The sequence below is a fragment of the Natrix helvetica genome, assembly GCF_964273705.1.
Source record: "Natrix helvetica genome assembly, chromosome: 7".
In the NCBI taxonomy this organism is placed as follows: domain Eukaryota; kingdom Metazoa; phylum Chordata; class Lepidosauria; order Squamata; family Natricidae; genus Natrix; species Natrix helvetica.
Window position 1 is genome coordinate 37780845 of NC_138558.1, and position 144179 is coordinate 37925023.

A 144179-nucleotide genomic window follows, 5' to 3' on the forward strand; every position below is an offset into this window, starting at 1 on the left:
AAATATAATTAAAGCCAGAACATTTAATTATGTTTTTGAAGTCTTCATACGGTACAAGAACCTAATACAAAAATTGAACATGGATAAACATCAAAAGGCATAAAATAAGGATACATGTTGTTTCCACACCTAATTAATTTATCCAACAAACATATTAAAAGACAGCAGAATTCTATTCAGAACTGAAAGTCTACATGTTAACAAAACAATCCATGGAGATGACATCATTACTTGAAAGTTATAAAAGATAATTATTAAAACAAAAATAAAAATGGGTTAAATGTTAAAAAACAAAGATATGCCAATAAAACTTAAGAAGAATTAAGAATGGTTTCTTTTGTCTCCAGAATACATAAATATAGACCCAATGATAGAAAAGTAAATTGAATATTAATGAATTAATATTAATTGAAAATGTATCCAGGATTATAGAAAATAGAAGTATTTTTTATCACAGCAGAGAATAATTAGAGAAATAACCATAATTCATATTGTGAGAGTAGACTCTTAGAAGGCGGGGGAAGAAACATACTTTTGAATCATGGATATGGAGGCAAACGATACCATGGATTATAAGAAAAAAACAATCAACTAAGCAATCAATCATAGATCAAGTAAAGACTGACTACTCTATTGAGATTATGATTAGCAAGCAGAAAAATACAACCTTTGGACAAAGAATATGAGCAGACAAGTTTGATAAACTTGAGGGAAGTAGGAGAGTTGTATTGCTTTCAGAATGGTAGACATAACTGAATAATTGATCCATCACTCCTGTCAATGTGCAGACAATTATTGCTGAAATTAGGGAGCTTTCCCTAATTACACTCATATCTCTTTGGAAGTGAGAGACTACTGCTGCAAATGTCCCTGGGAAATTGAAAATGCGAAATAATAGGTAAAGCATAAGAATGGGGTCAAAGTATTTATTGGGCGGCCCCTGGAAGAGCTACAATTTTTTTAACCAAAGGCAAGTTGAGAAAGTTGTTAGGCCTGCAGCCACATTCCTTTTGAATCTTTGGCCTGCCACACTTTCTGTTATTCTACTATGCCTTTTCTATTGTAGGAAAATGGAGGGGGGGTTGTACGGAATTAAATGCTATGTAGCCAAAATAAAATTCCTTTCTAGAAAGCCAAGTTCATCCTTTGTCTCTGCACTTCTGCACCTGACCGGAACTGGATGGGTGAAACTGCCAGAATGACAGTGGAAGATTGAACCATGTGATGGACTTGTGGGTATGGGGGCAAGATCGTGAACTTTCAACTGAGTGGAGAAAACTGGGAAGTTTTCAGATTCGGGTTTTCCCAGATGTGCCAACATGGCTCTCTTAATAAATTGGAACTTTGAGCAATACTTTGCCTTGGACACTGATTTAATTTTGGATGCTATTTGGAACCCTAACAAAAGTATTTGTCCATGCAGTTATCAGAGATTAGGTATACTTTGATGGCACTAATTATATCTGATGTATATTTATCTTTCAGAAAATTGTTGTTCTGAAACCATTTGAAACTGTTACTTAAATTTGTGAAATATCCGAAAAGATAAATGTTTAATGAATTCACAAAATGTCCTTCCCTTCCTTCTCTCCTACTGCTGTTATGAAGGCAGAAAAACCAATGAGCATTACTACAGTGGTTTTGCCTTTAATTTCTGGATCAGTTGCATGATTTTTTACTTGAACCAGTGATTGCATAATATCAATCGCAGGGTATCAAATATCTTCTGTGAATAAAATTTATTGTTTAATTTAAAAAAAGATCATATTAAACTGCTTTAGCTAATGATAACTTCTGACCATTGGAATTGGAGGCCGAGAGTAACATAGAATACATTGCATTATATCACTTAGATAACTGCAGATTCAATTATGTTATGATTGGAATGAAAAGGATCTTGTTTTCTGATGCATTCACTGTCCTTTGTTGCTGACTTCTTTTTAGTATTAAATGTCATTTGAAACACAACAAATTGCTTAGTATGTATCCAATTACAGCTATCACGGGAAATCATAAAGTCAAAACAGAAGCAGCTAAAATCATGAGGCAAAGGAAACTTCAGTTGCACTGAAAAAACAAAAACTCTTGTCAGACTCAATTATTTAGGGCCTTGGAAACTTGTGCTCCACTAGATTTTTTTTTTATTGCACAGGAGAAAATAAGGAAGAAAAGTGAGGCTATTTTTTTCAAAACGGCACTATAAAACCATATTCAAAAGCTTTTACTACACAAAGAATACAGTTATACATGCATGCACATACACATACATCCTTTGTAATCCTTGTATTTTAAAAAAGTATATATCTAAAGGGTAGAAGATAACACAAAGTATAAAATATTTTGGAGTAGTAACAAGGAAGATGTAGTGTTATGATTAAAACATTCTTCCCTGCTGTTGTTACCCTTGGGGTTACAGGAATATTTCCCAGTCCTGCCAAGTTTGTATTTAGAAGAGTGAATATTAAATACCAAGCTGCGTATAATAGTAAGAGAAAAAAGTATATTTGAGGCTTACTATTGCTGGATGTACAAAAAATGGATAAAAGAAACAAAAGAACCACAGTATAATAGCATTGTGCTAATCTTCAAAGCGGTGTTTGATTTTGGAAAAAGTGATCAGAGGAGACTTTAACAAATGTCTTTTCCAATTCTAGTCAGCTTCCAGCCAGAAAGCAATGAATGGCACATATGAATCATTTTGCCTTGTTCACATGGGAAAATGGGAATGTATCTCTTTGGTGATAAAATGCCTCTTCATGGCTAAGCTCATTCACTTTGTATGGGATACTTAATTAAATAAACTGCCTTCTAGCTATTTGGCATTTATTTATTTATTTATTTATTTATTTATTTATTTATTTATTTATTTATTTATTATTAGCGTTTATATACCGCCCCCTCTCCCGAAAGGGACTCGGGGCGGTGTACAGTCCGTATTAAAATACAACAGATTAAAACGTAGAAATAACTATATAAATACATGTATAAGAGGAGGGTAAAATATGCCAAACTGTACAGCTAATAAATAAATCAATACAAAAGTTTAAAATATCAAGTTAAATTTAAAACAATATCCCTCTAAAAACCAGTAAGAATGTGTATGCCAGGAGGTAGACGTTAAAATTATGCCAAACCAGCCAGTCGGAACAGGTGTGTCTTCAGTTTCTGTCGGAAGGAGCAGAGGTCAGTAGTGGTTCTAATATCGGGGGGGAGGTCATTCCAGAGGGTTGGGCCCATCACAGAGAAGGCCCTACTCCTTGGTGTCGCCCGTTGGCATTGCCTCGTGGACGGCACCAGGAGAAGTATGCATTGTATGGCATGGTTCTGGTTTTCTCTTAGAAATCTTGATGTCCAGCAGAAGAAGGCATAAAAAACAAAGCATGGACGGGAGGTGACCACTATCACTATCTGAACATATTAAAAAAACAAAAACAAAACTAACTTATCTGTTGAAACCCATGTTTTCCCTGATTTTCTTAACTGACTTTCTTATGGTTTTTCATAGGACTATGTACCAGGGAGACAACTTGAAAAAGACATACTAGAAATCATAAAGTTATTTTCCTTACATTAAAACTCAACTATTCTGATTTAATGAACTCGTACTGTAGTTTTCCAGGCAATAATATGGAAGTTCTTTGCCACTTTCTATGATGTGGTCCTAGGTGTGTTCAGGTTTTTTTTTTTCTTCACACTCTAGTTTACAGCCTAATATTTTCAATTTGCCTCCCATCCAACTACTAACCTGCTCCACCCAGCTTAGCTTTCAAGCTCAAACAATGCTAGCCAAATGCTGCCATCTGCTGCCTGTGTAAAGCAATATTGAGAAAAATGTCAATATTTTTTTTTTTAAGGGGCCATTAATACATATTCCCATATATATTTTGGAATCTATTCTGGTACTTGGGAGCTTATGTTGGAGTTATGTTAATGACCATTGTATAATTTGGATGTAAAACAGATTTGTCAAGGCCATTCAATGTAATGGTGGATTTTTCTCATTAAAAAAAAGAGCTATGATGAAACCAAAATATAGGTTACAAATCAGAAATGAGTTTCTCACATTATCCTCATATTTTAATTTTTTTTAATTTAAGTGAATTCTTACTTAAGAATTGGCTGTCTTCTAATGTTTGTTCTGTAGAGTCATGTTTAGTTGTAACCTTGTTGGCACAAATTGTAAAATACCATTAATGCACATGGTGTATTATGAACCTACTGTCATGATATTTAATATATGCTATAATTAACTATATAATATATGATTCTTTAGGAAGCTGTACTTCCTAAATACATTTTTAGAGTGATCTTGATCATTTTGTATTTTCAGTCATCTTCGTAGCATGAAAAAACAAAATTATGAACATAAGCAAAGGTTATGCAAGAAGAGGGAATTGTAGACTCCTTCACATTGAACATATGTAGTATTGGAACTGAACCTATGAAACTCTACCGGTTTGAGTTAGGAAGACTAAATAACATGTGTATCTAGGGTAAAATGTCCCTCGTTGAAAAGCACATCTGAGACTAGAGAGCACTGAATGTAACAGATAAAAACTTTCACAACAGATGGAATTAGCAGTCACATATATGTCTACTCTTCATCGTTGAACTAGTGCTATTATATACAGATCTAGACATTCTTCTAAAAAAAATTCCGAGTCTGGCTCTCTTTAAAAATACATTCTTCAAGTACTATTAGAATTTCCACTTGCATCTTCATTGGGCAAAAATATGTTTGTCTCACATATAAAGTCAAGATAAAAAGACATAGATGTATCGTGAATGCAAAAACAGAAACACATTTCATATGGTCAATACCAACATGAATATTTTTCCTGTAACAAAGTAAATTGATATAGACATTTTCTCCAGAACACGGTAAGTCTTATGATTCCTGGGGTTAATTTCAAAAGCATTTGTTCAATGCACAATCAGTATTATGATGACAATACTTGATTCAAACAGCATCTTTTTAAAACAGATATTTAATACCTCAAGGCAGGGGACCTTATTCCATCCTTGACAAATAGCTGTTTAGTCTTTTCTTGAAAACCTCCAGTGACAAGTCCCGGACAAATAGATCAGTTGATCTATCTTACCATTTCATAGAAACTTAGAAATACAGTATCTGCACATTGTTTTGTCTCACCAGCTTTCAATGACATAGTAAAGCTCAACCACATCCTGATAAGATATTTTTCTTTATAAATGTATACCAGAGTATATAATATCCTGCTCTTTGGTTTATCTATCATTATATACTGTCAGAGATAGGCACTGTTGACAATCGCTAACTGCCTTGAACTTTTCAAAAACCAGGTGCAGATTCATCTCCAGTTAGGACAGATTGGACCATGTGATGGACACATGCGTGCTAGGCAGGGACTTGAACTTTCACTTGGGCAGGGAAAACCTTGAAGCTGTCAGATTCGAGTTTTCCCAGATGTGCCAATATGAATCTTGAATAAAATGGAACTTGGAGGAAGCTCAAGCCTCTTCTTGAGTCTTCTTTTGTTTAGGGTGTTACTTGGAACCCTGACAACCATATAACTAAAAGAGGGTGTACCTTCTTCTTCACATCAGATGACACAGCTAAGAAATACTATAGAAAATTGCTATTGGCTTAACTGATGTATTAAGATTATTGATAGATTATTTCAATTACTGGACAGATGTTCAAATAATTTAAACTGAATCCAAAGAAAGGTGCTTCTCTACTTTTTACTGGAAATGCTCACTTAAAAGATATTGTCCTGCCCATCTCAAAGTTTATATATTTCTTGTACTTTCAGATGACTCATTACTGTTCTTGATATTGGTCCAGAATGTGGTATATATAAACTTGCTTTCTATTTAACCAATATTCTTTGCATGTGGATGTTATACTAATGAGTGGATAACTGCCTTCTGTCTGCAATTCTGCTGTAGGCTTTTTTTGGGTGGGGGGAATGCCTTTGCACCCTGGTGACTACCTGGACTATCTCCTTCCAGTTGGCATGATCTTGGCATGATTTCCCAAAGATTCACCATTGTCTTCTTTGTAGGACTGAGAGTGATTGGCCAAAGCTCATGGTATTAGAAATAGAAGTCTCTGGCTCTCTAGCCAAAATGACAACTTAGCGCTCTTTAAATATGCTAGAGGTGTCATATTTGCATTGTAAAACTGCATTAGCACATTTCCATTACTGCACACAATATATTTTAAATAAATATTTTAATTCTATTATTGGCATTGTACACTTAGAAAGCATATGGTCTGTTACAATTTTATCAAAATGTGAAAAAATGAACGTTACAGAAGTAACAAATGTAAAAAAGAGTATTTTTCTTACTTTTCCTGAAAGTAAGAAAACTATTCTGTATAGGAAAACATTGATACCAAAATCAGATTTTTGATTAAGAAACAGGCAGAAAGAAAGGAAGAGAAAATATGAACAAGCCACAACCCCTCCCAACCCCCAACCCCCATTTTTAACACAGTATAATAGAAGCTTTATGGAAACGTAAGGGCATTGTATAAATCCTCCAAATTTAAAACAGAGATGTTTAAAAATATTACCTTTTATAAGTGACTTTTAGGATTCCCATTATTGAAGGATCAATTCTTAGGATAAACTTTATACTCAGTTATGAACACCTGAATAAAATACATATATGTATCATACACATAAAGAATGTTGCATGCAAATACTCATAACTTTCTGCTTTTGTCTTTAAAATACATAAAAGTAGCATCAGATAGAGACTGTGCTCCCATATTTTCACAATGCAGTTTAAAGATAAAAGTTATTTCTGCTGGCCATAGCTGATTCCATATGTATGTCTTTCATACTAGAGTATCTGTATTGCATTACTAATAGAGCAATCATACACAGCTACTCAAAAGCAATTCTCATTAAGTTTAGATAATTTTACCCCCTGGGAAAGGAAGTGAAATTACAACCCAGGCTTCAACTTTGTACATGCTGAATTTAATGGAACTTGATCTTGAGTAGACTCTTCTATGACTGCACTATGAGTACATTTTTAAAACTGGTCTCCTGTTCCAAGAGTGCAACAACTTATGTTTTTAATAAATATGTTTATTTCAAATTCTTCTATCACAGAATATTCTGCAGTGTAACAAAAAGATCACTCAAAGATCCGGCAGGAAGGCAGTGCTTAGAATAATAACCATAATAATACTTAATATAGTGCTATATGCCTTTTTAATACTTAGGCAAACAATCCCCACTATGCCCCCTGTGAGCTAGAGTCATCGTTTTTATTACCTATAGCATCTTCTCATTTCTCCAGATGATAGAACTGAAATATCAATGGGGTGGTTTGTCATTCCAAAGTTATTATTCAAGTTGGTATTAATTTGGAACCAAAAGAGTTCAGTTTTCTATTCTCACTTGCATTCAACCACATTATCTGTTCTATAAACTCTGTTGTTTGTTCAATTTTATAATGTATATCAGTTTCCATACAAGCTAAAAATACTGCAATTTGGGGAAACAAGGAAAAAGAAGTCATTCAGAAGTTCTCACACATCCTTGTCAAAAATAATGCAATCCTAAAGTGCTCATGAGCTTGAACAGGTTAACAGGACCCCTTGAACATAAACAATAATATCATCAAAGAATGATAAGCTTAAGCTTATCATTATTTGAAATATTCATATTTGAGCAACTGAGGGATAAGAAATATAGTTTCAGGAAGAATACAATTAATTTCATTCCTTCATTCAGCATCTGTAAAATTGTTTCTCTCAACAAATCAACATAGTTGATATTTTTACATTTCAAAACAACAAATTTCAACTTGTGTACAAACACGCCCTTCACAACAAAACATTTTGCAGCCATTTTTAGAGCTAATCATTCTTAATTTAAAAATCACAAACCAAACAAGAAATAAAGGATAAAGATCCAGATGCCACATATAAGATATTTTGCTTGAAAATATAATGCATGCAGTAGAAACAAATTTAACCAATTGTAATTAAATAAAGCAAAAAAAAAAAGTATTTGTCCTTCTCAGCAGCATAGTTGTGATTATTTTAAATGTCTAACCACTGGCCCTGGCTAAAACAAAGTGTGTCCTTTTTTAACTACACTGAAAAAATGGCTTGAGCGTTTTATGTATTTGTATTTTGATAATGTCAATGCGAAGTTCTATACATACTGTTCCGCTTCTCCATCTTTTGGTTGCGTTGTACCATTTCTGCACTCTTCACTTACGTTTGCTGCTGTCTTTTCTGGAAGAGATGCCAAATCTTTAAAAACATCCACATAATGCCCAAATCCAGGGCCCCAGTTCAAAAGGTTGTCCCAGTTGAAGTTCCCTCCTTGTGGTCCAAGTTTCAAAGGGGAAGTATCATTAATGCTGGATGCAGGTGCAGGTGCTTGTGCACCTACAGGACCGCCACCCTCTCCTCTGCGGCCTGGATATCTTCTAGGCTTAAGTCTAGCGCCATAATTGTCTTCATCATCAGCATCTGATTCATTAACTTGAGATAGTTTGGGCATTCGTGAAGTATACACCATGGGTTTTTCGCGATCATACTCCATCTCAGAACATGTAAAAGAGTCATGGGAATCACTGTCAGATGATGATTCTGGAGCTGGAATACCATCAGCTGGATTTCTTGTTCTTGACAGAGGCCTTCTACAGTCTTCCTCAGAAGAAGATCTTCCATGATCAGCACTGCAGATGCTTGGATTTCTAGGGCGTGGAGTGTTAAGTCTTTCCACCTCTTCAATTGAAAGCCCTACAGGAGGACCACTTTCGAGAGAAATTTGTCCTATTGGTTGCTTTAAGCGACTTCCAGGCCTGGAACTATGACCTGTCATCATTTGAGGACTCTTGCTTCTTCTCCCTAATCTACTGGGATAATTAAAGATAGCAGTTTGGCAGACTTCATTGTGCATTTCTAAAGGGCTCCCTTCTCTCATAGAAAGATGCATTTCCCTTGCTGGACTATTTCTGTAGAAAGTGGATGCTTTGGAGAATGGAGCAGGACTATGACGAGAAAGATGGGTTGGTGTAGGGCAAGCAGAATGATTTAGTGTAGTTGTCCTTAGACCTTGACTATATGAAGGCTGGTAAGTTAAGCTACTTGCTCCCAAGGGCATAGGCGACTGTCTTGCAAACCCTAATGGACTGTGCCTTTGAATGGAAAATTTAGGAGTATGACTTCGGAACTGCTTATAATGCTGAATGATGTCTGCATCTGAAGGAGCTATACTGCTTGCATTATCAATGTCATAGTGTTCTATCTCTGCTTCTGGGGAAGCTAGAGGAGCACTGGGTATAGTCTCTGTGTTGTGTGATATATCTGTTTCATCAAATATGAGATAAGGATTTTCTCTTTCGATTATGTCAGGTTTTGGGTTTCCTTCAGGTTGCTTCCGGATGGTCATATCATCACCATAAGGCGGTATATTATCAGGATCATCAAATGCATCGTTCTCACTGCCCTTCTTTTTCTTTTCCTTTGTTTTCTTTTCTTCTTTTGGAACTTTTGCCTTCTTTCCTTTGCACTGATTGCAGAGGATCAAGCTAAGCACAATCAATGCCAACAAAGTAGCACAGCTGCACACAATGGCTGGAACAGCCCACAGTGGTAAAGAAAGTTCAGCTGGATAGAGCTGAGGGATACATACATAGGCACCATTTATTCCTGCCTTGCATACATGTCCCTGGGCGCATATGACACCAAGGCACACAACTAGGATTTCACATGTTGTTCCAGTGTGTGATTCTGGACAATTGCAAATAAATCCAGCTCTTTCATCAGGTTCACAAGTGCCTCCATTTTGACAGGGGTTGGATGCACAGGCGCCGGGATGAACACATTCATATGTATACCACTGGTTAATGCACATTAGTTCTCCTCTACAAGGATTGCTGGCACAGATGTTGGGACCACGACAGCCAATCTTCACAGAGGAATCTGATTTAGATATGGTAGCAAGGCTATGTTGTCCGGTGAAGGGAAGGTTTTCTTCACCATATTTCAGATAGGCAATGCAACCATCAAAATCTAAGAAAATAGAAAAAAATAGATTTGAAAGTTGCAGTTTAACTAATTTAACAATTTTAATTGACAATCTAATGGATAAAAATCATCTTATAAAGCAATAATCATCAAATGGGATTTATATGTAAATAAACCTAATACATATAAACTTCCTACCTTTTAATTTTTTTACATAACTCAAGGTGGCAAATATCCATGACACCTTAGTTCTCCTGTTTTCCCCACAACAAAAACCCTGTGAGGTGAATTGGACTGACAGAGAAATTGGGCCAAAGATACCTTGCTGGCTTTCATGGGGATGTTTGCCTGATGCTTTAACCACTAAAGCAGGGGTGGGTTCTGGCAACTGCTAGTGCCAGTTCGCTTGGGGTGCACACGTGCATTCTTTATGTGCACTTTGCACACAGACATGCTTAATGTGCATTGCATGTGCATGCGCAGTACCACTAAAATTGCTCTGTGCATGCACAGAAGCAAAAAACAAGATAGTGGTGCCTATGGCACCACCGGGAGAACCTGTTCAGGGGCGTGGCTGCCAGCGACCCAGGCCACCAAGTAACTACCGATTCAGCCGAACTGGTCCAAACTGGTAGGAACCCATCTCTGCACTAAACCAAACTGGCTCTATATCCCTAGAAATAGAAAGCACAACAACTTTGTAAAGGCGAGTTGGATCAAGAAAGAGAGACAGGCCCAAAATCACCCAGATGATTTCCTGCCTGGGATTGAATTTTTTTATTTTACATTTAAGGATTAGAATGCATTTGGATGATTATTATTGTATCTCCATCCTGTTTGTGTCACAGGCACCTTTTAAGGCATTTCCTGATTGAAAGGATTACTCCATGATATCACCATTGCCCCGGGGAAGCACATGCCCCTATTAAGAAGCTTGAGTGGATTATGGGAACTCATCCCACCATGCAGAAACACTTGTATCTCAAACATAGGCTTGCTAACCTCCAAACCAGTGTCCCAACCACATGAGCCACCATGCTTCATCATTGTATCAAAGCAACTCCATCAGGTTTTGAAATTAAAAAGAAAACACCTTCACTTGATTCCTGTTTCTTTCATTCATATGCATTATTTTTCTTAGGATGTTGGTTTTAACTTAGCTGCAGTTAAAATGAAAAAAAGTAATCCAATCACATCCTTCCTATTTATTAATTCTCTGGTTTGTAGCTTGAAATGAGACAATAAATTTTGTTCACAAGCTCATTTTTTGGAACAATTATTTTGTAATGTTTAATGGACAAAAACCAATTTGAGGCAAACAATAATGTAATTCTTATTATTTATTAAGTACCAGTCATATTGATCCTTAGTTTTTCATAATGTTTTTGAACCATTTGTCTTAAATGAACACTGAATAGCCTAGGTATTCAATTGTATACAGGAGCAGCAAAAGAATGCTAATTCATTTAAAGCTCTTGCAATGTAGTAAGTCACATTGATGTTCTGTAATGATTAAGGACAATGGGGAACTTGGGCACAGAAGATGGTGGCATGACTTTGCATCAGGCATTTTCATCAGCCAATATTAAGAAAATGGTCATAGCAAACCATTTGCAGAAGTGTTGCCAGGAAAACTGCAGGAACTTGTCCAGGCATTCACCAGGAGTCAAGACTGACTTGAAGGAACAACAGTAACAACTTACATACATTGTATGCGAATACAATGTCACTGAATAATTAACCTCTTTTTAGGACTGAAAAGTAAACATTATTTTGTAGGTGTCCTTTCTGATGGATGGACACTTTGTGAAAAAGTGGAATCTGAGGAAAACTGTTTCTGAGAACAGAAAAGAAAAGCTCTTTTCTTCCAAAAAGACAGTACATTTGTAATAAAGTCCATATTTGGAATTTGAAAAATACTGGTCAGAATCCTGCTAAGCAGTATAAAACAAGGGCGGGACGGACCCCTTAATTTATTATTCTTCAGTTCAGCTATTGATCTCCCTTCAATCAGCTGTTTTTTTCCCATTTAAATGGACCAGGAGCCATGATGGTGCAGTGGTTAGAATGCAGTATTGCAGGCTAATTCTGCTGACTGCCAGGGGTTCAATCCTCACCAGCTCAGGGTTGACTTTCTGAGGTTGGTAAAATGAGGATCCAGATTGTTGGGGGCAATATGCTGACTCTATAAACTGCTTAGGGGCGGACTGTAAATCACTGTGAAGCGGTACAAAAGTCTAAGTGCTATTGCTATTGCTAAATCCTCTAGCATATTACTTATATCAGCTTTCATTTCTGTGCAAGCAGTGAATGAATAACCTTACAGTTTTGCTTATTTTAATCAATTCTGACTAGAATATAGTAAGAAATTTTAAATAAAATTTAAATGTGGGCATATTAAACCAAGAAAAGTAATATGAGTAATTGTGTCTTCCTGGTGTGGTTGTTGAATGTCTGTGTGGGTGAGAACTTAAGTATCTAGAATCATAATCCTACAGGATTCCCGCATCACCTAAACATAATTAGCTGTGTTGTGTAGACAGAGATATATTTCATGCCTCGGGATCTGTTGTAGTTCATCTAAGATAGTGGTAGTCCATTCACCATGGCTCTACTATATAATGACACAGGAATGGTTTTTTGCCCATTCCACAAGTAGTAAATTATGTGACCAAGGACCATGGGAAAATAAACACTATTTAGAGTGAAAGTGTGAACTGATGAAGATAGTAAAATTGCACAATTTTTTTAGATTTGTTATTCTAAATTGACTTTCTGTGCTTACCCTTTCCTGTAATGATAATTATGGGCCTTCAAGTCATTTTTGTGGTCATCATTTGTGACCACAAAATTAGATTTTCTCAGGATGATGTGTTCCAAGCCTGGGCCTTTGTGTCTTGCAGCAATGCACCCACCATTGCTGTACTGAATTCACCCATCTTACTTCTAACTGTTCTTTTCTTCTTTTCTTTTCTTTCCCCTTTCCTAGTATTATAGCCATTTCTACAAAGCTAAGTTTGTCCAAAGCATGATCGTGTGAGCCTAGTCTTTATTCTTGCAGTGAAAACTCTAGATTCACTTTCATATACAGTCGTGTCTCAGGGAAACCCAAGCCTGCATAAAATGATCTTTGCAATTATAATCATGGCACCTGAATTTCTTTTCCAAGCTCTTTTTTGCTTCTCTGCCCATCGCTAGTCTGTGGCATATTTCGTGACACTTGGTTTTTTTTATTGATAGAAGATAATATTTTTAGCTCAGGGTTGAACTAAGGGGTCCTTGGAGTTCTCTGAGCTTGGCTGTTTTCTTGCAGTAATTTCACACCAAACTAAGTAACATCATCTGTGCTAGGGGAGAATGAGGTTTGGGAATGGGGCAAACTACTGGTTTGCCTGTCAGTATTGGTAGGAATGACAGCACAGAAGTTTCCTAGAACACATTCCTAGTGGCTTCAGTCAAGACAGATAGTTCCATAGATCATGGTTGGAACATCTTGAAATGCTGAGGCTAACACCTTACAAACAAACACCTTTGGCTTTGGTTTATTCAACAGCTGAATAGTGGGCTGATATCTGTCTTAGCAGAGGCCAACACTCACATGGTTGATGTCCAACTCTGCCAGACAATGCATATCGTACCTGGCACATTGCATCTCACTCCTGTGCACTGGTTACCAGTACTTAGCAATCTCATGTTTCCCCACATTAAAAAGACAACAAGCTCTCATCAAGCTATGACAAAGGATGCTGAATAATAAGGCCCTCCCTATTTACCAGGATACTGTACAGTCCAGCACAAGATTGAACTCCCATAGGCCATCATGGAAAACAGCTACACATTTAACATCTATCCAATATAATTCTGACAATGTCTGGCAAAAAGGAATGGTTAAAATTACTTTATTGTGGCTTGCCATTAGTGATTCTTTTACCAAATCACCTGGTTTTGACCTGCCTCATTCTGATCAGTCATGAATATCTTTAATGGTTTGTACTGGAATTGTATTAAAGGAGTACATATTTTTCGGCTTTGCAGATTGGCAGGTGGTGGTGGTTCCATGCGTGTTTTTGACAAGAGTATGAGTACACAGCTCCATCTGCATAAGCAGCTCATGCAAATGGCACATGTGCACACATGGTCCATCACTATTTGCGCAAGTGGGGATGCGTGTGCACACACACTTACCTACAATGTCCACAGCCCTGTTTTAAATGGTTCAAGGCTGGAAATAGGCCATGACCTGGGGCTTGTGGACAAGGGACACATATTATATTAAATAATAAAACTATGTCTTTGCTGTTGCCTTTGGTGGTTGGCATGTCTACAGGGCTAAATATGATTAATTATCTCACAACTAGCCAGCCCAAATAGAGCAGTCTTTATCTCAAACACGAATGCAGGTTAAGAAAAGGAAGCTGAGCTGAGCTGAACTGGGAACATACTTTGGCAGAATGGTGTTATACTCTGGTCCCAGCTAGAAATGTCCACAATGATAGCTACAAACAAATGAGCATTCAATATGCCCACAAATTATATAAAGTTTGAGCTGATATCTGCATATATGTGCATACATAGCATGTAGATTAAACAATATTGTATTGTATGCTCTTTAAATATTTCTGAAGATAGATGAACTATACATGTCATGGACTGAATCAACTCATCCGTGTATCATTAAGTCTGCATAACACTAACAAGAAATATTATTGATTTTACTGAAGGCATTCAAATGAAAATTTTCAATTCAAATGAAAAAAAGAAGGCAATGATTCCTCTTGAATTGTGACTGAAATGAGGATTAATATGTCTAGGTTTCAGAAGTACTTCAAAGAGCTTTAGGGATTTGCAATGTGATCTACTAAAGAGATGGATACTAAGTAATTTTTACCGTGCAATGGGAAAATTGCCCAGAACATTTTTCTTCAGATGTGTTTTTCTATATTACTTTTGTATATATCTTGAATTGTTATATACTAATTTTTGCTTAATTTGTTCTGTAGATATTTATGAATGTACAAGTTCATGCAGCTATCTACTTTCTATAAATTTTTGGAATGGCATATGAAGTTCAATTCAATATTAAGACAACATGGTACAATATATATATATTTCTACAATGCAGATTCTTGTAGCTTTTTAACATGGAACATCCATTACACTGGAAAAATATATATCCCACAGGCTTATTGCACTATAAAGTAGGAGTATAATTTGACTAATCAATATATGTTAATAGAATAATAGAGTTGGAAGGGACCTTGGAGGATTTCTAGACAAACCCTCTACTCAAGCAGGAATCTCTATACCACGGGTGTCAAATTTGCTGCATCATGTTGCTGTCACCCAATGTTTCATGACATTTTTCCCACTCGTGGATCTGGGGTGGGCGTGGTCTGCATGCGATGCATCCGGCCCACGGGCCACCAGTTTGCCACCCCTGTTCTACACCATTTCAGACAAATGGTTGTCCAATCTGTTATCTTAAAAATCTTCAGTGTTGGAAGGAAAGTTAGTTTTATTCACATCCTACTTTATATCGTACCCAGTGAAAAAGAAGAATAAAATAACAAAAAATTCCTTATGTAGCTAAAATAGACATTTTTAATATAAATAAATTTAAAACATCATCTATACTGCTTCGTTAGTCCTTAGTATCTGAATATAAATTAATTCAATATATTTAAAAATAAACCAGGAAAAAACATAATTAACAAATAAGCTATTTTAACACAGTATAGAAGATTAAACAACGATACTAATATCGTAAGCATTATTATTGAATATTCTAAAACATCATACAATTAAAAAACTAGTGAATAAAGTCTGTTCCTTTTTTGGATACAGACTAATTTAAAAAAATATTTTTGTTATACTATTACAAAATAATAGTGCGATTCAGGACTTATATAATCTTATATAATGCATAAATGGAATCTTATATAATGCATAAATGAACTCTGGAACATTTGATGTTTATCCAGTCCCTCTGCTATTTTAAATAGTCTTGTATTAACTGCTTCTTCATTTGTATTATTACTATATAACCCTTCTCTATGATTGACTATTCATGTTATTGTTTTTCTTCTTACCTGGTTGACTGCTTCTAGAAAGCTGGTTAACTGGGATCCCACCAAGAGAAATTGTTAAGACATTTAGTCCTCCAAAATCTTGTGTGACGTGTAGAATGTCTCGGCTATGCATCTTGTCAACAGTGATCAGTGTGGAAGTCCCATTCTTTTTAATTAACAGAAGATGCCAGTGGCCATCGGAAACATAAGCTTCAGGAATACTTCTTTCCACCTTTCCACCTACTCCAGCATCAGAAACATACTGCACTTTGCCATTTTTTATCTGCAGTTTAAAAAAATGCAGAAATGTCTAAGAAGTAGAAGTTTGTGATGTAGACTTTAATGCCTATAGATTGTGTGTACAGCAATAAGTGTGCAGCAATTTTTAGTGTGATCACATAAGCCACTGCAGGACAAAACTACTCCAATTTTTCCACAAACATTATGCAATTCAAATATTTATGCATTCTACAAATATTTACAGTAATAGCCACAGTCAAAATTGTGTTGATTTCAGATTTATGAAGAAATATTATTTCCACCGAAATGTGAATTCATATGTAGAATATTATACAAGCTTTTAAAACTGTCGTTAGCACTCATCATCATGAACATCAAGATCCCTAAAAACATTGGCTTGTGCTCCACAAGGCCTTTGTGCATTCTTGTTATCAAATGTCTAGTTGTCTACATTACTGACATATCTACTGCTGACTCGCTGTGCTTTTCTATTCTTAACAATAAATTAAGTGTAACAATATTTCATCATTTTTAAGACACTTGAGGTGAAACTTTTCTTAGTTGAGTGTTTAGAAAATTAAACAAAACAATGAAATGGTGCACTGAAAATAGGCAGAGTGAGGGGGAGAGACAGACAGACACCGAGAGACACAGACATGGATAAGGAAAAATATGTACGTCAGCCAAATCAAATAATTTTTTTAAATCTGCTGTTTTTTAAACCAGTAACCTTCTGTTTACAAGGGAAGTGTTATTTCCATTGTTCTATCCTATCGTTTATTATAAAAGTGGACAAAAAAGCATTTTTAAAACTGCATATAAAGTAACTTTGTATTCCAGAGATATCTAACATATCAATAACTCAGAATGGACAACTTATTTCAGTTTTATGTAGAAATTAGATTTCCACAGGAAGACATGCTAAGACTGAATCCATTGCTTTTTCTTGTTAATCAATCATCAATCCATTTTACTGTGTATTGATATAGAATAGCTAACTAGAACTCAATATAAATGCTTCTACCGAAGACAAAGTTTGACATGAAAATTGACTTAGGTGTTGGTATGCTTAAAAGATTCTAAATTGGAACATGATGTTTTTATAGGAATCTGAATAAGGAAGAAAACATAATAAAAGAAAATGTTAAAAAAAACCTGTAGCGTGCAATGTTTCATTAAGAATATATGTGGTTAACATTGTTCCAACTGCCATTCAAATACCGAGCACATGGCGTCAAGACAAAACTGATTAGAAGCCAAATCATTCAGCTGTTTTAGTAGCTGGAGCTTTGCCTAGCACTAGTCAACATTCTGGTATTTCTAAACTAAAATAAGTAGAATGAATTCAGAATACACAAAGAACATTACATAGCTAGCTGCCTAATCAAATTCATTTACCTTCACAGTAGTATAGTTGCTGCTTTCCTGAATATGGATTAATACTCCACTTTTGCTCCTTGTCCTAAATTTTACTTCCAGACTATCCATACTTCGAGGCTCCATAATGGCATTTCCAGTATAATATCTCATCATATACTCCCATTTTCTATTTTGCCTCATATGATAGTCAAGACGTCCTTTGCCCTCCAAGGACAAGGCAGTGTCAGCTGTAAGATCTAAAATAAATAATGATATTTCATTAATAAATTCTTGTCATCTACCCTTTATACCCTTTTCCTGATGAAAAATTATAGATATTATTTTAAAGACAATTCAACCATGCAGAAAATAATAATGCTGTGCAGTTACAAAAAAAGAAAAATCTGGTTTTTACTTTTTAATAACATTTCATCTTATTTTTTTGTAGTATAATCAGGTTAAGTACTTTGATTAAAAAAAAGCTAGATAAAAATGGTAAAATATCTGCAACTATACATTAAGTCTTTTTTTCATGGTTGATTTCTTGTAGAATTACTTCTATAATATTTAACCTTCTATATGTTGATAGAATGAGTCCAATAATTATGTACTCATTCCACACATAACATAGAAATGCTAATTATCAGAAAAAATACAGAAATATTATATTTACATTTTTCACAGTGTTTTCCTGTTAGTCCTTCTTTACAAGTACACTGTTGCCATGACCAATGATCCAGACATGTGCCACCATGTTGACAAGGGTTAATTGCACAAGTTCCTTCCAGTCTAGGACACCTAAATAAACAAAGTAATTTAATTGCAATTGAGCCACATATATGTACATTCACCTAGCCCATATTTTTATGCAGATCAGAATACCACATATGGTCTCTTCTCTGTTTTCTAACAAAAGTGTGTGATATTTGTAAGTTCTACAGAAATTTGAAGATTTCCCCAGATGCATTACTTATATTCTTTCCTTATTTATTCATCCTGTATCTTGAATGTATATTGAGGGAGGTTGGGTAGAAAGAAAATGGGTGCGGTTTAAAAATTGGAGGAAAAAACATTAATAAGCTATGCTACTCAAACAGCTGAGACGTAAATGTTCTTGAAGCTCTTGTAAGGAAAATCAAGGAACATGTGAAAAAAATGAGTCTAAAATTAAATAGAAACAAAAATAATGAACAGTAGATCCAGTCTGATATCTGACAGTGAAGTTAGAGAAATAAATGCAAAAAAGGAGGGAAACTACATGCAGTATGAAATCCCATTCACCTCTGATTTATAGCACAATAAAAATTCAACAACTTATAAAAAGCATAACTAAAAATCCGAGTTTTTAATACTTATCAAAGAATAACATACTGATCTAAGATGCGTTCAGCTGACAATGCTTGGCTTGGTTCCAAGGGACGTCCATTGACTGCAAATTCCATTATGCAACCCACAAAATCATGGCTTTCTACCTGCCCTTTTCTTTGAAGGATTTGGTCTAGTGATTTGATACCTCCAATGGTCACTCTGTTTGGCTGCACATCTAAAGTCCTATGAGAGGAGGAAATTAATGAAAACAGAGTAACCAACCATTAACATAAGCAAATTTGTAATTTTTGTGACAAAAATATCATTTATAAAAAAACTATTTAAATCAAACACAAAATTTTCTCTGTATATGTACATAGAGATAAAGCTGTACTGGACTGTTTTTTTCAGTCAACATAAACATCACATTATATATATGTATATTTCATTTTTAATTCTGATTGAATTTGAACACCGAATAGTAATTACAACAAATCTTTTATTGAGAATACCGCTATCCTTTCCAAATCTTGATTCTTGGTGAGTCAACTATGCTACAAGTCAACTATAAAATTAGTTTTGAAAGAGGAATGCGAATAAATTATATTTTAACAGGTTTAATTTTAATTGGTTTATCTATATTAAATTTAATTCAAGCCATGACAATGACTTCAAGCTATTTTTGTGTACATTGTCAAAATATCTTTTTTCTGCATTTAATCCATATATACTGCTTTTAAAATCAAATACCAGTATGTTGCCTAGGAGAAAAACATTGAACTCAAAAGATTCACACAATTACGTTGTTGCAATGCAAGATGGGACATCAAACAAAGCAAAACTCCACTTCTTTTTAGACATACAGTAAATAAGAGTGGAGATTTGTTCACATTTCTATAACCTTGTCATTTTTGATGCCTTAGGACACTTTAAAAGTGTAGCCTCTCTTCCTTTATTCACACTAATATGAACTCTAAATGGCTTTTGATCTATTCATGTTTCATCTTTAAACAGAGTTTTTAAAAAATTCTTTTCTGTTGCTTTACAAATTCACTTTTCTTATGAGTAAAATTATCGATATCTGTTCATTGTTTTTAATTATGTTTGATTAACATATTATTAACTACCTGGTGATGATTTGTAGCAACATTTAATGAAAAGTCTATCATTGAGTACTCCTGACATAGATTATGCATAACAGTAATGTTGCAAGTTCAAACTAGCAATGCAGATTTTGGCTAATTATACATACATTTAATAAAAAACAATTTTGTACTCATCATAGAGCTTGACAGTATGTAAAGTCCTCAAATTATTATCACAAATTATGAACTTTTGTTGTCAAGTAATGCAGTCATTGAGCCCTCATGTGACTGCACCTGGTTTTACAAACTTTTTTCCTGCAATTATTAAGTATATCACTTAGTCATTAAGTAAATCCAGTTTCCTGCATTGACTTTGTCAGAAGCCAGCTGGGACGATCACAAATGGGATCAAATGACCCTCGGACATCACAACATGCCATTGCGAAGTGCCTAAATTGCAGTCATGGTCATAATTTTAGAGACTATGCTAAACAAATGGCCATACACTGAGGACTACCTGTACTTCTGACATTTTATGACAGATATTAACTCTAGTCATTTCTAAAAGAAAGGAATGGAAAAAAGATGGCAGTTGGCTTTCTCAAATAATTGAATTAAAAATGCATATGAGTTCAGATTTGTATTTTCTCCGTATTCAAAAGAGTCTTTAATCTCTTGTGGATCAGCGTATATAAGATCAATGTTCCTAATAGTGAAAATGAAAGGAAATTATCTTTACCAATCACTAGACACAGCCACATTGCTAACAGTGCAATAGCCTGGTTCCTGTTCATCAGAGCAAGAGTCCACAGTCAAGGATGCTGCCTACAAAATTGAAATCAAGAATAGCATTTTGCTTCATACGTAACAATCAATCAAGTTTAAATTATTTTAATAATAAATATTCCACTATTTAAGGAATACAATTGGATTTTGGATAGTCCGTTTCCAAAATGCCCTTCTCTATACATTATAAAAAGAAATATTATATATTAATGTATATATATAATCAGCTGTCAACAATAAATGTAATGTTCACCTGACAAAATTTATGTATTCCTTTATTCCTAGAAAATGTACTCTTTAATTCTATGTGTTAATGCTGGATAACAACTGTTCCACAATTGTATGATGTTCTCAAGCTAAAAGTTCTCTCTGAATTTTAGAAAGAAACAAATTCAAAAACTGTAATAGAAATTGTACAATATGCTAAACATATTTAAAAACCAAGGCATTGTCTCAAAAGAAGAAGAAAAATAACTTCACACATGTTAAATTATTGTTTTGTTATCTAAGGCTTTCAGCCTTTCAGAGAATATTATATGACCTCTGGCCACTCCTATGCATCTCCATTCAAAGTAAATCTCATTAAGTTCTGTTGCTATTATTAATATTAGGTAAATGTGTATTTTGAAGTTGTAGGCAGAAATGGCAAGAGAAAGATACAATGGCATAATTCATCATACTTAGTGCATATATACTTATTAATCTTAATGATTCGATAGGCAGAAGACTGTGTCCCTGTTTCAGGAAACAAAATCATAATGTTTTTTTTCCTCTGTGAAGAGAACTACAGAGCACTGGAAGTATATAGTTTGAATCAAGGTCTTCTTACATTACACATGATGATTTAAACACAAACTGAACTGATCAGGCATGCCAAGGATTTTGCATCAATGCAAGGATAAAAATATAAAATGAAGCAAACTTTCTGTTTTTTTTCCTAGAAACAAACAACATCCACATATTGGAGCAGTCTGTAACACTTACATGACAAAGAAAAAAAACCTGATATTAAATAAATGTTCCATGGCTATTTAATTTTCATATCAGGCTATATGAAACTGTTTAGATAAAGTGAAGCTTCCCTCTAAGCTACAAATAAAAAACATGCAATTTTTGTTATTCAAAGATGGTGCAGTTATTTTATCATAGACCCAATTAAGATTAAGAGGCTGATTAGGATCCTGATTATCTTTTTGGTATAGTGGTTTGCCACAGTTTCATTTCAAGAAAAGGTGCAAACAAGCCAAGAATCCTAATCTAGAACAGTGGGCACATAATCAAGCTGTAAATGTAAATATCTAGGCTGAGTTTTTAAAAAAGTTGCAGTAAAATATGACCATATATCTTCCACTTACAAAAAAGTTTTATGTCATTCAGTCTAAATCGCACAGGAAACTATTTCAGATGGCAAGCTATCACTTAAATGTTTCGTTCCACATTGAAACAGGATTGCCAAAGCTGACTCAAATGGACCAACATCTTTAATTATATTAAAGCTGTTTTTTACCAGTCCTTTTGGATGAAAAGAATAAGAGGAAATTGCTACAGTATGGATGCTGCTGGCCTTGGGCTACAAACATGCTGTATCAGAGCTCATGAAAAAGATTCAGATTCTATACAGTACAATACATTACTGAAGTTGAATTAAGAATTATGATGAATAGCCTTAAATCTGTTCACACCTTGATCTAATGGAACACTGCAGTCCCTTATTCCTCCTGCATTTTAGTCGGTCACCTTCATAGTCTTAGAAGGCAAATACAAGATGATTCTTTGGTATATATTTATAATATAAAATAAAATAGTTTATTTTACAATTTATTCCAATTTATTATTGATTTCTTTTTTTTTTAAAGTAGATAAATGCTAATTATATAGTCCTCAGATATGTCTTTATGTCCTTGCGTTATCCAAAGAATTAAAATTATCTCTTAATTAGACTTCAGTAATTATTCCACCCAAGTGTACCAATTAATTAGAGTAGGATAGCCATTAATCCCCTTCATTAATTATTCTCATTTTAGATTTTTTTTTCTTTTGAAGCAGCCATTTATATGCTTAAGAACATTCTTTTAAAACAAAGAAGCTTGTCCCGTTTCAGCTATAATTCTGCTTAAAAAAAAGCAACAACCTCTATTTGAACTTAATACCCTGAAATAAATTGGAGCTTAAATTCCCATGAAAACAATGCTTACCATTCCTGCCCTCCGAGCAATAACAGTGTGAAATTGTCCATCAGACACTTTCTTTGCTGTGGTCAGTTTATATGTCCCACTGCCAAGATTATACGAAAATCTCAACCTTTCTTCTGTTATCTCAAGGGCCAAGAATTCTGCCCGATCACCAGTCTGGTTGTCATAATTATATAACATAAGAGCATTACTTTTGATAGTTGAAAACTTTATGTAAATATAATTGTTGTTTGGATCCATACTGGGGAATTCCATATACGATAATTCTTCAAATCCATAGCTATTTACTTCACAATGTTTTCCAAAAACACCTGTAAAAATAACACAATTAGCATCAGTATCGTTGTACAACATTCCAAAAGTAATTAAATGCTGTGGGCTGGTGTTCCTCTCAAAAACTAAAATATTTGAAATGTTCCAGTCATATTTATTCCTTATTAATATTAAATAATGTTAATAAAATAAAAAATAAGTAATATTTCTTTAATATACAAAAAATGATCTATCTATTGTGATTTTAATAAGCTTGTTTTTTTGTTAATTATATGTGAAACATATCCTGTTAACAACTTGGTATACTTTAAAATATACATCCAGAGCAATACTTCAAATTTTATTTATTTATTTTGTTAGGCATATTCCAACATTATCAAAAAAGGAAAAAAAAAAGACCTGAAGTTCAAGTAAGATTTTTGTTGATTGAACTAAATATAACCATATATTTAATTTATGTGGTTTCTTTTTTGGGATGTTAGTATTGTTTTATCATATCAAAAATTGTATAACTTTATTTAGTCATTATTAGAATAGAGGTACTACTTAAACAAAAATAGAACTCTGAAAGAGAGGTACAAAGCTAATTATAAAATTAATAGTTTCAAATAAATATAAATTACTTTTGTGACTACTTTGGTCTTTTTATTTGAGTGCAGTAAACTTTTTTTAAAAAAAAATGAGTAAATTTTGAGTTACTTTTTAGTTATTCTATTTATATATTTTAGTTATTTAGGGGTTATTTTAGTTACTTTTTATTTGTGTGCAGTAAATATTTTCCGATTTGGATAGACAAGAAAATTTATGTTAGCTGTGATTACAGCCCTGGGAGAATGATTTTATGGGAATGATGTCTGTGGAAGCCTAAATTGTTGGAAATACATCTCCAAACAAAGTAAAATTGCTATACTTATCCATCCTTTGATAACATTCCAATATAGCCTATTGTAATGGATTCTACATAGGTATGCATGTAAACAAGCTTTAAAAGCTTAAATTGGTATTAAATGAAGTGGCTTGCTTACTACTGGACCCCCGGAGGAATGATATAGCATTCTTTAGATAGCAACTTATAGGATAAGAAAAGAGTAAAAGTAATATTGGACAAGAGACAATTGGTATTATAGTAAAATGAAGGGGATTGAGGAATACTGAATTTGATGGATTTGAAAAAACAGAAAGGATAGCAATAGCATTTAGAATTACATACTGCTTTACCGTGTTTACAGCCTTCTCTAAGCAGTTTACAGAGTCAGCATATTGCCCCCAACAATTTGGGTCCACATTTTACCCATCTCGGAACGATTGAAGTCTGAGACAACCTTGAGCCTGCTGAGATTTGAACTGCCAAATTGCAGATACTGGCAATCAGCAGAAGTAACCTGCAGTACTGCACTCTAACCACTGAGCCAACAAGGCTCAAGGATAAGATTTGAAAATAAAAAGTCAGATAAGGTTAGAGGACTAGCAAGAAGAAAATTAAGCCCCTTCATTATTTCTGCTCTGATTAGCAAAGGCAGAGCATTTTATAAAGGATTGTTTCTCAAATATCATTTGAGACAATAGGAATGATCCAACTCTTCCCTCATTCTGTAGCAATAATTTTGGAATGAAGGGAAACTGAGCCAGCTGAAACCTAGGAATATATCTAAATCCACCAATTCTATTTTGTATGAACAGTGGTAATTTAACATGGATTTTAAGTTCATGCAAGACTTGCATATGATTATAGCCAGATGCTGTGTCTTCTTTTACATTTTCTATACATAGTAGCCTCACTGTATAAGCTAGTAATTTCTGACTTCTTCTATAATTACTACCATGTTCAGCATTTGTCCTACAAAATGTCTTTCTGGCTTTATGTGTACATTTTTAAAGAGTATCGTCTGGCAATACTTATAAATGGATACAACTCTTGTAGTGATTATATAGTTTGATGATGTTATATCTTAAACCTGTTAGGAGAAATTTGTATAACTATGAAATTGTAAATATTACTTTTTAAACATAAATCTTGTAGCAGGAATTACAAGATTTACATTCTTTTAAAGCCCAAAGAACGATGAAAAATCAGACCTGTGATACATTTGAATTATTTAAAGGTCAAGATTGCACACAGCAAAAAGAAGTCACATAAAGTGGAACTATTGGACCAGAGATAAACTATTTGTTATGTTAATTTGTTTATGCTAGTCTGTGCTGTGAGAATGCTGAAAAATGCCAAGGTTGCAGGTGGAAATATCAACCATAGCAACAAACTGTATAAGGATTTCACTGATGTAAAACAAATTCAATTACATTTCCTTTTATTCTCTTATATTATGCCTTTCATTTACTTACTTGCTTGGTTTACCATTTCTTAGTCCTACTTCTCTTTAAGTAGTATTCCTTATCTTGAAAGGACAAAATCTTTTTTATTTTTCTATAAGGTTTGCTAGTTTGTGAAATTCCTTCCTAAAATAAATGCTTTCCTCTCACTATACTGCTTTAGCAGTTTACTGATTGCTGACTACCATTAGACTGAAACATTCCACAAAATTTGAAAACGTCATCTTATTAAACAGGATAAACATAATGTATAAAATTTAGTTTAGTTTAATACAGGGAAGAAAGTTTCCTTTTAATGTTGGACGCTGAGAGTAATTTAACACAGGATGATTTAATTCAATATCAGGAATTATCTTAAAGAAGGAGCTAGAGAAATTTATGAGGATGACTCTATTTACAGATTTAGAATATGCAGGATGAATCTGAATATTGTTTAGTTATTGGAGTAGAACAGAGGAACATGCTGTTATGTATTTCCTATTAGCACCTGGCCTTGCATTTAGAATTTAAAAAATGCTTGGGCATGCTGTGTTAAGGACTAGAATACAAATGGTAGAATTCTCTGAGTGAATCTGAATGAAGCAGAAACAGAAACATTCTTCCTCACCAAATGGACAATGGCAATAGTACCCTTCCACTCCATTTTGACAGGATCCTCTATTGAAACAGGGATTGCATTCACAATAGTTGATGCTGGATTCACACGTTTTTCCTGAAATATTCAAGAGATCTACTATTATAAACTCATTCTATGTATAATTACATTTGCATTCAAAATTCTCTCTCTCTCTCTCTCTCTTTATATATCCGAGTTTAACGAACACCAACTGAAAGATTCAATGAACTTATGAATGGTTCATATTGCTTGTTTAACATCAGTTAAAATGGGAGGAACTAATCAACAGTTATTTCATAGTCACATGTCTATTGAAATTGTTTTTGGACAACTCTCGCTTGGTCAAGAAACAGAGACCAGCACTATGACATAAAGTCAGACATTACTGATATTGAAACTTTTACAATTTTATTAAATATGGTAGAATGGGAGGAAACAGTCATAATTTTAAAGAAATCAGAAATCAGATTGGTATCACATATAAAGACTCAAACAGAAGTTGCCCTGTGTTCGTGTTTATGTGGTGTGTATATTTATCTACAATTTTTTTGATGTAGAAAAAAAAACCTGCTGGGTTGGGGCAAGAACCTTTCTAGAATTAAACTAGCACATTAAGAAAGAATTATAAACCCTTGCTGCCCTTCAGTAATGGTCTTTTCAAATTTCTATTTTTTAACCCTACCTTTAAAATATAAATTAAAAGCACAAGTTCTGCTCTTAAGATTTAAGCTTCCCGTTCTTTTATTTTTTTCATGCACAATTATTTAAAAATGGGAAATTTGAAAAGAGAAAATAGTATGCTTAGAATATTTGTATGTGCATATATGATGCAGATCCATATACTTCAAAAATGTCTGATATATGTTACGCACATATAGATACAAATTTCCAATAACTATGTTTTTACTGATGAAGAAAATTCAGACCTATAATGTAGAAAGATAGTTGTGCCAAGAAATAAGTATGATAGTCAGGTATGGGAATCGGTACCTTCATTAACCACTATGCATGAACATTGTTTTTTAACCTCTGGAGCTAATGCCACATAGTTGTGCTGTGCAACTGCTATATACTGCTGGCCAAATAATCTGATTTGCTCAGTCAATGTGTAACACAATCTCATAAAATGAGATTAATTAAATCAGTTGATCAGTTATGGATAATTACATACGGCTTGAGGCACAGCCGGCAATGCTGCTGGAATTTACATAGAAAAATGCAACAGGTGCTTCTTATGCCAATAATGATTTAGGCAGCATATGCCAATTGCGGCATGCTTTTTAAACAGATGCAGCTGACAGCTCTTGCTGTTTCACTTTTGAGATGTTACATGAAATTCTGTCTATGAATTAATAGATTTCACACAGTGGCTCAGTATCCTGATTATTCAACAAAGCTATCAGATAGACAGAGTGGAACTTTGCCAGGGCTGAAGCTGTTTTCTGGCACATCTCAGAACTCCAATCTCTAAGGGAAGTCTCCAAGGCCTACAGTTTATTTTTCAAATATGCATAACAATATGATGTTATAAAACTGCATCCAAATTTCATGTGAGGGACACATTTGATGGGATTGTTCTTAGTATAGTATATATATATATATAAGATGCCAGGCCTATGGAAAGCTAAATATAAGAGAAAGGGTTAGACAACGCTATCGTTCTCCATGACCTATGTCATTTCCTTTAAATTATATATTTAAGAAGAAAGATTTGTTTGCTTATTATGAAACACTCAAGAAACAGATTTGTTTCTTTTCATTTGCATACTTTCTATCTATGCAAATGAGAGACTAGTCAGGAAAGAATAAAATTCATATTATTAATGTTGACAGCATTTAATTCTGATTTCTTAAGTGATAACAACATTAGATGTATAGCCCAACTATCTTCAACAGAATCAGAATGAAAAGTTACAGCCAACAAATTATAGATGCCATATTTCTATTTTCAGTTAATAGAAACTGCACATGCAGGAACAATATCTTACCTGTATAACCAGGTTTGCAAATACAGTTGAAATTTCCTGGGAAGTTCTGGCAGAGGGCACCATTTTTACAAGGGTTGGACAGGCATTCATTTACATCTCTCTCACAGGCTATTCCAGTAAAACCATTGGGACAACTGCAAGAGAATCCTCCTACCAGATTATGGCACGTTCCACCATTATGGCAAGGAGATGGGACACATTCATCGACATCAGTTTGGCATAGTGCTCCATCATATCCTGGCATGCATCTGCAAGTAAAAGGCTGAAGAGGTTCATTTGCCATGATAATGACTGGCACACTGTCATAGCTTCTTAATTTAGGATTTACAGCCAGTTTCCTCAAGCAGCTGCCTCCATTTTGACAAGGGTTTTGTAAGCAAGAATCATGATCCACAGATTGTATTTGCACACCACTTTGTCGAAAGATAATTTCCTTAATACTTTCAAAGAAAGTAGACACACTACCAGGATTCACATACTGGTAGTTGTTCCGCTTGACTGCTGCCATCAAAAAAGTTTGATTGTTGTCCTCAAATATCCCATAGAGTTGTACTGTAGTTCCTAGTCCAGTTAGCTGGGAGTTAGCAATCCGTAGAAAATGAAGATAATGATTAGTCAAAAATTCTTTCAAGGATGGCACACTAAGATGAAGAAGAATGCTGTTGTCAAGTGTGGCATTATTGAATCCTGTAAAGAAAACTCTAATGACATTGGTAACTGAGTTGTGCAAGCCATCATTGCTTAAAACTGTCAGGTCAAATGTTCCATCCGTTGATCTTGCAAGCGAATTCAAGTCACAGGTACTTGGTGGAATATTGAAGAGGCTTGTAACTCCTGATGTAAGGGAACATTGAAAGGTATCTAAAATATCAGGATCCTGAGGTTTTACACTGCCTAACGTTCCTCCAGGAAATAGATTTCCATAATAGTGAACAAAGATTTCTACTGTTCTAGGATGTGATGGGTTATCATTTTTGTCAATTACCTTTATATGAACTGTTCCTGTGGAAGACATCTGAGGAATGCCTGAGTCTCTTGTAATTACTGACAAATAGAAGTCACTGATTTGTTCCCTATCAATTTCTCTAGTTGTGGTTAAAACTCCAGCAGTACTGAGACTAAAATAATTGGTTGCTGTACCACTGCTAAGCAAATAATAAGAAAAGGGACCTTGATTTGGAGCAAGATCAGGGTCAGAGGACTGGAGTGTCATCACAAATGTCCCTGCCCGATTGTTTTCCATTATTTCTCCTTCAGTGGAAGAGAGAATGGGGCCGTTGTCATTAATATCTTCCAAAGTTACTAATAAAGAAGCACTGCCTGTTGCTGATGGGCTTCCTGAATCAATTGCTAATATAGAAAGATTGTAAATGGGCAAGGCTTCTCGATCAAGCTCTGCAATCACTGTAACTTGTCCTGTCTGTGGGTTAATCGAAAAGGCACCATTGTTGTTTCCATTACCAATAAAATAGGAGAACCTGTTCCAGCTAGGGAGAGAATCAGAGTCAAAGGCACTTACAAATGTGACATGGGTCCCAACAGGAACACCTTCACTGATTCGGACATTGTAGGACTCCAAGTTGAAGATGGGAGGATCATTGGCATCTAATATTGTGATATTTACAACCACTTCATCTATATCTGCACCACGGATGCTCCCAGCATTTTTTGCAAGCACTTTCAGAGAGATCCGTTCTTCCTTTTCTCTATCAAGAGGACCTGTGACATAAATCTGCCCACTACTTTCATTAATTCGAAAACCTTTTTTTCTACTACTACCAAATATTAAGTAGTGGACATCTCCATCAATCCCTGAATCACGATCACTTGCAAAAATTTCTCCTACAACAGTTCCTTTAGAAGCAGCTTCAGAAATCTCAAAATAATAAAGCTTAGATACAAATCGTGGCACATATTCATTTGTTCCTCTTAAATATATGTTGACATTAGCAAAGCTACATTTGTCCTCATCAGGAACATTAAAGGCTTTTATAGTTAAATGATAGTTCTGCTTGGTTTCGTAATCTAGGAAGCCTTGAGTGGTTAGAATTCCAGTGTTAGGATCGATAACAAACAAGTCACTGTCTGAAGACTGAACTGCATAGGCAATCACAGCATTATGCCCAGAATCAATATCGGTTGCATTGAGATGAATAACAGTTGTTCCACTAGGAGCATTTTCTAAAACACTGGGAAAATACTCTTCTGGGCTAAAAGTTGGAGTATTATCATTCACATCAATAATATTCACAATGATGCTACAGTATCCAGTTCTGGCAACCCACCCGCCATCTATAGCACTTACAGTAATCTCATGCTTTTGGCATAACTCATAATCAAGGGACTTTGTAAGGTATAATGCACCAGTAGATGAATTAATTGCAAAGCATCCAGCCTCATTTCCAGAAGAAATATTATATTGGATTACTCCATTCATAGCAGCATCTTTGTCCCCAGCTGACATGGTCCTGAGAATCGCTCCAACAGCATGACTTTCAGGAACAGTAATACTTAAATGTCTTTCAGAAAACTCAGGTGTATAGTAATTTTCCTCTGTTACTGCTATTTGTACTGGCACTTCTGATGAGAGAGGAGGATTACCTTTGTCTTTAGCTTTTATTTTTATTAGAAAGTTTTTATTCATCTCATTCATCAGTGAAGATGCTACTGAAATCCATCCAGTCGTACTATCTAAAATAAATTTATCTGTAGGGTTTTTATTTGAAATACTGTATTCAATTTCTGCATTCAGACCAAAGTCTTTAGAATCAACTGCAGTTACTTTAATTAGTTTGGTCCCAATGGCCACATTTTTAGTAACAGGTGTAAAATATTGATTGAAGACAAACTGGGGTGCATTGTCATTGCTATCCACAACATTTATTGTGACCGTAGTCTCACTCATCAATCCGGGGCTGCCTCGATCTGAGGAAATAACTATAAAGCTGTGTCTATTAAGATTGCCTTGGTTAGAAGCACTGGAGTTTTGGAACTTTAAAGGCTGCTTACTGAAAATTTCCCCTGTAGATGCATTAATTCTGAAAAACTCTGACTGCGATTTGATGAAATAGAAGACTTGTCCATTAGCTCCCTCATCTGGATCTGTGGCAGATATTTGGGTCACTCTGGATCCAACTTCATTACTTTCAGGGTAATCCAAGTAGTAAGATGGTTTTGTAAATCGTGGAGAATTGTCATTGATGTCTGTCACAAATATGGTCACATCTGTGCTAACAGTCCATCCGGAGTCATGTGCTGAAACTCGAATCCTGTAGCGATCTGTATCTTCTCTGTTTAGAACCCTGCTAACGGTTATATCTCCTGTGTTAGGATTTATAACAAATGGTATATTTGTACTCCTTATTGAATATCTGCTGATTGCATTTATTCCAGTATCTTCATCTGATGTTGTGACTCGTGTGACAGTGTAACCCAGGGGTGCATTTTCAGGCACAAGAGCACTAAATATCTGAGAAAATTTGGGTGCGTTATCATTTTCATCTAATACATTGATAAGTACTTGGACAACTGCACTTTGTGTTGGAATACCTCTATCTGAAGCTTTTACAGTTAGAGTATATTGGCCTACTCGTTCCCTGTCTAAAGGCCTGACACTTCCAATTTCACCAGTTGTACGATGAATAGTGAAGCTGTTCTCTATATTACCATTAATTATTTCATAACTCAACTGTCCATTTGGCCCATTATCCTTGTCCACTGCAGCTACAGTAATTATTTTGGAGGGTGAAAGGTTTTCCATTACTTCAACAAAGAACGGATCCTGTTCAAATAATGGTGCATTATCATTTATATCTATCACTGTGACTTCCAGTTTCAAATAAGAAGAGAATGGTGGGAAGCCCATATCCCTAGCCTCAATCCAGACAATGTATTTCTGTACAGCTTCATAATCTAAAGGCTGACTGATTGACAATTGCCCCGTTAATTGGTCAATCTGAAAGGTACCTCCGAGGTTACCACTAGCGATATAGTAAGACAAAGAATCGCCTCTCGATGACACTCCAGAAACAGAAGTGATGAAAGTGCCAACTGCTTGGTTTTCGGGGAACATGAATTTGTGCTGTTTAGTATGCACTTGAGGAAAATCAGCTCTGTTTACAAATCTCACAGTCACAGTTGTGGAATCAGTCTTTGGAAGCAAGCCGCCATCATTGACGTTCACAGTAAAGGTAATTTCAGATGTTCCAGAAAGTCTGTCAGCCACCAGAATTGCTCCTCTTGATGGATCAATGTGGAACTTTTCAGAATTCTTTCCCGAAAGGGAATAGTGAAGCTTAGCGTTAGGGCCTGTATCAGCATCTGTTACTGTCACTGCAAATACAAAAGTACCTGCAAAGAACAATTAAAAAGTTTGCATCAGTGCTGTAACAATGAACTTCAGTAATTTATTCAGTCTAGAAATGTTATGCTTTGAATAACATTGAATCATACCTTATTCCCAACAACAAACATGAATGAAAAAAAAAAGTTATAGGCAGGAGTTGGTGAATGCGTTTGTTTAAAAAAAAAAAGCCCCAACATTCATGGCAGCAAACACAATGGCACTGAATTCTGAGTAATCTTTTCTATTCAGCTGCCAGTTATAAGCACATGCAGATATTTTGTGGTATTTCAAAAACTTTTGTACTAGCTTAACTGTCTCTTAAGTTATTTGATTTCAACCACAGATTGCTTTATGAAGAATATAACTTTTTTTTTCCCTAGGAAACAAACGGTTGCAATTTGAAATGCCTTCGACAACATTACTTTTAACCATTTTTGGTCAGGATTTTTCATGAAGATTAAACTTATTCACTAAAATTAAATTTCACTGAAAATTAAACTTATTCACTAAAATGTATTCTGAGAATCAGAACTATGAAACAATTTTAAAGAGGTTTTAATTTAATTTTTCACTGCAAAATTTTGCTCCAATAAATATATATTGTGGCACCTAGTGACGTGTTTATTACAAGTGAATTCTGATCCTTTTCATATGAAATAAAGCATTATAATTACATTGAGTAAGACTTATTTACAATTTGTCTAGTGTACATAAATCAGAAATGCCATCTTAATTAAATGTAAATACAAAGAGTATTAATAAACATTATAACAGAAATTGAAAAAAATATTAAAATAAAAGAATAAAATATTATTCTACTTCTCTAGTTATATTACTGATTTCAAATTAGAGAATCTCTAGATGAAAATTTCATTATTTTTGCCCATGTAAATTACAATATATGATGCATTTTAAAAAGTGTTTTAAGTAATCTAAATTGTTTACAGTCTCTTCTTGAAGTTGGTCGACTACAAAAATTAAGTTTGCAGTGAACTTAAGACATTAGAGGCATTTCTTTATTTGTCCATAGATACCAACATAAGTCTTTTATGCTTACCAATCTTTTAAATGTTAAGATTGTTGTATGTGAAATACTCAGGGACAGGCTTAATCACATTAACTTGTTATTATCTCTTAGGAGTAGATCAGGGGTGGGTTCCTGCTGGTTCTAACCGGTTCTATAGAAGAGGTTCCACAAATCTACTGGGTCATTTAGAACTGTTTCCCCTCACCTATCCACACCACACTTGCCCCGCCCACTGCTCCCTGATTGGCTGGCTCACCAATCGCCCCACTCACCTCTAAGAGCCCTATCTAAACCCACTTATCTTTTTTCCTGCTTGGCTGTCTATTGCTGCCTGCCGAGAAGATAAGTAAGCTACAGCTAAGCGCGGGATGGGGTGGTGGCGGCAGGCCAGCTGGAGCGGCCTGCCGTGGCCCTGCACTATAAGCAAGTCCGGTGACTTTTGTGGCCTTGCAAGGATCCCGGGCTCGCTTATAAGTTAAGGGACCTCGCAATGCCTTTGCAAGGTCCCCGGACTTGCCTAATATACCTGGCAGCCAGCAAGTATGGGCACGGGAGTGGGACGGCGGCAGGAACTTACGTGGCACGGCTGGCATCTTTGGCAAGTTTTGGGACTTTGCAAGGCCTTTGCAAGGTCCCTGGACTTGCCTAAGATGTCTGGCCACCAGCAAGCACGGGCGCGGGGGTGAGGATGGCAGCGGAAGCTTATGCGGCACAGCTGGTCTCCTAGGACTTCCTCGGCGCCAACCACACCATGCAAACTACCGCCCATTGCCCCATGCTCAGCAAAGAGAGAGAAAGAGAGAGAAAGAGAGAGAAAGAGAAAGAAAGGAACAAAGAAAGAAAGAAAGAAAGAAAGAAAGAAAGAAAGAAAGAAAGAAAGAGAAAGAGAGCTTATGACCACAATTGAACCCAAAATTTTGGTTACTAAGCAAGAGCATCGTTAAGTGAGTTTCACCACATTTTCCAAGTTGGCCATGCCCACCTGGTCACATGACTGCCAAGCCACTCCCAACTGGTCACATGACCACCAAGCCACTCCAACCCAGTAACAAGACTTCAAAGCCACTCCCACAAAACAGGCCACAACTACAGAAGAGGTTCTAAAAATTTTTGAAACCCACCACTGAGTAGAAGTTTTAGTATCATGCTTGTATTATTCTCTTACCTGTACTTGTTGGTGAGGGTATATGAGTGACGTAAGGATGATGCTGAAATTTAGGGGGATTGTCATTGGCATCTGCAATTGTGACAAGAACACTTGCTGAACTGGAAAGAGCAGTTGGAATGCCACCATCCTTGGCTACAACGATCAAAGTGTAATTCTCTTTAGCCTCTCTGTCCAACAGAGCACTTGTAATGATCTGTCCAGTGGAAGGGTTGATTGTGAATTGCGAATTTCCACCACTGAGACTATAGCTGCATAAATTCAAAAAGGAAACATTTTCCATATTTATTGGGTTATGAAATGTATGCCTTTATAATTCATATTTGAATAAATTGTATGACCTGCCAATCTTCTCCATTGCCTATATAACAGAGGCATTTGTACAAGCCTTATCTCAACATGACTGCATAAATATCAAGTGAACACAGAAAAATTCTACACTCCTCTGCTGCTTTCACATACCAATTCTGCGACAATATACAGTGTTACCAGATTCTATACAGCAGTGTTTAAAATTTGTTGGATAATGACCTGTGCCATAAACTAGAATTAATGACCATCTAGTTTTTCATACTAGAGTGCTCTATAATTTTACAGGTATAGTCTTCCACATACTAATATTTATGCTCTCCTACACAGTGCATATAATCAAGGCTATGGTTTTCCTAGTTGCAATGTATGGCTGTGAATGTTGGACCATAAGGAAGGCTGAACGCCAAAGAATTGAGACCTTTGAACTATGGTGCTGGAGAAGATTCTTGTTATTCCCTTGAACTGCAAGGTGATCAAACTGGTCAGTCCTAGAGGAGATCAACCCTGTTTGCTCTTTAGAAGGCCAGATTCTGAAGATGAAACTCAAATACTTTGGCCACCTAATGAGAAGGAAGGATTCCCTGGAGAAGAGGTTAATGTTGGGAAAGACTGAGGGCAAAAAAAAGGGGGACGAAAGAGAATGAGGTGGCTGGAAGGAGTCACCGAAACAGTAAGCATGTGCTTAAATGGACTCCAGAGGATGGTAAAGGACAGGAAGGCTCAGAAAAACGTTGTCCATGGGTTTGCGATGGATCGGACACAACTTCGCGGTTAACAACAACACCTATCTAATTGTCCTTTTAGAGTCTTGTTTGTTATATATACTTTCTGTTTTAATTCATATATTTGTTCATATATTCTTTGTTTATATGTTTCCATTGTTTTGATTCTGATGTATCATCTATTATTTTTAATTGATAGTACTCCACCCTTATACTGTTCTATGAGGATAGTAAATATTTAATTCTTTAAATTAATTAATACCTTACAATACTATGCAATCTAGATATTGCCTACATATGTATATGTATATATAGAATTCAGCACAGTTATAAATCAAAGAATCATGGTAGATAAAGAATGATAGGGATGTTTGAAGACTTATAGTCTAAGCACCCTTATTCACTGTATAAATCCATTATAATAGCTTCCTTGGCAGATGACTACCCAGTTAAATATTTCCAGTAAAAGAGTCCACTGAAATAATAATTATTAAATTTACTAATGATTTTAGCTCAAAATGAAAATAGAAAATGACTAAAATAGTGCATGGATGATCTGAATGGTAACAAAGATGCCTTCAAACATGTATCCTTTATTATTCATAGGAATGTATGAGTTTATAATGTAAAGCTATTTACTGAAACACTATTAACCCAAAATTGTGAAGAAAAGCAAAGTCCCTGTATTTTAATGCACAAATCTTTAACAATGAAAGTAACGCCACTAGCTTTCTATAGTATTATCCGCTGAGCCTGCGTCAGCAACCAAAATTGTTAGAACTTTCAGCAGTGGCTATACTGCATATAATCCCTTTTGTTTTCATATGGCCCAGACTGTTAACTCTTGCAAATTTCTTTTCACTTAACAATTTGACATGATGTCATTTTTTAAAAAGTTGGTAGAAAACTACAAAGTGAATTCTTACATAACTCAGAACTTAATTCACTTTAAACATAATCCAACACAACCATTTCCCATAAAATCAACAAGTACTCGTGCATGCCATTTTCTATGCTACCAAGAAGGACTGCCTGGTTGGTAGATTGTAGAGAAGAAATATTTATTAGGTGAATGGTCAGTAGCAATACTTCCTTCCTTAAATATTTCATAATATCATTCCTTCTGTTTATCTTGATCTAATCTCTTTTTCATCCAGAATGGCTAAAAATATCTCAGACTGATAGGTTGGATCCAGCTGCAGAATATATTGTACTGCAAAAGTTATTGTTCAAGACTGTTTTGAATTTTTCTGATGTACAGAAATAGATGAATGCTATCAGATCACACCAAATGTTAACGGAACATGACTTCCTTGAGTATCTCACTACCAAAGTAAGCAAATAAATACTTGTATCTTCTGCAGACTGTCCAGAAACTATGGAAATTGACATCTTATTTTTACATATGTTGCATTCCCCTTGTAATTGTAATGTTGAGAAATGTCTGTCTCAAGAACTAATCCAATAAACCATAAAGCATCTTTTCACAAGCAGATGCCCTCCAGATATATTAAAGTGCAATTCACAATATATTGGAATAACTAGGAATGAATGGAAATACTGGGAATACATTTGAAAGACACAAATTTAGGGAAAGTTGGATCAAACTATGCTAATAAGAATTACTATGTTTATTCTAAAAGAGTAGACCTCAGAGTCAAAATATAATGTCTGATATTAATGTTTGGTATGAATTTTTGAAAGGGGGTCCAATGGCTCAGTAGTTAAAGATGTTGAACTTGTCAACTGGAAATCTGACAGTCTGGATTCAGGACCCAAGCACCATACAATGGGTAAGCTACTATTACTTGCCAAAGTTCCTGACCATCTAGCAATTCAAAATAGGGGTGAAATTCAGCAGGTTCTGACAGGTTCTGGAGAGCCTGTAGTGGAAATTTTGAATAGTTCACAGAACCGGCAAATACCACCTCTGGCTGGCCCCAGAGTGGGATGGGAATGGAGATTTTGAAATATCCTTCCCCCAGGACTAGGGAGGGAATGGAGATTTTGCAGTATCCTTCCTCTGCTACGCCCGCCAAGCCACGGCCACAGAACCGACAGTAAAAAAAATGAATTTCACCATTGGTTCAAAAGCATATAAATGCGAAGTTGATAAATAAGTACAGATCAATGGGAAGGTAACAGTGTTCCATGCACCTTTGGCATGTAGTCATGTTGGCCATACGATCAGGGAAATGTCTTTGGACAATGCTGGCTCTCTCGGTTAAGAAATGGAAATGAATATCACCCCCTAGAGTTGCACATGACTGGCAGGGACTGGAGTTTTACCATTATGAACTTTTGAAGATCACAGCAAAAGTTAATAAAATAGGCTTTTGCAAATATTTCTTACAGGAAATTAAGATAGCAAAACTCTACTTTCTAGTATTATTTCTGCATATGTAAGGTTTTCTACAAATAATTTCCTATACAGTGTAAATGATGTGTAATCCTATAGAATAAAATGATGTGTAATTTTATTACAACACATTTTAGACAAATGATAGCAATGGCAGCAGTACTACAGTTTTAAGCTTGTTGCCAATCATATAAAAATATATGAATATTTTAAGTTAAGCATTCTTTATTCATTTTGTATTTTAAGAATGAACTAGAGTAAGGGTTAAACTGATTACTATATTGAATTTGCTTCTTTGAAAAGACTAACATTTTTTCAAAAAAAATGAGGCAAGTGTCTTAAATTCCATTTCCATGTTTTTTGGAAAACAACAACCTGATGTTCACATTAAGCTGAAATGGAAAAGAGCTTATTCTGGTTTTCTTGAATGACAAAAGTTATTAGAAACAAACATGAAGCTTCTCTGAATTCTATTAAAAACCCATAACCCCAATGAGAAAATGTTAAATATGCTACTGCCACTTAAATTTTATGTAACCCTGCCTCATTTCCTGGTAATAATAAATTATAGGAATTTTCTAATTTCCAAAGGAAAAAAGAATATCATTGTGAAAAAAATTGTAAAAAACATTAGGCCATAATAATATCCCATTAATATTGGCTAGCTTTCTGAATGGCAAGGAAAAAATCTTTCCTAATTTGTTGTAAACAAATCCTTTTTGTACAATCCATCTCTGGAAAGCAATATACTATTTTTTGACCTACAACTGTTGTTTTCAAAAAATCCAAAAACCGTTAATATAAACAGATTATGACCAAAAATAATAAAAATTCTTTTTATAGTTTCTTATCCAGGTGTTGGCAAGTGTTCTCTGGGCATGCATGCATTCATATATACGTTTGTATATATGCATTTCCTCTAACATCATACATTTTAATGATATTACATTGGACATTAACAAAACTGTCGTGAGAATAATCAAATAACTACCAAAAGCACAGGAGATTTCAGTGAGAACATAATTTTTGTGGTTTCATGCAAGACTTTACAATGTTATTTCATTGGTGTTGGGAGATGAGGGGTTAGATGGATCTGAAAGTGGTACTGTATTGGCTACACTCTTCTTATTTATCATTCATTTATAATTTATGTCCCATTGGATAAAACCTTACACGGCCAATTGGCCATAGAAACCTATTTACACTGTTTTAGTCCTATATCATTTTAAAATATACATTAATGATTGTCAACACAATTTTAATGTAGAAGAATGGTATTCATTAATTCATCACTAAATGCAGAATGATACTTGTAAATCAAGAAAAAAATATTTTTGTAAAAAGTATGAACCTAATTTTAGTACACAGTAATTATATTTTTTGCAAGCATTTGGAACTTTGGTTTCTAATTTTTTTTTTCCGAACTACTTCATTCTTATTAAAAGCCAATTTAGTTTTTAAGGCAGAAAAGAGCACTCTTTGCAAAAGCTTTTGTCCACTTCATTCCAAAAATAAAGTTTATGTTCATCTTATAAAGGATGCTATCTTAGCACAGTAATTATACTAGTAAATGATACACCTAAGTACCTCCAAACAGAGTAAATTCCATAACTTTACAGATGACATTAATATGGCATGCTGATATCTCACACCATTTCGTAATGTTGGTATATTGCTGTGAACTATAAAAGTATTAAAATTTAGAAATATGCATTTTGCATATTTTAACAGTCTATTTCAGATTAAAGTAAAGGATAGGAAATTGTTCAGTGAAATATAAATCTTCAGCTCTTATTAAATCAATGAAAGAGAATATTTGTAGCTCAAGATTGAAATGAGGGGTCCTGGTGCTCTATGAGCTTGCTTGTTTTCTTGCAGGTTTCATTACCTATTTAGGTAACATCATCAGGGCTAGCAGTAGCACTGATGATGTTACATAGTTAGGGTAATGAAACATCTGCAAAAAAACAAACAAGCTCAAACAGCACCAAGGACCCCTCTATTAAATCAGTTCCAGTATAAGGACAAACAAACTCTAAAGAAACTCACTGATAACCACCAAAATAAGTATTCATACCTGATGACAGCATTTACAGAGCCATCCAAATCTGAGGCATTTACAAGCAAAACATCTGTCCCAGTAGGTGCATCCTCTGGAATGGTTTTAGAATACATATTAAAGGCAAACTTGGGTACATTGTCATTGACATCATCTACTTTGACAGAAATGGTTCCTGTACCAGTAAGGCTGGGAATTCCTAGAAAAATAAAAATGATGGAATTATGCGGGGGACAATGTTATTGCTGGCTACCCCAATCTTTATTATATCACATTTAGTGCTTCGCAATTTACCATGTTAGAAATCCAAAATAATTAAAAAAATAAGATCCTTTTCTGACAGGGAAACCACACAGGAACATTTTGAAACCCTTACTAGGAAGTGAAATATTTGCCACTGAAATTTAAAATGGTGGGTCAATCTCAATCGATAGATACTGGCTGCCTGAGACTGTTCACACCATAATGCTGCATGCACTGTTCATACAATTTGGCCGGTAAAAACCAAGCTAGAATTTAATGACCCCTGAATGGACAAAGGCAGAGAAAGGAAAGTTATGCTCAGAAATTGCAGAAAATGTGTTAATAAAGTCATTTCTTTATTCTTAGGCAAAAGGGAATGGATTAGAAAGTTCAGTATGTGGCTTGATGGAAGTAAGAATACAGAAAACAACAAAACTTTCTCTTTTTCCTTTCCCAAATCTTTGCTGAATTTGTCCTCTAAGGCAACATGGTTTGTGTGTGTATGTGTATGCACACAGATCTGACAGTGTGCATTTAGCTGTGCTGTAAAACAAATCATAAACAAAACACAATATTCCAAAGGAATGACCTGCTGCCCAAACAATTACTTGAACATTCAAAATCTATTGAACATATTTGGTTTCAAGTTTTGTCCTACACTACATTTTCCATGCCTCTCTTCACTTTTGAACATATATAGTCAATCATGATTTAGTGAACTATTTAAGCATAAGTAAAATAAGCACATATTTCACTCCTGAAGCTGAATAAGTTTTGCAGATGGTTGTTGCAAGTAATATTTGTCAAAACAGTTTTAGAGAGTGGCTAAAATGCAATAAAATTCAAGGAAAGTTCTCAAATCATATATTTTTAACATCCAGGCAGCATTTCATTTGTTTTCATTAAATCATTTAGAATTGTGAATAGTAACAAAAAATACAGAGAAAGTCTAGTTGTATATATAAGGAGGGCCCTGAAAAATTGCCTTATAGCGGAGCCATTCCTTGATATAATTCATCTATTTGGAAGGATTGTTAATAAAATTATCTAGGAGGCATTTCCTTCCTGAAAACTATCTCTCAGATTAATAAAATATGCTGGCAGATATAACTTTCTTTTGTGACATCATGGTAAATGCCCTCAACTGCTTCATAAGTATGTTATGGACTACAACTGGCATCAATTCCAGATAACTTCAATTCTGTTAGTTAGGCAGGACTGTCATTTGGACTTCTAGCAGGTTCTGTCTTCTTAGTTTTAATGTGTTTTGTGTAAGAAACTGTAGTCTGCCAGAGTTCACAGAGAAGGGCTAGTCATCATAATAATAATGATCTTTGGAATTGTGGTTCAGCATTCTTAGAAAGCCACAAGTAGAAACAACCATAGAATTCAACAGTTTCATTATTTTCCTTTGACCCTGGAGATGGCCATAAATGCCACAAAGACAGTCTGCCAAGCCCATGACAGTAGAACATGATCACTGAAGCAAGGTTCACACAGCAATTTCAACATATAATATCAGGAAATAGAGGATTAGGATATACAATCTTACAAAATGAGTATAAGCTCCCTTTCTCATTGATGAGTAAATACATTAAGGCAAGATTCTCTGCTGGCTGCTTGAACTCCTTTTCCTAGAATAGGAAACTGAAGGGCTAGGCCCAAATAAGCCTGGAATTGTAACATTAATCTTCTCTTTAAGAGAAATGTTTTGAAAAACTGCCAACTTTGAAGTGATGATGACATCAAAATATTAATGATATAATCCATAAGCATAGTATCTGACTGGAGTCAGATGGTTTCATTTTAAATATCGTATTCCCTTCAAAATCTCATGTCAAGTCATGTAGGCTTAAGATATATATAACAAACCATATTGGAAAACACAATTTAATGGTCTAATTAATTTCAGCAGTTTTAATATCTTTTTTGATTGATCTAAATTTTGGATAAAGGGACTACTCTAGAGAAAGCTATGAAAAGGATATCATATGTTATTCTATAATATATTTAACAAGAACTCAAATATAAAATGTATAATCTGACATAGTTTAAGTTATAGATACTAAGTCAAATGATGCTATTTGTTGTAAGACTTACTGTTAGATTGGGTAATGGATAGGCACACACAGGCTTAACAGTAACAACAGCTCTTTATTATAACACAACAAGTAAGAACAATGCAGCGAAGGTTGAGACTGACAGTGGCTCTTTTATAGGGAGCTGTCATACCTTTCGACCAATAGGATTAAACCTCTGTTCCCACCGGAACAGAGGACTTTGGTGGAAACCACTGTAGTTGGTATAAATATCTAACACCCCTCTCCTCTTAGATGGAACAATCCTACTTGTTAGTAGTCACACAGGTAGGCGGGCTTTTGGGTAGCTCTGCCTGACCTGCGCAGTTCAGTAGGAGGGGTTTCCTTGGACAGGTCAGAAGGACCTGTTTGCTCCGCAGCTCTGCTTAGTGCAAGCTCCTGGAACCTTTCACAGGCCGCGGCTGGAGCTTCTGGAGCCGGTTCGCTTAGAGCTCGCTGCGTGCTTGCAACAAAACCAGATAAGTGTCCTGGTACCCTCGGGCTTGAGCTGACTGTGGAAGAAGTGAGCATTTGCTCCGTTTGGGTAAGGCTTTGGCTAACTCGTTCAGGAGTTACCTCTGGTTGTCTAAGAGTGGAGTTGGAGAGGGGGCCACGGAGTTGGTCAATATGCCTTCTCCAATTCCTACCGTCCTCGAGCTCTAGGAGGTAAGAGCAAGGGCCGGTGATGCCTATCACTGTGGCAGGAATCCACAGAGTTCCCCCGGTGTAGTTGTGGGTGTATACCGAATCCCCTACGCTAAAAATCCGAATCTTGCTTGTGGGGGCGATGATGCAGAATAATTGGGGTGTTGCCGGTCTAAGTGAGACCTTAGGCAATCCATGAGAAGCTCGGAGGGGCTTTTCCCAGTAATGGCACTGGGTGTGATGTGCTGAATAAGTAAGTAATGGTCAACCCGTGTTTGCCAATCTCCTGGGCCCATCCTAGAGAGGGCCTCTTTTGCAGATCTCACCATTCTCTCTGCCTGACCATTGGAGGCCGGATGGAACAGTGCGACCAGGGCATGCCTGATTCCCTAAGCTGCTAGGAAGATCTCAAATTGCATGGCCATTATCAGAGACCAAGACGTTGGGCAGGCCGTGCATGGAGAAAAGTCTCCATAGCACCTTGATGACTGCTTCTGCTGTTGTGGAGGTCATTTTCGTATGTATGTGTGTCCTATGTGTATTTTATCCTTTTGATTGTACGCCGCCCCGAGTCCTTCGGGAGAGGGTTGCGGCTAATCAAATAAAATTTATTATTATTATTATTATTATTATTATTATTATTATTATTATTATTATTATTATTATTATTATTATTATTATTATTATTATTATTATTATTATCAGGACTACCTCTAACCACTTCAAGTAAGCATCCAGAACTACTAAGAATGTCTGGCTGTGAACTGGGCCAGCAAAGTCAATGTGCACCCTAGACCATGGTGCTTGAGGTCGCTCCCACTCCTTAGCGGGCACCTCTGGGGGAGCTGGTCTGGACTCCTGGCACGGTGTGCAGGTAACCACCCATTCTTCGATTTCTCTGTCCATGTTAAGCCACCACACATAACTCCTAGCCAAAGACTTCATCCTGACAAGTCCAGGATGCCTTACATGTAAAGCTTCTAACACTGCAATACACAGTTTGGGTGGAACAACAACCCAGTTCCCCCCACAGTAGACAGCCATTTACCACCGATAATTCATTGCATTTAGCAAAGTACATTTTAAAATCAGCCCCAACAGGCCCCTTGGGTCACCCCCTACACACCCAGTTCAAAACTTGTTTGATGGTGGAATCCTCCGCAGAGTGATGGGCAACGTCAGTGGATGAGACAGGCCCAGTCTCCAAGCAGTCAATGAGGAGGACTGGCATCTTGGGGAGTAGGGTCAACAAGAAGTTCAGGCAGTGGGCAGCGTCTGAGAGTGTCAGCATGCCTCAAAGTGGAGCCAGGTCGGTGGATAAGGTGGTAGGAATAAGCAGCCAGAAAAATAGTCCATTTGGTCATGCGGGGTGATAACGACACTGGGGCTAGGATGGTCCCCAGCCAGTAGACCCAACAACGGCTTGTGGTCCATAATCAGTTCGAAGTCCCGTCCGTAAAGGTACTTGTGGAACCTTTTTACTCCCGCCACAGCAGCCAACTGGCTGTAGCTCTGTTCTGCGGTGGATAGGGTCCTGGAGTAAAAAGCAATAGGGGCTTTGGTTCTGTTGGGCATACAGTGGCTGAGGACCGTGCCGACGCCAAACGGGGAAGCGTCACAGGTCAACACTAACTGCAGGGTCTGGCTGTACTGGACGAGGAACGAATCCGCCAACAGGAGTTGTTTTACTGCGGCAAACGCGGCAGCCTCGGCTTTTCCCCAGGACCATTTAGCATTTTTGGCCAGTAGATGATGTAGGGGCTCAGCAATGGCGGCTTTCTGTTTAAGAAAGACACTGTAGAAATTAAGGAGCCCGAGGAATACCTGCAGCTTGGTTTGATTGCGAAGTGTGGGGGCATCCTGAATTGCTTTGATTTTTTGTGTGGTCAGGTAAATCCCATAGCCATCGATCAGGTACCCTAGGAATTCAACCCTTGGCATGTTAATTTGGTATTTCTCCTTTTTGAGATGGAGGCCCTTGTGTCTAATTCTAGCCAAAACTGCTAGTACTCGTTTTAAAAGTTGTGCCTCATTTGCAGCCGATACCAAGATATCGTCGAAATAGAGGACGACTCCGGGAATCCCCTGCAAAAGCCATTCCATGATGCTTTGGAACAGTCCAAGGGGCGATACTAACGCCGAATTGCAGGCGGTGACATTTGAATGCACCCCTGTGCATCACAATGGTTTGGGCCTCTGCTGTAGCACCATCTACAAGCAATTGTTGGTATGCCTGTGCCATGTCCAATTTATCGAACATTTTTCTGGGGCCTAACGAATGGAGGAGGTGCTGTACAATGGGTACAGGGTAGGCGCTTTGTTGTAGCGCTTTATTAATTGTGCATTTGTAGTCTGCACAGATGTGGACTGACCCATCAGATTTGACAGGTGTCACTATAGGGGTCTCCCAGTGTGCATGATCGACCGGCTCTAGGATTCCTTGGCCTACAAGCTTGTCAATTTCCCTGTCAATTTTTGGGCAGAGAGCAAAAGGCGCTCTCCTAGGTTTAAGCCTTATTGGAGCTATGTTGGGGTCCAAATTAAATGAAATTGGGATCCCCACATACTTACCCAGACTGGTGCCAAAGACGTCCTCAAACTCCTTAAAGATGGCTTCAGCGTCTTTCAAGACGTTGATACCGGTCACCTCTAGGCCCAGGGCTTGGAACCAATCGAGGGTCTGCAGGTTGCCGCTGACCACTGTCACTGGGAGTTTCCCGCTGAACTGGTTTGAAGTTCAACTGGAAGGTGCCTTGGCCCACGATGGGGACCCGGTTTCCCTGGTAATCGCATAGGCGGATGTCAGGGGTGCGAAGTTGCTGCTTCTTGAGGCTAGGGATAGCCTGTTTCAAGGTAGACCATGGTATGATGGTCAGTGATGACCCGGTGACGATCTCCATCTCACATGGAGAGTCCTCGATGAGGACTGTGACCTTCAGCTTTTTTGGACGCCTGGTGCGGACTTGTCCGATCGATGTGTGGTGGGTGTCTCTGTTGTCGCCGTCTAAGCGCTATGGTGGCTTCTTCCAGGCCCATTGGCTGGGCCTCGGTTGGCGGCTCGGTGAGGCTCTAGGCTGCCAGGCAGTGGCAGGGAATTCGCTCCGGCACACCTTTGCGATGTGCCCCTTTTGCTCACAGCGCTGGCAGGTTGCGTCGCGGAAACGGCAAGCCAATCTGACATGGTCTCCTCCACAGCTCGCGCAAGGCGGGAGACACTGTTTGAAAGTGTGCACCGGCTTGGCACGGCTACTGAGCATGCGGCAGCTGTCATCTTCTTCTCCTTCAGAACTCTCGGGCTCTGCGGCCTCGCGATGAAAGCATGAGCTTTTCCGCGCTTCTTGGGGCGTGCTTTGGCGCTGCAGGGTTTCAGTTGATTTGCAGAGTGAGGTTTGATTTTGCGAACAACTTTCTCTGCAAATTAATGTCCCGAACGCCGCATATTATGCGGTCCATAATCCCAAGCAACATGTTCTTCTTGTGGCCTTCAGAAAGGCCCATGAGGTTGTTTGCCTCGAGGAAGCAGTCAAATTATAGCATGTACGAGTCCCAGTGCTTGGTGACTGGGTTATATGGAGTCGGTGGGCCGTGAATGGCCATTTTGTGTACAGAGGGTGTTTCAAGTTTGCTGCTCAAAAATGGTTGCTCGAAGCCGTGCTGAGCTCCAGGCTGGATGTACTTGCTGGACTCTTCGCTCTTTTTGGTTTGCCTAGTTGCCTTCCAATCTCATCCTCGTCACCAGTGTTAGACTGGGTAATGGATAGGCACACACAGGCTTAACAGTAACAACAGCTCTTTATTATAACACAACAAGTAAGAACAATCCAGCGAACGTTGAGTCTGACAGCGGCCCTTTTATAGGGAGCTGTCAGACCCTTCGACCAATAAGATTAAACCTCTGTTCCCGCCGGCACAGAGGACCTTGGTGGAAACCACTGTAGTTGGTATAAGTATCTAACACTTACAAAATAGAAAGCCCTGTATTATGCAAGGGAAAGCACATAGAAGAAATATGCAAACATTTTAATTTTAACAGAATTCCTTTAAAAGGAATAGTTATTTGAAGACCACAGCATGGAATGCACAAAGGGGGAAATTAGAACACGTTTTTTTGGAAATGTGTAATTTGCCAAACCACTTAATGGAACCAAGTAAGCTGTAACAAATCAAGATCGTGAAGCTTTATGGTTTGGGTTTATTTTAAGCCTACAAAAGTATACCAGGAAAGCATGCTGACTATAAATGTAACCCACCCTTATACATAGAAGGACAAAAGAAGCACAATATGGTTTTGGGTGAAAGGCATTGCAAACAGAAAGACCAAACAATAAGTGTAAAAAGTTACTGAGGTCACCCTAGAAACCATATGATCTAGTTAGCAACATAGTTTTAAAAAATAACAGACAAAAATTAAGAAGCAGTTCATTAAATGTGTTTCAGGTAAAATTCACAGTCATAAATGGAAATAGAAAAAGAAAAAAAACCTATATTTTATTTCTGACCCTAGGTGGGGCGGCACTTTTTCATTCAAGGGTGGTATAGAACTTGGGGAGGAAGGATTTTCCTAGATCTGTTTAATGAGCAGGTGCCCAGGAAAGCCTTTGCAGTTTTATCTGATGTACCACTTCTCCCCTTTCCTAGCTCAGGGATTCCTTCTGATAGTCATTCATTTCTTTGTTATCTCACACTTGGCTCTCTGCTCTTGAAGACCATACAGATGTCTTCATTGGTTCAGAATGCAGTGGAACAGGTAGGGATAGGCCTACCTTGGTATATCCATGTAATACCCGTGCATTCTAATATGCACCAGTTGCCACTTTGCTTTCAGGCATGATTCAAGGTGTTGGCCATTACCTATAAAGTCCTACATGGCATAGAGCCTGGTTACCTGAAGGAGCACCTAATTCACACAGCATCTTCCTGATTTATTTGACCTGGCAGATGGAGTGCACTCTAGATTCTTCAATTAAACAAAATTAAATTATGGAACACCGTAAGTGCACTTCCTGTATATCAAAACCTGTACTCTGGAATGAAGTCCCACCCCCACCCCCGGTAAGATCTGAAGGCCCCTAACCTGCTGCTGTTTCAAAGCTCCTTGAAGATTTGACTATTCACCTAGTCCTTTGAAGCCTCATTTTTGAATAATTCATTTTCAGTTGTTCCCATCTAGTTTTGTTGTTCTACCCTTCTAATTTGTTGTTGTTTTAAACAAATTATAAACTCTTCAAAATCATTGGGAGTTGGGCAGCAACAGGTTATAAATAAACTAAAATAAAATGCCAATATTTTAAGTCAAGATAAAAGTTGATCCTTTCTTAGTGGAGACTCTAGAAAGAGTGCAGAGAAGAGCAACAAAGATGATTAGGGGACTGGAGACTAAAACATATGAAGAATGGTTGCAGGAACTGGATATGTCTAGTTTAATAGAAAGAAGGACTAGGGGAGAGATGATAGTAGTGTTCCAATATCTTAGGGGTTGCCACAAAGAAGAGGGAGTCAAACTATTTTCCAAGGCACCTGAGGGTAAAACAAGAAGCAATGGGTGGAAACTAATCAAGGAGAGAAGCAACTTAGAACTGAGGAGAAACTTCCTGACAGAACAATTAATCAGTGGAACAGCTTGCCTCCAGAAGTTGTGAATGCCCCAACACTGGAAGTCTTTAAGAAGATGTTGGATAGCCATTTGTCTGAAACGGTATAGGGTTTCCTGCCTAGGCAGGGGGTGGACTAGAAGACCTCCAAGGTCCCTTCCAACTCTGCTATTGTATTGTATTGTAACCACCTTTATGTATTTTCTCATATTTTAAGTTTCAAATTCAATGTATAGATTGTGATAATCTTCATTTTCTTATTGTCTCCCAACCCCCAACAGAAGAACATTATACTCTAAACAGTGTCGTGTGTTTAGAGAGTAATCAGAACTCATTAATTTTTTCAATGCAACGGGGAATTGCATTCTAATTGCTGTAACAGTACTTCAAAAAACTTGTGCCTGATGCTTTTTTATAAATCACATTTCTCCTTTGTGGCTTACATGAACTAAATGAAAGAGTACGGGTGGTATTTTAATTATGAACAAAATGGACATACACCAAGCTTTTGGCCTTGCTAATTCTATGACTTGATTTCAATTTCTAGTCTTCATATTAACGGCTTATGTCAATGATGAGCAATTTGTGATCATCCAAATTAACAACAATGCCCAATATCCCTGCCTCATCTGTAATTCAGTAACATTTGGAAACCTGCCCATTTCCCATTCCTGGCTTATATGAATCATAGCCACTAACAGCCATGGGGAAAAGTCATCTCATGCTGATTTCAGCCACATAAATTTTAGAGGCAGACTTAAGAAACCACGCACATCTGAGATTCAGCTTGTTATGACATTAATGTTTAGTGAAAACTAACTGCAGATTAAGCTCTCCATTCTCAGGAGCAATTCATGTTAACTTTTTCAAACTTGAAATGAGTTGAAATCACAAAGGAAATGTACAGATATATGTACACACTGTAAAGGCATGTGCACACGGCCATGCATTTATATATACAAAGCAAAAATATAATTTAGAGCAGTATAAGGACGAGAACTCTGCAGTTTTTTTTAAAAAGAAATGCCAATTCTCTTTATTGAGAAAACAGATTATTTCACATTTTCAATCACTTATAAATTCCTGCATGTTTGGTTTCTAAGTTTTCCACAGCAGTCTCTGAGTGCAAGGAAATCAGCAATAATTCTCTGAAGACAGTTTTGCAAAACAATCTTGGACTATTTAAGACAGATCTGCATCTAAGTCGCACCTTGCTTATAGATTCATGAAGCAAGATGATGGCAATTATTGGCAAAAGTTGAAAATGCTTACTTAATTGTTAGGTCAAAATCAATTTGCTAATTACCTGACAGAATTGGCTTTATAATCCTCCTATGTAGGGCGCCATATGCAAGAGCAACAGATTGAAAACTTTACCAAATTCTCTTTGCATTAATGCAAATTGTGGATTTACAGATTTGCAGAATTGTGCAATACAGAGTTTGTGTAATTGCCCCTACACACAAAAAAAAACTGAATTCATATTAATTGAAGATAGTTTTATCTGTGATCCACTGAGAGTTTTTTTAACCAAAAAGCAGGAGAAAAGCCCTGAAATGAAATAAAATTAACATGCCTTAACATGCCTTTTCATTTTTATTTCCCACTTATCTCCTCTATCTGCTTTATTTGATTTCATGTTTGTCATCACAGAAAACAGAAAATAATACACATTAAGAATTAGTTATCAAATGACGTGTTGATGTGAATGTTTATATTCACATATGTCAACTTTACTATATCAGTCACAGATGTTCTTAGAAAAAGAAAATAAGCCGACAACAAAATACTGTATGAAGCAGGCTCTATATAAGGAAATCTAACTGCTGTATTGAAAATAACCAAATGACATTTTTTACAGGTAATAAAACTCTTTAAGGTAATATTCAAGGCTTGATTTATGTTCAGTGATTGTTTAAATGAGTATAATTTTGACAAAGCTTTCAAAGGAAAACACTACATTTTTCTTCTTATCCTTCAGAGAACTATTAAAAAATTAGTTAGCTTTATCTCTGGCTCTGAAGTAAATTCGAAAATATGGCTACTGATAGATTTTGACAACATTGGAATGGCCTTAGAAATAGGTAGCGAGAAGATTATATATCGTAAAATTCAAAGGAGAACATTTTCATTAATCATATGATTATTCCAAAAAATAAAAGCCAGTGTACTGTCTACTTTGCGGGCTTTGCTATTAACTAATGAACTTTCTGGAATACAAGGAAATTGCAATATTTCCCTAATTTCTCTTCTCCAAAACAAAGTTTTAAAGTTTAAAAGAGTTCTGAAGTTCAACTCATATGGCTGAAAACTGCATGAGATAAAAGGATAAAAAAGAAAAATGAATCAATGTATCATTGTAAATATAAAATTGGTCTCAATCAACTTTTTTTTTAAAAAAAGTAAGACTTGATCCATAACACTCTTTTTGTGTGGCTTCCATTAGTTCCTGCTTAATCCAGCCAAATTTCAGATTCTTCCCATCTTAAAATTCTTATCCTTTCTCTCCCTTCTTAGCATTTTAGCTAAAATCAAGTTTGGTGTAAATTGACTGTTTAGCTTCCAATAATCTTCACAAAAATAGAAATAAATACTATAGCTTATTTCATAAACAATGGAGAAGAGCTCTCCTTACTTTAGTTTAAAACTTATTAGTAGAAGTTTAGATAGACAGACAGATAGATAGATAGATAGATAGATAGATAGATAGAGATATATATTCAGTTCATTTTTTATGAAAACAAGGATTACCAGTCAATACTTTATGAATAGCTTCCATACCACATGAATGGAGCTCTGTAAAACAACCAATTTGTGAGAAGACTTTTCTGCAGTTTATACCAGTAAAATTTCCTGTGAATCTTATCAACATAACAAATAGCTACCAAATGTACATGCTTAGACAAAGTTTTACATATGTCATTGTTGCATATATTATGCAGATCATCATCTGTACCGGAAACTTGGAAGTATGGAACAATATTTACAGTGTTAATATGACTATAACAGTATACATTTAATTATCTTTGACAGAGCTAGGCCCACATTGCATTTATGCTTGAGTAAAGAAATTGAACTTTGAAAATAAAACAAAATAAATTATGCATCCAGTCTTGTATATACTACAATGTAGCAGATTTAAAAAAACCAAGCGAATAATCCTTTGCTCACTGAACTTTTCATGCCATTAAAATGTTAAAAGCTTACAAGTTGCTTACCTGAATCAACAGCTGTGACCAACATGATATATTCCTTCTTTTTTTCCCTGTCTAAGCTCTGTACAAGGTGGAGCTCTCCATTTGCTGAGAGAGTAAAGGCACCATTTTCATTTCCATAAATAAGAAAATAGGTTAGTTTGCTATTTGGTCCTTGATCATCATCCCTTGCCACAACCTATAGGAGCAATGAAGCATGTTACTTTGAATATAATGGCTTTGTTTATGTTCTCTTCATTCAAACATTTTTCATGTTTATGGTTTTTTGTTTGACAAAAATCTATCCATTAAATACGTATTTACATTGATTTAAAACAAAATGTATTATATGTGCAATTAATTACACATATTTAAATATTATTTTTATCTACTTAAAATTTTTCTGAACTTGCTGCTGAATCCTAACAAGAATAGCAATACAGATATATGAAGATGCTACAAAGCAGCTGGTTAAATGGATGCACAATTCAGCAAACTCGGTCAAATCTTGGTTGACTTTTTCAAGTTAACTCAAAGTCAGTTAGACACTGCTATATGCAGTTTTGTGTGTGTGTGTGTGTGCACATGGGTGTGTATACAATAACATACACATTCGGATCTTAGTAAATCTTATTATTATTCCTTGCTAAAATATACTAACCTGAAGAATGATCTTTGGTAATGTTTCCAGATTTTCTGGGACATTTACAGTATAAGGAGACAGCTCAAAGGTAGGAATGTAATCATTAATATCCAACAAAAAAATGCTGACGATAGTGGTATCCATCCGGGGACTACTTCCACGATCAGTTGATTGGATTGTTAATGAATAGGATGCTATTTTTTCTCGGTCCAAAGGCTTTGCTATTGTTATTACTCCTGTGACAGAGTCGATCCGAAAATCGCTATTTGTATTTCCACTGATTATAGCATAACGAACTTGCCCATTGGAACCTTCATCATTATCTGTAGCAAATACTTGGACTACATCTGTCCCCGTCAGAGTATTCTCTGCAATCTCAACTTTGTATAGTTTTTGAGCAAAAAGAGGGTTATTATCATTGATGTCAAGGATTATTGCAACTATATCTGTAGATGAAGAGAGAAATGGTTGTCCTTTGTCTGTGGCAATTATAGTCAATGTGTAATTAGAAACTGATTCTCTGTCAAGTTCTCCAATCAGCCTTACTTCTCCATCTATAGTTCCAATACTGAATTTGTTTCCTGAAGGATTTAATAAATTATATTCAATATAGCTGTTTGGACCACTATCTGGATCAGTTGCTTGGGCTTTGAATATAATGGTGTCAATGGGCGTATTCTCTGGAATGTATGTCAGTCTTGGAGAGATAAAACTGGGAGGATTGTCATTGACATCCAGAAGAATAATAGATACTTGTGTTGTGCTTGTAAATCTGAAGGCTGGAGGAGAAGCCATATCATTAACTTGAATAATCAGGCTATAGAAAGATTGGCTTTCACGATCTAATGTTTGCTTGATGCTTAGAACACCATTTTTGTCAATACTAAATTGTCCTAGGCTATCTCCAGAAGTAATACTATAGGACAACTGTGAGTTGGAACCTAAAAAACAGGTTAAAAAGAAAGATTTCATTATTCCAATCATTATGAACATAAAACAATACAAACTTATATATGACTGAATTTATATAATTTACACATAGCTATATTTGGTGGATCCTAGATACCGGGCCTTTTCTGCTGTGGCATTATAAAATATCAACCCCCACCCTCCATCCCTGAAGGGAGACTAGTTTTATCACAGGTTCCTCAAAATTGGATTGAACAGTCAGGCCTGGGGAACAGTGAAAAATCAGGCCTGGAGAAACCTGGGTGAACAATCAGTCGGAACTCAAGTGAAAGTGGATGTAGTCAGTTGGAACCCAGGTGAACAGTCAATTGGCATCTGGGTGAACAGTCATGCCTGGAGAACCCAGGGACCGGTGAATTAGGGAGATGTTTTTAATTCTAATAATTAGCTTGTTATTTATTGTTTTACTTTAGTTTTACCTCGAGCCATGATGGCAAACCTATGGGTCATATTTGCCAGCACAGCAGCCCTTGGCAGCCCTCAGCTGCGGCACGCATGTGCACACCAGCCAGCTGATTTTTGGCCTTCTGGAGGGCCGGGGTAGGCCATTTTCGCCTTCTCCAGGCTTCAGGAATGCCTCCAGAGCCTAGAGAGGTTCGTTCTCAAACTTTTGGTTGGGCTGTATGGCTGTTTTTCGCGCTCCCCAGGCTTCAGGAAAGCCTCTGGAGCCTAGAAATGGTGAAAAACAGGCCCAATGGGTCAACTGAAAGTTTGTTTCCGAACATCTGGTTGGCCCATTGGGCCTGTTTTGCATTCTCCTCAAGCTCTGAAGGCTTTCCTGAAGCCTAGGGAGCATGAAAAACAGCTCAAAGGCCTAAGGGAAGGTGAAAACGGGCTCCAGAAGGTTGGGGAAGGCCATTTTCCCCTCCCCAGGCTTCAGGAAAGCCTCTGGAGCATGGGGAGAGCGGAAACTCCACCCACTCAGGGGTCACTCACACATGCATGGTGGTGGGGATGTTGCTCGCGCATGTTCAGGTGGGTGGACACACAATAACGCGCGCAAACACACAGATGGTTTTGGCACACTTTAGAAAAAGGTTAGTCATCACTGACCTAGAGTGACTTTTTTGCAAGAAGGTTGGCTATATAAATTAGACAAATAAATAAAAATGAAAGAATAACCTGTCTATCATTGGATTTATTTTTTTAAATTCAGGATCCTGTTGAAGATATTTTGGTACTGATTAAGCAAATGATCTGAATTAGTGTAGTGTAGTTTTAGCCAATATCTATTTTACAGTAAGAGTTGGAAGTTGTAACAAATTTATCAAACGAAATAGCTAATATTGTATTGATTCAATTGTTTCTTTATCTGTCTACAACTGAAAATATTTTAATGGAACAGGTTAGCAAATATTTAATATTTACTTAAAGTTAAGAAGAGTTGTCTAGATTAACAATAAAAAATATAATGACACTGATTTTGTATAGCTACAATTGATCATCAGGGAAGTCTTTTAGTTAGCTCTCCAGTACAAATCTACTTCAAAAATATATCCAAGTCATTAATCAATACAGTTGGCTATGTTTATGCTGTGTGTAGCAAAGTTACATCATCTGAATTTTACAATCATTGCCTGAATCGAAGTGAAATTCAAACCATATGAAAATTAGCATTTTAGAACTCCTGCCAGATTCAGATCAGCCTAATTTTGTGCTGACAGAAATCATACTGATATGACTAGAATTTGGGCATGGTAATTCAGTTTCTTCCTTGTCCCACATATTTTCCAATCTATTGGTTCACTTCATTGACAAAATATCCTCTGCTCTAATAGTTGATCTTTCCACTGGCAAAAGGGAATGTTATGTAGTGGAAGTAAATTGGCACATGACCTTAGCTGGTTCAGGTCCAAGGCAATCATTCATGGGTAAACTACTGCATCCTGAATAATTATATTTTGGATTATTGTTTGAAGTAAACAGCCAAAGTTAGGTTTACATGATTACTTTAAAAAAATGTCTAATTTTAACAAATTTATTAGGTTGGCAGTTCGATTACTAGCAATTAAATGTGGAAAATATGTATTTGATTACATGAGTGTGCCATAGTCAAAAGTTACTACTGGTGGTGACTGGGGTTGACAGTTAATCCTTGGACACACAGAGGTGAGGGGGGATACATTGGAGTTGATGCATTTCATATCTTATAAACTACACAGAGTTATTTCTGTAGGCAGCTATATAAATTATTTAAGTGAATAATTCTAAACTGTTATTTATAAATAAAGGAAAGAAAAATTAATTTCAGTAAGATTATAATGTCCTCTACACAACACTGCAATAAAAGCTGGTGAATGTATTGCACATTGTAAAGCATAGGAGATGATATTTGAACTCATAATGAATAATACAGACAGCAATAACTCTTGAGTTCAAATGTCATATTATATTTTTACAATGTGTAGTATATTGAACTGAAACCAATATCCATTACCTATTATATCCTTATGCTAACAGCAAAGCATTCGTAGCATTAAATAAATAATGTGGAAATATTATCTACCTAATTTAATATAAAAAAGCTCAAATTTATTTTTAATGGATTTTTATTTTCTAGCTTGTCTTTTTTAATATTTTAGTTTTTCACATTGTAATAAATATAAGATATTAAAAGAATCAATGATTTCTCAGAAGAAGGAATATAAAATATGAATTCAGACTCTAATATTCAATTATTAACCATTGCTATTTATTATTTTAAACTTTACAGATGCTTTATTATTTTAATATATATAAATGTATAAAAATGTTTCAAATACATTTATATGTGTATGTGTGTGTGCGTGCCTGCGCGCGTGCTGGTCTTGTTGTAGTTGGGTCTTTTCCCCATGTAAGATTGGGATTGTCTTGGCAACGTTTCGGCAATGTCTCACTCAACCTCCTCAGGCTAGTCCTTGCCGAAACGTTGCCAAGACAATCTCAATCTTACACAGGAAAAGACCCGAATACAAGACCAGCACACCTACACCCATGAAAATCTACAAAAACAAACAAACAAACATACATACATACATACATACATATATATGTTTGTTTCTGTATATATATATATATATATATATATATGTTGCATTTGTACTGAAAAACAAATGAAGGGAGACTAGTATTTATCAGCACAAATGCAACACATTTGTGTTTTTCTGCCTGGAAGGTTCCTACAGTGGAGCTGAAAGGCAAAAAGGAAGCAGTATGCTCCCTCCCATATTTGGGCATACCCGGTGGTTTGACATCTCACACACACACACACACACACACACACACACACAGTTCCCTTCGCACATGCCAGTCGTTCCTGACCATAGGGGGCGGTTACTTTATCCTATCCAGGTTATAAATATTACAAAATAAATACAGATAGTTCTGATTAACATCCACTTATTTAGAGACTGATGTTATGAAGTGCTAAATGAGGACAATTTATAATGGGTCTTTGTAGTTGTAACCATCACGGGATCAACTACATGATGTCACTTGATTGCCATTTATATCATATATCTATAAATATATAAATATATGGAAATAAGACATTCACTCAAACTGGATTTATACTTTTTGGCAATGACATTAAGGGAACTAGCATGGCAACTTTATAGTTTCATACAGAGAATGTATATCTAGACCAGCTACCAAGATTTTTTTTTAGAAAAGGTCACAACCTGGAATGGAGACTTCTTTCTGTGATCCTGCAAAGCTATTGTCATAAAGAGTAAACAGTATTAAACTAGCAATGACCTTATATACTATGGGCACAGAACAGTTAGAATAACTACAGGAGACATTATTATTATATTTGGAATGCCATGGCATCTGAATACTATATTTGTGCTATAACATACATGTGCAAATATACTCCACATTTCAGACTGTTAAAATATGGAAGAATACATACCATCATCTGCATCTGTAACATTGAAAATAAGGATAGTAGAGCCTGGTGGTAAATTCTCCATCAAAGAAGTGCTATAAGATGCCATGCTGAATATTGGTGAATTATCATTTACATCTAGTATATTAAAATAAACTCTGTTAATGGTGGATTGCCCACCTCCATCTTGAGCACAAACTGTAAGGACATAAAACTGCTGTAGTTCATAATCCAATGTGCAGGTTAAGTTAAAAACACCAGTAATTGGATTCAAAAAAAATGTTCCATCTCCATCATCTTCACTCACAATATATGTGATTTCTCCATTTAAGCCTGAATCTTCATCAGTAGCTAATATAGCTGCTACTAAAGAACCTAAATAGGGAAAGAGGGGGAAAGAAAACAATAGAAAAACAAATGGGATCAGAGCTTCTACCATATTAAATCAATAACACTTCACGTGAATGGGAATGACAAAAAGTTGCTATTCTCCTACAGTTTCATTTCCTGTGCTACGTATATCCCATGTTTGAAGCATTGGCTTAAAATCAGCAGGAAGAAAATCTGGTGGCAAGGGAACTGATTGGCATGGAAAGGAATCGGCAAAATGCTTTGGTTTTATTTTCTCACATATGCCTCTTCCTCAAAAAAGAATGCTTTTTGTAAATGGAAATATTTTGTAAATACAAAGCCAAAAACATATACAGATGTGCAATGATTATGCATATAACACATTGCATCAGATTTATTGGCAGAAACGGCCCAAAGGTTCCAGGGTTTATTTCAAGAGCTTTTGACTGCTAATATGCAACATCTTTGAGGTGCAGAAGAGGACAATTTTAATGTAAAGGAACATTTATTTTTGAGATAACCTAAACTGGGGAAACAATTGCTTTTTTAATATAGGAAAGATACATAGAGATAAATGGAAAGATATAGAAAACAAGATATAGGTGGGGGAATGAGATGAAGGAAAATATGTATTCAATTCATTGACACCTGTATTTCCTTAAGTCGAATAATAGTCTTTTGAAAAATATACCTCAAAATTGGCTATGACCATATTGGCAAAATGCCCTTTTTTTGGAATTTACAGAGTTTCTTTAAAATAGAACATACTGGTTTTTTTTTATTGCAGCCTTCTTATATAATGAGAGGTTATAAAATATCAGTGGCTGTCACTGTGCTTCCTGCCTTTGAATTTCTTTCTTTTCTTGAAGTTAAGGATTAAACTGTACTGCAGACAAAATACAGTGGAATCTCGGGTCACGAACGCTTCTGACCATAACCAAATCAGATGCCGACCAAAAAGTCCGCTAAATGTTTCACTCTGTTGACGAACAGATCCTCGGATGGCGATCAATCACAGCCGCAGCAATTTTCCCTGCTGCAGCAATTTCCCCCTCTGTGCCTTTTTTTGTGTGTGTGTGCACATGCACAGTCAATCTTCCTTCCGGTCACAACCAAATCTGGTGCCAATCAAAGTCCTGTAATGGATTACGATCATGACTGGAGGTTCCACAGTACAAGTCTCTTTAGTATGTTTTTATTGTAGTAAAAAAAATAGGATGAATTTTGTTAAATTTACTTCCTGTGTCCCTCATAAAGCTCCAGTAATAGAGATACATTACTTTAGATATTCAAGAATACAATTAACTATATCTATATCATCTATATTTATAACATCCATCCATCCATCTATCTATCCACATTTTAACATTCAAAAAATGATTCCTCTACTTCAACTAATCAAAATAGTTGCATTAATTTCATATTAAGTGTTCAGTTTACCTGGAGTCGTATCTTCTGCTATATCAAAAGAATACCATAGTTTGGAGAACTTAGGTGTATGATCATTAATATCACTAACAGTAATGTTGATTCTCATATCTGAAGATTGGAGACCATCATCAGCACGAACAAGCAAAGAATATTTGGAACGGCGTTCTCGATCCAACCGCTTGGTAGCTATCAATTCACCTGATTCTGGATCAATATGAAAACTATCTTCTGCACCACTAATGATGGTGTAAGTTACCAAAGCATTTGCACCCTGAAATTTTTTGAAAAAAAAAATTAGATGAGATTATTATTTATTTCATCTAAACCTTCAATAAGGAATGAAGTTACACATTTTGCATTAAAACAGACATATTTAAAAATGCAAAACAAGGTTTTCTAGCCAGTGAATCATTAAAGTGTTTCTTGATCAAGAACCATAACGTGAAATGTCAAGGATACTTTTGAATCATATCAGTAGATATTTCATCCCTGTCCTGGCAACAAAATGCATAGAAGGAACTGTGAAGAGGTGCTGTTTTATAATGAAGCAGATCCTGTGGTAAAATACTATTGTGGATCTAAATTAGGGTAAGAATTTTGTGTAACTCTGCCTAGATCCAGTCCATGGTCTATTTGATTCTTGGATGCCTTGAATTTACTCAGGAAAACTCCTGAATATGTGCAAAGTACTGCACTGTGTGTCAAAAAGTATGTACAATAACTGGAAAACCTCTTGGAACTACATGCAAAATCATTAAGAATTTTAAAATGTAAGATTTGCCACTTGAGATTTGTATGCAACTGAAAATGTGATTTTGTTTCATATGTCTATGAAGAAAAGTTAGGTGCTGCTCTGCTTTACTTTGTATTTATTTATTTCACAATACAAAGGAAAAACTCATATGCTGTGCTTAACCATAGTTTATCATGACATAATCATACATGATTACTGGAATCTTTTCTCTTGATTTTACAAGGCTGTTATCATCTTATACCCAATCCGTGACAGCAACAGATAATGGTAACATCAAGAATACCAGTATAAAAGATAATATTTTCACCTTAAAGGTACCATTGTTTCACCAAAACTTTCAAGTGTGAGGCTGCCCAAAATGACACTAAATACAAGCTTCTGATTTTATATGGCTCTTAGGATTTCATGCTTGGACTTGGCAGGACTTTCAAGACTTAGCTAAATTTAAAACAATGTTTACTGCAAACAAGAACTAAGCCAAAATAAATAGATGATGGCCAACATGAGGATGAAGTTCTTACCTATATCAACTGCAATTTAAACTCATTGCTTCGTCTTCTAAATTAATTATTTTGCACTGAAATGAGCAACTCTAATGCAGGTTCTGAAAACCCACAATTCTTTAGCACTCCTTATCTTGGAGATGAGGCTGGTTCACCTATTGTGACTATGACCTGAGATACAGTTAGAGAATCTTGCCCAGTCCCCTTTGGTCCCTGATTGAATAATCATTGATTGAGTGATTGAATGAGTACCATTAACCAGATGTCAACCCTTAGTGATCTTTTTAATCAGTCTTGCTAATCATATCATACTTCAGAAAGCAGGGTCAGTACCGATATCGAGAAAAAACTTTTTAACCAGAAATTCATAACACTTCCTTGAAATGGCCTTCTCAGGACTGCATAGCTTTTTTGTTAATGGGCAAAGAAGCCTATACAGAAATCATGATCAGGAAGGTTGTCATAAGAAAAGACAAAAAATCTAAGCAAAGAGACAAGTCCTTAAGCTTCCCTGCCTAGCTCAAGTGTTTGGGAGTCTTCAGCTTAACATATTTGGGGTAAATTATATCAAGCTCTATTTTTAATCAGTAAGTAATCACATTTTGTGTCCTACTCCCCTAACAACTCTTAATGTTTCAGTTATATTGTAGAAAATCAATCTGGGTATTCAAATCACTTTAACACCAACACTGTAACACCATTCAGAAAAGTAGCCAACTTCATACCTCATCAGCATCTGTAGCTGTTAGTTGCATTATTTTAGATCCATCCCCTATATTCTCTTCTACAGTCAGATCAAGCATATCTGTAGGAAACACTGGTGGATTGTCATTGACATCCTGCAGAGTTATTTCCACCTATAGTGAAAGTAAGAGAAAAATATAATTAATTGAATGCTCCTGCAAATTATTTATGTTTTTATCAATTCAAATAAGTAGTGCATCATTTAATCCTTTAAGAAGTTTCCCAAACAAAAACAAGAAATAAGACCGTGTCTGTTAAATGTCCACATTGTTATTAAATCTTCCAAGAAAAGCTTCTAGCTTCCCTAAAACTAATTTGACTTGTTGATAGTAACTGAATTTAAATGGTTCTAGTCTAGTTTACATTGGACATGGTCCACTGATTGACTGTCAATGTAATCCCCAAAAGTTGGCCTCTAGAGGACAGCTGCCAAGACCCAGGGCACAAGATCACTCAACCATTAAATGCTGCCTGACATAAAGACAAGGTGGTGTTAAATTCTCCCTGACTATTTATATATTGGCAAGTATCACAACTATAACAAGGAATGCAACTTTTAGCATAAAAATAGGACATGATAAACTCTTCTGTATGAAAGGGAATCTTAAAAACTTAAAAATTAGTATTAGAAGCATGTCATTTGAACATTCTTTTGGACTTACTCTCTCTTTTTTCACCTTTAACCCAAACATATTTTATTTTTCACAAGTTCTGTTTATATTCTTTGGAGACATTAATGGTAGCATCTGAAAGATCTGCTGAAGTTGTTTACTCTCTTCTATGTAAGCAAGTTTGTTTAGTTCTCACAGGATTGCTGATGCAGCATTTAAACAGCTTAGATTTCCATTCTTAGGTAGACACATACTAATTATCTCCCAATAAAGAAGAGACAGACAACAGCTGGTTTATATCTTTAGTGAAAGTAAGAGGGCCCTAAGCAATAACTTTACCAAAACCTGAAGACCACCAAGGAGATAATGTCACAGTTCTGATAGAGTTCCCTTCAGCAAAGACAGAAAGCAAATACATTAGCAAATGAAAAAGAAACCAAGTAAGGAACCACTCAATAGTTGAAGAAGTAGACAGACTGAAAAATAATTGTATTTCAGCACTTCTACCTCTATTCACATGAGATTTTCCTCAACTTGATTTAAAAGACATGAGTTAGAATCAGTTACAAACTGACATACACCAGCACTCGTTATCTTGAGAACTTATGATTTTATATATATTTTGCTTTCAAACTAATTTATATACTTTTGATATGAGAGGCATGGATATGATCTACAAGGCCATTGATCAGTAAATTGTCCTATAAATATATACCTTGAAATTAAATCAAATCTGAATAGTTAATTCAATTAATATGAATGAGTAAATCCAAATAAAAATAAGCCATTCCTAAATGCGCAATATTTTTAATTTATTACTAATTTTGATTTTACCTTTGCTCCAAGGATCTCAAGGCAACATACATTCCTTTCAATAGTCATAAAGGTGCTTTTCCAAGAGACAACTGAACTTTCTGGGCTTTTTTTGAAGATGTTTAGCTTCTTATCAAAAAAGCTTTTTTCAGCTCTGGAAAATCTTCTTCAGTTCTTCTTGTATGAAAAGTGAAACATCTTCAAAAAAAAAACCCAGAAAGTCCAGTTGCCTCTTGAAAAAGCACCTTTGGGACAACCATGACCTGGATGACTGAGAATATCCATGGAAATTCCTTTATATATTTTAGCCTGATATTAACAAGCCATGGATATGTTAAGTTATAATTGTTGACTGTCCCAAGTTCCCAAGGTAGTGATATAAATAATATGCAGCAGGCCATAAAGCAAAGTGTTTAGTACCACTCAAGCCTTGTCCTTTAAAATAACAAGGAGTAAAGAAGCCTGTTACATTTCAACAGATTGTATCTTAAAGTAATACTCTCCAGTTCATTCATACTATACTATCATAGCTGATATTTCAGGTAGTCACTGATATTTCATCAGATACAACTTCACAATATCCCTTTTAGTCTAAAGCATTTGTAGCCAACCCATAGTTGTTATTTTATGCAAAAATTCATATGTATGCAGAGAATTAACTGACATATAGCCTGGATTACAATTCAGAATGATTAAAAAAGGATAAACATAAATAACTGATGACAATGTGATATATAACTTGAAAATTCAGTGAACTTTGTAATATGCAGTAGCACTGAAAATCTCATTTACACTCAGAGGCCTAACAATCATTTGAAAGTGAAACAAAAAAACCTCTTGGGTTTAAAAACATTTTTGTCATTAGGCATTTAACTTAATAATTCCTGGGTGACATGATTAAGTTAAAAAATGGATGATGTATATATGGAGAGATGGGCATAGATTAGTTTATCTAATATTTTATTTTCTATCAAAATGTAAAGCTTTAATTGCCATTAAACTAAATCTCTATTTCAGAAAGTAAAGTAGCATTAAAATTATTCAGATCATCCCCACAAAAACAAAACTATGGCATATGGCCTTGTTACTTGAGGAATTGTCTCCCGTATATCTACCCAATTGATTCAATTTTGTAGTGTTGGTATGCTCAGGGTTCCTTTAATTTAACCATCTATCAGAATGCCAGACATATAGTCTCTCTGTAGAGGCCTGTGATGTCCAGATGGCCCTCATCTTGCTGTTGTTTAGTGGAGATTTGAAGACCTAATTGTTCACTCAGGTCTTTGTCAAAGAAAGGGTAACTTCTTAGATTTGATCCTGCCTGGTGTGTTATTCACAATAACTTTTATTTTTCATTTTTTATAAATTGTATTCTTCTTGTTTTAGTTGTTGTGAGTGACAGAATCATTGAGACCCAGTTTGTAAATGGCATACAAATTGTATAGATGACAGATATATTCGTTAGGTAGGTACTGTAGGTGGTTGGTTGGTTGGTTGGTTGGTTGGTTGGTTGGTTAGGTAGTTAGGTAGGTAGGTAGGTAGGTTAGACAGACAGACAGACAGACAGACAGACAGACAGACAGACAGACAGACAGACAGACAGACAGAAAGAAAGAAAGAAAGAAAGAAAGAAAGAAAGAAAGAAAGAAAGAAAGAAAGAAAGAAGAAAACTGGCCCAAACTCACTGCTTCCATGTTTGAAAGCAAACTTGAACAAAGGTGTCCTGGTGTCAGTCAGTAACAACCATTACTCAACAATGTAGCTTGGGAGACTGAAAAATATCTTGGTGAGTAAAAAGATGGCATTATTATAAAAAAATCATGAAATAAGTATTAATATATGCTTAGACAACTTTCTTGTTAACCTAAAGGAGTTTCTTTGATCTTGTCTAATGAGTAATACCAGGAATGGTTTTTCTTCAGATTTTCCTGAACTTGATGATATTAATTCATATCCACAAGAATAGATGCTGCACAAGCCTTTTTTTTTTTTTTTTGCTTTCAGCCTTCTTATGCTTTTTCATGAAATTTAAGCACTAGGGCTTTAGCTTAACATTGCTCTTGTCAATCGTTTTCTGCAGCCTTTTATTATTAGATCAGTTGTCTAGTTAAAGTACCACTTGATCGTTTTACAGCTCTGACCTCTGCTTCTTCAGCTAGAAAGCCAAAGGTCCCATCGTTTATCATCTGATCTGTCACTTATAAACTAGCACTTTCAAACTGTCAAACTGATAATTTATTCCAATGGAAGAAAATGTACCCCTTACAAAATTTCTAATTACCTAATCCAAATGTGTTGACCCTTTGTTCTCCCCAAATTGTTCTTCATCCTTGAAGAATCTTGTGTGCAGCAATGTAACTATGCCAATCAAAGCTATACTAGGGCAGCGCTTAAGTCAAGCTAATTCTAGTCTACAAAGTTACTTACTTAGTGGTCAGTCATAAAACACAAACATACGGTATATTTTTATTTATATAGCCATAAACATTTTTTTCATAACATAGAATATTAATTTTTTAGTATCGTACAACAATTGGGTAAATAAGGCATTGATTACTACTGATAACTAATAGTAAGGATTGATTAATAAGCAAAAAGGGGTTGAATCCAAAGGATAGAATCCATAGAAAAGGAAACCATTCATATAGCAGAGTTTTTCTTTTACTCTTTCCATATCCTCTTAATCTCCCCCCCCCAAAAAAAAAATTTAGGAGTTTAAAAACCTGAGAAAGGCTCAGATGTATCCCAATTGTTGTTTCACTTCAGCATCTGCCCAGCACCACGGGAAAAACAAATAACAAATAACTTTTGTTTACCAGTGTTTTAAAATTCAGTCATATATATATATATGTATGTATGTATGTATGTCCGTCCATCCGTCCGTCTGTCTGTATGTGTGTATGTGTATGTGTATGTGTGTTATATATATATTTGGACCCAAAATGTCCTTATTTTCTATCTTTTAATGTCAATAGTTCCATAGTTTGCTATGCGCTAAGCAAAACAATGACATCCTCTACTTATGAAATAGAAACAATACTCCTTCTCAACAATATTTTCAACTGTCTTGTGAAACTAAGGGAAAAAGCCACAAATATGCTGAGCTAGCTTAAATGTGGTAAATATAGTTTGCACTCGCAAGGCAAAACTCTATTTGATAATTCTTTCTTCTAACCACAGCGGTCTTATGCATGTGTCTCATCAGAGACTTACAGAAGGGTTGTGACTCAAGTAGAAAAAGGTCACCAGATGTCTTACATTTATTTGTTTATTTGTTTATTTGCATAATACTGGTATTCTGTTAGGAGAAAAAAAGACAGCTGTTTAGTTAAATGGGGGCAAATTTTCTCTTCCACTTGAAGGCCTAATCCTCCAACGAAGTCTGGCAGTTTCTAGTAAACGTCCTTTGCACAGAATGACAAGAGGCCTTCAAGAAACTAAGAGTCTGCATAGGGAGGAACAGAAGACAACTTCAGATACCAATATAGAATATGCTGGGCTAAAATTAAGAAAAAATGCTCAATTTCTCACTCAACCAGTGGTTTGGGCTCAAAGGACCTACAGAACATTTCATGTTTATCTGCACAGTCTGCCTAAGGCCTCTTCTAATTCTGTTTATCACAGGCAAAAATCCTTTTATTGTCCAATATAATTTGAACTCCTTTCTTTCCGCAATACTTTTCTTCTTCTTCCTTGCTACTGTATTATTTTTTTGGATTATTTTTTCATTGTTTCATTGTTTCCTGAATATTTCATCATACATCTATGGATAAAGTGGTTTAAAATGATTAATGTATGAAATGTATAAAGTTATAAAAAATATCTTCATATCAAAATGTCAAATGTGGGCAAAACAATCTTTATTTTAAGGCAAGACCAAGCTTTTCTATCCAGTATATTTGTTTTAAAAAAATAGTAATAAAAATATTGAAAAGAGTTAATTACATTTGTATAAGAAGCACTATTCAGGGTGAGAAAATGTAAGCGCTGTTTTCAAGAAAAGCCATGGATCTTTGTATCTCCATGAATTAAAAAATAAGTAATACCGAAAAAGCATTTGTTTGTGGCAAGGGACAATTTAGACAATTTATTAGTAGGAGAACAATATTTTCCTTTGAAAATCTGTGTAAAAAGATGAACAGCATACTGTTATTTGCATCACTTATTCCTACCATACTTTCCAGCTTGGGACAAGGGCGGATAGGAGTAGGAAATCTAATGAAACAAAAACTAGATCCGAAGAGTGAGCCAAATCTTTCTACCGCAATGTATAATTCCTGATTTGAATGCCCAAAGTTGGACTTCCATGAGAAAGCAAATTCTTTTATAAGTGTAAAGTATTCTGCTAAATCAGTTTGTGCAAGGGTTTATGGCAAGCAGAGGAGGAAAATGCAAAACAAATAGTAAACTTAAGCACCATCTCAATTTAACATGAGGCGGCAATAAAGGCAAGTTTCCCTTGTCTAAGTCTCAGGCGTGGGCCAGGCACCGCTTTTATTTCACAAACTAAGACAATTCCTTCTATGAATCACTATGCATCACAAGCAGCCAAAAGCATGTGTTCCTGCAGCTTGAGCATATCTGTTATCAAGAAGAATGGAGCGGTGCAGAGGGGGATGAGTGGGGAAGCCCTCTGAATGACAGGCAAACTGGGCAACCGGCCAAGAACAGCCACAAGTGTGGATAAGTAGTTAGCAATACTCTTGACAGTGAAATGCCTTTGAAAGCCCACTGAGTGTGTAGTGATATAACAAAGAGTGGAGTTGTGTGTTTCGCATGTGGCTTGAAAAGCAGGAACTGAATAAGTTATTTTTCTTCCCCAAAGTGACAGCCCCTCGTACGGCTATGTTTAGCTCCCCTTGAAATTAATATACCTTTATAATTGTTTGAATTATTTGCCAACCTTTCCAGACAACTGCTGCTTTCTGCAGCATAGGCATTCTCAAAGACCTTTTTCAAAAAAATAAAAATAAGAACATAGATGAAGCCAATGGAACTCTTGCTGAATGTGGTATTTGAATAGTAAAAATATATAGGATTATAAAGGTTGGACCATGAGTGTGTGAATACTAGGGGGATGGACGTGTCTCAAACTGTATGGTGGAAGGAGCAACAAAGATAAAAGGGCCATATTCCAAGATTTTCCTAGTTCAATTTTGGGAAGAGATGCTGGTTAGATTGAGACAATATTAACTAAAACTAAAACTCTGAATAGTTTCTGTCCAATCAGTGAAAGCAATAACAAATATAGGTCCCCTCCCTTTCTTCCTTCTTGTTTTAATAAGTCAATGGCTAAGATTTTTTTCCCCCAAAATAGCACTCGTATCTGAACATGGCTGACTGTTATATAATAAGAATTAAACCAGTGGTGGGTTGCAATTTATTTTACTACTGGTTTGCTCATGTGCGCCATGCACGACACTTCTGCGCATATGCAGAAGTGTTCAGGCGCCCCGAGTCCCTTTTTAGTAAAGTAAAGTAAAGACTGAGCCTCCCACCGCCACCCTACCGGTTCCTACCCTGATCCGGGCCGAACCAGCAGGAACCCACCTCTGTATTAAACTAGTTCACAACCATTTACTTGATATGGGGGTTGATAAAGACTCTCATTCCTCTTAGAAACAAATTTTAATCTTAAAATCTATGCCCAATTATTGATATTTGACCATTCGCATTTAACATAATTGTGTGAATGCTTTTTCCTGTGCAGCTGATATAAATTGATCTATTTTTTTAAAAAAGTATCAATTGCAACATTAACTAAATGAACCAAGTTTGCATAAATGGCACAAAGGTATAAACTACATTGTTATAACGAAGAGGCAAACTGACAAAATGATTTTACTATTTGGCATTTGGTTTTAGCCGAACTTCTCCCCAAATGGTCCAGTATATCAAAATAAATATAACAAATAAAATTTATTCTACTGAATCTCTCTTATTTATCTGAAATTTATTTTCTTCTTCTTCTCTTCATATTTATTTTTTCACTTCTACACTTATCTTGGTTCTTTCCTATCAGAATACTTAGTAAAAATCACGTAACATAACCTTTATCATACTTCCGCACACCTATGTTTATACGCCAGATATTTAAGCATGAATTAAGCATTTATTAGCATTAAACACTGCTGAATCAATGGCTAATTAATATTTAGTATACTGTATTAAATCACACTATAACGTCTAACAACATATAAAAAGTTAATGAAATATATCTGTGGTATTATTTAAATACTGACTAATACTAATTTCTCTTTTCTTAATATGTTGCATTTCTGAGCAGCTTGCACAGTTTGTTTCTGTCTGCTGAAAGTCTAGTTTTAGATGACTTTCAGCTTCCAGACCTCATTTTCAAAAGATTTTTTTTTTGAATTTGAGCAAATACATCACATAATTTTAAATATTGATGTAGACAAGAAATTTAGTTTCAAGAAAGAACTCATTTATTTTTTAATTTTCAGATTATTTCTGCAATATGTCCATTAACACTCCTAAAGTCTATCTTTCCATTTTAATTCTTCATAACTTATAGGCTTTAACAAAAATATCATGACAGGAAATCATATAAAAACAAATAAAGTAAAGCAATCCAAAACAGTACTAATAAATCTTTAATTCAGGTGGAAAATATGGTGTAATGGAACAATGAATGTTACAAAAAGAAATATTTTTATTAACTCACATTTTTTTAAAAAAAAGATTACCACCCAGTTCTTCAATCTTAACCATTACTTAATCATTCTAGAGACGTAGTATAACAATGAACCTGCTTATTTTTTTCTTTTGCTTTCCATACCATTCATTCCCAGAGCAAATTTATTTTATAAAATAGACATCCCAGCAGTGAAATGTAATAGGTACTAATGATTTTTCCAGAGATATTAGTAGATCAGTAACACATTTTATCAGTGTCGACCTTTGAAACAAAACCAACTTTTTGTTGAATGAAAATGCTGAGAAATTAATTATGTGAATGAAGGACACGTTTGGCATAATTCCTGCCCTTTCAGGTATCTCTGTTTTCTAGTTACTATATAAAGTGATTAATTATTAATACTGAAATAGCATATAAAAAGTCACTACACATAGTAATGGCGAGAAAGTTTGAATACTAATTTGACTTCTACCCAGCTGGGCTATACATTTTCCAAATTAGAAGAAAACAATGAGAAAGAGTCGTGAGTATTTGGAAGAATAAACTGCAAGTTACAAACCATATCTCAGCATTACAACCATTTCAAAGAATGGTATTAAAAAGACACTAGAAAGTCTTATTGAATTTATATCGTGGATGTATTCTGCAGAACTTTTGCTTTTCAGGAACAAGCCTAGATGTAGCACACATCCATAGATGTAAAGAGATAAATGTTTTAATGGACTTAATCATGATACTGAAACTATATGGAACCAAGTGCATATTTAACATATAAATATGTTGAAATAAATTGCAACTGATAAGTAATCAAAATACTTGCTTTTCTGGTTTATTTATTTAGGAAAGCTTTTTCAGAAAATTATTTGTCTCAGCAAAACAATTGTAGTTTGATTAAAACCTAATTATAGTGAAATATTTTTTTCTAGTGAAGAAACTATTATTTCTACTCTTTCAGCTGCCTTGAAGATAACTGCTATAAAAGCAATGATTGCTTTTCACAAATATATGATTTAGAACTGATAACATGTTCTTTTAACTATTCCTACAAAACTTAAATGGATTATGTAATATAAATATAACTCAGCAGGAAAAAAATCACATATATACACAAATTAATTTTACCACTTTAGTTCTAAGAAATGTTTTTTTATTTGAATTTATTATATAAATGTAGATTAAGATTCTTGCTTTACATTTAATCAGGCAAACTGAGAATAAAAATATAATTTTAAAATGAATTCAACATTTTCTATCTTCAAACAATGAAGGAAAATTAATAGTTCATTTGCTGATTTTTTTCTAACCCCCCTTTAATTATTTGTTAAATATATATCCTATTTTTCACTTAGGAACTCACAGTAGCACTTATTAGTTTTCATTTCTTTCATTTTTATTCACAGCAACAGTCCTGTAAGGTAGATTGGATTGAGATATAGTACCTGGTCCAAAGTTACAGAAGTAACTTCCAGGGTTGAAATTTCCATGCTCCTATTTCAACTTCATCCCACTTTTTCTAAGGACAGCTGGAAAATATGAACTGCTATATCTTTAGATTCATATGTTCTTTCTTCTAAACTGCATCATACCACAATACAGTATTAAAATAATAGTGATCTGACAGTAAGCTAATATATTTTTAACAGTGATCAAAGGCAAATATTTAAAAAATCAGTTCAATTTTATGAATATTTGTGTGTACCTAAAATAAGCAAGAAATTATTTGTAGTTCCACTTAGTCTTAGTAATAGTAGAGACTCTTCTAATTAATCATTTGAGAATTCATTGAGGTAGGAGGATGGAAGAAGTAACATTATCAAAGAGAATTTAGATGCTTTCAATGACGTAGATTAAAAGGAATAAGATATACTATATCTATTGTATGTCTATATTTCTATTTCTTTATCGTTTTATATAATTTATATCTGTATATATATAACAGTCACAGGCATACATACTCATGCACACCTGCATAGACATATATTGTATATTTTATATGACACAGAAGACTTTTCAATAGTTTTCTAGTCTCTAGAAAAGACAAGAGGTAGTTTCATTAGAGAGACTCTTCTTCTTTTTGTGCCATATCCACCACCAGACATTGGCGATCATGTTGGCAACCCTATATTTGAAACTACTAAAAAGAGTCTACTAGTTTCAAATATTGCCTGTGATTACTTTCATTTTTCACAATTATAGCAAAGATTAATACAAATAAAATATATCTTTTTCTTTGGTATTTTTTTCTACTTTTATAGTTTGGCAGGCGATTTTATATATAAACAATTATGAACAACAAGATTTATATGTACAGATGTTCTAAAGCAATTAAAATAGTCAAGGGTAATCTCATTGTCTCTCAATTAGTTTAACCTTTTACAATTAAAGGATAAATAAATTTATCTTATAAAATATCTCACTCATAATAATCCATAATTATTTATGGATTGCAACTTGAGAGCAAGAAATAGTTGAAAAGAAGAAAAGTCTCTGCTATGCTATACAATTTGTTCTTCTGTTTGTAGTACTTATGATTTCCAATTTATTCTTTTTAATGCAACTGGAACATTATGTTAAGCTGTGCAATCTTGAATGTGTCTCTCATTCACTCTTAGTACATAAATATTTTTTAAATATTTTATAACGTGTGTTTGGATGTGTGAAATCACACATTCTAAACATCAACAGTCAAAGAAGATAAACTGGAATTTTTTTAAAATTCTAAACCCATTTGGGAATACTGATCTAACTTTCTCGCTCCTGGACTCAACTATAGAGAAGAAATTTGACTTATAAAAATTCTTCTCATATCTTATCTCTTATCCATAAACACATCTTTAAAGTTTCATCATTTGAACTTACCGTAGTAAAAAAAAATCCATTAATTTCTATAGAGAAGATATTTGACATAAAAATTCTTCCCATATCTTATCTCTTATCCATAAACACATCTTTAAAGCCTCATCATTTGAACTTAGTAAAAAAAAAATCCATTAATATCTACCAGCAATAGCAACATATTGAAAATATTAAACTTAATATTAAATTTAATTGTTTCATTTAATTCCTTTTATCCCACACATTAATTTCTTATCATTTTCTCTTTGTCTCCCCTCAGAAACTTCTTCTCAAGTTTTATGCCAAACATGCTCTTACTTTCTATGCACCTATGACTCTAACATAGCCATGACTTTTCAGGACTATGTATTATTGTCCATAACATATTAATTAGGAAGTTAAAAAAACCCTCCCTTTTTATGACCTTATAACCCCTTAATTCGGACTAGAGTTGGGACAACTGGATGAAACTGAGAGATGCCCTTCCAGAGGCCCTTCCTAACATCACACAGTGTTCACAGCTGATGTTTTTTCTTTGCACCCTAGTAGAAAAACATCTGCCATAACCTATTGAACTCTCAATCTTCCAAATGGGCACTGAGAGTCTTCACCACTAGGCTACCATACCACTCATATTAATTAGGAGGTATGTTTACTAAATATTTTGCCAGTTGTCTCCTCTTCTTGGAATATCTTGAATCTGCTAAAAGGAGAATTGGACGATGCTGTCTAATATCAGGATAGCTGCAACCCCTGATCCCAACAGTTTTCCAAATAGGTTTTCAGTCACTGTTACCACATAATGAATGCAACACTAATACAATTTTTAAAAAAAATGTAACATGAAAGATCGTTTCCACTTTAGCATTGTAGGACTTACATGCTGCTGTAATAACAGTAATAAATATTTGATTGATAGAATTTAAATCTAACCAAGATGCCTTTCAAAAAAAAATTAAATTTGTTTACTTTATAAATTGATGAAAACTTTGTATAAGCTGCAAGAAATGAAATCTGATTTGTTTAACAAATCTTTATGAGGGGGAAAAAAAGAAGAAAACAACACAAGGTCATCTTAAACACAGCTTGTATTCAAATTGCAAACACTTAGCCCATCTGCAATATGTTAACAGACTAAACCCCGAAGATACAAACTTTCATCAAAAGTATTTACTTCATTTGCATTCACCTAGCAGCAACGGGAGACCTGCATGGCTATTGGACTTGAAGGAAAAAAAGAAATGTTTATACATGTAAAAGACCATGTATAAACAAACTAACCATAGGTAAACTAATCCAAAATAGTGATTGAGCCTTATGGAAAAACAGTTGTGAAAGGAACTGAAGAAAGCTTTGAGTGTTTCTAAAATTTAATCATTATAACACCACCACTCAATCTGGCTTACATTTGCACCTACAAGCCTGCTTGTGATTGATTCTTTCCTTCTTTCTGAATGTTAGACTTCACTCCATTTTGGAGTAGGTTCTTTTTTTTCTCTCCCCAGCGGCCACATTGTTCTTTGCTGAAGAACACACTCCAAGACAAAGCCTCAGACAAAAAGCTCCATAGCTATTTAACATCAAGAGGAGAAGAATTGTGTTTACACAGGAATTCTGCCAAATGTTCCTCCTGAATTTTATTACAAATAAAGTTATTAGGTTACAGTCACTTCTGTACATTTTCTGATTCATTGTGGCCCTCTAAGGGATTACCTGGTTACAGATGCCTGTAACAACAGACTGCATGTTATTCATCATAGCCAGTCCATTCTCCCACTTCTCCAGGCTATTAAAATATATGTCTTATAACTGGCAAACTAAATGGGAAGTCTCTGCTTCCTAACCTTTTTAACAGTAAAATATGTATAATTGTATTAAACTGAAAAATAATAATAATAATTTGAATGTGAATACCACTAACAGCACTCCGTGTGCCTTTGGTGTTTAGTCATGCCAGCTAGAGCTGCAAACAACTACCACATGTGTGGTGGGTTCCTACCGGTTTGGACCGGTTCATCTGAACCGGTAATGGTTTGGCGGCAGAATTTTTGCAAGCACCAAACCAGCAGTAATGCCAGGAACAACCCACCCCTGGGGGGGAACCTTCACCTTACCACTATCCATTGTGGACTGCTCCCCTCAGTCCACAACTACAGGTATGAATAATCATTTTCCTTCATTTAATTTGTCTAGATCAATTTTATTACAGCCAGCTTATCTATGAATATCTATATCGTATTACTTACAAATATTTTTCCATATTCTCTTTTTTTTAAGTAATGTTTTTATTTCAGTTTTAACTACAACAGTAAAATATAATACAAACTAAAAAGAAAAATAGAAAGAAATGATAAAATATGTTAGAAAGCAAAAAAAGAGGGAAGAAAAAGAAAAAACTCTAAGAAACTTCTTAGTTTTACTTCCTCTTAATTAACAGGCAAAACATTCTATTGTATTCTTTCCTCCCCGACTTACGACCGGGGAATTCCCCCTGTTGTCAGCCAGCAACAGCCATGCTGCGCCTTAGCCAATCAGGCGCGGCATGGCTGAAGGCGGGCTGATCTGATCTCCTGATTGGTTCCTCGGCCTGACAGCTTTCCCTTAAATAGCTGTCAGGCTAAGGAACGGGTGATTCTCTCCTGTATTACTTGTCATTGCTTCTTGTGAATAAAATAGAGTTGGACGTTCCTCTTTGTGTCAAGCCTCGTCTTTCCCCACTCTTCTTCACTGGCGACGAAGGTGGGATCCTCCTGAGGCGACGACCCTGACGGAACCCGACCTCTTCACACAGCCGCTTGAGTTTAGCTCCCCGAGCCGCACAACTTCAAGCCGCAATGTCTTCGCTTCCCCCGTTCGCTCCCTTCGGAACCGATGGAGAGGGATGGACGGGATTTTTGGAGCGCTTTGAGTGCTTCCTCCGAGCCAACGGGAAACGGGGTATCCCGATGGAGGAGAAGTGCAGCTTCTTCCTCAGTAGCTGCGGAACCCCGATGTTCAACGCCGCCCGGGCGTTGGCAGCCCCTGTGCCAGTCCACGACCTCGACTGGGACACGCTGATGGCCAAGCTGAAGGGACATTACGCCCCGACACCATCGAAAATCACCAGGCGGTATGCTTTCCGTCAGTGCGTCCAGAAGCCGCACGAAGACGTCAGCCAGTTCCTCCAGTCCTTGCGGACCACAGCCATACCCTGCGAGTTCCCAGACTTGGAGGACAACCTGGTGGAACAATTCGTCAGCGGCATCAGGGACCGCCGGCTGAGGAGGCGTCTCCTGGCTCGGCCAGAAATCACCCTGACAGAGGCGGTCGCTGAGGCACGGGCGGTGGAGTTGTCAGAGCAATCCGTCGCTGAGATGGACCGCCACCCGTTTCCATCTTCCCCAGCGCAGACCTGCCTCATCGATCAGCTGGTGCCCATACCGAGCCCGGCTGAGGAAGAGGAAGAACTCGTGGCTCGCCTGGCAGAGCTGCAGAGACGCCGCAATCCGCGACCTCCGCGCCAGACCTTGACAGCCTGCCTTGGCTGCGGGGGCAGCCACGACCGGTCAGCCTGCCCATTCCGGGCATCCATCTGCCGCCGGTGTTCGAAAAAAGGGCACCTGGCCCAAGTTTGCCGAGCTGTGCTACCACCACCACCATCCCAGGGAGCCACAGGCCAGCAGATGACAGCCGGACCGCAGCAGCAGACCCGCCGCCAGCCGCGCTCGAAGGCCAGCTGTTACACTGTGGAGCCAGGCCCAGCAGCCGCCCCTGCTGAGGCGATCTACCAGGCCTCCGCAGGTGCGGACAGAATCAAGGCGTCAGTCCTCATTGAGGGCGCGCCTTGCGTAATGGAGGTGGACTCCGGCTCGTCCCGCTCCTTAATTGCCTGGGCAGACTTTCAGAAACTGTGCCCCGGCGTCCTTAAACGCCAGTTGTCTGCTAGCCCCGTGGCCCTAAGGGACTATCAGGGGTCACTTATCCCAACCCTGGGCTGCCATTCTGTCAGGGTTGAATACGGGGGGTTTTCGGGTTGCCTGCCAATCCTAGTGGTTGAGAAGCCCCTCCCCGCATTGCTGGGGCTGGATTGGTTCCCCGCCCTTGGTCTCTCCGTGCAGGGGGTGCACTCCATCTCAGACACGCCCCCTGACGTAGCGGCTGTCATCTCCGCCTACGCGGACGTCTTTGACGGCCAGCTGGGACTATACAAGGGCACCCCCATCTCTCTTAACTTAGATCCCCAGGTTGCTCCCATTAGGCTGAAGGCCCGCAGGGTGCCTTTTGCCTTAAGGGCCAAAGTTGATGAGGAGATTGACCGCTTGTTGGCGCAGGGCGTACTGGAGCCTGTTGACTACTCGCGTTGGGAGACCCCAATAGTGGTCCCTGTGAAGGCCGACGGTTCCATACGCCTCTGCGCCGATTTTAAGTCAACCATCAATTTGGCCCTTCAGGCAAACCCCTATCCAGTCCCTGTCGTACAGCACCTGCTCCACTCCCTGGGGCAGGGCTGTATCTTTGCGAAACTGGATATGGCGCAGGCCTACCAGCAGCTCCCGGTGGATGACGAAGCGGCGGCTGCGCAGACTATCGTCACCCACCGAGGGGCTTTCCGTTGCCGCCGCCTCCAATTTGGCGTTTCCGTAGCCCCGGGGATCTTCCAGAGCCTCATGGAGCGTTTGCTCCATGGGCTCCCTGGCGTTGTACCCTACTTCGACGATGTCCTGATCGCTGCTTCCAGCCGCTCAGGACTCCTCGAAGTACTGGGGAAGGTCCTCGACCGTTTTAGGGGCGCGGGTCTCAAATTAAAGCGCAGCAAATGCTCATTTGCTGTGCCTAAAGTGGATTTCCTCGGCTTCTCCATTGATGCCCACGGAATCCACCCCACCCCTGCAAAAGTCGCAGCCATCAAGAACGCCCCCACCCCCGCCTCTAAGGCGGAGCTGCAGTCGTTCTTGGGGCTTTTAAATTTCTACGCGCCATTTTTGCCGCACAAGGCGTCACTAGCCGAGCCGCTGCATCGGTTGCTCGACCGATCGGCAGCCTGGCGCTGGGGCAGCCGCGAAGCGCATGCGTTCGCGGCTGTCAAAGACATGCTGACGTCAGAGGCAGTCCTAGTCCAATATAGTGACAGGATGCCCCTGACTCTGGCGTGTGACGCCTCCCCGTGGGTTTGGGGGCGGTCCTGAGCCACATCCTCCCCAACGGCTCGGAAGCCCCCATAGCTTTTTATTCCCGGACACTCTCTCCAGCGGAGAGAAACTACAGCCAGATCGACAAGGAGGCTCTGGCTGCCGTGTCCGGGGTTAAAAAGTTCCACGAATAACTCTACGGACGGCATTTCACGCTCTTCACTGACCACAAGCCGCTCCTTGGGCTTCTGGCCGGTGACCGTCCGACCCCTCCCATTCTGTCACTCCGGATGACACGCTGGGTGGAGTTCCTAGCGGCATACTCGTATGCCCTAGTCTACCGCCCTGGCAAGCAGCTGGGGCACGCTGATGCCCTCAGCCGCTGCCCCTTGCCCGTCTCCGACCCTCAGACAGTGCCTTGCCTGTCTGTTTTGGCCATTGCAGACCTGGCCTTGCCGCTCTCTGCGGGCGATGTGGCGGCAGCGTCTCTGGCCGACCCCACCCTCTCCCAGGTGATGACCTGGGTTCTGCGGGGGTGGCCTGGGGGGCCGGTGCCCGACGGCCACCGCCCCTACAAGGCCAGGCAGTTAGAGCTGTCCCTTCACAGTGGGTGCCTCCTGTGGGGGGACAGGGTGATCATTCCACCCACTCTGCGTGACCAGGTGCTGTCTCGCCTCCATGAGGGCCACCCTGGCATAGCGCGCATGAAGGCATTGGCGCGCAGCTATGTCTGGTGGCCCCGTCTGGACGACGAGATAGCTACCTGGGTTGCCAGGTGCTCGACCTGCCAGGTCTCCCGTCCAGCGCCTCCGGCGGCCCCGCCGCGGGAGTGGGAGATTCCCCGCGGCCCGTGGTCACGCCTCCACCTGGATTTCGCCGGGCCTTTCCGAGGTCAGGTTTTCCTGGTTGTGGTGGACGCTTACTCGCGCTGGGTGGAGCTCATCCTCATGACCTCCACCACAGCCGAGGCCACTGTCCGAGCACTAACGCGCCTGTTTGCCACCCACGGCTTGCCGGACGTCGTTGTGTCGGACAATGGTCCTCAGTTTGCGTCCACCGTGTTCCAGGGTTTCCTGGCCACCCAAGGCATCAGGCATGCCCTCGTCGCTCCCTATCATCCGGCCAGCAATGGCCGGGCGGAACGCGCTGTCCGCTCGGCCAAAGACGCCCTTGGACGAATGGACAAGGGCGACTGGCCCACGAGGGTGGCTGCTTACCTCCTGGTTCAGCATTCCACCCCGTGTCCATTGTCCGGAAAAACCCCCGCTGAGCTGCTGATGGGCCGGCGCCTGCGGACCACCTTAGATAGGTTGCACCCAACCTATTCTGAGGCACAGCCAAGCAACCTGGGACCCCCTCCTCGTTCCTTTCGTGAGGGCGATCCAGTATGGGCAAGGGCTTTCTCCGGGGATTTTAAGTGGGTGCCTGCCACCGTCACTTTTGTAACCGGCCCCTGCTCTTACAGGGTCCGGACCGCCGACGGTGCAGACTGGTGCCGCCACGTGGATCAATTAAGGCGTCGCGAACCTTTGGATCCACACAACAACCCCGCAGGGTCGGCCTCGCCAATTCCACCCGAGGCCCTGGGGTTGGCGCCGCACCCGATTCCCCCGCCATGGCAGTTGCCCAGGCCGCAAGAAGTTTCGCCAGAGACTGTTCCAGGCGCCTTCCGCCTTCCACAGCCCTCCATCGTTTCAGCCCCCGTTGGGCTACCAGCTCCGCCATTGCAACCGACTTTGGCCTTCCCTCAATCAGGCCAGCCTGTCCCTCGCAACAATTCGAACTTCCCTGACTCAAACCCGCCAGCGGCCGCGCCACCCCGGCCCTGCCTACCTGCTCCTGAGTCTCCGCCTCCTCCTCCGGCTGGGGTAGGCCTTCAAGATGGCGCCCGGAGCTCCACTCCCTTCAGGGAGGAGCTCCCACGGACACCACCTCCTTCTCCGACGGTCTGCCCAGTTCTGAGGCGTTCTGGGCGTGTCCGTCGCCGCCCAGCCTATCTTAGCGACTACGCATGCTCCACTGCTACGCATGCGTCCTCGCTAGGGGGGAAGGAGTATTGTATTCTTTCCTCCCCGACTTACGACCGGGGAATTCCCCCTGTTGTCAGCCAGCAACAGCCATGCTGCGCCTTAGCCAATCAGGCGCGGCATGGCTGAAGGCGGGCTGATCTGATCTCCTGATTGGTTCCTCGGCCTGACAGCTTTCCCTTAAATAGCTGTCAGGCTAAGGAACGGGTGATTCTCTCCTGTATTACTTGTCATTGCTTCTTGTGAATAAAATAGAGTTGGACGTTCCTCTTTGTGTCAAGCCTCGTCTTTCCCCACTCTTCTTCACTTTCTTCATTCCATAACTCTTTACTATAAGCATACGCAAAATCTTTTCCAATCCAGGTATAAAAAATTGTCCAAAAGAACTCTAAATAATACTATTTAATTAAGGATAAAATTTCCATATCTCAACCCTTTACCATAACCCTTGACTACAGCTAAAACAAGAATGGCAATTCTTGTTCCCACTTCCTTGAAATTCTCCCATCTCTGGAGACTGCTATTTTGCAGCTTCTTCATGAGAAACAATCATATGGAATACCACATGGACAATCTCATGTCCTCTCTTTCTTCAGAGAGGGTTGAAGGATCCAGTCTACTAATTGCCTCCTTTCTCATAGCTGCAACTGTCATCTTCGCTTTTCACAGAGCCATCTTCAGCCTGCTATTTTTTCCATCTTATATTTCCATAATCTCTCTGCTAGTTAAATCTAGACTTAATTTCTTTTATCTGTGTTCTAAGTTACCAAAGATCTTCTTAGAAAAGAGTGTAGGTTGCTTTATTAACATAAATGTAGAAAAACCATACAACAATTTGATAATATAAACTATTATGTGTTCCAAACTCACTATAGCATTCGATATGACCTTAAAGTGATTTTTGATGCAGATGTTTATTATATGTGAAACTGGATCAATGAAAAATTATCCATAAGGGCGAGAAATGGAATCCCAAGTTTTTAAGAGTAAAAACCACTAGTAAATCAACAGTTCCATATTTAGAAGCTACCAGATGTCTAATGAGACTACATATAAACAGTTTATAACATACGTTAATTTATCCCATTGTCACATTTAGTCCCATATCACCAATAAAAGTCAAAGTCTTCATGAAGAATCATCTGCATTTGACCTATTCTTTTTACTGTTGAATGTAACACCACCACAGTCATAACCAAACAAATTTGCTGGACACATCCTTTTATTATATTTTATGCTTCACCGATAATACTTATAATAGGATAATATCCAAACGTAGGACACTTATAAAAAAATACACTTAAAAAAAATTAACAACCAAATAGTACTGAGCTTTCTTCAGGAAGATTCCAGCTGGAGATAGATGTTTCTTAATATATACTTAATATTACCATTTCAAATGTGAACCTTCAACAATAATATACTTAAAACAATTAAAGAATACATTTGACTGCTGCTAGCATGGGATTCCCTAAACTAATATTTTTTTAGTTTGATTTCAAAAAGTGTAATTTGCGCTAATCTGTGAAAATGCAAATAATAAATACATTAGACATTTGTGGTCATTAATTTTGTTTCCATATATTAGAATACCAAACATCTTTTTAAAGATCTACCAAGGACTTTTGTAACTAACCAATAATCTGTCTGTATATTGCCTCAGAACTTAAAATTGTTTATTTATTATTCAAATGTACATAGCCACCAGTGGTGGGTTCTGGATCCCATTGCAACTGGTACGGTGCAATGGGGCCGGGCGTCCACATGAATGTGCGCAGTGCGCGCAAGCATACTTACTGCCTGCAATCCTCTGAGAACCACAGATAGCCTGATTGTCCATGCAATTGTATAATATCCTTTTCAAAACACCCAACCTGGCTGCTGCTACAATTACTGGAACAAATTAATAGATCGATACACTTTAGCTGTGCACTGCACATAAAGAACTATTTTCTTCCATCACCTTGAATTTCCCTGAACTTGGTTTTAGTAAAGTTTTGAAATTGGATATAGTGAGATAAGAAAACTTATCTCTGTTCATGTTAAACATGCCAGCGGTCCCCAATCTTTCTGGTTTTGCGGAGAAGCAGCACCGACAGCAGGGGGAGAGAGATAGCTTTGCATGCAAATGTAGCCTTGTACACTTGTGCGCTCATCTGATTCTTGCATTGGAAACCCTGACATATGATACCCTACATATATATAATTTAATCTATCAAGATGCCCTAGGGCAGTGATGGCTAACCTTTTTGTGATTGCGTGCCAAAAGCGGGAGGAGTTCATGGGGGAGTCATGTGTGGTTGTGCCACATCCCTAATGCTATACATGTGGCCCCCATCATGCATGCACGCGCTCCCCCCATGCACATGCACGCACCACCAGTGCTCCCCCTGCTTTTGGTGTGCTTTTTTCACCCTCCCCAGGTTTCAGAGACTTTCTAGGAGATTGGGGAGAGTGAAAACAGCCTCCCCTGCCCCCCCCCCGGAGGCCCTCCAGGTTTCAGGAGGCTTCCCTGAAGCCTCTGGAGGGCGAAAAACGGCTGTATGAGCAACCCGGAAGTTCAGGAACTATGACTTCCAGTTTGCCCATAGTGCCATTTTTTGTCCTCTCGAGCCTTCAGGGGGTCAAAAATGGCCCAACGCGCAAACTGGAAGTCGGTTCCTGTTGCGCGTTGGGTGGTTTTTCAGGGAAGCCTCTGGAGGGTGAAAAACAGCCTAGAAACAAGGGCGAAGTCAGCTGGAACTGACAGGGCAAAGCCTGTCATGCTCTAACAAATGGCCCTAGGGAACTATTCTAGTAATCTACCCACTGCCACCTTTTTTTTACACCTCTTCTAATTCTAGTATTGTTTTTAAGGAGTAATGTCTAAAGCTATACATAACACTTCAAACATGATCTTACCACATGTTATCGATGATTAGATTATTAAATGCATTATTAGTTTTATTTTTAAATCTGTTTATGATTCTCTTAATTACAGAATTTGCTTTTTTCTAAACCCACCATTATACATTAGGTTTGATTGTTCTATGAAAACTATCTACTGAGATACACAGAACCCTGTTCTGATCAGTCACTATGAGTTCAAGTTTCATTATTGTATGGGAGAATATGTTTTTTCGGCTAACAGGTATCATGTTTTCTTTTTATTTAAACCTGCTAACAATGATTTTCTTAATCACAATTTTGAATCAAAACAATTAAACAAAGAATTGATATATTTATATTTTTCTTTAATCTGTTCTCATATTGCTTTGCACAGACTTCTCTTTTTCTGTCTATATTCTCTTTTCACCTAAGATTGTCTAATTAAAAATCATAGATGATAAATGGTGGACTTTGTACACATAATCCTTGACTTCCAACCTTTTGTTTACTGACCGTTCAAAGTTACAACATCACTGAAAAAAGTGATTTATGACTGGTTTTCCTGCTTTTGACCATGGCAGCATTGCCATGGTCACATGATCAAATTCAGGTGCTGGCAACATGCAATTACCATCTATAACTTTCACAGATGGCTTCAGATAAGAAAAGTCATTGGGGAAAGCCAGATGTAGATAACAACTGCATGATTTACTTGACAACTGCAGTGATTTACGTAACAACTGTGGTAATAAAGGTCATAAAGTGGGGTGCAACTCACTTAGCAACTGTCTTGCTTAACAACAGAAATTAGGGCTAAACTGTGGGTGTAAGTCAAGGAATAACCTACATGTGGATACTAAAACACTTTGGTTAAAGAGTTGTGTCAGAATTGGGACAATTTTAAAAGCAGCATTTACAATAGTCATAAATTATAGTAAGATTTGACCCCAACTTCATGGTGCATAATCAATTTCATAACATTTTATTATTTCCATGTAATTATGATAAAATAAAATGTTATATCTATAATTGCAATATCTAATCAAGAATTATACAAGTGGTTAAATGATGACATCTTTCCAGTCACAATGTTCTAAATTTGAAATTCAATGTGAGTCTGGGCTCAGACTAAGATGGAAAAAGCAGCCTTACATATCATATTTAACTAAGTATCATTGAATGATAGCGGGTTCTTGAAGCCTAAAAATGGAGCAATGTACTTAAACCTCAGTAATCTGATTCTCAATATATATCCAGAAGCTATCAACATTATTTGTTTACTCAATAGTTGCAAATGATATACCTGCCTCTCTGTAGATTACATTATGCGTTACATGAATATTTTAGCAGCCTTTGCTATCTTGGTACATACCTGATATGTATTTAGTGGCTTTTATACAAGGTATATTAAGATCTATGTTGCTTTTCTACTCTACTGTGTATCTTGCTGTAATCAATAAAGTTTTAGAATTCCTAATTCAGTTCAGCTCTACAGAAAATGTGATTAGAAACTGCATGTTTTAGTAATTAGATTAATATTTGATTATATAATATTTGTTTTAGAATAATCATACACACACAGACACACACTTAATACTATGTAATAGATTGCTTAATTTTCAATAGTTGAGGTAGGATATATTTTTAGACAAGACATACATTTTTCAGTGGAGTCCTTGGTGAATTGGCTTGTTGCTTGGTGCCATGTCATTTACCTGACTAAGAATATCATCAGTGAGTTTAAGGTTTACATACAGTAGCTCTATATACAGTAGCTTGCCCTATCAGTGTTGGTGGGAGTATGGTTTTCTCCTCGGTTGTTTCTTCATTAAGATACTGTTTTCTACTTAATATATTAATTCCTACTTATCTGGGTATTGATTGCTGATGAAAATATGTCCTGTTCTTTTTGTTTTCTTCTTAGTTTTTAATTGTCTTTTTTGAATAGTGTGTAAATGTGGTTTATCTCTCTATATACAAACACACTGTAGCAACCTAAGACACCAGAAAAAGGAAAAAGACTGCCTACACAACATCCTCCAGCAAAATGAATACCCACACATTCTATCAAAAAGTGCCTGACGACTAGTACAACCGGTACAGGTATGAAAAAAGTAACACTGGCCTACATCTACAATGCTATGGCATTGCTGTAGCAAGTAAATTGGCAATTGGCAACTGGCTCACAATCAGGTGCCTATGGGATGCTGTAACCATGCAAGATCTGCCTAAAATTGGCAACTGGGACTGCCTGGAGCTGCCCTCATAGCTTGATGCAGTCATTTGACATCCTGCCTTAGCTTAGCTTAGCAACAGAATTCTGGGTCCCAAGTATTACTGACAAGCAAGGCTTTCCTCTAGTTCCTAGAGCTATCGAATCCAAAATAACCAAAAGACAACAAGTTGCTTATTACAGCTACATGTATTTAAACATTAAAAATGCAAATAAATGTAAGGCTTGAAGTGGCTAACATAGGAACCAAATGTGCTCAGGCCAGAAAGAAGGGTTGTTTAAACACTGAACAGGTCCCCACAAATGTTAAAGCTATGAATTTAATGTTTAAAAGACTGTTGACTCAAAAGGACAGGAGGAAAATGCTTAGGATTTAAACTGGAAGTAATATCAATAAACATATATATTCATATACTTATATACAGTGACATTTGTGTCCTGGAGCAGCAGATCTTTTCAATGAATATAACTTCTTTAGTTTAGCTTATACCCGTGATGGCGAACCTAGGGCATGCATGCAGAGCCCTCTCTGTGAGCATGCGCCCCATTGCCAGCTGCTCTTCTGGGTTCTCTCGTGCAAATGCATGGCGGACAGTTGGTCCAGTGCACATGCGTGTGGCGGCAAGATGCTCTCTTCTGAGTTCTGGCACTCCGGTGCGTGCGTGTGCTGGTTTATACTAATTTAGTCATCTTCTGTAATCACATTAGAAATATTATGAAGAGGCTAAGACAATATAAAAGCTATTATCTAGAAACTGAAAGCTAGAAAGGAACTTAGCTATAAACTTAAGTTATAGGCTATTGTTCTATTTGAAAATCAGTTCAACATATACAGTATTATTTTAACACTAAAAAAATCTTCTATATGGCTATCTGGCTTAGAGAAACATAACTCTGCAAGTTCAGTAACTTTTTATTCATATAGTGCCTGCTCAACATTCCTAACGTTTTTCTTTTGGCATATGATCGACCTTCTGCAAACACATCTGTAATCTATTTGGGTATACTATGGAGACCATAAGCTAATTCTAGAACATGGGGGGGGGGGAACTATGAAAATAAACAATATCCCAAGATTAACAGCCAAACAAACCAAATAATAATTATACATATGTATTATTGTAGTTTTATCTTTACTACATATTTACATTCATCACAAATGCATGTCATTCTAGGATGGGGTGCAAAGAAGCAGAAAACTAAATGCAAAGAATAAGCTTTATTGTAAGAATTCCACATTATTAAAAAAAATTAAATCACAATGTAATTCTATGAATAGCTAATTAGAAATTCTATTATAATTATACTTTTATAAAGAGGATGCTAGCCTTTCTTGCAAAAATCAGAGACTGTCCAAATTAGGATCATGAAAAACATTTAGTAACATTAATTAGACCATTTTTCTGCAAATTAGGCAAATAGACAAATGAAACCAATAAAAATATTTCTATAATTGTCGTTTTCAATTCTCCCTACCATATAGTCTGTACTATTTTTCTTAGTGTATGAAATGTAAACATAACACACATCTCACAATGCACACTTTAATATAACATTATGAAAAACGTATTCACTCTGCAACTTTGTTTGAATTTAATTAAGATTCCAGTCATTTTGCTAGGCTCTCTAGCTAACTCTAAATAGCACATCCACTTATATCATAACATGTTTTACTTTTGGCATCCATATTTTTTGGCTTGAAAAGAAGACCCAGACAGATTTGTTTTACATTTCTAGTATGAATGTCAGTTGCTATTATAACTTTCTGTTTCAGCCTTAAAAAAAGTTTTTAAAAAGTATGGTTGAATTACTTATTATTTTTGAAAATACAGTTGTAACCATTGCACAATAATTAAAACATTCAAAAAGAGTGTCATAATACACAATCCAAAAATGAATAACAAATGAAAAATAATCACATTGATTTCTTTGGATTAATGTATAATGCATTTTGTTTTCAAACAGAGGTTTAAATTACAAATTTTCTATTTTCTGTTCATTCAGTGAATAGATAACTATCTCAATTCATTTATTAAACAGTAAGAAATCAATTTTTGCCAATACACTTTTTTTCTCTCCATTTATTTATTTAATATGTTTTAAGGCACAATGTTTCTGATCTCATAAAGCCACTATTCCCTAAATCCCAATGTCTGAATCTAGAATCTGTGGTCTGAATACTGATAATATTTGTGGATCAAACTACAAAAAAACAATTTAAGAAACTCTGAAGTTGACAACCTGATTACACAATGCATACTATTAAACAGCATTATGACCTAGGCATCAAAATTAAAGATGAAACAAAGACATAAGAAGTTGTTTACTATGTGAGATTTAGATTTCTTTTATTTTAAAATCCCAAATATTTTGAAGTTTGGATATGCAACTTAAGAGTTCTTTCAGACACCAGTCTGCTATAAAGCAAACAATTATTCAGCACTCACAGTTCTGGATTTCTTCTGTTTAAACTATATAATTTGCATAATGTGCAAATTCTGAAAGTCTGTGATCATCAAACCAAACAGCAAAATGCTAACTTTTTCCTTGTATTTATAGTACAGCTCAATACTGGCTGTCTCTACTGGAATACAAAATCTTCATAGATGTCACTAAATTAATGTAAGAAAAACAAGTACCCGTATTTATCGGCGTATAACACACACAGGCGTATAACACGCACCTTCATTTTAAGAGGGAAATTTCAGGAAAAAATTTAAATTTCAAATAAAGAACTTTGAAGCATCTTTTCCCTGAAGACTCGTGTTTAGTACATTCAGATGCTTTCTTTCCTCTTTCCCTCTTACTTGTCTATCCTTCCTTCCACCCTCCCTTCCTCCTTCCCTTCCTTCCTGCCTCCCTTCCAGTTCCCTCCTTCCTCTTTCCTCCTGCCTGCCTGCCTTCTTTCCCTCCTGCTTATCTATGCTTCCTTCCTTCCTTGCACCTCCCTCCTTTTTGCCTGCCTGCCTTCTTTCCTCTTTCCCTATCCTCCTATCCTTCCTTTCTCCCTCCCTCCTTCCCTGCCTCCCTTCCAGTTCCATCCTTCCCTCCTTCCTTCTGCCTCCTTCCTGCCTGCTTGCCTTCTTTCCTCTTTCCCTCCAGCGTGTCTGCTTTTCTTTCCTTCTTTCCACCTCCCTTCTGCCCTCCTGCTTTCTTTCCTCTTTCCCTCTTGCTTGTCTATCCTTACTCCCTCCTCCCCTTCCTTCCTGCCTCCCTTCCAGTTCCATCCTTCCCTTCCTTCTGCCTTCCTGCCTTCTTTCTTCTCTCTCCTGCTTGTCTGCTTTTCCTGTGTGTGCGCGTGCGCGAAAAGGAGGTGGTGGGAGAGAAATTTGAAAGGTCTTCTGCTTTTGGAACTCGGAAATCCCCCCCCACTCCCCTTTTCCTCCAGCGAGCACTGAGCTTGAAGGAGGAAAAGGGAAAGGAAAAGCGTGAAAAGGAGGTGGTGGGAGAGAAATTTGAAAGGTCTTCTGCTTTTGGAACTCGGAAATCCCCCCCACTCCCCTTTTCCTCCAGCGAGCACGGAGCTTGAAGGAGGAAAAGGGAAAGGAAAAGCGTGAAAAGGAGGTGGTGGGAGAGAAATTTGAAAGGTCTTCTGCTTTTGGAACTCGGAAATCCCCCCCCACTCCCCTTTTCCTCCAGCGAGCACGGAGCTTGAAGGAGGAAAAGGGAAAGGAAAAGCGTGAAAAGGAGGTGGTGGGAGAGAAATTTGAAAGGTCTTCTGCTTGCCGTGGGCGGGCCGCATTTACATAGAGCAGGGAGGGCTGTTAAAGGGCCGTATTAAACTGTAAAAACATGGCTTCTTAACATTATATCGGCGTATAACACGCATACATCATTTGCCCCCTATTTTTCGGGGGGAAAAGTGCGTGTTATACGCCGATAAATATGGTAATCTTCTGTCCATTGCTTTGAGTCCCACCACTTCTTGCTGGCAGGCATGATCATTGGTCTCATCTATGCCTCTAGAACAGCAAATTCCATAAAATGTGAGCTGTTCACAAGAAGGCCAATTGCCTGGTTTACAGCCCTTGTATCTTATCAAGATGATAGACCTGCAATGGGTGGAAACAAATCAAGAAGAGAAGCAACTTAGAACTAAAGAGAAATTTCCTGACAGAACAATTAATCAGTGGAACAACTTGCCTCCAGAAGTTGTGAATGCTCCAACATTGGAAGTCTTTAAGAAGATGTTGGATAGCCATTTGTCTGAAATGGTTTAGGGTTTTCTGCTTAAGCAGGGGGTTAGACTAGAAGACCTCCAAGGTCCCTTCCAACTCTGTTATTTTATTCTATTCTATTCTATAGACCCATTCTCACACATTGTGTAAATTTGATTCTGGTATTGCCTGATATATCTCAGTGCTGTGCTGTGCTGTGCTATACAGAGATAAGAGATTATATTCAACACTTGAATTGTGTCTGGATTCTTTGATTCCTTATAGCAATGCAGCAATTTCTAGTTAGTTCTTATTGTAATATGATTGAGATCAAATTGATGGTAAAATACATAAAAGTTCAGTTTTGGCGTAAAATCTACAATAAAATAATAACTAGGTGAAAATTGATTCAGCTAATGTTCATGGATGCTCACCGAAGATTAAACATGTACAAGAAGAAGAAATCATGTCACCAAAACACACAAAATGCTGACAACTACCGTGAAGACTACATCTCTAAGACAACCTGGAAAAAAGGAAACTAAACTCCAAACCAAACTGCTCAGGCTAAAGCCCAGAAGCAGATAAATAAAAAAGGAACTACTAGAGAAAACACATAACACAACTAGCAATCTCCACAAGGACAGGAAGAAAAAACAACATACTACCCATCCTGGATATCCTTATCACAATAGAAACACAAGTCTATTGTAAAACCATTCACACCAACCAATGGTTCCACTACCCAAGTAACAACCCTAGCTCTAGGTCCAACAAGAGGAGCTTCATAATAACATTATTCAGGTGAGCACAAATGCATGTGTGGTGTACACACATGCATTTATGTACAAGTGTACTGATCAAAAACAAACACACTGCAGCAACCTGGAACACCAGAAATAGGAAACAGACTGCTTATATAACAACTTCCAAAAAGAAGAAGACTAGCAGAGGACATCATGAACACAAAGTAGCAGTCGGAAGACATGCTCAGTCACAAAATGTCTTAAATGAACAACACATTTTTAACTACTGTAAAGTTTCAACTGGAAAACAGCATCCTAGACCAGGTTAAATCCAAAATAATATGGAATTCCTAGAAGCAAGACAATTAGTACCATCAGTCAATTAACCATTTTTTATCAAATCTGTATGTCTGCCAATTTCAGAAATATAACTTTGGGTGATGTACAAAATTGAATAAAACTGCATACGCACGCACGCACGCACGCACGCACGCATGCACACACACACACACACACACACAATGCAATACAGGTAATCCCCAATTTACGAGCTTTCCTTTAGTGACCATTCAAAGTTATGGTCTATCGGGTGCGTTTCAAGGTTTTGATAACTATCTTTAAAGCGCTCCATGGCTTAGGACCTAGTTACTTGCGGGATCGTATTCTGCCCCATACATCCCTGCGACCAATTCGCTCGCACAGAGAGGGGCTCCTCCAGGTGCCGTCCGCTAGACAATGTCGTGGGGCGGCGCCTAGGAGTAGAGCCTTCTCTGTGGCGGGCCCAGCCCTGTGGAATGACCTCCCCCCGGATATTAGGAATACCTCTGACCTCCGCTCCTTCCGTATTAAGCTTAAGACCCACCTATTCCAAGCAGCTGGCCTGGCTCAACTTTGATCTAACCATATCGCTCCTGACGGGTTTTTAACCGGGTATTTTAATTATATTTAATTTTTAGGGGTTTTATATTTTGTATTTTAATTGTTTTTATCAATCGACCTCCTCCTTGTGTATGTCTCAGTGTATGTTTTTGCTTTATGTTTGTTTTGTTTACATATTTATTTCGTATGTTTTGTTGTACGCCGCCCCGAGTCCTTCGGGAGAGGGTGCGGCTAAGAAATAAATATATTATTATATTATTATTATTATGCAATTAGGGCCCCCTAATGTTTATGAACAAGTCCTGAACCTAAAAATCTTGCAGCACCACAGCAGTTGTTTGCCCTTTCGAACAACCGCAGAGGATCTGCAACATTTGTCCTGCACTTTGGCATCCAAAATTGAGGTTTGGCCACCCTTCCATTTTGACCTGCAATGTGCTGGGTGAGGTGTACGGAGGCCTAATTGGAGGTCTGTTTTGGATGGCAAACTGCCTGTGGAGGTCTAAATGGTTTCACCCTTAGGAAATTTCTTCTTAGTCCTAGATTGCTTCTCTTTTTGGTTAATTTCCATCCATTGTTTCTTGTCATACCTTTTGGTGCTGTGGAAAATAGATTGACCATCTCATTTTTGTAGGAGCCCTTCAAATTTCCTGACAGAACGATTAATCAGTGGAACAACTTGCCTCCAGTTGTAAAGTTGCAAATGCTCCAACACTGGAGCATTTTAAGAAGATATTAAGAAGAGATAGGATAACCATTTGTCTGAAGTGGTGTAGGGTTTCCTGCCTAAGGAGGGGGTTGGACTAGAAGACCTCAAAGGTCCCTTCCAACTCTGTTATTCTATTCTATTCTATTCAAAACATTGGAACAGTTCTATTTTATTGTGAGTTGGACTAAGGAGAAATTTCCTAAGGGTGAGACCAATCAAGCTGGCCACGCCAACCTAGTCACATGACCACCTAGTCATTAGGACAGAGAACCAGTTGTTAAATTATTTGAATCTCACCACTGATTAGCCGCCCCCCCCCCCTTGGCCTTTCCTATCCTGAAATACCTCATGTGCACTTAATCACCCATGCATTCGATTAGCAGGCTCCATTCCATTTATAACTCGAGGGCTACTTGTATAAGACACACCCTCAAAGTTGTGTTCTACAATCTTCTGCAGATCTAGCTTGTTTCTTGTGTTGATTCCTCGGTGTCACACTTTTATTGACAATTTATGATGATTTATTTTAAAATTACTGACAATGATGTTCCTCCAACTGTGAGGGGATTAAAAATAATAATCTGCATGTATCAAAAAGATAAAGATTAGTTTATTATTATTGAGAAATATGAGCAAGCATACTCAGGTTGCTGTTAAGAGCTACAAGCTATATTTGTTACAGCACTTCTGGTTAGAGTTGGGGATTTTAAGGAAGGCAAGATATCGTTTTACAATTGAGCGAAAGAATTTTTCCCCCTAAAGACAAAACAGGATTAAGGCTAGTCTTAATCTCCAATTTTAATTGACCTTTCAAAATATTATAGTAATTTTATGCATATGCACACCCTTTCTTTGTAATACATTTAATCATAAAACATCTAATGATCAAAGGAAGGAAGGAAGTCTATCATTTGTTATAGTAAACAACATATAAAAAAACTGGGTGTGGGATTTCTTCACAGAAGCTACTTAGGAGATTCCATTTCAGAAATTATTTCTGTAAGAAGCAAGAAGTAGTTTTACATGCAGCTCGGCATTGCACAATTGAAATTAAACATTTTTCATACTTTTTTTTTTGCTTTATAAGTTTTTCGTTATTTTTACTGGCTATTTATGAAAAGCATTTAACTGCAAAGGCCAGGAATCTAAATGAAATCTAAATCTATTAAAAACAAGGATGTCAGGTTTTTTTTTTCCACATGTCAGCTCAAGGAAATTTCACAGATGGATGTATGCAATTTCCTAATATGTTCACTTTCATGTTTTTCTCCTGTTCCCTGAATTACTTTGCTTCTTTCAATCCAAACCATAGAACACTTGCATCATAAACAAAGACATGAAGACTATTATGGCAAATCATTAAGTTTCCCTTAAAGAATAAACACAAATAAAACATTCAAATATAAAAGCATTTATAAGAACAGTTCAGTCTGAAGCAAAGAATGAGTAATGATTAATTTTGGAGTTTAGATTACTTTTTTTAGTATACTGTATAATTTGTAGCACACAGAACATCAGCTTTCTTCAAATGTATGCACTTCATTCTGTATATTTTCCATCAACGTTAAGCAATATAACCAATAGTGCTATAATTCTATTCTAGTTTTTGGAAGACCCTACAGCAGCTATCAGGATTATTTTCTGTGCTTTGAGGTTATGATTTAATTTATTTTACTGATTTACTATCAACATCAAATATTACCAACATTTTTTGCTAGTAGAGCTCCAAACACCATATAACCCAGTGATAGCTAACCTTTTCCAGGGCAAGTGCCCAAAGCATGCACATGCTCAAACCCCCCAAATGCAATGCATACATGGCCACATGCATGCGTCCCACCCCTGTGCATGTATGTGTGCCCCCCACATGCCCTCCATGCATGTGCATGTGGCCTGTCCACATACATCCCCTGCATGCCCACATCCCCCCGAATTCTCCCTGCACATGCACGGCAGAGACCCAATGACCAGCTGGCCGGTGGGAAATGCATACATATGTGCGGTGGAGCTGAACTAGGGTGATGGCTCACGTGCCTACAGAGAGGTGCCATAGGTTCACCATCATGGATATAACCACTTAAAAATGGCTTTACCTCTGTAATCTGTGTTACATAAGGTGCCAGACTGATCTTCATTATAATTCAAGCAGGCTTGGGTATGACTAGCACTTGGATGGAAGGCCTGATAGACCTTTAAGGATATAAAATAGGAAAGTAGAAAAAGATCTGGGAATAAGGCATGAAATAATAAGTGATTTGATAATCCAGCAATTCTCCAAATCGTAATATTCAGTAGAAATTCTTTAGTATCTTCTTCCTTGTCCTTTTTATTATGCATTATTAATTCAGATCTGTGCCTGGTAGATGTACTGTATTTATTTATTTATTTTATTTTCAAAACATAATAGCTTCACACTGTGCTTGTTACAGTAACAATATTTCATCTCCGAACGTTCCTTCAAACATTCTGGGGCTGTTACAAAAATTTGTATTTGAACAGAAAAGCTAAGAAAACTATATGGAAACTAAGAAAACTATATGGAAGATTGACTAAGTTACCAGAGGTTGAGCCTGATTTGAAGGATATTTTTTTTATGTAGCCCATTTTTAAATTACATTCTTTTGCACTGCGATGGTGCCAGGATTGTCATGTATTTTACACTGTCATTAACAGGTTAGGAGGTAAAAAATAATACCAACCGTAGTATAAAACACAACAACACCCATGCAATAGCCAAGAGGCCAAATCAATCTAAACAATATAGTATGCTATAGGCTCCACTAACACTCCAATCGCCGTGCCTGGGAACATAACCGTATCGAAGAATTTTCGAACAGGCTGGCAGGGTTGGGGCCAACCAAATCTCTAGGGAACAGTGGTGACATGTTTTTTGACAGTCTACTGATTAGCTACTTGGAAAAATGTCGCTGTCAGAACATAGGACTGCACTGAACAAACATCCTTACCCCAGGGGAATAGGAAATTGCCAAGTATCCTTTATGCTTGTGGTCAGAGATTTGTGTGTTCTTGCTGTGGGAGAAGAAGCTACCACTCTTTCTAGGAGCCTTTACACTTCCTGATTATAGTTTACCATTAGCATGTAAGAGAATCTACCACTAAAAGGCTACATATTTTTAAAGCCACAGATTGTTATTTTTTCCCTTTTATATTGTATCCTCAAAATCATAGTTTTATTTCTTCAGCCTATTTTTAAATGATAATCCAGACCAATTATCCCACTGTGCATAGAAATTTCATCTCCAAATTCCTAACCCTGTTAACTAATTACTGTTAGCTTAATAAATTAATTTCATCATGATATTGACACTATATAGATTGTATAGCTTAATTTACATATACTGTATATGTTACACTTATTTATACTAAATTCCAACTGGAATAAGTACGTACTCTGGGAATAAGCTCCACAAAGTGTGTTTTAATTCTGAGGAAACTTGTATAGAACTACAATTTCATATTTTTACAATGCTAAGCATATTTTCCTTTTCTGAGGAAAAAAAATATAGGAAGATGTGAGTGTTGTAAAGTTTGTAATGGATATAAGGCTTTTCACCTTGAGGTCAATATTTCAAATCTTGTTAAGGTCATTACTCATTTAAAGTTGTTACAATTTGACAAAAGAGGATATGTAACTTGACAATCACCCACATTATTTGAAAATACCTCAGTTCAAATGAATTAAGAATATAATGAAAAAATGATCACTGAACATCAGCCACAACTACAAAAAACAATTACACAAAAAAGCCAAGTTGTTCACCACAGAAATATAATCAACTGAAAAATGTTTAGTTTTTGCTTTTAAAGAAGGAAAGGAGGAAGGGACTAAGGCAGACAGGAAGGATTCTATTACCAATTAAAATATATCACCAATAGATACTTCATAATCTGTAACTATAGTGACAGGATTATTATATTATCTTCATGATGTATTGGATATAGATAAAAAATAACATCAATAGAACAATGACTTTTTCTTCCAACTTACCTTGAAATATAATTTAACCAATGACTGTATTATACTAAAACAGCCATTCCAATTATAAAAATGTATTTCAATGTGACTAAATTTCATATGAATTAAGGATTATATTTGACAGTACAATTAAGGCAACAATTCATAAGGAAAAAACCACAATACCTATAATTTATTCCTTTAAGTTACTGATTGTAAGACTGAATGCAAAATATATCCTAGGGACTAAGCATCTTATTATTTTATCTGATATTGCTAATAATTGCTTGTGAATTATAAGGTTCTACAATACCAATATGGTATATTTTGTATATTAAAAAAATAAAAATTAGGATTAAAATTCAATAGTATAAAAATCCATGTGTTTGTATTTAGCTAATTACTAAAATTGTTCTAAATAGTACATAATGGTGTCATTGTTCATAAGACATTTAAATATGACTCAGTTCATGAAATCCAAATTTTATTTATTTATTTATTCATTGGTTCGTTCGTTCATTCGTCATTCATTCATTTTTCATGCATTCATTTATATTTCTTAACAGTCTATCTCCTTCAGACAGGGTTTCTGAGAGGTGTACAATATAAATAATTTGCCACCTTTACCCATATAAATAATTTAACATCATAAAAAAAATTCTAAGGAATTGTTAACACATTCAACAATTCTTTATCTGCAACTATTACCACATAAAAGGAGAATGTGATTGAAGTAAATAATGGCAGACACTACTTTGCTTAAAACAAATTATTAGCTTGTGCAAAAATGAGACCACCCTTGATGCCCCTGTAAGCAATAAGGCAGCTGTCACCTTGGCCTTTGAACAATTCAAAGAGAGTTACAGTGACAAAGTAACTTTTATCAGCAACATTTTTGTGCCCCCTGGAAGAAAGTGCTGTAGATATACTGCCAACCCACATATACACACAGTTAAATCAGCAGGAACACTCGTTTTAGAGAATTACTGTGTCAATCAGCATACACAGCTGTAGCACATATAACAACTTAAGAATGACAGGCCATGCTAGATTTACCTTTAGCTAAAGTATGCCCTGGTAGAAGTATTTAAAAAAAATAACAGGTTTTCAGAAAATATTTTCTCTATAAAGACAAATTTCTGTTTCTCCAAATGAAGAACTATAATAATACAAATAACTTTAGATGTACCAAAAATAACTAATAGCTCTGCATTTTTGTTTCATTCTATTGTGACATAAATGTCTCCTCTGAAAATATATTTGATCTAGGAATTTTCACATAGAGTAACATAACCTTCATTATCACTGTGTTTGATTATCACTTTATAAATATTTTTATTAGCATTTTGAATGCAGAACAAAAATGAACAAGAAATAGTATTTAGAATGAAAAAGAAGAAAAAAGAGAATGCCAAAGACAGAAGTGCTGAAATCAAAGGGGGAAAAAAAGGATTGTAAAGAGGTGACTTCCAATTTTTTTACAGCATTTGTAAGTATAAATATGTTACTCTCTTACTCAACAGCAGTGGTTCCCAACATGGGGTCCATGCCCCATGGGGGGGGGAGCAATTTGATTTTTAATGGGGGCAATTAGAAAATGAGCTATTAACTGAATTTTTGAAAGCCCGCTAATTGCTGTTATATATTTGTGATGCAACAGCTGTGTTTCATTTACCTATTGTTGTCTTCGTTAAAATGCATTCCCTAGGGCCTGGTCTGAAAAGGATATCCCAGCTGTGAGGAGGAGGGAGCAACTGCCAGCCAATCAAATGTGTTTCCACTAAAGATCATGGGCCTGCAGAGTCTCTCTCTCTCTCTCTTTCCTGTTGGCTTTGCTGCTGGGTGGTTGCAGGGAGAACTGCTCTGTGGGGAGATAGAGTGGATGGCTGCTGGGGGAAGCCCAGCAGTGAGGATACAGAACCAGGACCCAAGTTAAGTAAAACATTGGTAGATTTACAATTATTTTTAGTATGTGTTTTCCCAGGTCATGTTTTACAAGACTTTTCCTCTCAGAGCAATCTGGGGCTGGGCCACACATGCATAGGCCTTGCCAGGCCTGTGTGATTCATCTCCACCTACTGTACTACCAAAGCATTTCCCCACTAAGCTGCAAGTTCAAACCGAGTGGGTGAGTTGGGGGGGGGTCATAGGTTACAACCCCCCTTTCACTCATGACAATCGTATTATCCATAAATTAAGCTAAGAATGTTTTTTAAATTCCCACTTTCAGCACCATCTTCTTTTAATAGTTATTTCTTTTAATAATTTGCATCTTTGGAACCTTGTTTAAACCAAGTTAAGCTTCTTCCATGTGAGTAGGAGTACACTTTTTGAATAGTAAGAATTATATGTCGGGGGGGGGGCATCAGGAATTTAGGTGGGGCATGGCCAAAAAAAGGTTGGGAACCACTGCTCTATAGGTTACATCATTGTTTATATTTTGTTCATAATATTTTTTAATTAGCAAGATAACTTTAAGTTTCACTGATTCCTTTCAGAAATTACCAAAATCTCCATGTTTTATATTTTACATTTGCCATAGATGCATATAGAGAGAGATTGTAGGACACTGAGTTGTAACTGACTGCTGGGAAAAAAGATAATCATTAAGTAAAAAAGATCAGAATTACTTAACTCATGTTTTGTAATATGCTATTGTATATATCAAATAAACAGAGACAATTTCTCAAACCAATTCTAATTTTTCAATGTTTTCTTGCAACAGATATTTTAGAACTAATAGAAGGACAGTGGCTGGCTTCTTATACACTACTGTAGTCATATATACTTACAACTATTTGCATATCTGGTATCATCAATGATGTATGAACAGGACATTAATTCTGGCAGGAAATGCAAGTAAAATAAGATTTGATTTTTGTTGATATAAAATGATTTAGTAGTTTATTTTATCCTGGGAAGTTCCATAGCTATTTGAACACATTAGACAGAAATATAAATACTGGCTTAGTTGTTTATACTGAGATATGAAGTGTGAAAAGTGAAATACTGAGGTGTTTTTGACACAGTGATTTTTCATATATAGTAGGCAGATGGATTTATGTGATCAAAAATAAGGAATGTCTAAACTGACACCAAATGCTGATGGATAAGAATTCATAACCAAAGATAAGAATAAAGGTTGATTTGTAAAGTTTACATTTGTGAGTGTGAAAATTAATTATATTTAGAAACATTAAAGTGAGAAATGTATGTGAAGGAAATCAGATTTGTTCATGAATGAATTAATGTGACTGTCCTGGACTAAAAAATTGGGTAACCAACAAATACTGCAAGGAAGATTTTATAAAAACCGCTTTATAAAAGAACATGTATGTATGTATGTATGCGTGCGTGCGTGTGTGTGTGTGTATTCGGCGAGGTCTCACTTGCCATCTTCAGGCTGGATTTTGGGCTTAAAGCATGGCCGGAGCTGCCATCTCTCTATAAATCTTGGCACCACAGATAAAATCAGCAAAATTCTCCACAAACACAATATCAAGACAGCCTTCAACACTGACCAAAAAATAGCCAACATCTTAAGAAACCCCAAAGACAAAATCCAGCTAGAAAACCAAGGAGTTTACGAAATACCATGCAAAATCTGCCCTGCAACATACATAGGACAACGAACAGGAGAATAAATGCACATATTGCAGAACACAAGAACGCAGAAAAAAAACTTCCTCCCTTTTCCAGCACCTTAAAGATACAGGACATGAAATTAATTTTGAAGAAACCAGGTTAATCTCCAAAACTGAACACTTCAACAAGAGAATAATTATGGAAGCTATCGAAATAGAGAAACACCCCCACAACATGAATAAACATGACGATACCTCCTGCTTACCAGACATCTGGAAACCATCCCTAGTCAACAAATGAGCCCCACCCACCACCCAGGCCATTACAACATGAAACAACAATGGACACACAGCCAGCACCATTCAGCACCAATCTACCAACCATGATACAACCATATGACCAATCATTCCACTTACGGAAACAAAGCCAGCATTCCACACACACACACCGAGATTTATAGAAAGACGGCAGCTCTGACTATGCCCAAAACCCAGCCTGAAGATGGTGAGTGAGACTTTGCTGAAATGTTGCCAAGACAATCTCAATCTTACATGGGAAAAGACTCGAATACAACAAGACCAGCATACCTACACCCGTTTTGTGTGTGTGTGTCTGTGTGTGTGTGTAGTATATATTCCATTTTTTTAAAAAAACCCACTTTTAAAAAAAAAATTGGATAGATTTCAGCTTATTCATCATTTCTCTTTTTTCAATTCCATTAATTAACGGGGATATCTTATTTTAATGATTAATATTTCTCTTGTCAGTATGCTAAATAACATTTTCACTAAGAAAATAGAAGTTTAGTTCTGGACACTAGAACTATTGTCCTCTATTCAAATCTTTCTTTTAAATCTTGCCTTAGTTTGCTTCCACAAACCACTGCATAATGCTGCACGTCACCCACCCAAACCAGAACTGTCAATATCAGGTTGTTTAGTCACCAAGTCTGCGAGCAAGCCAGAGTCGGCCTTCCCATGAAAATCAAGTCAATGACCTGCATCTCTTGATCCTGTGAACCAAAAGATGGCTATAATTTTTCTTTTTCTCTCCCCAACCTTACTTTTCACATGTTGCAATCATTCCCTCAAGTCATTAGGCAATATAAAAATGCATCAATTCCTGCAAAGTTAAGTTCTTTCTGAATGACTGCATTGTGGCTGATTAGGCACAGTTTTCTTATTTTGTCAAATTAAATAGAGAGAGACAATAATATAAAAGAGACGAAAATCAGGGGATGTTAAGGTATTTCTTCACTCAGACGATGTTCGCCTTACTATCTAATCAAGTGGAAAGGGCCTTTATTTGCCATTTTCTATTGTGAAAAAGTGCAGCAATAAAATGTCTAAAGATTTTCCAACACTTTTGTTACCCAAAAAGAGCAATGTTAGTCAAGTGCTTTCTGATTTAAAATAAAAAAAGATAAAAAGAAAACAATTGAAAAGAAAGAGAAATAAAACTTCTGTAGTATTTTTTTAAATTTCCCGACAATTGAAACCCATCTATACCCAACAGCCTTTTAAGTTTCCAAAAGTTTTTGTAAAGAGGCTTGAATGAGGGTTTCTTCTTTGTGATGAGAGAAACATTATAAATGATGGTAGAAGAAGCGGTCCACAGAACTTCAAACGGTTTTATTTTAAAGCATTACTAATCAGCATCTAGAGTTTGAGTCTTAATGCCAAAGAAGAGAATAATACTCCAAAATCTAATGACCTTTTAAGAACATTTCTTTAAGATACATTTTGCAGAATGTTAAATATTATTGTTACAACATCTTATCATCTGTTTACAGATATTAACAACTATTAGATTATATGCATGTAAATAAACTATAATCATTTTTGTTCATAATATTCTATAGTGTGCAAGGGGAAAGGAGGAGATAATGAAAGATGGGTGGAGAGAATGAAGATTTAACAACCCAATCTATTAACTAAATTACCCATTTCATGATCTTCAGTGCTATAAAACACAATAGAAGAACAATCCAATGAAAGTAGAGTGCACTTTGGCTCCACTAATTTTAATAGGGGAAGGCTAAGCTGCTTAGTTTTCCCTTTAAATTTGACATAATAAAAATTAATTTGTTACATAATGCTAGAAACTAAAAAAAAATTGAGATTCAGCTGTAAAATGATCGCATATTTCTTAATTAAATGGACCATCTCCAATTTAGGTTTGATTATATGAAGGATGTTTTGTCCTGCTATAAACATCCTTGATTTCGTTGGATCATCAGGATATGCCCTTTTAAGGTACCTATACTGTCAGAATCTTATCCTTCTAGTTCCCATCAGGCATGCTGCAGCATATAGTTGTGCCAGGGACTTGTTTCTAATTTCCCACAAGATTTTTATCTTCTTTTCTATGTCCGAAATGTATAACTTAAAACTGTGATTTCCCACTGAACTACGTCTTACACATTTAAAATATGCACATACGGTTAATAATTTTCTGGTGAGTCATTGAACCAATACTATATTCATTTCTGTGCCACAGATTTTAAAAAGGTTAAGAACCACTGATCTAGTACTGATCGCAGTCTTCTGTAGAAACTTATTTTGCGTTAACTTTGTGAGTCTGCATCAAAATCCTTGAACAATATGATTTGAAGTCACTCAGAGAAGCCAATAGAAACCATTGCATTGCAGGCAAAACATTTGAATCTCTTTCAGTCGGTGATGCTCTTAGACTTTGAAACAGCAGATGAACAGATTGCAGAATTTAGAAGCAGTAGAAATGTCCATGAGATGTTGGTGCTCTACAGAGTTCTCATTGCATATGTTTATGGACAAAAGATATTTATGCTAACCTTCAATGCTAGTCCCATTTCATTTATATTTACAGCATGTTGTATTGTACAGTCTTACAAGTACAATTACATTATTTATTAAAATATCAATGAGCTACTTGTGGTCTCTGTCAATATAAAGTGGGTAATACCACTCCCAGGCCTGATAAAACTCTAAAAGTAGATTTAGCTTAGTTCTTCAAAACAAAGTTTTTCTTTTATCTTCCTTTCCCCATCACCCTATCAAAATGGTATTATACATTTGTTTGCTGCATGTTTCTCATCCCTATGATTCTTGGTCGTCCACCAAAAGACTATCCATGCCAATAGTAGAGACAGGAACAGAAATATTATTATGGAATTTGTTAACCGTTCTTTAAAAACATCTGTAGCACGCCACAAGTTTGCACATTCTCCCCACTTCTTCTCTTTAGCAAATACAGAACATGTAAGGTTTTATGTTATTGTTCTTACTATTATTACTAAATGCTATTTTTTAAAAAGAAAGTTATTCTTTTTTCAATAAAGCATCAAAACCTTCAACTGGAAACCAATGATAGGTAATGTACAAGGCATCCCGCAATGACTCTGAAGTATGTAAAAACCACTCGTGATCCAACTAAAAAATGTAAATTAAAACCATCCCTATTCCCCGAGCTATGTGGCAACATTCAAACCAAATAGAACATCAGTCAATCTTCTCCAAGTTCGTTCTTTAAGCGGAAAGAAAGAACTGAACAGCCAAAGTTCTTTAATACTTGGCTGAACAATCGGTGGACTCAGTAATGAATATTTTAAGCCAAAGATCATAAAAATGAAATTATTACATGATAGGTCTTTTAAGAGTGATCAAGTTCTCAAGGGTTGTTCACATACACAGTAAAGATTGTTCTGGGTGTATAGTATATATATACCGTGTGTGTGTGTGTGTGTGTGTGTGCGCGCGCGCTCGCGCGCGCTCACACACATAGACATTTATACAATATATGGAAGATGTATTTGCTTGGAAGTACAAACCCACTAATACTGTACTGTATATAAAAACAAGCACTGCAAAAATAACTTTATACATTATGTTTTAGATTTCTAAACACATGGTTATTTGTAATATAAGAAATCAGTGAGCCCTGTACATACTGCATGATTGTATGACAAATCCAAATGCTATAGATAGATAAAGCTTTTCCCATAAATTAATCTGCTGGTTTTGATAAAATGGTCTGTGATTCTTAAGCTGAAGTAAGAAAAATCCAGTCGTTCAACTAGTAAAGCAAGCTTCCAAGTATTTTCAGGAAAACAAATTAATTTTGAATGAGGGAAGAAGGTGCTTCCCTCATCCTTTTTTCCAAATTGATTGCACATTGCAACATGCTTTTGCTCATATTTTAATGAAGAATTTTTATCCAGGGCTCTGTAATTACGGAAAAAAATTAAGAAAAGGTTAAAAATTAGAAAGGAAAAAAATATTTGCTTTCCGATATATTTCATACATAAACCCAATTTACAAAAATTAACATGAAGGGTTCCATTTAATACAATCTGTCAAATACATTCTTCTCAAATAAACCTTTTCTTATGTATAGCAATAGTATGAAATAGTAATATGCATTTTCTAACAGCTTTACACACACACACACACACACACACACACACACACACACATATATATATATATATATATATATACACACATACATACATACATACATACATACATACATACATACATACATATATAGAATTGTAGTCAACATCAAATATTGGAATCTCCATGAATTGCCTTAAAAAATGCTCTTGTGTATATGTATATATCAGATTTCAGTAAAAGAAAATAAAATTTTAAAAGTCAAATATTTTGTAGATTTCAAGAGACTTGAAGTGCCATTTTTTTCATGATTAGTTTTCAAGATTAGTATGAAGATATTACAAGGTTAAGATTTAATCTTAAAACTTAAACTTTAAAAGGTAGAGACAATACATGTCCGTTGTTTGTACAATAATGGAATTTAGTTATTAAATAAAATTAAATAAAATATATAAGAACACTTTATGAGTTATTTCTTATACAAATCAAAGTTGAACATTGATTTATGATGGTAATAGCTCTTTCTTATGAGGAAATTCCTATTATGAGAAATATACCATAGCCTTAATGGGCTCATATTAGCTCAGATGTTTGAAAACAAAGAATTGAGTTTTCATGAGTTGATCATTATTTATAGCACTACTATATGAACTCTTTACAAAAGAGCTAGATGTATAAGTATCTTTCCAAACAAATTAATACATTTCTAAATTTCTTAAGAATATTAACATAAAAGACATAATTATGCACCCATTTAATTGTAAACAAATGGATTAGATTTTCTCTCTAATCCTCCTATATGGTTCCAAATTACAAATCCAAATTACATTTTATTTCATTTTAAAAAGCTTATTTCCAAGCAAAGTGCTAGGTTGCAGCAATTCACTATTTTTATTTCCATAAAAGCTCCTGAGACTTAGCATTGGAGGTGGTGATCTGTTTTACATCATATGGTCTCTTTTTTTAATTGTAATGCAAGAGATATTAATATTACTTTGCTACAAATTCAATCTTAATTATACATATTTTTCACTGAGTCTTAATGTCAAGTAAACAATGTTTCCCCTGCCTTGTTTGTTAAAGCAGGATTGTTGTGCCCCTTGTTAAAGTCACAGCAGAACAATGGTTTCTGGAATGTGTTTATCCTTATTCATTTTGTAAATGCTTTTTATTATTTTATAGTTTTTCTACGGCATACATACTATGTAGTGTAGATATATACAAAAAACTGATCAGAGAAAAATAATACTAATAGTAACAATAACAATAAGAGTAATGCATATTTATCCATTACTATTCCTTGGTTATTTTTTGTCTTCTGCACAAACTGTAGCTTTTGCATTATTCTTTACTATAAATTCATTAGACAATTTATTACTATAATTATCCCTGTCAAGGATATGATTAAAATAGCTTGGTATTATTGACTCTGATTTAATTATATTTAATTATGCATTATGAGTTGGTAACTGAAACTTTCATTTCTTTGACAGATAAAGGAATTTGTGCCAAACTACATTTTACACACAATTGTATAGTTATTTTTCACAACCTTTTTACAAAAATGGAAACAGTCTATAATTGAAAAAAGACGTCTGACATTTCAAAATGTTCTTTTTTCTACCATAAAACATGTTATTGAAAACTTGCATTATTTTTCTGATGAACATGAGTTGATATAACCTATTTTCCTGCTATAAATAACAACCTTTAATTATCTTGCCTCTTCACTCCTATAAACTGCCATTTATCTGCTTAAAGATTTATTTAAACACACAAACATATTTGTGCAGACTTCAATCACATTACACGTACAAACTCACTCTCTCTCACTCACTCACACACCAACACATGGGGCCAGGATAAAAGAAAAAGAAATTACATATGGATTTCCAATCTAATTTAAAATCACCCTATTTTATTAATGTTATTAGCCCTTTTTTCCCATCTAAAGATGAAAGATGGACTAGAACTAACATATCTCTGTTTTTAAAAATACAAAAGAAAACTAGATGGCGGCAGACTTTGGAGGTTCTGTACCACTTTGCTGCCATCTAGTGGAATATTTGATTTTGCAGCACAGAACAGAAAACCTTAGGTGGACACTATCTGGCTTCCATCTAAGATAATGGAAACTTCAAACAAAGGAAGTTTTGAAAATCTCTAACATACCAAACTTTCTCATGTTTGACAAAATATCCTTAAGAACCATATAAAACTCAAAATTTCAATCAAAACTCTCATTTAAAAAAAACTCTTTCACCTGACCTCTATCTTATTGTATGGATTAATTTTCATAGGTTTTATCATATAATTGGAGAAAGTAAACCAGTCCTCTAAATATGATAGTCCGAAACAACAATGTCTAGGTGATATCTTCCCTATGATATTGCTATGATTGGATTCCGGGCAACTCAGCAGTATAAAAGGAAAAACTGAAAGAAAAACTAAATCACCCAGAAAGTATGCAAATGAGTTAATTTGTTGCTTCTCACTAATCAGAAATATGAAGTTTTCACTTTGAACTATGGATTGGGAAAGATAGTAAACCTAGGGCTCCATAATCTGAGGAAAAAAAAGTCTTATCCTGCTATAGTCAAACTGTAATTCAGTTAAGGAGAATCTGACAATTTCATGAAAAAATAAACACATATGTTGCAATTTACAGGTGAACGGAGCTTATATTGTGTAGGATTAAATCCCATTGAACTAAGTAAAGGAATCATGCTTTTATCCTATTAAACTGCTAATAATATTCCCCAAATATGCCAGTCTTTGGTATACTACTTTCCTTCCCCTTATTGAAGTTAATTTTAAGAAGTTCTAAAGTATTGGCACTAAGTGATGCTACTAGGAATGAAATGCTTTTTGTTGACCTTGCAAGGAAAGACTGTCCTATGCCTAGGACCCAGTAGAAACCAATCCAGATATAAGCCGAAGGGAGGAAGCCAATAAACAATTGAGAAGTGAAGGCAATCTGGTCCACCTGTGGTGGAAATATTTCTTTTCTCATTCACACAGCATGAGGCTTCATGATGGATTACAGAAATACCAGTGGAGGAAATAAAATGGAGAAACAGACAGATCAACGGGGTATCTAAATTGTTATATGAAAACTCCAAGAAAAACATCTATCTTAATCATTGCAGATGACTTTTTAAAATTCAATCATTTTAATGAATCTCCTAGACCATCATAATAAATTTTTAATCTTACACACTGTAAAGTTAGACCAATAAGTTTTATGGAACTAAGTTACACATGCCTTTACAGGGGCATATATCAAGACCAAGGTTACCACAAAGACCGGGTACAAAAATTGACACAATAAATATAGTGATCATCCAGATTTTTGCAGTCCATATATGGTAACTCTACATAGTATATTCAGTTTTACACAATTACATTTTATTCAGTTGTTCGTGAATAGATTCCATGACTTCTTCTAAATGCAGTATTCATTTTCTATTCCAATAGAAAATATCTGGGCAGAGGGGGAGAGAGGCAGGAAGGGAGGGAGATGGAGAGGGGGAGAAAGAGGGAGAGGGAAGGAGACAGAGAAAGGGAGACAGAAAAAAGTGTCTTATGCTGATACTTAAATTTCAAAATCAATGAAAGCATATATCACTTAAGTAATTGTTCTATATTTATCTTTGCCTAATTACAATAAAAATATGTGAGAAATTAACAAAACATTCAATTGTGTAAAAAAAGAAGGATGCTCCAATACATCTTGCTAAACAAACCTAACACTTCTATTGTGTAAGCAGCTAAAGATAACATTTGAAATTCCTAAATGAGATTAGTTTTCTTCAGATGAGTTTAACCAAAATGTTTCTACAACTTAATATTATGGCCAAGTGTTTATTTAAAACATCATAAAAAATGTATCTTGTTAAAATAAAGATAGTACAGCAATCAATTCCAGTTAATAAATGCCTGCCTAAATAAAATTGTAGAAGAATTATTCTGAATGAATTTGGGATGGAAAATGCACAAGAAAAAAATTCTTGCATACATGTTACTCTGCCTATTTGATCAGGAAACATACAGTTTTCTATTGTAGAATCTTTCAAGCCAATCCTGTTACTATATGGTTCCTATGCTTTTAAAAAGCGAATTTTAAGGCAAAAATCCTAAATCCTTGCCCAACTGAACGCCCAACTGAAAACAATGATTATTTGACCCTTTATCCTAAAGCACACAGTTCTTGGGAACCAAACCATGCATAAAACCCTAACCCTAACAGAGGTTCTAAAATTGCATGCTTTTTCCTGGAACATCTTTAAAAAGTCTTGACCAAATATTTCCCAATCAACGACTGATATAGGTCTTCATATCTTTTCCTAATTTATAATCTGTTGTTTGAGAAATATATTATATTGTATAATCTGAGAAAAGAATCTATAATTCTTTTCTCATTAAGTATAGGTGCATCAGCAGTGTTAGTTCCATATGTAATCCAGGAACCAGTGGCTCCAGCATCAACAATGGGTGGGTCTTTTCTTTTTTCATACTGTACCACCTTACTGTGAAGATGTTCAAAAAAGCTGCTGATACTGCCATTTACCTAAAATTAGTATCAGGAAGTTTCTCTTTTATCATAATATTGGAACCAGTTTTTTGAAAGTTAAATATCTTTCTAAATTGTACTCTAATTTCAAAACATGAAAAGTCAAACAAAGACCTTTTGGAGTTAAGAACTGCTAGTTTTATTACTGACAGAAGATCAAGGGCTATAAAGACTTTTTGTTGCTATAAATAAAATATTAATTGAAATAGCTGACAATGAAACAATTATTAAGTGTATAAATTTGCAAAGGGAGACAGAAGATAGGGGAGATGATAGTTGTTAGATATGGCACGGGGAAAATGACATTCCTTTGTAATAATTTGTGCAAATTTTATAGAATCAGCACATTTAGGCATATAAGAGCCGTGGTGGTGCAGTGGTTGGAATGCAATATCACAGGTAACTCACTGCTCATTCCAGGAGTTTGATTCTGTGAGGCCTAAGCCAGTGGTGGTATTAAATTTTTTTTTTACTACCAGTTCTGTGGGCATAGCTTGGTGGGTGTGATGTGGCAGGCATGGTGTGGCTTGGTGGCCGTGGCTTGGTAGCCGTGGCAGGAAAAGGATACTGTAAAATATCCAGTCTGACCCCACACCAGGGGAAGGATACTGAAAAATCCCCATTCCCTCCCAATCAGCTGGAACTTGGGATGCAGAGAATAGATGGGGCAGGGCCAGTCAGAAGGGGTATTTACCGGTTCTCCGAACTACTCAAAATTTCCACTACCGGTTCTCCTGAACTAGTCAGAAGCTGATGAATACCACGTCTGGCCTAAGCCTTCCATCCTTCCAAGGTCGGTAAAATGAGGACCCAGATTGTTGGAGACAATATGCTGACTCTATAAAACTGCTTAGAGGGGGCTATGGGTCTAAGTGCAACTGCTATTGCTATATTAGAAAAAGTCAGAAAATAAAAAATGAAATAAAAACCTATATGGACTCCTTCTTGTTATATGTCAGTTCTAAAGTTGCACCTTTATCTATTTAATATATTATTAAGGTTTGGAATTCTATGCTATGCAGGTTGATGCAAGGATGCAAGTCAATAGAACTTTGTTCTACAAAAGCATCACTGCCAATATAAAGTAAGCACAGTCTAGCACTAACAACAAATACTATATTTGGGCATATATAATAAATTCGTTTTTCATATAAAACTGTGTTTTTACTGTTACAATATAAAATACTGTGCAAATAATGTAATTATTTTGCTCAAATCTTTTTTCCTTGCAATAATGTGCTGTTTTCACAGGAATTTCATTACTCAAATATTTCTCACTTAATGAACTATTTGCTATGCAATCATATAATTTCATTAAAATTCAAGTAGGAAAACAAATTAATAATTCCATATAGTTCTATGAAATGTTAAACACCATTAAGTTCAGTGGGACCAAGCTAATATGAATGGATGTAAAATCACAACCCATGCTGAAATTTAAAGTTTATTTTGCTTTAGCTGCCTTGGACTGAACTCGGGGATAAAGAAACCAGTTGGTGTCATCCTTTTTTAAAAATATTATACAGTAGTATTCATTGAATATATAAAACATGGTAAGACTCCTTCCAGTAACAATAGTTATATTACTATTCGGTTAAAAATGCATTGATTTTTAATAAAATTATAAAATAAATAAGCCTTTAAGGACAAATTAAGTTGCTTTAATTCAACATGAACTATGTAAAATCTCCTTAGAATCAGACTTGATTTCTGGTGAATTCAATGACACATTTGGAAAAAAAAAAAACAAGCACATACTAGGCAAAGGAAAAATGTAGTTCAGACCTACCACAGTGTAAATAATTCTGTTATATGGGTTAATCAAGCAACGTATACCAAGATTTCAGAATTTTGCAGCTTCAAATAGTTAATCAAGAATAATGTCATAACTGGTATGAAATCACTGCAAATATGCTATTTCAATTTAAAATACAGCATTTTTACTATCCAAAATAAAGTATGTTTATGAGGAGGTGAATTTCACGTGATCACTTAATTAAGTGAGACTATATGCTTAAGGTATTATTCCTTGGCTGCAATTTTTATATTGTCCAATTCTGTTTGAGTTCAGAGCTCAAGTTCTTACACCTTAACAGAAGCCAATGAGTCACTCTTCACTTCCGGCATCCCCTGCTGACTGAGTGTTCCAAGTTTTTGTGAGCAAAAACACAAGCCAGAATACTATGCAGAAATGAGGGCTCAAACAATGTCAAACGGAAAAACAAAGCCCCCACCTTAGCTGGCATTGTATTTTCTTTATGTCCCCAACAGACAAAGCAAGTTCTAGCCTAGGAAAGTTATGTAAACAAATATATCCATGATACAAATTGCCTATTAGGAACTTAATACAACATTTTGAAAAAACAACAACAATAAAAATAGCAATAATGTCCTTGTAATGTGTTGGACTTCATGTAGCCTGAACCACTTTAATTTTTTAAAAAAATCATTCTGCCATTCACCATTTGGCTTCTGTAACTCTCATCCTCTCTGTATGTTTTTATAAAGCTGAATATTGGCAAGGCTAGAGAAATAGAAACTGGAAAGAATGGTGAAGGGAAACTCATTTGGAAGAACCAGCTAAGTTTCCCTGGGTCTCATCCAACACTGTATTATTGTAAAATGATTAAGAAGAAAAGTCACAGTGTGTTACAGCAAGCAAAAAAAAATCTCATATATAACAATTTAAGCTGATATCAACCCTAAAGCAAAATTTCTTTCCTCTAATTGCACTTTGCCTACACTTTGAAATATCAGGTATAAAACAGGTAATGAAAATTGCAGGCCAATAGAAATAAAATAAAGAAAAAAGCCTTACACTTCATATTTATTACCTAAACGAGTTGGTCAAACACAAAAATATTCAAACCCTACCCTTTATTTCAAATCTAGCAAAATATTTAGGGCAAGTACTAATTATGCAGAAAAATCTTTGCTCATATTGCATCCCACAAATTACTTCTAAAGTGTGACAATACCTTGTTAATTCTAAAGAAAATAACACTTCCAAGATTGAAAGTGTTTATTCAGAAGTCACAATGAATTCAGAGAGAATTAGTACTAATAAATACTGCACGCAATGACAGTTTAAGATGATAAGAAAAAACAAACATCAGTGTCGTATTTTGGAGATTAAAAGCCATATGGAAAGAGACAAGGACAGGAAAGAAAAATAATGAAATAAGCAAAAATCTTTACCTCAGCTTTCTGGGTCCGAGGCGAAGCTGCAGATTTTTCAATGGCATAAACATCCACCAGATACAGGCGTGCTCCCTGCTCCCTGTCCAAAACAGCAGCAGTCTGAATCACCCCAGTGTGGCGGCCAATAGTAAAGAGGCGGCCAAACTTTTTGTCCTCACAACGAACTGATACAATGAAATACTCCACCACAGTTTCTGGCCCTCCAGGACTAGCTGCTTCAATGGATAGCACATTTGTCCCAATAGGTTCACCTTCTTTTAAAATGGTAATATATTTTGGTTGAGTGAAAATAGGGCCATCAAGTCCTTGTAGAATTACAGTCATCTCAGTGGTTGATTTTCTTCTCTCAGGGCCAAGGTCTGTGGCTGAAATAATGAAGCTATACATAAGCTGGGATGGCACTAAAGCTGATGACACTCTCAGTTGTCCGCTGTAGCGATCCAGAATAAATATGTCTGTGACCCCATTAATTATTTCATATTCAACCTCCCCATTTGCACCTTCATCAGGATCGGCCGCCACAATTGTAGTTAGGACTGTACCTATTACAACAGAAGGTTCTACAGCCAGAGCATTTGGGGATACAAAAGTTGGAACATTGTCATTTTGGTCAGTTATAAGAACTGTCACATTCTTCAAAGCAAATCTTCTAGATTCGATAGGCACAGCCTGATCCATGGCTTTGACTGTTAATTCAAAGAGATTAGCAAATTCACGGTCTATTTCAGCACTTGTATATATTGTCCCTTTGACTCCATCTATATGGAAATGGTTTCCCCTTGGCATCTGCTGGATGATTGTATATGCCAACTGCCCATTAATATCTGCATCAGGATCATGTGCCACTACAGAAATGACCGAGGTCCCAATAGGAATGTTTTCAACAATAGACTTAAAGATGTCTCCAGCTGGAAACACGGGTGGGTTGTCATTATAATCCCTGACATATATTACAACTGACATGGTAGAAGACCGAGGAGGCCTCCCTTTGTCTTTTGCTGTTATGTTTAGTTTATACAATGACTGTGTTTCAAAATCCAACTTTTTTGAAAGGAAAATACTGGCTGTATTAGGACTGATGCTAAATGTTCCATGATTATTCGTTCCTGTAATACTATAATTAAGGTCAGCATTGTCACCTGAATCTGAGTCTGTAGCAGTGGCTGAAGTTACAAGTTCACCAATTCTCATGTTTTCCAAGATATCAACAAATAAAACAGTTTTAGGGAATGAAGGACTGTTATCATTTTCATCCAACACATTGATGTTCAGCATAGAAAGGGAGCTAAGGGGAGCTGTCCCAGAATCCACTGCTTGGATAGTAAGTGAGTAAAATGCAGTAGTTTCGTGGTCCAATTTCCCAATTAAAGTCACCTGGCCAGTGCTAGTATCTATCGCAAACTGGTTTTCTTCATTTCCTTCAATTATAGAATAGTGGATTAGTCCATTATTACCCTCATCGACATCTGAAGCAGAAACTCTTAAAACTTGTGTTAGGTTTGGGGCTAATTCTGATATTGTTGCTTGGTACAGTTCTTTCAAAAACTTTGGTGCATTATCATTTATGTCCTTCAAATACACCTGCACTATTGCCTGATCTCTTAAAGGCTTTGGCAACCCTTGATCTACTGCAATAACAGTAAGTGTAAATACAGCAGCTCCCCTTTGTCTCATCAGGGATTCTCTGTCCAACTGATGAGTACTTGTTATTTCCCCACTTAGAGCATTCAATTCAAAATCAGGCTGCATGTGTGCAAACAAATATCTGACTTCTCCGTTAGATCCACAGTCTTTGTCCACAGCACTTATTTTACCTACAAAGGATTCACCTTTCTGTTCCTCTTCATAATAAAAAACATAATTGGTGCTGTTAAACAGTGGTCTATTGTCATTTACATCTTGCAGAATAACAGTAACATTTACCGTGGCACTGAGTGGTTCTACTGCTCTGTCAGAAGCCTCAACCAGAAGTGTGTATCTGTCCTGAACTTCACGGTCTAGTTCACTTTTTATGTACAGCTGGCCATCTGGAAATATGCCAAAGGCATCTCCTGTATTTCCTTCAATTATGTTGTAAGCTATTTCACCATTTGTACCTGAATCCTTGTCAGAAGCATGCACGCTAAAAAATCTGGAATTCACAGGCTCCAGTTCAGAAATAACGACTTCATAAGAAAGCTGGTCAAATACTGGTGGGTTGTCATTTACATCATGAACAGAGAGAGTTAAAATGAAACTAGAGGAACGTTCTGGAACTCCCAAATCAGAGGCCATAATGTCCACTTGATAAGACCCATCGTTTACATCAAGAAGCCCTGTCAAACTGATAGCACCACTTTGTTCATCAATACTAAACAGATTTTTAGGATTTTGCTTCAGGCTGTAAGCAACCATGCCATTTGCACCTTCATCAGGGTCAACAGCTTTGGCTTGGAAAATGGTATGCCCCGTATTCCAATTTTCAACCACATTCACACTTTCTACTGAATGAAGAAAGTGGGGTGAATTGTCATTTAAATCTCTAACCGTTATATTAACCAGAGCATCTCCAGTTATTGTTCCACCACTGGCCACGACTTTCAGCTGGTAAAATGCTTGCTCTTCCCTGTCAATAATACTAGCAGTTGTGATCAAGCCAGTCATTTTGTTAATTTCAAACATACCCTTTTGGTCACCTGTAGTGATCAGATATGTGATGTTGATGTTGAGATCCATAGTGTGGGCAGAAACACTGCCAACATGGTAACCCAGGGCAACATTTTCAAACACCACAAAGCTATAGATTTCCTGGGTGAATATTGGGGGGTTATCCTGAGTGTCCAAAACAGTGACTGTAACTATGGCCTGATTCTGGGACTGCAAATTGCCACCATCACTGGCTACTACTTGTAATTGGTAAGCAGTTTTTTCCTCTCTGTCTAGGGTGGTTTTCGTGGTGATGACCCCTGTCTGACTATGAATTTGAAACCTGGAAGTATCTCCTGCTGAAATACTATACCTAACTCTGCCATTGAGTCCAAGATCTGGATCACTAGCAGACACAGTGACAACGTAGCTGCCTGCAGGTTCATTTTCTTGGATGTGAGCAAAATACTGGATAGGGTAGAATAAGGGGCTGTTATCATTCACATCAAGCAAGCTCACATTGACCAGAACCACTGAAGAGAGAGCAGGATTGCCCAGATCAGTGGCCAGGACGTGCAGTGAATAGTGTTCTTGTTCTTCCCTGTCTAACTGTGAGATTGTGCTAAGTCTACCCAAAACAGGATCCAAGCGAAAGGCTCCCCAACTAACTATTGGAAAACCGCCTGAATTTCCCCCAATTTCGCTCTCTTGCAAGATGAATCTCACAGTCCCATTGTCACCCAAGTCACCATCTATAGCAGTGAGGACTAGCAACTCAGTTCCCGGAGGTGTATTCTCTGCTATTGAAACATGATACCCATCTGGCTTACTAAATTGGGGCTTTTCATCATTAACATCCAGGATATTCACTACCAGTTTTGCAAAGGAAATTTTAGGCTGCACACCCTGATCACGGGCACTAATGTTCAGCACCACCTGTGAAACTATTTCCCGGTCCAGCCCACCAGATGCTGCCATGCCTTGACCAGAAATACCTAGCAGAGATGTAGTAATGACAGTATCAACGCTCTTAGTAGTAACTAGGCCACTGTGTTCACTAATACAAAACCAGCCCAACTCATTCCCAGAAACTATGCTGTACTTCAGGTTGGCATTAAGACCAGAATCATGATCTGTAGCACTTAAGCCCTGTACATAGCTGCCTGGTGGTACTTCCTCACTAATATTGACTTGATATACTGACTGCCCAAAGACAGGTGGGTGATCATTGATATCATTGACAAAGATGACAAGGCTGGCCACAGAAGAGCGGCTCACTGGGGCAGAAGAGGCTCCATCTGGACTCAGAGAAGAAGGGATTGAATCAGGTGATGGAGGAGAACTTCCAAAGTTGTCAGTCACAGCCACGGTCAGATTGTAGGTGGGAATGCGTTCTCGGTCAAGAGCAGCTGCCACTTTGATAAGACTGAGATTGGGTACTTTGCTGCTCTGGACCTCGAAATGGCGCTGTTCATTCCCACCCAAGATGGATACAGAAATATTCCCATTGGCTGCTGGTGAATCAGCATCACTCACAGTCAGCAATGCCACAACTGTGCCAGGGGCTGCATTCTCATCTACAGAGGCAAAACGGGAAGTGGCTGGGAAATAGCGAAATTTGACCCTTGGCTCATTATCATTCACATCAAGCAGGTGGATTAGCGCTTCAGCACGGCCATTTAAAGCTGGTACTCCACGGTCAATAGCCTGAACTGTTAGTGAGTACTGCCGTTGAGATTCATAGTCCAGAACCTCCCGGATACGGATGACCCCACTTTCAGGGTCCACCTCAAAAGGAAGCATCCCACTTCCATCTCCTCCAGTACTGTCTGCCCTTTCCAGACGATACTGGATGTCAGCATTGCTGCCCTCATCAGCATCTGCTGCCATCACCTGAAGAACACTGGCCCCAACTGGTGCATCCTCAGGCACTCGAGCTTGGTAGAGAGCCTGGCTAAAAATAGGTGGGTTGTCATTGATATCCTGAACAGTGACATTGACTTGTAGGAATCCATGTCTCTGAGGTTCCCCTTTGTCATCTACCTGCACCAGGAGCTGATAGGCAGAAGTAGCTTCCCTATCCAGCCCGCCACGAGACACCAAGTGCAGGAAGGCCCCTTCTCCACTAGGATTAAGAGTGATGTTAAGTCGGAATCGGCCCTCTTCATTGCCATCCACAATGCGGTAAGAGCTGTGGTCCACCCCATTGGTCCCACTGTCTGCATCAGTAGCTGTGTCCAAGATAAGCTGTCGGCCGCTACCTGTGTCCTCCTTGAAAGTCACCACAATAGAAGGATCTGGGAAGACAGGTGCATTGTCGTTGAGGTCAAGCACCACGATGCGCACTTCACTCGGGTAGGTCGGCTGGCTGGAAAGCACCACAAGGTCCATCACATCATTGGTCAGGCTCTCACGGTCAATAGTGGCAAGTGTGTGGAGATCTCCCGATGTAGCATTGATGGAGAAAAGAGCATGGTACTCACTTAAGCGGTAGGTGAAGCCCCGACGGGTGACAATGGTACCTATCCACGTGCCTGGTGGCTGCTCTTCCAACACCTTGAAAAGCTGCCTGGACTCAGTGGAGGCACGAAGCGGCAGCAGCAGGAAGATCACAAGGCAGCGAAGCAAAGTAGAAGAGGCGCTGCCCGCCCCCCAGCAGCCCATGGTGCAGGTTTAGGACAACGTGGGAAAGCGAAGCAAATCCGTCTAACAGCCACAATCCAGCTCAGCCTGCAAACCAAGACAAGCCAAACCAGCCAGGCGGAAAGTCCAGCGAGCGTCGGGCAAGCAACGTCAATCCACATTACCAGGAGCGCTCAGGTGGAAGAGAAGGGCTGTCAGCGCCTCCGCCACCGCGGGCATCTCTCGCCCTCTCTCTCTCTCCGCTGCATACGAAGGTCAGCACAAGGCGAGGAGTCGGCGGAGGGTCCAGGAGCCGCCACCGCTGCTGCTGCCTCCTAACGAGAGGCAGGCGGATCCCAGTTCCCCTCCTCAAGCGACTTGTGCAGGCGGGGGACGTTTGCATGCCCGGCAACTCTCCGCAGGCCCCCCGAAGTCGGCGCAAAAGGACGGGGAGCCGGTTCCCTTCCACAAAACGCCCGGCGAGTGGGAGAGTATTTGAGCCGAGTTCCCTCCTGCCTCCCGGCTTTGCTGGCAGGCAACCGAAAGCGCCTTCCAAAGGGGAAAAGAAACAGTCCCTCTTTCACTTACGGGCTGCCGCTGCCGCTTGCTCCGTCGCTTACTTTTCTCTTGCCCCGTCCTGCCGAAGCTTGAGTGGCCGCCGCCGGTGGAAGACTTTGGGCCAGTCCAGGTTGCTGCCGGGCATTGTTAAACAAAAGTTCTCGCCCTCGGCTAAAGCGAGCCGCTCCTCCTCCGTCCCTCCTTCGGCGCACCCGCTCGGGTCCCGGCTGGGCTCTGACAGCCAGCCGCTTTTGCAAATTCGCTGAGCTCAGCGTTTTCTCTCGGGGGGGGGGGGGAGAGTGTAAAAAAAAAGAAGGAAGGAAGGAAGGAAGGAAAGAAAGAAAGTGAAGGGCAGGGATGTGAGAGAGCCAGACAGAAAGGAAGCATGAAGCGGGGAAGGGAAGCAACCGGTCCTTTACTCAGTTCAAATCAGTTGCCCACTTTTGTAATTCCGAAGGTTTGCCTTGGAAGACATTAAACGCAGCCTCTCGCTCCGGCGTTGCGAGCCCCCTCGGACCCTCAGAGGAGCTACTTGATTCCGCGGGAAGAAAAGAAAGGAGGGGCGTTGGGAGCCTCCTGCCCGCACACACCGCACAGCAGCGAGCCAGGCAGAAACTTTGTAAGGTACTCATTCAGCTCTTCCCTCTTTACTTTCAGAGGCGACTCCCCTCCCTCCCCTGCGGGTCCGCGCTATCTTCATCTCCGCCTCCAATTGGTCTGTCATCTCCCACCCCGCCCACCTTTCTTTTCATTGAGTCGGAGTAAATCGAGTCTCCGCCTCTTCATCGCCTGCCTTCGAAAAGCTCTCCCCCCCTTTTTTGACCTGAGCCCCAATGGCTCTACAGGGTGTCAGTCAAATAAATTGGCAGTCGGGGTGGGGGGGGGCACGATGCGGAGACAGTGAAATCTGGTCTGCTAGGCTTTTTTGTGGGGGGGAGAAGCGAGGCCGGGAAGCTGGGGAGTCTGTCCGCGTCCCTGCTTAGATGTTAGCTTTGCGCATAGAATATGAGAGAAAGGAAAGGATGGGGGGTGGGCTAAATCCATTTTGAATGGCCGTAATCAACAATAAGTCCGAAAGGGATTATTAAGCAAGCATGTCTGGGAAGGGGACGCGGATTTAATTTTAACTATTTCCTCTCCGTTGGAAGGGTGTAGATTGCTTTAAAAGACCTCGCAGGACCCGCGCGAGAATAAAAAGTTCGGCCGGAGTTGCTTTCTTGCGGAGCAGTAACACGTTTTGCCTAAACTGCTGCTTCCAGATGTGTAGGATTTCAGTTCCCATCATCCATTCCGTGCACACTGTACACCCTTCTGTTGGTCTCTTTTTTTTCTTTTCTTTTTTGCTGCGGACGAAGACCAGTGCTTTAGGGAGGGAGGAAAAGTGGTGCGTCTGCCTTTGGTGGAGAGGTCTCCAGTTATTCACGGTTCCCAGCAGGTCCAGTTAAAAAAAGAAAAATAAGCAGGCAATGGCCTTAGTTCCCTCTAAAGTCTGGGCAAGGAACCGTTAGTAATAAAGACTATCTTCTTTCTTATGAGATGCTGCAGTTTGGTTTTTTTTCCAGATAAGGGCAGGTAAAGAAGAAGACTTCAGGCAGTCTTCAAAAGCTTCATCAGTGGCTCATACGCTTCACAGCCTATTCTCCCACATTCTTCTGCTCAGGAGATTTCTTAGATTTTTAGACCGCCCCCTCTCCCAAAAAGGGACTCGGGGCGAAGGAGGTGAAATGAGTGTTGGGAGGCCGGGATCTGCACAAGTGAAGAGAAAGGATGGATGATGCTTTGGCCGCTGTGCCTTCAAGTGGGTGGCCCAACAGCAGGTGTGATGCCAAAGAACAGCTGCTGGTGGCATTTGAGCACTCCCTCTTTCCCACAGTGCCATTCAGTGGGAGAGTGGAATAAATAAATGTTTTAAAATGCACCTGCTCTTTTGATTGTCATTTGACCCCTAAGGACAGAACTAACTTTAATGAATGGCAGGAATTTCCACCATGCTCTGTAGCAGGTAAAGAGCAGCCTTGATTGCTCCTTTAGTAGGGAAGGGAAGGCATGGGGTCAGTACTGTTGTTCCCCCAACTTGGTGTGGCTACTACTGCTCCGAAGCAGCTGGTAAGAAAGCTTTAAATCCCTTTATTTCATGAGGAAAGATTTAGGCATACATGAACTCTCCACCAAACTAATCTGACTAAAAATCCTCCTTTAGCTGGTTCATATATTGTCTTTCTTATTACTTTGTGATTTATGAAGTTGAGCTCAACTGAAAGCTGAGACTACAAATGAGCTAAAAGACTGGACTTCAACCAAACATAGATACGGAAGAGTATCAGGAAATCATGTAGACATTTCCAGAAGGGTCGTTGATCATTGTTTATTGAAGTTGGTAACCAATATTATTGTGTGGGTGTTCACACTTCTCCACCATTTTTGGGAACTACAAGTATTTTTACAATTATAATTGAAATAAGGTGTGTGTGTGTTTGTGTGTGTTAAAGTTTAGAGAGCTAAAATAAAAATAAAAAATGGAAAATATACTGGACTTGGGGATTAGCTTTACAAGAATAAGAGTAAATAAACTTATTAAATAAAAAATGCTGTTGTGGAGTAAATGTTCAAAGGAACCCTAACTTGAATTGAAGAGGAGAGAGAATTGGCATCAGAGTCTGACAGAGTCTGTTAGGAGTACAGTCAGCAGCCACAACATACATCACAGAAGATGATAACAGACAGAACTGGCCCAGCATCTTCTGATAAATGATTCACTGTTATAATTCCCCACTTGAAAATTGTCTTCTTCCTTCCAGTTTATTGGGACTTTTTTTTTTGAAACAAATGGGACAATAATAGAATGAGAGCAATTATTCTACTCCTGCAAAATTATCTGGTTGCTTTTGTCTGGAATGGGACTTTTTATTTAGAAAAGCACAGTCAAGTCAGCAATTGTAAGCTAGATAGAAAGAAAGTTTCATTGGGTTTCAACTTCTTTGCAGACATGTATGCACAGGGTTTGGTGCTCAGCAACTCAACAGCTGGCAAAGAGCTCCCCCTGGTGTTCTTTTATACTATTAAAGCCCAGGATTTCATTTTTTCAACTGTCCTTTGGGGTGTGGGTAGGTGTTGTGTAAAATATTAATAACATTTATTTGTAGTTGCCTTGGACAAAATTAGTTGGAAGGATACATAATTTGGAGAAGGTATCTTTTCTAGAAAAACTTCAAATTGTATTCAATCAGTGATATAGGCATCCATGGAGCAGTTGACCAAAGTATGGCAACATCATGACCCAAATTTTGTGATTTACATATTTGGACTGATATCATGACAAAAGTATGAAAGGCCAAGACCTTTGTTAGTGTGACACCAGATTGATCATTTTCTTTTCAATGTAGTTGACACCTGTGGCCCCTGCTTCCTGAAGAAACTTCAAATTTCTGACTTTGAAACGTCAAGCTAAATAAATAAGTAAACAAAATCAGGAAGCATCAGCAAATTAAATATCTAAATAAATGCAAATGCTAGTAAAAGAAATATTTGTGAAGCATTTGGCTTTTTCACGTGTAAAGATGCAGGATTGTAATGTCTAGATAGATTATTTACGAACGGTAGAAAAAAACTTCAGCCAAATTAACCCGAGTTATATCTTTAACTTAATCAAATCAATATCAATAAGAATAAATAGCATTGACTTCAATATAATTCTTCATCCACCTTCTCCTCATGTATTTGGAAGGGGCCATACAAACAGGAATGCACATGATATTAATAGTTACTTAAATGGCTAAATGTCTTCTTAAATGTATTTAGAAAAACTATCACCACATAAGTAGTTATATTTATAGTCCTCTTTTTATAATAGCAATAGCAATAGCACTTAGACTTACATAAGGCTTCTGTTTGGGTATTTAAGATTCCACCTCTGAAAACTGGGTAACAGAGATGAGAACCTAATGCTCTTATCTGTGTTGGCCCAATGCTTTTGTTATTTTGTTATTTTGAAATTTTGTTAAATTTTATTACATATAATGAAATATGTATGTCATTTTCTGTTTCCTTTAATCTTTGCTATCCTGTTCAGGATTTTGTTATCTATGAATGTGATAAGCATTTCCTGCCTTTCATTGTCCAAAGGAATTTAAAAATAACATTCCACTTTGGAGCATAACATTCCTCCTTAGACTCTTGTGTAGAATCCTGTATAGAATTTGATCTCAGAAAATTCTAAATATGAAGTGATATTTCTATAATAATAGAATCTATTTGGGCTGGAGGAATATGAGTAGTAATTAAATATTTAAACATTTTAAAAAATAGTTTGCTATTTTGAAATTCTGTAAGACAGAATTGCATAAATATTTAATTATTACGTATAACTCCCCTCCATAATTAGGCCACTGTTTGGTTTTATTTATTTATTTTTCTTTAAATATGAAAAAGAGAGTTTTGCTCTTTTCTGTTATCTTCCTGTTAGCTTTCCGATTATTTATGTAAAAGTCAAAAGAACAGGAACATTTATAAAGAAACAACGTTCTGGAACAAAATTAAAATATGGCACACCTGATAAGCACTGTTTTTATGGGACTACAGCCACACAAGTCAATATCATAAGACACTGTTGCCAAAATAGCGGGAGGGTTTCCATTGACTTCTCGTTCATTTCTTCTGTTTTAGTTTCTTGTAAAATTATTGAACAAATATGAATCAGCAAGTTTGATAATTTATTATTATTTCTTATACTGATTGTTCAGAAAAATTAAGAAATTATTTCATTGCAGTATACTACAGTACATTTACAAGCATACTCAGTATGCTTGCTCCTTAAGAGGTGATAATGTTCCATCAGTCTTTATAAGTAGAACGATACTCACTGTTCTAAGCTAGGAGGGCTTTGAGCTAGTAAAGACCCACAAAAGCAAAAAGTTACAAGTGGTGGATCTCCCAAGAGTAGCAGTTTAAAAGGCTCTTGAGGTAAGCTTTTCTATCCACAGAGAAGTCATAAAAGGAAATTACCGATAAATAAGACAATATAGAGCCAATTATGCCTCATAGTGTACATCCTTATAATTGATGTAGCAAGTTCTGGTCAAAGAGTTGGCAACTAGGTTTTAGAAGCAAAACACTAGGAACCGAAACATTTATGGAGTTCCCTTCCAACACTATCTTCTATTATTTAGCAAGTGTAGTAAGGTAACAGAAATAACCCAGACGGCATTCACAGGAACAAATTAATAAACACGTAGCCAGGAAGCCAATTAATAAACACAAAAGAAATAAGATAAGTGGATTAGGAAAAGGGTAACAGAGTTGGGAAATCCCTGAATCCAGCAATGACCAGCCAGAATAACAAAAGCACAAAATCCAACTCCAAGATAACACAAACATCATGACCATTTACACAAAGCAGACACCTTTGCAGAAGCACCCCAAACGGGAAAACACCCTCCTCATGTTTTATGATAGGACGAGATACCGGACGGACGAAACCCAAAGACAAGAGAATCAAGATCAGAGCAATCATCCAGAATAAAAGAACTTTTGTAAACACTGAATTTTGCACAGTAGCCTGGGGCAAGAAAAACTGTATATAAGGGAAAACCAAACTGTATAAGGTGCTGCAGACCCGGGAATGATAGAGCTGCGTCTCATCCTTCCTGTTCCTTTTCTTCAATAAAACTCATAACTTCCAGGTGGCTGTCTTCACGAAACTTTCTTTTAGCGTCGGTGGTGACTCCCGGCTGGGAACGAACCAGGAAACCTTTGCCTTCCAACAATAGCATGCAATAAGACATTTATAACTGGTTCAAGAATTAAAGTTAATTTTTTTTGTATCTTTCACTCTGAGTAGGTCTATAAATCTTTGTTAGTGAAAAAAAATTATTTCTGCCAATGAAAAATGTGTAACAGCAAAGAATATGTTAAAAGAACCCCTGTTGTTTAAGTTATCAAAAATGGTTGCCTCTAAATTGGTGGTCCACTCCATTCATTATTAGAGAATTTCTAAAAGATTTAAACTTCATAAAAACACCAGTATTCATTTTTGCAGGAGACTAATCTGAATTGAATATGAATTTACGTTCTGGAGATGACCACCTGATTGCTAAAGTTTATAAAATGTTATTTAACATAAATCTGGGAGATGAAACACTGTATGGACCAACGGTTTAAAATTTATTTTGAATTGCAATTTAAAAGAAAACCTTTATAAAATGATGTTTTGCTGGTATTTGATTCTGGATTGGTGAAAATGTATAGAAGGACTTCTAACAAGTGCTGGAAATGTAATTCTAGGTGTATTTTAAATGTTTTGAAAGTATGCTAAATTATATTAGATAAATATAATGACAATGCAGAAAATTCTCCCTAAGAACAAGAGAATAAACCACTAATAAATTCATGTTGCTTTTTTTTTCTTCGGATCCAACATCCAACCCTGAAGGCAAAACAAAAAGAAGAATTTCTGAAGAGAAATATTGAGAAAGAGAAAAGAGAAAAACACAAAAGGAAATCCCAGAAAAACACTGACTGGTCCTTCCATATCAGTAGGAAATGCCCAATCTTTCCCCTCTGTTTCTTAGTTATGGTATTTTCCCGAGGCTGCAATGAAAGCAGGAGATCAAATACAATCATTGCAAGGAGACTTGAAAATGTTTTGGATGAGTTTGGTCTGAAAAACAAAGAGATATCACAGGTCATTAATCCTTGCAAGTCTCTCTTCTTTTATTTGGCATCTGGCATAAATATAAGATGGCAGCAGAACTTTAAAGATTAGACTCTTTCAGAATCCGAATGAAAGAAATACTTACTGTAAAAGAGAAACAAAACTTTGAAGTCAATTTGATTATCTTACCACCTCATCTCCTACAGACTGGCTATTACTGCTTCCTTTGCTCTTCTTGGATCTAATATCCTTCATAGAAATAACTCACACTTTTATCATCCTTGCCTTTTCATAAGCAAAACAATATTTCTTCAGTGGAAGAAAGGAAAGTATATACTGTATATTCAAAGATGATGGTCATGCAGAAAAGGATGTTTTGGACAGTTATCTCTTGCAAACTCAGTTCTATTGAATCTAAAGAAATCTAAATCTAAAGAAAGTATTTTTAGTACAGATTGGGAGATATCTAGCTGTTCTTCAAGAAAATGTTCAAGTGCTATAGACCAGATAAGGTAAAGATAAAGGTTTCCCTTGCACATATGTGCAAGTTATTCCTGACATTAGGGAGCTGTGCTCATCTCTGTTTCAAAACCGAACAGCCAGCACTGTCCAAAGACGTCTCCATGGTCATGTGGCCGGCATGACTAAACTACGAAGGGGCACGGAACGCTGTTACCTTCCCATAGGTGGTCCCTATTTTTCTACTTGCATTTTTACATGCTTTCGAACTGCTAGGTTGGCAGAAGCTTGGACAAGTAACAGGAGCTCACTCTGTTATATGGTGTTAGGGATTCGAATCGCCGAACTGCTGACCTTTCTGATCGACAAGCTCGGCGTCTTAGCCACTGAGCCAACATATCCCTTTTACCAGATACAGGGATTTTAATCACCAAGGCACCAGTCAGATGCTACTTTCATACTTACTTATAGGAATGTTTCTGAAAATCTACCAGGAAAAAAAATAAAGTAGATAACAGCTAATAAAAATATGGGAGAATATTAACTGTGTTGCATATTTGGTATATTTATCTGGTATATTTAATGGAAGAAATATAAGAGGTGGTATATTTTACTGCATATAGCAGAATAACTTGAGAGCCTTTGAACTCTATTCACCTTGACCTGACATGTACCATAAGTAGCACAGTAAAAATATTGGGTAGATGAAGCCCAGAACTTTGGATTGATATCTATTTTCACATTGGAGATGGTGGCAGAGATAAGTTAGATGAACAATGGAAGCCATCCTGAGAAAAAGGGAGGAGGAGGATATCAGAAATGATTAGAATTATTGAATGAATAAAGTTCACTTAATTAAGTTTTAGGTTAGGAAGTATTTTGTCACGGCTATGCCTACATCATGGCAACCATTTTTGAGAAACCTCACTATGTGCAAACAAAGCCCAAGCATTCTTCTCAAAGACAACCAAATTATTCATTCTTGACAAGGTAATTATTATGTTCTCGGTAGATTAATAGAATTCCCCTTACCACCAACCCTGAATAAACAAACAAATAAATATGGTCATTGTCTTAAAAAGTACATGTACTATCCTTCTTTGGTTACATGGCATGAAGCAAGAAACAATGACAAGGATTACTGGAATCCCACTTTATTGTTTTAGGGTACAATAACAGAATCTTGTACACCAGACAGAGTTTCTTGTGCTCTGACTTGTACAATATAAAATAAAGGCATGCCTATATTGATTTTTTTCATTCTTCCCTTTCTCAAAATTGAAATGTCATTTTATTTATTTTGTTTCTTTTGTCTATTTTACCTTCCATCAATGTTACATATGTTTTCCTCTACAACATCACATAATTAGATATCTCAAAACAACTTATTTCACGAAATAAAGCCAATTCAAAGTTCTTAGCTACCTTTTATATTGTTCTGCACCCGACGGGCACACCAACTGAGAGAAAAATCAAACACACTAAATAAATCTTTGACTAAGAAATAGGGTGGTTTTTTGTGATTAAAAACTAGTCTGAATGAAGGCAAATATACGTGTCCTAGGATAAGGTGAATATACATGTCCCATGATAAAGACTACTCTGGTTTGAGGCTATATTCTTCAGGAGGAATTATTTCCAGATGGCTTGATTTACTTGTAACTGGGTTCTTGACCTGGACTTGGACTGACCTAGCCAGGATTTTAGATCCCTGGGCCTTTGAATTGAGACCAACTCTGGTTTAGATTCTCATTATGTTTGCACTGTGTTGACACTTCTTGATTGATTCTGGTTGGTTAAGACTTGAGCATATTCCCACTTTATCGTGTAAAGCTTTGATTAATATCAATTGGGCCCTGTGGGAGATCAAAATAGACAAGATATTTGTTGCAACAGAAAAAAATTAAGGCATTCCTTTCCTTGAAAATACACTGTTGCAGCATAAACATCTCACCGCAATGGTGATCCACCTACTTGTACCAGCATGGAGGGTATGCTACGGACTCCATCTGCCAAGGAATTCCAGTGAGCAGGGCCAAGAGTCATGGTTCCTGTCCTGTGGAACATCATAGCCCCTGAGGTGAGATCTGTACTGATCATTCTGAGGCCTGAAGACCTGGTTTTACCAGTGGACCAGTGGACCAATGGTGGGTTCCGGGTGGTACGACCTGGTACGGGTGTACCGGTTGCAGCTGGGAGCAACAGTCACCATACCAGAACAGTGCTTCAGTGGGGCCACCCACCCGCCCGTGTTCCTTACCTCTTTTTGAGGGAAACGGGCCAATTGTGCAAGTGTGCACAATTCGCACCTGCGTGACCTCGTCGAGCAGCTGGGGTGTCACAGGGTAGTTGCATGTGCATGTGTGTGCAGTGCGCGTGCCCGAGGTGGATGTCCGGCCCTGTCGCAGTCTACCGGTTGTGACGGAATCCGGAACTCACCACTGCAATGGACCTAAGCTCCAATAGGGAATATCATTCTGGAGGTAGTTAGTGGATTGACAGAAGACTCTATGTCCTCCTCTGGTGTTCATACTCCTTACCCTATCATTTTTTGTTTATAATTTTTCAGTATAACTGTGATTATTGTTATTACTGTTTTATCTTTTACTGGTTTTGGTTTTAATGTTTGTAAGCCACCCAGAGTTGATTCTGGATAAAATGGGCAGCACATAAAACAATCAATCAATAAATCAATCAATCAATCAAACAAACAAACAAATAAATAAAAATACATTCCTTCATAAAATGACTTCAGGATTTAAACATAGCTGTTTCTATTTTATCAATAGAAATGTATCTAATATTCAAAATATAGTATGGTATTGTCTGTCACTTTATTATTATTTGGTAACACAATTAGCCAGATGTTTAGACTGTATTTGGCACTTTTTTCCACCTGTTGATTTTTAACAAAGTATCTGGGATGGACAGATGTTATTGTTTAATAATATTAAAAATATCATTGTAGGATATAAGCTGTTTTATATTCCTGCCCTTAAAAGAAATATAACCTAAGGTGACAAACAAATACTGGTCCTATTTTCCCTATAACAACAACTCTGTGAGGGACTCCTCCTCAAGATGGCTGCTAATGGTAAGAGGCTTTTTTTCTTTCTTGCCAATGATCTGCTGATCTTGCTGCCAAAGCTGATTATCTGGCAGTGCTGCTCCCTGGATTCGAATGGGAACCCAGAAAGACCCATGGCCACTTTTGGATGGCTGTAGACCCATCTTGGAAGGGGAGTTTTGAAGATTCCAGTTCCCTTTGGGAGCAGTCAGAAAATCACTGGGCAAATCCATCTTTCTCTTGGCCGGTCATTTTCTAACCATGCCTTGGTTTTAACTTCACTTTTTAATTTTTCTGTTCCACTTTGCTTTTATCTTTAAATGCTGACTCGCTGGTTGAATGTTGATTTATTTAACTCCCTGCTGGACTCTAGCTGTTCTTTTTCTTCTTTTTCCCTTTGATTTTATGCTGTTGTTTTGAATAATTTTAATTTTCTTCATAAGGAAGCACGGTGTGGTATTGGATGGTGAAGTGCTTTCATTTGATTTGCATTAATATTAGACTATCACCACAGGGTTTTTTGCATTTGCAAAATATTTGGAGTTTATTTTTTTATTTTTTATTTTAATCTTGGATTCAAATATCCAGAAAATATATTTCCTCTTTCTGATTCAGCAGTCTTTATTCCCTGATTAAGTTACAAAGAGCAATAATTCTGGCCACAGACAAGCAACATGGCCAAAATCTGACAAAACACTTTTTAGTAACATGCAATCTTTAGATGAAAGTTTTTTTTTTTAAAAAAAAAAGCTTGATGAGATAATAATGACCATGGAAAATATTCAGAGACATGTAGCTTTGGACAAGTTATATTCACAAAAGGAATCTTATTTGAAAGTTGCAGACCAAAGAGATGGAAAATTAACTGAGCTGACTGCATAATTCAAGCCTGCATTCTTTTACAATACTAGAAACCTGCCTGAATGGAGCAATAACACATTATTTTTTTCCTAGGACAGAGGAAGATTGGAGAATGGATTTATTGACCCTATTTAATTGGAAACCACTTCTATTTGGACTTTGTTGGGAAGATAGACTGACAATGATAGACAGACTGAATTTATTACACTTAATTAGACAACAATTGATAAGAGGTGGCATTAAGAAACAAATATGAATATTTGATCCAGGAGGAATTACTCTTAATTTTGGGGACAATTTGGGATAGATAAGATGCTGTAGTAAGTTTTATACAAGTTGACTACAATAAGTTTGTTAACAGAGGATTTTGAAACTTTAATCTTGTCTTTTATTTATTATTGTTTTTCCTCTTGGCTATTTGTCATTGATATAGTTATATAGAAGACAGGTCAATAATTTGTAAATAGATTTACTAGTTTAAAAATTGGGGGATGCTATTTTGCAAGGGGTGGGAACCAATGTTGCAATGTACTCGACTAGGTGGGATAATATGTATATATGTGCTGGCTTTCTTTTCTTTTCAGGGCACATTTTTAATTTCTTGATTGTCTTGTGTTATTTTATATTTTTGATGTTTTGTATTTTAACTTTATTTTGAATAAAATAAAAATAGAAAATTAAAAAAACCCAACTCTGTGAGGTAGATTGCACTGTAGCACAGAACTTGAATCTGAATTTCTTAACTCACATTTGGTAATTACACACAGCAAAACTCATATACATGGGTAGGCACCATTGGTATGCTAACAACCTATGGCATATTTTTTCATTTTTATTTGTTGCAGATTTGTTGTTTCTCTTATATTTGGTTGAATCAATTTAACTAGATATTTTTCCATGTTCTTCAGCCAAGTGTAGCTGATTACTACACTTTCCAGTCCACAGGATGTGATTTCCAGAGCTATCAATAAGGAAATTGGCATTGTGCCATGTGACTGATATGTCCAAACTACCACATTCAATGCTTCTGAATTTCATCAGCTATCATAAATTGGTGGGTGGCAACTAAATAGAATAGATTAGAAAAAAATAGCTTACATAAGGAGGAGGAGCTGGGGAAGGAAGCAGATCAAAGAAAGTATTCAGTCTTCTAAAAATAAAATAGTCTAGAAAAATGAGTTGATAGTGCTTTATGATTTTAAACAACATATACGTTTTAAAAATCACAGCTGTATGTCTAGCACCTAATTCTTCAAAGAGGGGTATATGTGGACACAAATGGCAAACATTGAGCCAATGAAGAAAGCTAATCTTTCCTGAGACACTGAAATAATTTGCAGTCTTGGCCTTCTGAAACTTGGCTTGCAGGTATGTATATTGCAGAGAGGGAGAATTTAGCCTTCAGTTGACAAATGAAATATTTTAAAAGCTCAGACAACAGGTAGAACAGAAGGAAAACTGACGAAGACATATGGAGCCAATTAGGCTGAAAACGGTTGTGTTAGGCTTGTGGATACTCACCAACAGTTGTTGGCTAATTAAGACTGATAAAGAGCTAGTGGCAGGAAGGAGACCAAAGAGAGAAGACTCATCCAAATAGGTGTGGGTGGAGAGATGACTTGCGATTCCCGAAGGCGCCGGACGTTGCTGTCCGCTGCTCGTCTCTCCGGTGGGCTCCTCATGGAGCACAGGAGGTCTTGGAGGGACCACCTGCTGTAGGGCAGCTTGCTGGAGCCCCCAGAAGTGGTGGCAGCCATTGGGGGGTTTTCCAGCCTCGCTTCAGGAGCGGGGGAGTGAAGGGGGATGCATAGCGCAACTGTCGGCTGCCTGCACCTTTGCCGAATGGATACCCGAAGGAAACAATTAATCAGAAGTTGCAGTAGAAGTGCCGGAGGTGAGAAGTCTGCTCTAAATTTCTTTTAACATCATTTAATTGATGAGCAACAGCTATTTGCAAGTTGTGGATTCAATCTATTTGAAGTTGCAAGATTGGAGTTGGTTTTTTTTCACCCCCCTTGGGTAAAGCGGCATTTGGACTATCTCTCAATCTCGTAATGGATTGAGAGAGTATAATGTTGAATTACCCACTTGCACTAACTATGTGAGAAAGATTTACATCACAATTGCAAGAAGTGATTCCTGAGCTGTTTTAAAAGCCTTATGGAAACTTTGAATGCTTTGCTCCCTGGCTCCCTGTGAAAGGGGGAGCCAAGATGGCCCCACTTCCGTCTTCTTCTTCGCTCTTATAAATGAACCTAGCCTGTTGAAACTACCTTTGAAGAAATGTCTGGCTTTATATTATTATTACCTCCCGAAGGACTCCTGGAGCCCCCCCTGTTTTGTGGTCTTTCTGGATTTGGATTATTTGATCTTCTTCTTTTAGTTTGAACTGAGATTATGGATTAACATTCACTTCTGGGCTTGTCTGCCTCCACGGCATCACCCAGCTGCGCATTCCACAGACGCCATTTCTTTTGTATAAGACTTACACTTATCTCTGAACTTAATAAATGGGCCCCAGAAAACCACCTCCTGGTAAGGCAGCCTCGTGCCAACCTCCTCTACATCCAGCCCAATGACCCAACAGATGAAAATTTCAACATTCTTACAACAAGAAGGGACTGGAGAGAGTTCAAAAGACTTATCTGTTGCCCAAATGTTCCAGGCTATTATGAAGGGACAAGAAGAACTGAAAAAAGAGGTGACAGATTTTAAAGAACAGTTCAGAGAAGTACAGCAACAAGCAACAGAAAATAAACAGAGGGTTGGTGTGCTGGAGGAAGGCGTGGCTGGGCTGAGGGAGGAGGTGAGGGCAACTCAGAAGGGGAATAGAGAATTGGAAAATTTCATGGTAAAGATGGAACTGGAAAGAATGTCCCTTTTTCTCAGATTCCAGAACCTACCCGAGACAGAAGATGAAGATCTTAAGGATATTATGTGTACAATCATAGGAGAATATATCAAGAGCTTTAAAGAACAGTTGTGGTGGAATATGGATCTGGTTTATAGAATCAATTCAGAATATGCTAGAACACATAATGTTCCAAGGGAAGTTCATGTTAAATTTCTTAGAAAGACCACAAGGGATGAGGTTTTGGGAGCCCAAAGGGGAGGACCACTAAAATATAAAGATAAAGAAATTGCCGTTTTTAAACAAATTCCGAAAAAATAAGAGATAAGAGGAGGAAGTATTCCTCCTTATCAAAGGAATTATATAACAAAGGAGTTTGGTTTAGATGGTTATTGCCAGAAGGAATGTTGATCTTCTGGGAGGGAAACAGAGTTGCAATCAATACAGTTGTGGAGGCAGAGGCCTTCATGAAAAAACACAGTGCCCTACTAGAGGACGAAACCATAAGAGGTAGTGAAAAGGGTGATAATACACAAGATATGAGGGAGGGAGCAATATTGAAAAGACTCAGGTCACAAAAATAAAAATAAATGTATTTGAAATATCATTGTAATTGTTGATTTATTAGAAAGTGGCAAAAGAGATGATTGAACGTTGACACAATGTATAACAAGATGCTGTTTCTGCTTATCTTTTACCTTTTCATTTTTTTTTTCCTGTAAAAGTTGTGATATTTGGAGAGATTTCTACTTTCAGCACGATGTAGCTGCCAAAATGTTTTGTATATCCATCTACCCTTCCCTATAAATGTTTAAAAACCAATAAAATTTTTAAAAAAACAAATAGGTGTAGGTGAAGTGTTCCTTGAACATTCCTAAATGTGGGAATTTAACTTGAGAATAAAGAGAACACAGTAACAGATTCACCCTCACCAGATAGATAATCCCAGCTGTTCTCTTCCTTGCAATATCCCAATTTCTCTTGTCTTGCTATGTTTCTATTGGACTCCCTTTGTACTGCATAAAGAGGATTCTTTCTTTGTTTTTGTCATGAATGAGCAGAGGGTAATGTATAGTCTTTCTAATTTTTCTACTGGGTGAAATTTTAGACTTCACATTGAATGCTTCCCACTTTCTTTTTGAATCTTTCTTTAGCTGTTGATGAGACTTGCCTTTTCTCTCTTCTTTAAGGAATCTCTTTGCACTTCAGTTCAAAACTTACAACCTTGTTAGATATTTATGTGTTCTGTATATGTGTGTTCCTGGGAATGGAAATCTATATTAGCTGAGGTTTAATGAAGCAGGTTTTATTACTATAACAGAAAAGAGATTTATTTTCATGAAACATAAGAATGGGGGGGGGGGGAAAGCACCTCCAGAGAACAGCCAATCATCATGTATTGCATGTAAGTATATCATTAGACTGCAGAAGAAAGTCACCTAAATTTAGCAACATTTTAAACAAAGAACAGGCAGAGTGTTAGGTAGATGCATGAAGTTTAAGCCTTCCACCTATTGTCTACTTCCTCCTGATGGTTGGTTGATTATCACATGCTGATGGGAAAAGGTCTATTGATTTGAATCTACATCAGTAGGAATAAATCCAAAGATAGGGAAAAGAGATAAAGAGTTAGAGAAAGAGATAACAATATAAAGAGCTAGGAAAAGTAACAGTCAAGTAGGTGTTTTACTTTTTGGGGTATCTATGGCCTTACTGCAGGGGCTAGAACTGGGTTATTATCACATAGCAATATATCCAGGTTTTGCTAAACTTAATGGTATTTTATCCCTCACCATAGGCCATGCTGGCTGGGCCTGATAGTGTTCAAATGACAGAACATATATTGGGGATTGCTAACTTTTCTTGGGTTTTCCTTTTCTATAGAGTATTATATATCCTGCACCTCTCTCAAGCCATGTTTTTCATTTCCCAGAAAAGCGACAGGCATTAATCTTCTTCTGAGTCAGGCATTGGCTTGTAATGTGTGGAATTAGAGTCTGCATGTTTGATAGATTACAATATGTTTGTATTCATGTGCTATTTAGTTAAAACCAGTAAACTTAGTAAAACCAGTGCAGCACTTTATCTTTTTTATTATAAAAATTAATGGTACAAAAATGTATGTGAGTTGATTTCAATAAGTGTTTTGGGTAGCTAAATATTTATATTTACTACTAATACTAGCATTTATCAATTGCTGATCCCATACTACCGTATGGTCGCAACAAATTATGTGGGCCAACTCTACTTTATATTTTTACTGCTGCACTTAAATGCATATAGTTGCATTTTGTTTCCATCTATATTATTTCTTTACCAAGTTAGCCACTTGTCAATTTAAACAGCAAGTTGCATTCTGGAGAGTTTTAATAACATTGTTCCAGGAGACATCATTAAATAGTGGTGTCAATATATAATTTCCTATGCATACATTTTAGTTGTAAACTTCTTTAGCGCTTTACCTGTACACATGTGGTTATAGAATTGAAATAGAAAGCCACAATTCTATACTCATTTGCCTTAATTGAATTTACTGATCATAAATATTTTTCTTTGTGATAAAATAATATACTGCATATATTCATGGGGTTCATAAAAGTAATGAATACTGGCTATAGGAAACGTACGCTTCTGTCTGAAGTAATTAGGCTTTTATGCTTAATTATTAAATGATAAATAGCATTGTTCCAACCCATTTTGCAACATAATGATTGTGCCTCTGCAAAGATTGTATGCAAATAAGAGTTTACTCTGTATAAGGTTAATGTATACATACTGTTTCTCAAATATCATTCATTCCATGCTGTAGGAGAGAGACTGGCAGAGTCCGGAGTTGGAGTGAAGTGAGGTATCAGTTTAGAATTCTTACATAGCTACAAAAGAATGAAATCCAACCAATCTTGATGTCATTGCCCCTTACCTAACTCTAACTATGTCCTGATCATTTGGTTGAGAAGTTAGTGAATTGGCTTTTAGCAATACATCTGTTAATCTGAACATCCATGTGTATTCTTGGTTTTTTTAAAAAATACTTGACATTAGTCTTCTCAACTCACCAAACTTTTAACCAGAATGCAAAAGAAAGAACTGCCATAGGATCTAACCCACAAACAGGAGCAATGGCTGTCCAAGCAATAGTGGATTCTGACAGGAATTACACAATTTAACAGAAACAATGCATTAACTCTACAACAGATGCAGAATTTGGTGCAGCCATCAGTCCCCTTGGCCCTGGCACCCACAGCAGCTTCAGTAGTACAACCCATGTTACAGAGAATTCATAAAAAATTGCCAGAAAGATTTGGAAGAGAATCAGAAAGGATGAAAGCCTTCATAACACAATATAAGTTGTTTATGAGCACTCAAGCAGCAGAATTGTCAACTAACTGATCTTGGATCTCCTTTGTACTGCAGGTACTGACAGCTGCAGCAGTTCAATGGTCACTCCTGATAATTAAAAACAATGACCTGATTATGGGTAACTATCAGAACTTCATGGCCAATTTCAGAAGTAACTTCAGAGATCCAATAAGAAAGGTTACAGTGACTCACTGGATCCATCAGCTCAGGTCTGACTGTATGTAGCAGAATTCAAACTAACCACATAGACTAGAATGAAGAAGCTCTAGTTGCTTTTAGGTAAGTACTGAATGACCATAGTCATAAGGCAAGGAGTTTCATAGGCTTTGGACCAAAATTACCAACTTTGTATTTGGAAGAGATTCACAACCACTTGGATGCCCAAGACAGGTACCTGACAACAGGTACCAGGCAAAGAGGGAAAAACCCATACCGAAAGGGGTGACAAGAATTCACCACTCTAGAAGAAAGAGGTGGAGACTTTGCACTCTCTTGGAGTAAAAAAACTGGGCACATGGTGAAAACCAGCCCAATCTGAGCCCCCAGAAGAGGAGAAAGAACCCACAGGCATGGTGTGAATGAAAATGTATAGTTCAGAATCAGGAAATGACAGCAGCCCCCTCTCACAAGAGCTCACATTCAAACATTAAAGAGGGCCTCACACCATCTAAATCAAAGTATCTTGCTGAAACTTTCTGTTGCCTTGACCCTACCCCAGAGTCAGGAAGAAGGGTTTGTAGTGTTAATGGATTCTGGGGCAATAGCTAATTTTATAGACTTTGTGACAATCAAAGCGCCACAGACCCTCACAGTCAAGCTGACAACTCCAATGCAAGTAAAAACAATAGATGGGCAAACTTTGAAAACAGGCCCAATTATGCATGCCATGACCTCATGTGAATAACAGCAGCCCAGCATACAGAACCATTATCCTGTATATCACAAGCCATCTTTGCTTTCATATTGTCTTGGGATTGGAGTAGTTGAAACTTTAAAATCTTACAATAGCTTTGGAAAAAAGAAACTTTGATTGTGTCTATATTAATCTTCTCAACTCACTTTACATCCTAGGACTTGAAATACATGCTAAGAGACAATATTCCGTATTGGATAAGGAGCTATCAACTTTGAAACAGTATTTTTATTTTAACTTGCAAAAAGGCTTTATCATATTTTCAAAATCAAGACCGTCAGCACCTACCTTTACAAATCATAAAAAGAGGTTTCCCCTGACAACAGTCCATGACTACAAATACCTTAATGCTGTGTTGATGAGAGACCACTATCCATTGCCCCATATATAAGATTTTTTGGTTAAATTGCAAAGTATACACATTTTTACCAAGTTGTATTTTCGCAATGTGTACAATATCATTGGGGTCAAAGATGGTGATGAATTTTTAACTGACTTCAGGTATAGCAAGTTTGAATATAGCAGTATCATGATGCCATTTGGATTGCTTAATTGTGGAGATGTTTTCTAGGTTTATGAACCAGATTTTTTATGAGGTAAAAAATTGGTGCTAAATTTATTTATTTGCACTGAAGATAAAAAACTGCTCGGCCATTATGTGTGGAGGTCTTGCACAGATTAAAAGAAAAAAAAATCACCTTTTTGTCAAATTGGAAAAGGGTGCTTTTGACCTGAAACAGCTTTTTTGTATTACTACATTTCCACAGATGGTGTCCAAATGGATCCCATAAAGTGCAAGCAGACTTGAATGGCTGAACTCTTACACAGCTCTTCTTAAGCTGGCTAACTTTTACAGAACATTTATCCCAAACTTTGCGGATGAGGCTAAACCCTAACAGTCCTCACTCCTTCAAAAAAAAAAAGGAGACAAATTTGCTCTGACAGAAATGCAGCACAACGCATTTGAGGAGGGGAAGAGACTGATTTTTGCCTTGTGCGTTTTTCTCAAGGGTTTTGACTGGTCTGGAATAAAACTGACATTTTTAAGAAGAAATTGTTAGCAGCCAAATCAGCTTTTGGAGACAATGATGACATGATGAAAAAATAATGGTTTGGGAATATATGGACTTTACTGAATATTATTAAAATCTGAGCAAGGCCTAAAATTACAAGTAATTGCAAGGAGACTTAAACATACTTGTTTTATATATTGTATATAGTGTATAGTTGTCAGTTGAAGTTCTCATTCTGGTCCTCTGTTGGAGCGAGAAAATACTATCTCCTCCATTTATCGCCTAGAACGTAACAACTTATGATCTAGAACTGTTCTGGGGGAAAAAAACAAGCAGAAATAAACCTGTAACCATGTGGAAGCTGTTATTTGTAGATTTGCATTTTTCAACAGAGATGCTTCAACTTTTGCTAACCGTATCCTATTTGAGTTTTTTAAAAAAAAAATATTGTTAAGTATGTAGAGCGTTGAATTCAATTGATACTATCATTTGTGCTTTAAATTTCTTTTAGAATCAAAAGCTAAACAGCATATTTCTGAGATGAAGTACCTACCAACACGTAAGAACAATATTCAGGTTAGATAAAACAAACCCAGTTGCAAGAAAATGACCAGATAAGACAATCAACTCTTGTACATCCAATGTACAGTAACCTAAAAAGAAATGTACCCTAATTTACTAGTAATAATTCATTGCTGTATTTTAATTGTTTTATTTTTTGAACTCTGGTTTTATGGGAAATGAATAAAATATGTTACCTGGTTAATGAAGTAGAAATCTATATTTTGTTCAAATTTATTTTTTAAAATAAACGGGCGGCGCCTAGGAGTAGAGCCTTCTCTGTGATGGGCCCAACCCTCTGGAATGACCTCCCCCCCGATATCAGAACCACCACCGACTTCCGCTCCTTTCGACAAAAACTGAAGACTCACCTGTTCCGTTTAGCCGGCCTGGCCCATTTATAGTTTTATTCTACCTCCTGGCAGATATTTTAATTGGGTATTTTTAGGGTATTTAAATATTGCTTTTAATTACTTTACTTTAGATATGTACAGTTTTCTTATTGCCTCCTCTTTGTGTTTGTATTTTCTACTTATTGATGTGTTTTTATTTGACTGTACACCGCCCCGAGTCCCTTTGGGGAGAGGGGGCGGTATAAAAATCTAAATAAAAGTAAAGTAAAAGTAAAGTAAAAAAAGAAATATTGGTTGAGTTGCTATTAATAATATATGGTTTTAATATAGATTCTTACATGCTGTGCGGCTGCTCTCATCTTTGCCTTAAAATGAAACCTTACTGCAAAAGTTATGCGTGAGTGACAGCTTAAGGGTATAGTTCTGCTAAAATATAATTGCTTTCTCTATCTCTTTCTCTGTCTTCTGCTTTTTAAAAAAAATTCTATAAAGATCACATTGATTTTTTAAAGAACCTTTGATTTGTCCATATTAAATTACATGAGTATCTGAAATAAGCACAACACTGTACTCATCAATCTATTCCTGAAGCCTTTAACTGTTTTTTATTGTCATGCCTGGCTTTCTTGAGCATGTTAAGAAAGCATTGTAACAGCAGAGGGCGCTCGTGCCATTTAATTTTTAAACAGTAGTTGGCAAGCATTGTATTATTTGATCTAAAGATGTAACTATATATCATTACTATTATGATCAGAATCATTAAGCTATGTTTAATATCTATGTTTATCATTAAGTTCTGATACTACCTATACATTTTTTTTAAAACCCTTGATATTTCTATACTTCTGTTTATACTTCTGTTTAACATACATACACACACACACACACACAAATACACACACACACAAATATTAACTGAAAGTATATCATTACTATTATAATCAGAATCATTAAGCTATGTTTAATATCTATATTTATCATTATGTTCTGATACTTCCTATACAAATTTTTTAAAACTTCTGTTTTTTTTACTATACTTCTGTTTAACACACACACACACACACACACACACACACACACACACTCTTTCCTATTTCAGGGAACACTTTGGAATTCAGATTTCAAGAACTGGGTCCCAAGAGTTTTGATGATTTTGTGTTGGCTTGATTTTTCAGCTTATACAGTACATACAGTACCCTAATGAAAACTGCTGCCATTGTTTTGAATTTCCATTCTGCAAATATATTTAGACTCTCCTAATATGGGGTGAGTAAAAGTTGTGTGACACTGTAGACAATAATCAAATGATTGTTTGCTCCTACTTGACAGCAAGCAGCCTTTACTCCATTTGCTACTCAGTGATAAACTTATTTACAAAAGCTTAATGTTGCATCCAATAAAAACGCTTTAATGTATGTGGAGCATCTAGTATAAACACTGAGTCTCAGATAGTGGACAGAAACTTGTCAAAATAATTGACAATCATGAGCGAAATTAAAAAAAAGAAATTCTTTTTCACTCCCAGCAAAATATGGGAAATATATATATAAACTTTGAATAGTGGGAAAAAATTGTGAATGGTATATTTTAGTCTAATTTGTTCTTTGCTGCTATCTAATAGTCATATTGAATTTGTAACCCAGACTGGTTACTCTGAGAAAGATTCTAGGCTAATTTATTATTTATTGACTTATTTCTTTGTGTTTATCTGATATTCAATTTAAAAATATTTACGGTATATCTAATTGTATACAATTAATATAACAAGAATCTTCCTGCATACAAAATAGTTTATAATCTGAAAGGCAAGGCAATAAAAACAGGAAAAGAAAAGGAAGAACAGGAAAAAAATAATAATCTCACATTCTAAATGTAAATAATATTTCATATAATAAATGTCTTGATTAGAAGCAGCTCAGGGAAAACTCCAGTATAATGATCCTACTTATAGTTTCCTTCTTTATCTTCTGATCAATAGCAAGATTTCAGATTGTATGGAAAAGCTCCCAATTCGGCTACCACAACTGTACTGAAAAAATTCAAATAACTTTTAGATAGTAGCGAAGATGAACAAATAAGAAGAAATATCTGTTTCACTGTCATTAATGGTAAACCACAACTTTAAACCTCAGTTACAGTTGCTTAGCTTTATATATAAAATGGTAAACATATGTTTGAGAAAATGGGGCTCTTCAAATATTATAGCAAAATGAATAAAATGGAAATCTTTCCAAATGTTTATTATACCTCCACTAAAATAATGCACCCCAAATGAATAAGGAATATTAATTACTGGCCTTATTTAAAGTTGCTGGACCTCTTTAGTTAGGGCAATTTATTGTGTAAGCATAAGACTAGGATATATGCAACATTAATAGTTCTGCATGATAAGCTTTTTGGGTTGAATGGAAGCCTCTGTACATTTATCTGTACTTTGCAATTCTGAGTATTGGTTTTTTTTTTACTTGCCAGAATAATTTATTAGAACCAATGTGTAAATATTCATAAATAATAGTCCTAATAAAACTATTAATTGTCAATAGACACAAAAAATTAATTGATTACTGCTTATACTCTACTGTATACCATTGGCTATCATCAGAAGATTAATGAAACTACATATCAAACTGGCATACGACATTCCCCAACAGTTTCATATATGTGTTAAAAAGCAGAGAGAAAAAGTACCAACCCCTTTAACATGGTGTAAATCAGGGGCCACTAGGCCAACTTCTCACTCCACAATAGACTACAACTATTCATTGAAGAAGGAGTAAAATCATTGTATGACAGTACCTACTATTACCAACTCCCATAGTACTATAAGATATCATGGTCAATAGTGTTCAACAACCAACCCAAGCTTTAAAAGCATTAGAAGAGATATCCAGGCCTGATAGAAATAATCTACAACAATAACCAAAAAGCCTTAATTTCATATCCATGCCTGAAGCCTATAATAGGCAAACATAATCTATAATAGGCAAACATAATCTTCCTTTTAGAGAGCTGCATAGTTCATTTGTACTAATTGTTATAACCAAACAATCTAAAGGATCTCGTTCGAAGGAGCACACCACAATCTCCTTTACAGTTTTTGGAAAATCTAATCATGTAGCAGGCATTAACAATTTAGATCCAGGTGGTCACTATTACACTTGCAACAGCCAGGATGAAAAGGGATCCACACTAAATATTCCTCAGAGATCACAAATCAGAAGGAGTCCAAATTAATATAGAAAATAGCACCCGGATCATCATTTACTGATGAGAAGTGAAGATTTTAGCAAATCTGAGTTATTTTCCTGTGCAAATTTATCACAGCAGCCAGAAGATCTCTATTATGACACCTCTCCAAAGAAAAGTTTGTTATAGTAAACAAAGCTGTCTACAAAATTTCACTTTCATTGATCTCATTTTAGTCAGCCCTAAATTCACAAAGGGCTCCCTTCTATGGGGTGTGTTTGACAATCCATGTTTGGAACCATCACCTAGCCATATCCCCAGTGATAGCATGGTGTTCTGTTAACTTCAGGTCTCAGTAGCAGAAAGAAATGTTACAAGAACACTTACAGTAAGAAGCATAAACTCTAAAACACTGCACTGAGTTATCACCACAGGTAGGAACACTAACTTTATCCTTCTTCTCCTTTTGCTTTTCCATTGCATCCAGTTGATGCATCATGTTATCTTGTCACCATCAGAACAAAATGGTGACTTTTTCCTCACCATAAAAAAAAAAAAACATACGGCAAAGTCAAGAGGGGAATTGTTAGATATATGTCATTGGTCAGTTGAAGCGAGTGTTAGTCAAGTTATGAAGATCACTGGTAAGACAAAAATAGTGTGACACCATCTAAGGAGATACAAAAATAATGTTGAGGATTTGAGGCTTAAACCTATTGGTGAATGAATGCAGCAATGTTATAGAGTCATATAATGCAGCAATGTCATATAGTCATAGGTAACAATTTTTGGAACAGGGAATCCTGTTTCTCTCTAAAGCTGTTATGGCCCACCAGTGGCCAGCGGAGCTGGCAGCAGACTCGGACAGAGAGGAGGTTGGGGAGGAACATGGGCCAGTCCTGGAGTCTGTGGAAGGCTCTGATGAGTGCTCTGCGTCAGAGGCAGAGATGGGGCCATGGCTGTCCGACAGTTATCAGCTAACTTTGTTAGTCAGAGATAAGCTGTAGAACAGCTGGAGCCTGTTCCTGATGTGCACATGTGCAGAGCTGTCAGGAGAAGGAAACAACTAAGGAACAGAGGTTGGCTCGGGAGTAAAGGCACAAAGGGAGGCTGAATGGTCCCTCCCATAGGAAATAAATAGCATCAAAGAGAGAATAGTGTTTGCAGGAGACAATTCGTTCATTAGTGTGAAGATTTGCTTATCTGAGAGACTCCTTGCCAAGTATTTCCTCGTACAGTGTTGCATCTGTAGGTTATTGACCTGGCAACTATCCAAGGACTGATAAGGTCTGTGTTTGCAATTCACTGTTGAAAGACTGTTTGCTGGGACTTCACTGGACGTGAATGCTAGGAATTCTCATTAGTCAAATAAAAAGGGTTTTTTTGGGGGGGGAGACAAGGAGTCTGTTTTGTGATTTGGTGAAGCCTGGGTCAGAACAAAAGCAGAATAAAACTAAGGTTTTTGATTTAAGTGTGGGAACATTTATTTGACCTGGAAAGTCATCCAGGATTTTGGTTTTATCGAACACATTATAGCTTATGGTTTGCCAATGAGTCTTTTGGGTACTATCTTTCTAACTGTCTCCAAGACAGTTTTTCTATCTGAAGGATATGTTTCTTCCAAAATTTCTGAAGCTGACATTTGTAGCTATCAAGTCTTCTTCACACAAACAAAGAAGAGGTTAGGTTTATTGAACCAACATATGTTTCTTGATGATATGGTTGGTAACAGCATTTTAGCTGGAATTTTGCCAATATAAAAACAGAAGATTGCAGCTTTTAGAAAAAAAATGTAAAATATACTTTAACAAGTATTGCAATGTATGAAGAAAACTGTCTAATTTGTGACCATACAAATATAATACAACTGTCAAATTATTCATATGTACACGCAAATGTTTCTGTTTATAAAAGCAGAAATCACTTTATTCCTCTCTCTCTCACTGTATATAATATTTTTATATGAAGTTTAATAAATCCTAGTATGTTACTGTGTAATTCAATTAGTGTCAGCTATAAAATGTATTTATCACTGCTTTTAACTCTATTCAATCTTCTGCATCTGTCCTTTAAAGTCACGACTACTGCATACTTAAATTCTGGCACACTCTATCTAGGTACCTGAAACCTTACATTTTCTACAGGAATTTCAGGCTCTCCACTGATTTCTCAAGGAACAAGTGGACCATACAAAGGTTTCCTTGGCATGTTGGAAATTTATTCTGCCTGCACTATTTTCTCTGGTGAAGCTTAATTTATTTCTCTCCACTGGCTCTTTAGCAAAGTAAGGTGGAGTGCACATTGATTATCATAAATTTCCGCAGAAAGTGGGAAGGAACAATAGTAGAGTTTTGCAAGTATGAGGGAAGGCAGGTGTTAGATTCGGGCACGAGAGAACAGACTGCGGACACGTAGTGACTTATCAGCTCTTTATTAGTAGTAGTAGTGATCCAGCTTGCTCTGTGGCCGGAGGGTTCCCCTTTTATAGGAATCGGGTACGCCTCTCAACCAATCAGAACGATACCTGTTTCCCACCGTAGCGGCGGACCAGAGAGGAGACTTACTAAGATATATGTTAATATCTAACACCCCTCCCCTCTTAGACTGAGCATTGCAGTTAGTTACATAGTCCTTAAGGTACGTTGGTGATTGCCTTACTCAGGTGGAACGTCGCAGTTCGGGTTGATCGGAAGTGGTTGCAGGATCGGTTGCTTTCTCTGTTTCGCGTTCGGGGATCTGCAGGCTTTGGCGTTGTTCCGTTTCGCACTCGACCTCTTGTTCTATCCTGGGCTCGCAGGTGTCGTGGTTCTCTGTGTTGGGGCTCTCGAGCGGCTGACTTTGTATTGGCAGGTAGCACTCGTTCTCGGTTCGTAGGTCTGACTGCTCCAGGCGACCCCGTAGTTGATCGATGTGCCTTTTCCAGTTTCGCCCATCTTCCAGTTCTAGCAGATATGATCGTGGACCCGTGATGCCAATGACCCTTGCCGGCATCCACAATGTTCCCCCTGCATAGTTGTGGGCGTATACTGAATCCCCTATGCTAAAACTCCGAATTTTGCTTGTAGAGTCTGGGGACGCTGTGGCAGAGTAATTTGGGTGAAGACGGTCCAGGTGAGACCGTAGACGGCGGCCCATGAGTAGTTCAGCGGGGCTCCTACCCGTCGTTGCGCTGGGGGTAATGTGTTGAATTAATAGGTAATGATCAATGCGTGTTTGCCAATCACCTGGACCCATCCTAGCGAGGGCCTCTTTTGCGGATTGCACCATTCTCTCCGCCTGTCCGTTTGATGCCGGATGGAATTGCGCGACGAGGTCATGCCGAATCCCCTGACCTGCTAAGTACGTTTCGAATTGCATGGCCGTGAACTGGGGCCCGTTATCGGAGACCAGGAGGTCGGGCAGGCCATGAGTGGCGAAAAGTCGCCGTAGAACCTTAATGACTGCCTCTGCCGTGGTTGAAGTCATTAGGACTACTTCTAGCCATTTGGAGTATGCATCCACAACTATAAGGAAGGTCTGACCTTGGACTGGCCCTACGAAATCGATGTGTATTCGCGACCAGGGTGCTTTAGGCTTCTCCCATTCTGTGGCGGGCGCTTCCGGGGGTGCTGGTCTCGATTCCTGGCATGGGTCGCAAGTGGCCACCCATTCCTCTATCTCTTTGTCCATGTTTGGCCACCAAACGTAACTTCTTGCTAACGCCTTCATCCTAACGATCCCCGGATGCCCAACATGTAACGCATTTAACACATTTCTACGTAATGCATAAGGAATAACAACTCGATCCCCCCACAATAAACAACCTTGCAACACTGAGAGTTCATCCCGTTTTGACCAAAACATTTTGAATTCCGGGCCCACGTTTCCCTTCGGCCACCCCCTCCAAACCCAAGTTTGAACTTGCTTTATTATATTGTCTTTAGAAGAGAACCTTGCAACGTCGCAGGAAGAAACTGGTCCTGAGTCCAAACAGTCAATGAGCAGCACCGGTACTTCGGGAGTGGGGTCTGGCAAAAGGTCCGGTAGTGGGCAACGGCTGAGTGCGTCTGCGTGTCCTAGAGTGGAGCCCGGTCGATGTATCAGCTTGTATGAATAATCAGCGAGGAAAACAGTCCACCTGGTCATGCGTGGAGAAAGGGAGACTGGTGTGGGGCGGTTTCCCGCCAAGAGTCCCAACAGCGGTTTGTGATCCGTAATCAGCTCGAAATCGCACCCATAGAGGTATTCATGAAAACGTTTAACTCCAGCGACAGCGGCTAACGCTTCCCTGTCCATCTGGCTGTAGTTCCTCTCGGCCGATGAAAGAGTCCTGGAGTAGAAGGCGATGGGTGCTTCGTTCCCGTTTGGCATTCTGTGGCTGAGGACTGCGCCGACGCTGAATGGGGATGCATCGCAAGTCAATACTAGTGGTAGCGTCTGGCTGTATTGGACTAGTAGCGAGTCGGTTGTGAGTAGGCGCTTGACTGCGGCGAAAGCTGCTGCTTCGGATTGTCCCCATCTCCATGCTGCGTT

The 144179-nt window shown here is 37.2% G+C and overlaps 1 protein-coding gene across 1 annotated transcript; it reads right to left on the bottom strand.

The window, feature by feature from the left end:
• Positions 1-6419: 6419 nt before the first annotated feature.
• FAT4 (FAT atypical cadherin 4) lies at positions 6420-116148 on the bottom strand. The gene is made up of 17 exons (XM_081959248.1): positions 110587-116148; positions 61216-61347; positions 59243-59504; positions 57476-57826; positions 52633-53555; positions 51996-52170; positions 40239-40419; positions 34769-35019; positions 28232-32581; positions 26235-26339; positions 23030-23337; positions 20788-20873; positions 19027-19206; positions 18329-18453; positions 17695-17912; positions 16078-16339; positions 6420-10033 (listed from the first exon to the last, which is right to left on the bottom strand). Exons 1-17 carry the CDS (start codon positions 115876-115878, stop codon positions 8163-8165), a joined length of 15072 nt encoding a protein of 5023 aa, XP_081815374.1. The 5' UTR covers positions 115879-116148; the 3' UTR covers positions 6420-8162.
• Between the last annotated feature and the right edge of the window lie 28031 nt (positions 116149-144179).

Excerpts from the sequence above, each read along its gene's own strand:
- FAT4 (XM_081959248.1), bottom strand. The coding sequence starts at position 115,878 with ATGGGCTGCTGGGGGGCGGGCAGCGCCTCTTCTACTTTGCTTCGCTGC. Across the intron at positions 57,827-59,242 it reads AGCAGAAGATACGACTCCAG|GTTCTTTAGTAGCAGCTATA; the intron begins GTAAACTGAACA and ends TTCCCTATTTAG. Across the intron at positions 52,171-52,632 it reads TACCAAAGATCATTCTTCAG|GTTGTGGCAAGGGATGATGA; the intron begins GTTAGTATATTT and ends TTGCTCCTATAG.